This window comes from Strix uralensis, chromosome 3, assembly GCF_047716275.1.
Source record: "Strix uralensis isolate ZFMK-TIS-50842 chromosome 3, bStrUra1, whole genome shotgun sequence".
Taxonomy (NCBI): domain Eukaryota; kingdom Metazoa; phylum Chordata; class Aves; order Strigiformes; family Strigidae; genus Strix; species Strix uralensis.
Window position 1 is genome coordinate 88997606 of NC_133974.1, and position 144179 is coordinate 89141784.

At 40.6% G+C, this 144179-nt stretch overlaps 4 protein-coding genes across 11 annotated transcripts; 3 read left to right on the forward strand and 1 right to left on the reverse strand.

Annotated features, from left to right (window-relative positions):
* Positions 1 to 19178: 19178 nt before the first annotated feature.
* Positions 19179 to 58344, reverse strand: ADSS2 (adenylosuccinate synthase 2). Of its 3 annotated transcripts, XM_074863256.1 has the most exons (13): positions 57969 to 58268; positions 41381 to 41483; positions 38840 to 38908; positions 38048 to 38098; positions 35746 to 35812; positions 32519 to 32626; positions 32165 to 32246; positions 30225 to 30351; positions 27273 to 27427; positions 26776 to 26900; positions 25620 to 25717; positions 21237 to 21386; positions 19179 to 20071 (listed from the first exon to the last, which is right to left on the reverse strand). In XM_074863256.1, exons 1-13 carry the CDS (start codon positions 58134 to 58136, stop codon positions 20019 to 20021), a joined length of 1356 nt encoding a protein of 451 aa, XP_074719357.1. In that variant the 5' UTR covers positions 58137 to 58268; the 3' UTR covers positions 19179 to 20018. The 3 variants fall into 3 exon arrangements, with proteins under 3 accessions (XP_074719357.1, XP_074719358.1, XP_074719359.1); XM_074863257.1 differs by lacking the exon at positions 41381 to 41483 and having other exon boundaries at positions 57969 to 58344; XM_074863258.1 differs by lacking the exons at positions 38048 to 38098; positions 38840 to 38908; positions 41381 to 41483; positions 57969 to 58268 and adding an exon at positions 37840 to 37869.
* Positions 58345 to 74964: 16620 nt separating this feature from the next.
* On the forward strand, positions 74965 to 76568 carry CATSPERE (catsper channel auxiliary subunit epsilon). Its single transcript, XM_074864618.1, is given in 4 exon segments — positions 74965 to 74976; positions 76087 to 76110; positions 76112 to 76444; positions 76446 to 76568. Coding segments are annotated over 4 exon segments (492 nt in total).
* Positions 76569 to 101623: 25055 nt separating this feature from the next.
* DESI2 (desumoylating isopeptidase 2) lies at positions 101624 to 117057 on the forward strand. Of its 6 annotated transcripts, XM_074863260.1 has the most exons (7): positions 101627 to 101944; positions 102570 to 102756; positions 108038 to 108204; positions 108704 to 108776; positions 110641 to 110734; positions 111446 to 111587; positions 113464 to 117057. In XM_074863260.1, exons 4-7 carry the CDS (start codon positions 108710 to 108712, stop codon positions 113695 to 113697), a joined length of 537 nt encoding a protein of 178 aa, XP_074719361.1. In that variant the 5' UTR covers positions 101627 to 101944; positions 102570 to 102756; positions 108038 to 108204; positions 108704 to 108709; the 3' UTR covers positions 113698 to 117057. The 6 variants fall into 6 exon arrangements, 5 of the variants coding, with proteins under 5 accessions (XP_074719360.1, XP_074719361.1, XP_074719363.1 ...); XR_012628221.1 differs by lacking the exons at positions 102570 to 102756; positions 108038 to 108204 and having other exon boundaries at positions 101624 to 101944; positions 113464 to 114852; positions 115758 to 117057; XM_074863262.1 differs by lacking the exon at positions 102570 to 102756.
* A 20511-nt stretch (positions 117058 to 137568) lies between these two features.
* COX20 (cytochrome c oxidase assembly factor COX20) lies at positions 137569 to 141709 on the forward strand. The gene is made up of 4 exons (XM_074863267.1): positions 137569 to 137814; positions 139987 to 140101; positions 140245 to 140308; positions 140895 to 141709. The coding sequence occupies exons 1-4, from the start codon at positions 137782 to 137784 to the stop codon at positions 141034 to 141036; spliced, it is 354 nt and encodes a 117-aa protein (XP_074719368.1). The 5' UTR covers positions 137569 to 137781; the 3' UTR covers positions 141037 to 141709.
* The last annotated feature ends 2470 nt before the right edge of the window (positions 141710 to 144179 follow it).

Genomic DNA, 144179 nt, shown 5'->3' on the forward strand with positions numbered 1-144179 from the left:
CAAGGTAGGTGCTTGTCGCCTGGCTTCCAGTGTCGGAGGGGCAGGCTGGAGAGCCAGATGGACCGCTCTGCTCCAGCACAGCCTTGTCCTGGCTGGCTATCACACCACCTTACAAACCTCAGGACTGTGGTCAGAAGGAGCAGGGAAACACTGTCACTTGAGACGAACAGAGCCAGACTGCAGGGGAGATGGCAGCGGGTGAGGCTCAGTCTGTGTCGTGAGGGGATGCTGGGCTCCTCGTTAGCTCCACATTTTCCTTTCCTCTCCCTGCTGGTGTGAGAAAACGCACGCTGCATTTGTTCAGCTGCCAGGAGTATGGCAGCTCAAGCACCATCTTGTTAGCTTTGCTGTGTGTCTTTTCCCACAGCATTGCTTTAAATAATGAAGGGAGTCATGATCCACCAGCTGGATTAGACGTTATGAACTTATCTGGCTCAAATCCAATGGTGATATATTTGGTCTCATTATTTTATGCACAAATGCCACAAAACAGCACAAGATTTTTTATTTTTTTCCTAAATACTCTTTTTCTTTTAGCACTGACATTTATCTTATTTGCATTAAGATTTGCACTGAACAGTCTGTGCCAGACCAAATTTGTCAGATACTTCTGCTTTTATGGCTGGTTTGTTCCAGGAAATCAGGCTTGGAAATTGTAACCCCTGACCTCCGGGATGGGCCAGCAAGTGCTCCCAGGGTGTGGAACATCTCCGCGCATTCAGGGACCTGCTGCGTGAAGAAATGGGGGAATGAGTGGATGCATCATGATGCCATGTCCAGGACATCGGTTCAGGAAAATGGAAACCAAGGTCGTCATTGTGATATGACTTTTAGCAAGCAACTGAGCTGTAGTTTCCCCAGCTGTATGGGGAAGATAATAATACTCAGCCTGCTTTATAAAGTACTCAAAGGCTTACAAGACTTTTATTAATTGGAGATCTAGATGGAAGTGGTGGGAAGTGCTGTTAGGTGAACTGCACCCATGCTCTTGCTGTTCGCTGCGGAGGTACCCAGCAAGGTGCGTGCAGGGCGATGGATGCAATGGGGCAGGGAAGCAGCCGCACTTGCTGTGGATTGCAAGACTTTCTATCCCCTAAAGTGGGAATCAGCCTCCCTGCCATCTGGGAGACAGAGACCAGGAGGGTTTTGCAAGGGAGGGCAGCTAACTGCCTGCAAAAGCCAGAGATACCAAGGGGATCAGAGGTCAGGGATGGGTAAGAAATGCCTTGAGCACAGAAAGATTAGAGGGCAGAAGCCTTCACTGAGGATACTTTGAGCCTGCAGCACTACGGATCCAACAGAGAAGCATGAAATTGCCTCAGACCAGGCTCTCATGTCCTGCTATTCCAGCAAAGTAAAATAAAAAATTCACAAAGAGATGCAAGCCACCTGGGATGGTAATGCCCATCAGCTTCAAAATTATGATTTCTTAGTGATAAAAGTGCAAGAAATGAGGGTGTGGTATGGGATGCTTTACCTAGCCATCCTGGCAAGATCACGCTGTGTTACAATTCAATTCAGCCTCCAGGCAACGTACTCCCGCTCTGCTTCCGGAACCAGTCAATGTCTGCTCTGGGTATTTCATCTAACAACCCAGAGAGAAAGGGAGATCAGAGAAGAAGAAACGTACAACATTTGGGAAAAAAAGTCTTTTTTTTATTTTCCCCCTTCTCTTTTGTTTGTCATGTAGTCTTAGGCCAGTACGTGTCATTGTGCTGCGTCTGCTATTTGAAGTAGTTGCTGAAAAGTCAAGACCAAGTTTGGGAGCATCTGGAAAAAACGTGAACACAATGAATCTGAAAAGCAAAATCAGGCTCTCCCATTTTGTTTTTCATTAAGCAGAGAAAGGGAAGAGAGTGCTCCATGTATTCAGCCATTCAAGTGCGATGTACTCAGATACCGTCTGGGTGAGCCCAAGCATCACTCTGCAAATATTGACAGTCTCTTCATTTAAGCAAGAGCTCTCACAGTCTAATTTTAAGTGCTCATGTTGTGTATTCCTCAATAAAAGTCATGCAATTAGGGAAGAACGAGCCCGAGTGTGGTTGGTGTCTCTTCCAGACATTTCCACCCTATGCCACGAAGCACCTACTCATGACATGGCTGCACTGTTGCTGTTGTCAGAGCCGAGCTTCCTCCCCAACAGTTCAGTTCCTGCATGGATGTTTTAATCTTTCATACAAATCCAATGATTTAAGGCAAAGCTTAAAAGTGTGGCCATTTTTTTTTTTCTAATATTTCAGTCTTTAGCAGACTTGGGGACATTTTACAGCCTCATAAAAATGCCTGCAGGACTGAAGAGCTCTTCTCAAGGCAGCAAGCGCCATTCCCAGGCACTTCACAAACTGAAACAAGACGTTTGGAACTCCTGAATTCACAGTGAAAATGTTCCCAGCTCTGGGGCAATATGCAGTAATTATTTGATTGCCTACAGTTTAATAACATTATGGCAAAACTCAGAGCAGGAAGGAGATAATGCCTCTTTCTTGCAATTTAGTCAGGAAGTAGACTTTAGGAAGCTGGAGTGTATTTCCACCAGTGCATACAGACACACACTAACACACACACACACACACACACACACCCCCCTCGAATGTGTTCAGGAAGTGGGTGCTAGTCTTGCAAAAAGGACCACTGGATCTTTAATGGCCACAGGTGGCCAGGATTTTGACTACACATCATTTGCAGACAGTTCAATACAAGAAAAGCTAGTGAGCTTCCTGTGCTGGGACAGTCCCTAACCCCATGGCTCCTGATGTAAATCGCAGGCCATCTGTGCATTAAGATGGCCCTCTCTCTTTTCCTGGCTACAGAAATGAGAAACAATAATTGGATCCTCCGAGCTGGAAGGACATAGGTCCAGTGGTTACTCCTTAATGCAATTATATGAGGTGACAGGCAAAGGTTTCAGGAGCATTTTAAAACCATCAGATAATCAATACGGAGGCTGAGTAGCAATGGTGGGGTTCACAGCTAAACAGATAAGGTGTCACATCACGTTTGACCTATTTCACAGAATAAGCATCACTTCTGCCCCAGTTGTTTTTTAAAAGATGTCACTGGATACTGCTACTGCTGGAGAACAAGAGGTAAGCATCACAGTCTTCCACTGAGGTGCTAAATGGTTTCCATCAAAGGTTAAATTAGCAATCCCCAGTGTAATTCTTTTGTAATATATCTTTAACATTGAAAACAAAAAAGAATGGCCCAATGGTTGTGCAGGGCAGACTGTCAGCAGGTTCCTGGCTTTCACACACCCACAGGTACACCCAGCCAGCATCAAGCGTGTTTAGGTCCCTCTCAGGCAGCCCCACCCCTACAAGAGAACGTGGCAGTGTCTCCCATTCCCACCCTCCTGCAGTCGCTACAGGCTGACTATTGCCAAATTCGTGACCTTGTCAACCTGCCAGGCTGGAGCAGGCAGGCGCAACACCGTAGGAGTGCAGTCATCCAAGTTCAGCTTGTAAAATGAGTCCATGCTACCAGAAAAACAAAGCCATGCTGAAGTGGGTATTTGCACATTAGGGGTCCTGCCCCACAGAGATGCGTTGGCTCACAAGCCTCCTGTCCCACCACTTGTGGGAGGTCAGCCCCGAATGCCATCACATACCATGCGGAAGGAGTTGCTACACTCAGAGACTCCTGCCAGTATCCTGAAAAAGTGTGGTACTGAAGGTATAAGGCTGTTAGGTCAGTGAAAGGGTAGGCAACAAGGAGCTGGTCCAGGTGAATTGGGGGAGAAGGCAAAAGCAGCCACAAAGGACACTTTTCCAGGCTCCCCCAGTACCTGAACGTCTGTCACTCCAATACATGACTGCCCCCTATTTTGCGCATTTCAGTGTATAGAAGCACACGGCTGCTAGATGGTTCTTGATGCTGATGAAGGCATGGATCTGCCTTGGGTGAAATCCAGGTGCATGCAAGAGCAGGACCATCCCTGGCATGGCGCAAAGTGTTTTTCACCAGTGGGACTCCATGCATCAAATAATTTCCTCCTCAGGAAGTTGATCTGATGCTGTGCTTCCAAGATCCCTTGCTGCAGGGTGAAGATAAGGTCTGAACCAGGACATTTAGAGGCAGCACTTTGTATCTCTCTTTTAACGTGCAAAGCCAGCCCCCTGCATGCTAGGTTGAAACATAAATGCCGTGGCTTGGATCCTTGTCTAGTGCTTAGTGGTCTCTGCTCCCTGCATTATTGGCCAGGAACAAAGACATTTTGGGTATACACTGTTTAAGCTCTATATGGGATTCATAGCCAGTGGGTCTGGAAGTGCCTCGAGGGGAATTCCAGTCTATCTCAGCCCCTCACACATGGTGAAGATGGCGGGAGGGAGCTCCTCCTGCTTTTGGGTTTGTGCACCCCTCGGTCCTGTTCTCCCATGCTGACAGGGCACTGTGCTCAGTACATCTCAGTACACCTCAGTGCAGCTCAGTACATCTCTGATGTCTTCTAAACTCCTTGAATATTGGGGCTTGTGTTGAGTCCTGTGCTCAGGACACACATATCCCCTTGTGGATTTCCAACTACATGAACATGTTTCAGTCCCTGGATGGAGAAGCCCATGGAAATTTAGGATTCAGTTTGAGTTGAATTACAAATAAGTACTGCTGGGCAGATGAGTGTACGAAGCTTGGATCCCTACAACTGCGTGTCCTGCTCCTGAATTACCCCTTGTCTAATGTGCTTCCTTTAGCAATTTCTCTATTTTGCAAGGCAGAAGGCACAGATCTGCAGCTGCGATGCTCATAAACCCTCTTTCCTTCATGGCACCTAACGATGCACCTGAGATCCTGCAGGTCCAGGTTTGTGTTTTCTTCTCACGTGCCTGTTTGCACAAAGGAATTGACCTGCAGGGACTGAACGTCTTTGAGAACATCACCTTCATCAAGCTGGTCAGAAAGTTTGGGAGTCATCTGAAGGGAGCTAACAGAGTGATCATCTGATCTTCATTTACACATGAAACAAGGCTAAAAAAACCCCTCAGATTTAAATCGAGGGAGGCTTTCAGCCTTGGGGCGGTCCTTTTGCCCGTTAGCCCCAACACGGCCAGTTGGTGCTCTGCCGTTCCTTTCTCTTCCTCACACAAGCATGCCAGACACCAAGACTCCCTCGAGCACTGTCTCTCAGAACTAAAATAGTCTTAGTATTTAGACTTCCTCCACAGCCATCGTGTCCCCAGAGGGGACCATCATCTTCTTTCACAGTTACAGACCGATTAGATCTGGTTTTCAAGTTGCTTCCAGTTCCCGGGTCCTTTCCCCTTGCTACCACAACCAGAAAGCCAGGCAGGTGTCTCCAGGATTGGAGCTGACTTCTTGCACTCCTCATTTGCTCCTGCTTCTGCCTCGCTGATCCCCCTCCAGCATGGAGCTATTATCCCAGCATTTTTCTTTTCTGTGATAAGGGAAGCATATGTCTGGATCTGCAATTACAAGTTGTATCTTTGTGAATCGCCAAGAAATGAATACTCCTTGATCCAGCCCATGTGTTGCTTCTCCCCCCTGGTGCCAGAGCGTATGATTTGAAGAAGGCACCCAGCTTACCTCTGCAGAGGAGAGCTCTGCTCAAAGTTACACTCGTGCAGGAGAGCTCAGAGTCATGCAGTGCTGCTCCTCTTTCTCTCGTAAGTGTTAAATAGATCCAGGCTGTCATCCTCCTTCGAGTTTTTGCTATTGCAGGGTAGCCCCTCTTGCAGCAGCAGGGGCTTGTCCCTGGCGTTAGGAGAGGGAGAGGGTAGCAGTATCTCCAGGTGCGACTGGGCGGCTGTTGGTGCCAGCCGAGGCAGAGCTGCGGGACCCGTTCTGCCTGGGTGAGCCTGTAAGAGCAGTTTTCCCAGAGCTGCTGTTTACGTTAAACCACTTACTCTGTTATCTTCCAGGGGCAAATTATTTTCTTTTTTCCCCAGCTGAAGAACATTAATGCCATTAAAATAATAAGAGATTTAGAGCATCTCTTTGTTTATACAGTAGCATGCCACAGTGACAGGCACAATATAAATAGCTAAACACTGAGATAACCAAACACTTAGGCTGATGAAAAACCCCCAGCATTTTTCCCATTCCAAATTCTTTAGAGTAATCTGATTTGACCTCCAGCACAATGCATACTTTAATGATGCCTGAATAATGACTAGGCAAGGAATTAACTCCCACAGTGGGCTAACGTACTCACTTTCACCCAGAAGACCTAGGCTCAAATCCTGAATAAATCAAATGGATTTGGTGATCTCATTCCAGTTCCTCATGGTCCTTTGTTCACACCCTGCAATTTGGTAGAGCCTGCAGCCCCTGCCTGCTTCCTGCAGAGAGGGGCCAGCATCTGGGTAACAGAGATGGCATGGGTCAGAGGGGAGGTGCATTAGCAAAAACCAGCAAGTCCCTCTAATCTAGGGATCTCAGCTGCTGAAACAACAGGGGTAGGGTAGGGTAGGTAGGGTACAGGAGGGAAGGGGAGGGAGGGCTTTCATAGACCGACAGCACTGCCACCCCACCTCCTGGACATTCTCTGCTGTCAAACACCTTGATGTAAAAAAGCCCCATTTTTAACTGTGTAACAGATGCTTGAATATAAACTGCCTAAGTGTGACTAACCGCAGATTCATCTGTCCAGATTTATGAGTGGGAGAGCAAACATAATTCACTTAGCCTATGGCACGGTCAAGGGAGGTCTTCAGTAGGTGACTGTGCTGACAGAATTTTATGTGTCCTATGAAGATGGTAGTGTCAGTAGGGTGGGACAAAACCCTGCAGCTATCAAATGGGGAACTGGGAGAAAAAACATTCTTCTGGTGTTTGATATTTTCTGCATTTCTTTTCTGCTCATTGCTAAGAACACTTGGACGGCAATGAGAAGCTTTGAGTGGCATTTCCAAATCCTGTTACCGAAAGCTACATGCCTGGCACCCATACTGGAGCCTGCAAATTACATCAGTGAAAGCTGAAGTGCTCGTCAGCTATGAAAATTACATCACTCCTGCCTAGACACTCCACTTTGGTTAAACAAATTGAAAGGATGCTTTGTTTTCTTCTATTTTTTTATTTAATTTCTCCTGCTACAACCATACCCAGAGCATAGCCAGTAACACAACAGACAAGTGCCATGGAAATAACTGAGACAGAATTTTCTATTATTTTACTTTTCAAAATGTGGGCAGCAAAATACGAAGGTCAATGAAACAAAGCACATGTATCCATGAAAATATAACTGACATTAAAAACACCATGCGGGTAGCAGTACATCCCAAAAAGACAGAAGAAAGTACTTCAGAAGTTTTCCATGAAGCCTCATGCAGCATGTAAATCTAAAAAGACTAAGTGCTTTTTAAGAGATTCATATGGACAAGTTTTAACAAGTTTTAACTGTGCTTTTGTTTCCCTCAATGTGCCGTTGCCTGCAATCCGGAGGCCCGCAGCATGATGTGAAGATAGCTTGTGACAGCTGAGTGGTAGTGGTTGGTGAAATTCTGGTCGCACCAGCGTCCATGGGAGCTCATGTCGCCATTTAAACAGTGACAGGATGTTATCTCATCTTTTCAAATTCTTGATGTGCATATTAATAAGCCAGTCTTTTTTGATGCCGCACGGTACTGAAAATATTCGGAAAATTGTTTAGGTTTCAGTTAGGGAACCAGAGGAGCATTGCTGGTACCGAGCAGGATATCCTTCCTGTGCTGGCTTGATAGAGAGAAGCTTTATGTCACGTGTGAAACATATGGGACAAATCAATGCAGCTGAATTATGGAGCCCAACTGATGTCTACCGACTTCAGCAGACGCAGTCCTTAGCCTTTGTAGCATCAATGCTATTTGTTAGCACTGGTGGAGGGGGATTCACGGCTCCTTCCAAGCTGCAGCTCAGCAATAAGTGCCTTCTGGGCTTAGCTCAGTATTTGTGAGCTGTACCCAACGCACAGATGCTGCATGCTGAGGTCAAGCGAGTTCTCTGAGCCTGTAACTGGTGGGTAAGTTGAGGCACAGAGGGATGATGCGGCTCCTCAGCATGATCTCCAGGAGGAGTGGCTGTTGGGCAGCACATCTGGCAGGAGGTCTCGGTGAACCAGCACCCTCTTCCTACCTTCTAAGCACCCATGGCTCTTGCCTTAGAAGAACAGGGAACCTCAAGCTGTCTCTCCAGGTATGGAAAACCATGTCCATCCCATCACAAATCTCTACCCTAAACCAGCACAGCCAGTCACCAAATTACAGGCAGGAAGCGAGAGGAGGGAACCACTGAGGCAGGCTGGAAAGGTGGTGAAACCCGGGTGTTTTGCACCCAAGTGTATCCACAAACACCGTGACCTTCTGGGTACCTCAGGAGGGAAAACTTGTCCACCCTGGAAGTCTGCAGCAGCTCTCAGGAAATGACTCACGTAAGCTGGGGAAGGCTGCAGCAGCAAAGGGTGCAAACCCTTTGAAAACGTCATGGAGACCTGCAGCGGCTGGACAGGGTCTGCCTGGTCCCCAGCAGCACAGCCGGTGGGGGGACAAAAAGTAAACAGGCTGGCAGAGCGTGTACTACCACCACCCCTTTGCACAGTTTGCTCCTGCCCGCCCAGAGTGATGAAGCCATGAAAGCACACGGCAAGAGACCAAGGGAAATGAATCTCGCCCAGTACACCTTGGCACACGCAACGGGGGCTTGCACTCCTACAGAGGCTGGGAGTCAAGGGTAAGAAGCTCTTTAAAAACATTTCTCTGTCAGAAGGTCTTTGTGGCATTGGGCAACATTCAGCCCTGCAGCTTGGCAAGCCGAGGTGGAGCAAAGCACCTGAAAACCCCTGGGCAGTAGGTTCACAGTGGGGTTTTCAAAAGCTCTCTGCCTCCTGCAGGCATTTCCAGAGGCCATCCTGGCCAGGCAGGCCGGCAGCCAGTGAGCCTTCACTTTCACCCTGTGCCCCCCAGGGACAGGCCATCGCACCCCCAGGAGTCACACAGGCTGCGCTGTTTGTGCTTGCGCTGTTTACACACACGAATTTAAAGCATCTCCCCCAGTTTCTCTGTAAATTGCTGCATTCAGATGAAGTGGCAGCTGCTGTAATTAAGACACAGTTAATTACATATCCCCTTAATTGCAATGATAGGATTTTGTCAATTTGGTAAATAAGAATCGTTAGGTTTCTTCCTGCAAGTGCAGCCTCAGCACAGCTCAGATGTGGCTCCCTTTGTCTCTCGGCAAACAGCAGGCTGCCCAGTGCTGGACCGGGACGGCAGCTCTCAGGTGGCAAAGGTGCTCGCTTTTGGCTTGCCAGCAAAGTTCAGGTCTTCAGCTGTCTCCCTTTGAAAAGCCTTTGCAAGAGGACAGCATCTGAAGGGAAATGTTTAGTGTGAGCTAGTGCAGCGTTGGGAAACTATTCAGGGTAAGTTGACAGGAAAGAGGCTAATCTTCTCAATCCTTTCTTTTTCTTTATTTAAAAAAGAAAAAGATAATAGGAATGAGTTGATTTTCTTACAATAAGGAATGAAATCTCCCACTCACCTGCTACTGGGCACAGACCACAGCTGTAAGCAGGACCACTGTCGCAGCCAAGAGGCTTTTAAATTCCAGCTCTGCCCTCAAGAATGACTATAAAAATAACTTTGCAGGTTTCTTTATTTACTGTGTCTAATTTTCTCTCTTACTGACTGTGCTGAATTTGTAAATTGCTCTTTCTCTTCTAAACCACCAACACAGCAAAGCCCAGGGCCAGCTCAGGGACATGCCCTCTGCCGCTATCACCTTCTGCCTCTCGTCTCCTGTGCAGTCCCAGTGCTTGCAGGCTGCTCTTCCCAGGACAAGTCTCCACCTGTACCAAGATCACCTGGTTGACAAAATTTCGTCAGGGGGGAGAAAACAGGAAGACAGAAGGGTTGCAAAACGTCAGGACTGAATCCAATGAGAGGAACTGGGCTCCTGCAGGGTTGGCCAGGGCCTGGAGCGAGCAGGGTGGTCAATGTGGAGAAAACCCATCTTTCCATCCTGCCGTGGAGCAGCTGTATACCGAGGTAAGTGAGAGGGAACACATGTGAGACATGTATGTCCTTTTTGGAATTACTTTTTGGTGATTCAGTACACAGAGCTGTCACCCATATTAATTAATGAATTGTGGTTGATTAAACAAGTATGTTCAGGGTGTTCTCACACAAAAAAGTGGCCCAAAAAAAATCACCTGATTAAAGATTACCTAAGATCACCTTAGACTTAATCATTAGTTGTGGTTAAGTTACGAATAGCTAGAAATTAATGAAAACATCGTTTGTATTTGCCTCCCAATTCTTTATCCAACAGGCAAACTCAACCTTTCTCCTCATGGGAAGCAGCAAACACCACCTCCAGGCTTTGGCAAGGCCCTGACGCTGGCTCAGTGTGAAGTTATGCGTTGTGGTTGAGTCTCATCCCCTCCCTGGTGGCACCTCCACTGCTCCCGGGTCTCTGCTGGGCCAAGTCAACCCGCTGAACCCGCAGGCACCTCTTTGCTTATTTTTCACTGGTTTTCTGCCTGTTTAGCAAAGCAAACTGGTTTGGCACAAGGCTCAGCAACCATAAGGTGAAGATTAGGATGTTTTCTTGACAGCATTAGCAAGCTACTGGTATCAGCTCAAATGGTGACATGTTCAGACTTGCAGGATGTTTTCATAAGCAAATGAAGGAATGTGGTCTAGATAAAACTGCTTTGAGGTAGGTGCAGAATTGGTCAGGGGAAAAAAAAAATCACACCATGGGAAGTGGTTCACCATCAAAACAGCAAAATGTATTCACTGAACGGTCCTGCTTCCATACAATTCAAATTTTTCATTGGTGAAGTCAGCGATGGGACAGAGTGTACTTAACAAATGTGCAGGTGATGCAAAGCTGAGAGGAACTGAAAGTACATTAGAAAACAGTTCAAAATTATTTTAACAAATCGGAGAAATGGTCTGAGAAAAATAGGCTGCAATGCAGTAAGGCTGTGGGCAAGTTTCTACGTGTAAGCAAAAAAAAATATCAATAGAGCAAAGGCAAAATGGAGCGAAATATGAATCAGCAAAGCTATGCCATGGGAAAGATGGGAAATATCATACTAGAACAAAACTAGATTTCCTGATGCAAGACACATGATGTCATCCATCATTTCCACTCAGCACTGCAGACATCAGTGAACAAACTGTGACCATTTTCAGGTCCCAACTCCCCAGTGACAGAGAAAAAAACCCAAACAGCCTTGGAGATATCTAAAAATTACCTCCAAGCAGAGCTTCAGAGAATTGATCAGCCTGAGGAAAAAACAACTGGGATGTAGCAAATACCCGAAATATTGCTTCAGAGAAAAAGGGAATAATCCGTCCTCCCTATCCATAGCAAACAGACCACCGAACAGAAAGCTTAAATTGCAGAGGGAGGGATCTGAGTGGATGGTAGGAGAAACTTTCTAAGGGTGAAACACTGGAGCAGATCATCAGGGAGGCTGTGAAGTCTCAGGATAGGAGGTTAGGCAAGTGTCTGAATCATCGAAGGCAGAAACCTTCCTCCCATCCCAGGCCCCGCTGACTCAAGGCCCCTCACGATCCCTCCTGGCTCCAGGGGTCTGTGTCTCAGAAGAAAACAAAGTTCTTCCTTCTTCCCTGCCCCACCTCATCCTTCCTGAAGTCTCCCTGTTTTGGTGCTAAGATGTAGTTCATAGCTCATATGACAGAAGGGTGCATAAAAAAAAATCCTGACTCAAATTACGCCTACATTTCTAATTCCAGAAAGGTTAAAGAAAGCTTTACCTTCTGTCTACAGCAACTAAGATGTATGGGAGAGCATGTCCAATAGAACATCAGAAAATGTTTACCCTTAAAGACCCAACCCTGGACTCCCTCCTGTGTCAGATCTTTTTTGCTTTCTCACCCATTGACTTTCTTCTTTAAACTTCACCACTGTCCAGAGATACTCCTACATCTAGGAGTAACCCGAGAAGGATGCAACCTGAGGACTAGCAGACCCTAATCTTCCGAAGTGCAGCAGCACTCAGGATGGTAGCTCAGATGTGCAGGGGCACAAGTTTCCAAGTGATTTGCTGATAGATTAGCTTCTCCCCTCCCCTGTCTAGCTCTTAGTCTCCTTACACCTTCAGTATGACACCATTTTAGATGTGTATATAATCAACTGCAACACTGCTAGTAAATTGGCTCAAACAGCCCTCAAAAATGCACTCGCAAGGCTGACACTGGTGGGACTGCTTCCCTTGACCCGAGGCTGAGGGGCACGCCCCTTCCAACGCCAGTAGGGAAAGGAGGCACCACCACAAAGCCGGGCTTAGTGAGGTAGAGGGACTTTGCTTGCAGCAGCTTAGCAAGTGAAAGGGAGCTCAGGCAGACCGCTGCCACGGCTGTGCCTGCAAGCTTTCCCTTTCCTGATCTTTGTTCCATGATTTATCTAAGTCTGTAACCCCACTGCGTGAATCAGGAACCACACAGTTGAATAAACTTTATTGCTATGGGCTTCCTTGGTTTTCAAAAGCAGAACGGATTTCATCCTGGAAAAAGAATCCTTCTTCAGTGAGTTAAGTTTGATAAGCTTCAAAAACAAGATTAGGATATTTTTTAATGGATATTTATTATTTAGCATGAGCAGGTACATTACAGATGGCCCTGCAATTTTAATTGTATGGCTGTAGCATTTGGATGCACTTTCTCTTGTCTGTCAGACTCCCTGCAGGCCCCTACATGAACCATTTAACCTCCGTCTTAAGCTCTCTCCTTCCTACTCGGCTTTACATTCCTTGTCTGTTAAGACCAAAGTCACTTTAGCTCACGGCACAATAAGTTTTTTTAATACATCAGGTCTCAAAAGCTTCTGAGACTTGTAACTGAAGTTCTATGTGCAAAGTTTCAAGAGAAAGCTGTAACTTAGGCATTCAAATGGCAAATTTTGAAAATACTGCTGGATGTATCCAGGATGGAGGATAAATTCTGACATGAGGGCCTTTGAACTGTACACCAGGAGGCAGGTGAGCAACCCCAGGTTTGGAAGAAAGCTTGTCAATTCTGTTGTAGACACAGTCACTACTGGCACTATCTCAGGTAGCTGGGTTGGCAACCTGAATACATGATTGCTGCTGAAAGAAGGAAGATCCAACATCCCCCCATTTCCCAAAGATGAGGGATGAGGAACGCTTCCTGCTGAAGCCACACTAAGGGTAAAACTGGAGAAGAATCACCCCCGGGGAGGAGTTGGGGAGAGGAGAGGAATCTCTGTTGGTGCTGCTGACTATGATGAGGACAACAGTTGTGCAGAACTGGCTGACAGGGATATGGAAATGTTGGTAAATATAACAGTGATTCTCAACAGCTCATATTGTGTGTGAGTGTTGGAGTTGTCACTTTTGTATGTTGTATAGCTACATTTTCCAAGATTGACTGAAATTATCTAAAGCATGAAAATACATTCTTTTGTAGACTGAATTGGATAAGGAGTTTTTACATCGTGCTCTACAACTAAGTGGAAGAAGCAACGGTCTTAGTTTTAGAAAAAAAATCAAACTGTGGATGTATTCAAGGAGTTTCTAAGACGGCTGTGTCATGATACTATTCAAAACAATAGTCTGACTAAGATCTCTGGTGAGAACCGATTTTAACATCAAACTCCTGGAGCTGCAATATTAATTCACACTCCAGTGAAGTAGTTGCCATGGATTGGCCAAAACATAATTCACCGACTCTGATGGGCAACAAAATACAGAAAACATCTACTTTGTTTTCCAAATACTGGTGAGTCACTGTTTTATACACAGCAGCCAAATTTCATTCCTTGGGAGGTAGAATAAATTATTACTTAATTGTGACAAACGAGCAGACCATCAGACCCACTGATATAATGAATCAGTCTGCAAAGAAATTCTGCTTTGAGTCACAGAACAGCTCTCTGTTGTCCTGAATTATAAAATGCTGTTTAAATAAGTTAACTGGTTCCTGCATTTGTTTCTACTCTAAGACCTGCCACTAATATTGTGCACAACTCCTTCTAGAAACTCCCACAGCTCTGCAAAATTTAACGTTTTGTAAAACCTTTACTTTACATGCGTACACTGGTTCTTTTCTTCCTGGGGGATTCCTAATAGGTAGGTATGGTATTCCATAGCAGATATTGCTACCAAAATGGAGATTAATACATTCAAGCCATGTAAGCAAGTAATTTTAGGTCCATCAGCAGCTCCTTAACAAAAAAATTAACATTTTACATCATTGTTTGTAGGAATTTGGCATGTCGTACTCTGCAAAGGGGTTTATAAGGGAGTTTATAGATCCTGCACCCATCTTGCAACCAGGGTAAGCCTCTTGAACCACACAACACACGTTACATGCACAGACCAGGCTATCAGTTAGTTGTATAAAAAATCTGCTCAAGACTCTTAGCATTTCAGGAGGGTACGGGGGGGGGGGGGGGGGGGGGGCACGGAAGAGTCTGCCCAGATTTTACATCTTGAATTTTTTTTTTTTAAAAAGTGCCTTCATCTGCACAAACTCACATTTTTCCAAAAGATGCAAGATTTTGTCTTGTTATCAATGTCATTCCCTTATTCATTTGTAAGCTCTGTATTGGGACAAAAAGATTTCTTTTTCACAACTGCCATATAAAAAAATTGCTTTTCCAGAGCTTGGGCAGGATTCCTGCTCTCTGGTCTCCTACTTGTACCTTCACTATCTTCTATTTGCTTGCTTCATCAGCTCAGGTGTTCATCCTGGAAAGGATGTCTGTGGTTTCTATCCTGGGCAACTAGGACAGGTCCGCGAGGCACCTGCATCCAGAGGAGCTCCAGGGTAAGCTTGTGTGTCCAAGTAAACCCGTAAGACCTGTGGAACAAGCCTATTGTGGGCAACGTTGCAACAACTTCCAATGATTTTTTATGACTTTGGCCTAAAAGAGGAACAACAAGAGAATCCAGACAGAGTAAACCAAAACTGCATCCAAAAGATTTTGGCCATACCAGGAGTGCCGCATGACCTGAATTTATTATATGAGAATCTAGAATGGAAATTGTTGTAAAAAAATGCTGTTTCCCCCCCATGAAAATTTGTTGTATTGCACATCAACTCCAAAATATGTTTAATTTTAAAAGTTTTTTTTTAAATGTTGTAGGCTATTTCTGTTGGGTAGTCAAGGCTTTAAAAATTCTAGTAATATTAAACTAATGCAGCTAGTTGCTCGACTGCAAGAGGCACAACCCTTATCGTGCTAATTACAAGTCAGATGGAGCCAATCGAACAATACTGAATTATTAAGGTCTTACTGCACATTCTCAGGCTGTTAATATCTATTAGATTACAGCTGCATTATACTGAGTGCTCATTTCAGCAGGAGATTAGAAAGTACATTTATAATGCTGGCTACCCTTTGGGTGGATCATGGTATTTACATACCATATGTCAGCATGAGATTACAGAATGATTTATGCTTTTTGCCTAGACCTTTCAGTAAACTACAAACAGCTTCAGTAAACTATGAAGCTGAAACTCCATTCCAACCTGACTTTGACAATTCAGCTCTCAGGAAGTACATGCATTTTCAAAAAAAATAATGAAAAAGACCACCAGTGACTGGTATAATCAAACTTTGTACAAAGCAGCATTTGACTTGTCATATCTCAACACAAATAAGAAATCCACACTGGTTTCCCTGTTGAGAGGGGCATAGAAGATGAACTAGGGAGGTTCGCTCTGCTATAAACAAACTAGTCCTAAACTGCATGAAGAAAAAAGTGAAAAGTCATCTCACTTTTTCCAAAAAAGAGCTCCCACCTGTCCCCCACAGCCATACCCTCTCTCCACTACCAACACTCAGATATTCCAGTTCCCTCTGTAATACGCAGAAGACAACCAAGGAATGAGAACAAGGCAAAGTGCTTGTACTTGTGCAGATTGTTATCTAAAAATACTCAAACATACTGTAGATAATGCCAGTAGTGTGTATCACAAGAGCTAAAGAGTAAGTACCTAGATGTATGCACAAATTGATTCATCACTGAAAAAAAATAGCATACTGTAAGAAAATACATTGCTTTGATACACTTGATTTATTAGTTCTAAAGTGGCAGTGAAGAACATTAGGATTTACCTCAATGTTATCTGTTTAAAGCTGAATAGAAGATATTTGAATGTGTATTTATTGCAAGGTATTTTAAATATGACACGTCAGATAAGTTGTAACGCTCAAAGAACAGTATAAAATTTTAAGTCTCTGCAAATAATGCATCATCTGTGTGTATGTATGTATGCACAGCACTCTGCCTTAAGTAGGTAAAGCTGTCATGCACCAAAAGAAGTGTGCTTGATTACTATACCACTAGGTTTATTAAGTTTCACTGTTTCAGAGACTAGGAGCAGTATGGGCAGGAGAAAACTCACCAGATTGAGTTGTCCCTTATCTTCATTCCCAGCTACTTTGCTCTTTACTTTTTTGAAACCAGCCAAACCTTTGATTATGTTTCATTAAGGGAGCTGGCTGTGACAGCAAAAGGAAACTATGATCTTCTATTAGAAAGTAGATTTCCAGGATGATGATAGACGAAAGCAGCTGCCATGCATTACATCAGCATTATCTGTCTGCCACTTTATCTGAAGGTTTTGTCCATTAGCTGCATGTCAAAACCCAATTACATGTGCAAAACAAATGGAAAGGCTAAGCAGCAGAAGTATCCCTCACTTCCCCTCCTATTTAGTTAGTAAAGGAGGCTCACTAAACCGTAGGGACATAAGGGCTATTAAATGCTGCAGTACAGCACAAGCCTAGGAGAATCAACCTTGTAAATATTTCAGTGGCAGCAAGAATGGCACGAGATCAAAATACCTTGTCTGTCATCAGCCTTGTCAGGTCTAACAGGTATCCATGCCTCCTGAAAACATCCCATTAGTGGGAGGGGATACTTGGAGGAGAATCAATTTCAACTACTCTCCTATGCTGCCATCCTCTCCCCTTACATGCTCGCAACAGAAGAGACTTCGGAGAGGAAGGGAGTATACAGGAAGGGCCTGAGAAATACATGCTTGTCATTGAAGTACAAAGGTTTTTCCTTTTACTACAGCTTACTACTAGCCTGTGACAGACAGCCAAAAGCATTTTGCCAATGAATGTGGCAATTCCTTTGAGGCCAAAGGGCTCTTAGCTAATGAAGGGGGGAAAAAAAGCAGAACAGTGAGTTTTGGCTACAGAAAAAATTACAAGTGCCTTAAAAGACATTTAACGATGCCCCTACTAAACACACTGCTGGATGTAGAGTATTAGACTGCTGTTCTCCTCTTCCTCAACAACCTCCGTAACTTTTAATATTTGTTTCCCCAACATTCAGGCTGGTGATAACACATCCCAGCCTACTTCCCCATACGTACAAATGAAATAAGGGGTAGAAAAAGTAGCATTGGGGGAAGGGGGAATTTGGTGGGATATAACCATTCTATAACACCAGCAAAGCGTTTGTGCATCAGTCCAAGAATTCACTCCAGAAATGCTTAGGCAAAACTGGCATTCAGGGACAACGTAATAAGCTTCACAGATGCCAAGTTTAACCACCTGATATTTAAAGAGAAAAATTCTTCGTTCTAGGTCATGAGAGTAAATATACACCAACAGATCCTGGACCACGTATTATCTGGACAAGTACTGGTAGGAGGATGTTCTCAACTTTTCAGGCCTGCACTCGAGCGGAAGAGTCAAAGAAAAATCCCAGCAGAACTTAAAAGAAAGCAAAAAGAACATAAATCACTCTTGCAGTTCAAGACAATTCTGCTTTGTTTCTTTAACTACATAAATACTTTGTATCATTTTAGGCTATAGCTATACCTGGGAATATGAATTCCTCAACTGAAAAACAACGGTAGTTTGTACAGTGGAGTTACAACAGTGGAAGAATTGAAACAGGCCTTGAACTTGAAGGTCTCTGCTTGGCAGAAGTGAAACACAATACCTTGTAAGCCCTCATTTATACATTCCCTGTAGAAGGAAAGCATGCCCTCATTTATTTATTTACTCAATCCTTGAACCAGCTAGGCCCCCAGTCCTTGGCTGGCAGTTTCACTGACAGCACAGATCCCCTTGGTGCCTCCTACAGCTACAGGAAGACAAGAATACTTAGTAATTATTACCTATTGTTCACATTGCAAGGGTAATTCCCTCCATCACCTAGAGAATAGCAGTATCTTTTTTTCCTTCTAAATGAACATCAGAATTTATGTTTTACACAGTTATATCCCTCCTTCTCTTCATCAGGGAATTAGGAAGAGATTTTTAATTCAAGATGTCCCTTAGCTAGGGAGGGATGGTATGGTTCTCTCCTGGACTGCGAGGCTGACAGCAAAACTAGACCCCCATCCCCTCCAGAAAAACTGAGTATGAAGTTGTTTGGTTTTTAATGCTGAGGAGAATGATCTTTACATGCAATGGTGATACAAAAGCATCTCAATGTATCTGCCAATTTTCTGGCATTCTGTGGTATCCTTTTCTTTCCCTGTTACACAACTAAAATACACACCCTGCTAACTGCTGTCAAATGCAAACAATTCAATAGAAAATGCTCCTTAAATATCAGTAGTTTTATCCTTCAACCCTCCTGTTCCTCCCCTTATGATAAGCAATTTTATGCCAACTGAAAACATAAACGCTGTGCTGAACACCTCAACAGCAGCATCAATCCAACAAATCTATTCCATTGCAGGAAGCATCTGGTCACCTAAAACATAACCTGGAAAGGCCTCGGATCTTATATTCACCTGCACAGCCAAAATCTACTAAACTAAATCTAAAACTACTGCCCCACCTTGATACAAACTTATTTTTAGGAAACTAAGTTTTATTTTAAGTGAAAAGGAAGCACATGAATACCATAGTACAGTGTGTAAAAACAAACTCATTCTCAAAAAATCTGGAAAGGGAATATGTAATCATTGGGTTGTTGTCAAAAAGAAATCAGATTCTTTGGAACATATAATAATGGTTATAAATTTTAAAAATTCTAGAACATTCCCCAACACTAATAAGCCAAAATGTTAGATGTCTTGAGGTGAATACTTGTTATTTTCCCTACATCTAAAGCAAATACATTGAATACTTTAAATGTTATTCCTAAAGCATCTTCAATCTATAATTACAAAAGTGTCTGTGCTTTGCCAGTTCTCCAGAGAAAGATCTTCTATAGGCTATGTAGAAAGGAATTTAAAAGGGCGTCAAAATGTTAGACTTCTCACCAAATATAAATATAACCTCATTTAATTGGGGAAACGGTTTGAGATACGTGCATGGGAAGTAGAGAAGTACAGGGTTTTTAAAATACAGGAAAAAAAAAGAGTTACATTATAAAACATTTAACTCAAAATCAGAAGGTTCTTTAATAATCGCAAATGAACTTTTTACAATATCAATTTTCTAACTGTCTGGGCACACTTCCTGGTAAACACTTCGGTGTCCTCTGTGAGTTACAAAGAGTAAGTTTTCTGTGTTATACAGCTAAAAAAACCTGGACATTCTTAACAACTTGGCATCACATCTTTTTTTAAAAAACGGATCACACAATAATTTAGACAGCATTTATAGCATTATAAAATCAGAATCCCCCTCTTTAATTACTCACAAGAGCAGCCATTAAGAATACAACAGCTTTAGGAATACAAATAATGAGGATGTAAAACTATCTGTGCAAAACTGCATTATTTTTACTGTCTAAAATTTCAGGGAAGTAACACCGCCAAAAGCAGAGAGAAGATAACAAAGACAAACAGTCATGAAAGTAATGCTACCTTAGATTTTCAAACAGGAATTACATTATGAAGTAAATATTAGGTAAAGAAAAAAAATCTGATGGCACCTTGAACAACAATGACAAGTGTCCTGGAAATTGCAGTTGAACAAGAACTGATAGAGGTTCATGTTAAAGTCTCTTTCAGGAGTAGCGACTGATTTGGGGGTATCAACTCTAGCATTTCTTTCCATGCAAAAAATCTATCTTTCCAACATCTTTGCTTTGCGGGCTACTAATGCATTTAAGAATGAGCAGTCTTTTGAGGAGTGTGCTTTCTTCCATGCATCTGAAATCTTTAAAACAGCTGGATCATTGATTCCCTGGATTTCCCTACTCCAATCCATTTAACTGCAGGAGAGAAAAGCAAACTTTTATTATAAGTAATACAAAGCAAGATCAGATTGTATCTTAAGATACAAACTTATCTTCTTAAGTGCTTAAGATCTTAAGTACCATAGTCATAAGAAAAACACAGCATATACTATTAGTACATTAAGAAATGATAACTATGTCTACTGTTCTCAAAGTAAGAATGCATTGATAACTCAGAAAAGCAGGAACAGTCTTGAAGCTGCCATAATAAATAAATCAGTTTTCCAGATCATAGGAAAAAGGATACATAGAAACTGTCAGAAAAGTAAAGATTTGCATCATCGTCTCATTCCCAGCTTTGGATGGAACCACAGGATCATCTGACAGGCTGAGAGAGCTGGGGTTGTTCAGCCTGGAGAGGAGAAGGCTCCAGGGAGACCTTATAGCAGCCTCCCAGTAGTTAAAGGGGGCTACAGGAAAGGTGGGGAGGGACTCTTTACCAGGGAGTGTAGGGATAGGGTGAAGAATAACGGTTTTAAACTGAAAGAGGGTAGATTTAGATTAGATATAAGGAAGAAATTCTTTACTGTGAGGGTGATGAGGCACTGGAACAGGTTGCCCAGAGAGGCTGTAGCTGCCCCCTCCCTGGAAGTGTTCAAGGCCAGGTTGGACAGGGCTTTGAGCAACCTGGTCTAGTGGAAGGTGTCCCTGCCCCTGGCAGGGGGGTTGGAACTAGGTGATCTTTAAGGTCCCTTCCAACCCAAACCATTCTGTGGTTCTATGATCTTTATTAGGGAGCATAAGAGAAATTTGTTAGTTTAGGACCCCTTACTGTCACATATATTTAATTGTATTAATATACCAGTAGCCCCACTGACTTTATAATAGCAGCAGAACTAAACCCCGATTATAACCAATCTGAAAAATACTTAAGCAAGTTATAAAAACCTCAGTTCAACAAGAACTGTAATATAAACCAAAGAAAGAATGCATATTAAAACTTTTGAAAATTTTCAATTCAACAGCTAAATAGATAGATGAAAAAAAGTAAAACAATAGTGACAAGTATCACCAGGTACATTAAAATAAGCACAGCTACAAACTAGTTTTTGATATTTTGAATGTTCATTAAGGCAAAGTACAAGACAGGTTTCACTGAGCAGGAAAAAACCAAAACAGTAACAAAATCTGTTTTACTTACCAGGAACACCCAACTCCATTTCTATAAAGCGTACATAATTTTGTGCATTTACAGGCAGCTCATCAAACGTCCTTGCATTTGATATGTCCGTATCCCATCCTGGGAGTGTCTCATACTGAACCTCTACTTTATTTAAGACTTCCTGGTTGGCTGAGAAGCAAACAGGAACAAAAATATTATGTCTACAAAGATTATATATTCTCTACCACTAAACACATAACTGTGCAAAGCTTTTTATTCTTTTGTTATACAAAGACATTTACTCATAAGGTAACACCAGCACTAAAGGTGCTGAAGTGTCCTTTTTTGTTAAAATAAGCAGAGGAAAAAAAATATGAGGACTTAGACTAGGAATTCCAGTACTCAGTCACATACATATGTTTTTCTTAAACCACTATCTCTTCAGTTCAGAAAACACCTTTTCAGGAAAAGTAATTCCCCTGTAATTCATGTTATGTAAGCTCCATGTCTCAGATCAAGTCATTCCTGCAAAGACACCTAGTCAACCTGGGAAAAGGTTTTAGGTGCAAGAGGCACAGTAGAGGTGCAAATACAAAACCACAGCTACTCCCCTCCAGCGTGTGTGTAGCCAACAAACTCAAGCTCAGCATACTGAATAATTTGTCCTGGCACAAGTAGGAGTTCAATAGTAGCAATGTTGCAAGGACAGCCTTTATGAACTAGGCATTTTGAGTAAGGGTGAAAAAGGACTATGCTCTACTGACTTCAAAGCTTACAACAGTGAAGAAATGCACAATTTTTGGACTAAGGTGTTCACAGGTTAAGGCAAATGATCCTGAATCAATACTTGTTGTAATCAGGACAAACAGGCAAGCACATTAAGGATGTTGGGTTGCAGAAGCCACAGATAAGCACTTCCTTTAATGTCATCAGCAGTAACAACTGAGGTGTTGGCTGCTGACCAGGTGATCTGTAAAACAGAATAGCTATATTCAAAGTGCAAAACCACATACTAATCTCCAGGCATTGCAGATGGTCTAGAATAAAATGCTAGCCTTCCTCTTTCTGAAGAGGGAAAGAAAGTGACTGAACACCTAATCTTGGAGGTCCACAGGCATTTTTACTTTGAAGCCTCTCTGACAAGGCTAGCTGGGAGAAATCTGAAAACACTTAGAATTGAATTGTCTAATCTTGTCTACGATCTTCCATTAGTCTGTATTAGTTCGATTCCTTACTTCCCCAAAAGAGAGGAAGAAAAAGAAGGGATAAATTTCTTCATGTTTCAAATGATTCATTTTGCTCCAGCAGGTGTGATAAAAGATGATGTGTGGTAAAGATAAGCCATAAACTCAGTGTAGTAACAGATGTAGTCATCATCTAGATTTCTCTCAGCTCTTCCCTTAGGGGATTTATCTTTTAGACTTTCTGGAATATTCCTTATTAACAGCTGAATTAGATAACAGAAAGAGCAGATATAATAGTATCTGGTAGTCTGGTAGCATAATTTGGAGAGGGAATGATGTGATGTTACTTCCAACTCAAAAAAGAATAGCTGAAATTTGGGATCTTGGCACCATTGTAAAAGAAAGATCCTCCAGCAATTTCCAGAAACGGAACATAAAAACAGTCATATAGGTCAGACCAAAAGTGCATCTAGCACCATGTCCTAGCTCTTTCTTTAATCTACAGAAGATGCCCAGGGAAAGAGCACAAGAAAAAAAAGCAAGCATGAAGTAAAGCTTCTCCAAAATAATCTCCCAATTTCCTAAGGATCTGTTTTCAAAGTCTCCTGAGCTAGAGGTTGTGTCTGTGCTGAGATCAACTGATGCCTGAAATTGGACTGGAGGCACTAGCAGGACTAGACCATGGCTTTCACATTCCTTTTAAACTGATCAGCTCAGAGCTAGCAGGGAGTTCTACCTTTCTTTCATAAACTCCTGTGACTGAACAGAAATGAAGATACTGGCCAGCTCCATAGCAAAAGACTACAGCCTCAATGATACCAACTGAAGTCAGCTGTAAATTTACAAGACATTTTCAGTTCTTTCTTAACAGGAGATTATGAAATGCCCACAGAAATCTAAGCTAAAAAAACCAAGTGAGACTCGTATGACTCTCTGATCCAGCTGGAAAAAGGAACAATATAGGAAATATGGCATGTTTTTCCTGAGATGATGGGCACTGTGTGTGCTTCTAATTTAGAGACAGTCATTTCACAAGAAGGGTAAATCACTAACATCTCCAAGAGAGTGGGAGGGTAGGGAGGGGAGAGAGAAAGAAATACCCTGCCAGCAAGAGATTCCCAGACTAGATCTCTTCTAAATTAAATAAAAAATGCCAAAATGGCAAGTTTTAAAAAAATAAGTTATACAAGTGCACAGCATGCAGAGATGTAGACATCAGAAATAATCTAATGGTCTGCAAAACAAAACACAAAGTGGGAAGAAGTTACCTTTTTGGTTTTTATGCCAGAGGCAGGGGTAATAAGTAACCTGCAGCATATGTGCTGAAAATGCTGCCAAATGTTGAAGAGTATAGCAAAGAGAGAGGTATGGAACACAGAGGCACTGTGAGAGACAGCATCTTCCAGCTTACCAGAAGTTCAGCTCAAACTTCTTCCTGACACTTAAGGAAGACAGCACGTCAACAGCAAAGACAACAGCTTCTACTAAATTTCTACCAGAATTCTTAATTGTTCATACAGTAAAGAAAAATAGAGTTAGGCAGGTGAGCCACGTTGTGCTGCTATGACCAAAGGTCAGCTACCTGTTACCTGGCCACATACAAGGAGCAAAGTCTGCCCTCAGGAGTTGTAAGAAGACTCTGGTCCCATTTGAGGCACACGATGAATGGGGGGGGGAGAAAAAAAAAAAGTAATCACTGAAGTCTTAGTACTGGAAAACATGGCCACCTGTTTATGTCATCTTTAATGATGGACTGCCAGAGAAGGTCCGCCTGGCTTGAGCACAAGACAGTCCAAATAGTCCCCAGGTTAGATGACAGGGCCACAGATGAAGCATTTACTCTCAATTCAAACGACTGATCTCCATTATGTTCAAAGGCCATCTAAAGTACACATAAATTTCCTTAATATTTTGATAAGGGTATCTATCAGGCGATATCTGAGTCTTAAAAAGGGAAAAGCATTCCCTGGTTTAGCGCAAGACGAGTACTAAATTTCCTGAATAAAAGTGCACACCATGTCATTCAGTATGCATTCAGATTGTAACTGCCACTTTTGTCTGATGATTCTGGAGGGCAAATCAATTAGAGAACTCCCCCAAGCACATGGTGAAACAGAAGATTTTTTGATAATCCCTTATGAATTTCCCTAACAGATATGTGCTATTTTCAAGGACTGCTGGCAGATCATCACTTATTCCTTTATACATAATTACATCTACATAAATCCTACAGTGAGTTGTATCTGATTACTACAGTTGATCTCCTCACCCACAAAAAGTTCTCTGCTGATATCATATGAAAAATGTAACCCGCGACCAGCCTCAAACCCTGAGGTAGCAATTAGAATGCAAAACGGGCAGTTATGTGCACATTAGAAAATCAAAAACCCCAATCTTTAGTACTGGTTAGCATTCTCCCCTTTTCTGGAGTATCTCCACTATAGCAAACTGAAAAAGATGCATTATCCGTGAAAACAATGTTTTGTGATATTTGAATATTTTAACATGCAGATACATTTTCCAGGTAAAAATTATCACTAAAATGACCACTGTCCTCTGCAGGAGCTATAGTTTCTATCACGCTAAACTGATGTCTCTTGGTCCTGCATTAGAAAATAGTCTTGCTTTCACCTAAGCTAATCGCTCATTTCCTCCCCCACCCCTTTTCCCTCTTTTCCATTGCGTAGGTGTGACAGGTTTTTGGCTGCTCTGTGAACCATTAAAAGGAAGTGAACTGTTAGAAAAATAACACAGGGAGAGAAAAACCTGTCTTTTCAACCGGATCAGTTCTCTCATGTAATCCACCACATGCTTAAATGAAGACCTGCCCTTCTAGAAGAGGGGATGAATACTGTAGTGGGAGTAAAATACTGGGTTTAGAGTATGTATTAGTTTATTAGTATACTATATATAATATAGTATACTATATTAGTAGCTTCTAATTTAGCTTGAAGGTAATGCAGGCTGTATTAAAGGGAAGGGATAAAGCAGTAACAATGTTTAAGAAGCTTTATATAGCACTTTGTATCTTTCTAGTAGACAAATGACAGTATTTGGTACAGGTGTCTTTAGGGTGCAAGTACAGGTGTGATACAGCGTCTCTCTGGTGCATCTGGGAAGACATTAGTGGCTTGATGCTGATGTAACACATTCCTGTCATAAATTTTACAAGTGAAATGCATTTAAGTATCAGATTACATTTCACCAAAATCTAAAATTGTTAAACAAGCAGTCTTACCAGGAAAATGAGGTATGATTTCACCATCTAGTTTGTATGCAACACCAACTTTGATTTCTGGAAATACATCCAGGATATCCAATTTGGTAAGCGCCAAACTATAAAGAAACATTACTCTGGTTAAACAAGTTCAACAACTCTCATCACATTGTAATAATACCAAAAGAAAAATTGATTCCTGCACATTGCAATTAATTGTCTTTCCTTAGAAAAATAGCTCATATGGCACTAATCTATTTATCTGGTGTGACTTAAAACAAAACAAAACCAAAACCAAACCACACAAACAGCCTTTTTGTTGTGTCCTTAGATCTAGTGCTATGAGAAAACAGTAAAATTCAAAGACCAAGTATTCTCCAATTAAAGGGACTGGTCTATAGCTTTAAGTGTTAGAATGTTAATTGGTCCAAGTGCTGCCAAGACACTTTATGACCATTCATTTGAGATGGCTTCATAGCATGATGCTTGTCGCTGTCTGTTCCTGTCGTCTGCCAAATGTTCCTGTTCTACAGTAAAGGCAGCAAAATAAACACTGGCTCTCTAAATACCTGGCTGCATTCTATTTTAAGTAAAAAACACAAAGGACAAAACCAGGAAAATTCAAGTAAAGCATGTATTTACCCAAGTTCATCTACTAGAAATTTTATACCAGTTTTGTTTCAGATACCTATTTTTCATTTTAATTAAAATCCCAAAGCCATATCCAAATTTTCTACATTTACACATACTGCTGATGATACTGATGGGTTCCCATCTGTCTTATTTTGAAAACAAACTAACAAAACAAAACCCACAAACTGTACCAGGTTTTAAGACCCTTGTAATGCATTTGATTTGGTTTGGTGGGATGGCAGAGGTTGAGGTAGCTTGAAGCATCAAGTACTAAGATACATAAGTGCTTCTTGGATCATTTTAAGTGAGAAATAATGATGTGCTGTAAGTAAAGAAAAATTTACAAGTACGAAAATGTGAGATTATAAAAACATTTAATGCTAGGAAAAATGAGGGAGAGTTAATTTATCAAAATATCAAAACAATCAACAAATCAATACTAACAGTCTGAACATTACTAAATAGTGTATGTACAATTTACAGTAATCTGCAGCATTTCAGCATTTTATGTCAAGTTGCCAGCAAAGCTGTCAAAATAACTCACGCAGTAAATCCATTAATCATGTAGGCATATCGGAGTAACACAAGGTCCAGCCAACCACATCTTCTCTTTCTACCAGTGGTAACACCAAACTCTTTACCTCTTGCTTGCAGCAATTCTCCAATTTCCTAACAAAGAGTAGTACTATTACATGAGCCTTTTTTTTTGCAATACATGATGCATTTTGCATATTGTAAGTTAACTTAAAAGTTCTTCCCCTAATTTAATCACAAAGTTGTCATTGGAATGAAAACAGAAATACAAAATGCTATTTCTAATTCAAGAGAATGCTACTTGAGCAAATCTCTTAAAATCTGTTCCTGCTCTAGCCTTCTATTCCATAGCAAGGTCTGAGAACTGACACTCAGATCAGAAGAATGAGGCATCCAAACACACCGTCATCTACTTGTATTTAACCAGTAACGCTGATGCAACATAAGACAGACACACCAAGTTATTTCATTCAGTTACAGGTCACACCTAGGGCTGATAATACTCACATTGTTTTGTTCTGTAGGAAAGGCACCAATTCCAACTCTCGTTGTATATGCTTTCACAACTCCGTACACTTCCCCGACATTCTGCGGTGGCATGCCCAGACCTGTACACACACCTCCAACTGTGCAGTTTGATGAAGTCACAAAAGGGTATGTGCCTATTTAAGAAAAATGGTTTTAATAATTAAAACAGTGATTTTAAACATTTAAAAAACCAAAACAAAACAAAACCCCATAAATCTAACCTGGTGAGGAATAGTATTTGCATTGCACTTACCTAGGTTTTACAACACTAAAAACCAAAACCAACAGGCACAAGAACAGTATTTTGTGCCCAAGAACATATTTAATGAGGTCTTATTAATGAGCTCTTAGTTTTGTATGTACATTGTCTGATCCTTCTTTACTGAAAAAGGTAGAAATCTTACCACTTGCTTCAACTGGTACAGAGGCAAAAGTTGACTACATAACCATTCTGAATGATCAGACAAGTCAAAAATTGGCATAAGACACCAGAAAAATATGCCTTGCTATCTTCTATAAAATATACTCACTAATAGAACAATGTGAACATTTGAAGGAAGACTTTTAAGAAAATGGTATTAAACAGAAAATACAGGTTTACCATTTTTCATTTGGGAAGAAAAAAATAAATACAAGCTTTACAAACTGGTCAGCACATTACAAGGATAACAAAGTGCAAAGAAATGTAGAATTTTGTAAAGCACAATTTTGCTTACACAATCAAATGGAAAAAAAAGTATTTCCACAATTAAAGAAAGAAAAAGACAACTCCTAGAATACAGTCTAGTTCGTTAGTGGTGAGAATCTGTCTTTACCTAAATATTCAGCCCTCATAAAAAACAGCCCGGACAACAAAGATAAAAGAGTTAAATGTCTCCAAATCCTTAGGTTTACACTTCAAAAAAAAAAAAAGTAATGGAAGATGAAACAGAGCATGCCAGTCCTTAGTTGATTTGAATTGTGCCCAAATGCTTCAGTCACACAGTCACTATGTACAAGCAAGAGACTTCTACCTCATGCTTCAGACTTTTTTTTCTTTTACTGCAAGAATCAGAGATGGGTAAGAGAGGAACAGCCAAGACAAAAGGAACTGAAAGCAACACAGATAACTTTAAAAAGTCAAAAATCCTTCAGAGACTGTTCAGTGAGATTTTGCAGACTAGCTTCAGGCATCTCTAGCTTCTTTAACTTAAATCTATCAAGAGAAAGACACGGGCTTACAGGTGATACGTAAAAGTCATTTGCACACACTAATTAGTCTCTCTTAGGACACAGTAGTTGAACTTTTCTTTACTGACAGGTAAATATTGCTAGTGGATGTCACAAACAGATGCAATGAGACAATTCTTACTCATTTTCAGCTCCCAGTCTGGTATACTGACATTGGTTTATCCTCACTCTGTTTAAAAACACAGATCATCACACATCCCCACACCTACAGACACACACGCATGTGAGCTTCACTACACACTCCAGAAAAGTAGGATGGACTGCAAGGCTGAGGATTTACCATATTCACTGCCAACAGACACACATTCATAAAACTCACTTCAGTATTAAGACTTCTGTGCACCAAGGCACAGAAAACAGCCTCATTCAAAATGCTCAAATCAAATCTTTTGATTAGGACTTGTCTATTGTTAACCCAAGTGTCCAATCCACTGATGGTATCTACCTAAGGAAAGCCAATATTCTCTCTGTGCGCGTGTCTCGCAGCACAGGCAGGAGAAAAACCTAAGTAACCCGAACAACTCTGTACATATTATAGACATACCTGATGAGTTTCAGACTATTTGCGTTTCCTATACTTACATGAAATCTAAAATCCTTACTACTTACAAAAAACAACCCCACCTAGAGTTTTCTGCAAATATCTCAGTTTTGCATCAAACATTTCCCTGTGACAAGCATATTCGAAGACTTCTTTTTTTTGACTTGTTAAAAAAGGAAGTTTCTTCCAATATTCAGATTATCATGGGAAAACTTGGGGCTCACACTTATAGTGACTAATCTTTGACACAGCTTCCTCTTAAAAGAGGAGGCTTTCAAACTCAACACGTTTGAAAATGCCCAGTACCAGAACTCCTATCAGTTGAAAGCAGAGTGCGTGCCAATTTTGTATTTGTTTTGACAGTAGTCCTTATAGGCTTCAACTTCAGTCTTAAGCATCTTTCCAACATAAAAACGATGCAGTTACAAGACTAGTGAGACTGAAGAAAAAATGTGACAAAATGCAGGAGCCAATCACACAGGCTGCTCATGCCTATACAGAGGTATAATAATTTATCCGTCCTTACAATATAATGGTAACAAATGTTTAATAATCTCATTTTTAAAAAAGCTGCTTCTATATAGAAGCTTCTAATTTTATTAGCAAAATTACAGTGTTTTTCTTAAAACTGCACCATTTATAATTGCAAATTGACTGGGATAATCTTTTCACTTTTGCTTCATTAGCAATCCAGATTCCCAACATCTTTCCTTACATCATGAAACAGTGGAAAAGTGTTATATAAAGGGTTTAAAAAAAATACAAGCTGATTCTTCAAAAGTCAACAAGTATTTTGCATATATGCCTCTCAAAGCTCACCATTTTTCTTCTCAAGTGTTTTCCATAATGTATACAACTGTGAGTTATTTCATATGAAATTTATAGACACTGAAGTAAGAGCTATACTCTATTTAAGAAAAGTCACCTGATCTTTACTGTCATTCAAATAATTAATCTTGGGAGAGTCTAAAGCTTTTTGAAAGAATTTAATTAAAAACTTTTCCACCCCACCTAATTATTTGCTAGTCATAGAGTACTCTTCTTCCAAAATACAAAACACTTCTGCCATAAGAATAGCTAAGCATGGAAGAGTTTATATTTAGCATTCCTCTTTCACAACATAAGTATATAGCAGCATGTCTCAAAAAGGTTATACCTACCAAAATCTATGTCCAACAGTGCTGCATTTGCACCTTCTACTAAAATCTTCTTTGGTGGTCCATGTAAAGCCTCATACATGAAATAAACACCATCCCTTACCATTGGTTTGATTTTTTCCATGCAGCCCTGAATAATACAAAAGAATATTGTATAGTATAATTTCATTGCGATAAAGCCAGCCAGAGTACAACTGCTATTGCCCTATTGCTCCCTCATAACAATGCTCTTACTCCTTTTAAAAACAAAAAGCGAACATAAAGAAATGCTAAATATGCCATAATATGTGACCAAGGGAAGGAAAAACATTAGACTCAGACAATACACAGGTATGCTCGTCCTATGAGGAAAGAAAGAACAAAAGGGGGGGGGGGGGGGGGGGAATGGGGGGGAAGAGGGCAAAAAAACCCAACCTAAATCAATAAAATCCAAACTTTTGAAATGCTTCAGAAATATTCAAGCTTGATCACAAGACTTTACTGTATTCGGTATTTTGTTTCCAAATGTTCAAAATCTCTCTTGCAAAACTAGCACGTGGTAAGTTCCATTTCTGGCCATCTGAAGCCAACAAGTGCACACAACTGTAAAGCAGCATTAATTTGCAATATACATACAGGTATGTTTGCAAGTAAGAGTAAAAAGCTATTCAGTGGAATTAAGGGTCGAGTGCCTGAATGCCACTGAGTAGCAGTGTGTAAGAAGCCAGTAATGTTCAGAATAATACTTGGTACACAGCCTTTTTCCCCATGAGAACACATGGAAGTTCTCATTCTCATGATTCACTTCACCTGAAATATAACACTTTGTCTTTCAGAATTTAATCAAGTGCATTAGCATAAAACAAACATTAAGTGCAAGCATTTCTTTCTCAAGCTACAAATACACATTATGTTTCCAGCCTAACAATGAGTTTCTGATATTCTGTAATCCTAATGCGTATTAAGTAAACTATAAAGCGTAAAAAACTCAGCTGTAACTGATTTTTAGGTCTACATATTGATAAAAATACTAGAACTCAACATAACAGATATTATTTAAAGAAAGGCAGAACTGCTAAGAACTCTCACATTCTAGAGCTGGTAAACTGAGTTTAGTGGCAACTAAAGATACTCGAAGGATGGTTTCTTTGGCCCAGTTTTCTGAAAGAATTGAACATGCATGCCTTTCCCTGTTCCACACATGCCTCAATAGTTTTAAACAATTTGTCAAATTTGGTTGAAGTTTTCTAAGGGGTAAAAAAAAATCTCATACAGTTAAGTTTCCCTAAAATGCAGAAACAAAAAGGCTGGGTAAGGGTAAGACACCCGACAATTTTTTCAAATAAGAACTTGGGTGCACTGCAAAAATTACACTATTAGGCATAAGAGAATTAATACTAGTGAGAAATCTCATAACTGTCCCAGTTGCAGGGAAAACATCAAATCAGCATTCATAATTAACCACAAGACTAGTTTGCTGGCAATCAGGCTTCATTAGTTCTGTTGCTATCAACTTACATTTTTCTGTGTTGTTAGACAGTATTTTTTTTTCCTTAAGGTTTATTACTTAGAATAATAAGTAATAATAATACCTCAATGCTTAAGTTTCTGACACAAGGAGTTAGTATGTTGCTTTAAAATAAAACATACCTTCCCCAACTACAATCCTGAGTCTTTTTTCTCCTAGCCAGTATGTTTGAGCATGTGGAAGTCAAAAATAGTTCTCCCTATACAAGCCTTTTTCTTAAAGTTTACAGTATTTCTCTTGAAACCAGGTCTTGAAATGCGCGTAAATCAGGGTCTAAAGTGTCTATTTAAAGATGCTAGCAGACTCTAAAATTGACACATACCAATTTCCCATGATATATATTATAAGTCCTCACACAAGCACAATCATCAGTCACCAGATTTACATATAACTGCACGCAGAGATTATATCATTTAACAGACAGAAGCAGGCTTACCTTGAGCTTTTTCAATTCCCCTTCAATATCTATCTCTAAGGTAGGGTATATCGCTTTGTACTGATTGGCTAACACTTTGAACCTGGAAAGCAAAAATGCTTCACTAAGGTCTTTGTTTTCCTTCTCATGCCCCCACCAACCCTAGGTTTTACTGGTTACACATCTGAAATTATTTAGTGATTAAACAATAAAATATTTTCATTCTAAATATAATATTTAATAAAATTATAATTATAATTTAAAAATAATTTTTAATTTAAAAAGTAACAGCAATCAGATGTAATTGCTTCCACAAGGTACTACCCAGAAAGTGAAAACTATGCTTACAACTGTACACTAAAACACAGAAATTACCTCTCAGAAAATTCATCAAAATCAGAAACAAGATCACACATTCTGAGTCCACTTCGAGCTGCTTTTGAAGAATACACTGGACCAATTCCTTTTTTGGTAGTTCCCAAACTTTCAAAAGATAATAACAGGAGTTATTCTTGATATAAAACTAAGGTGTTTTTTCTTTAAAGCTAATACATCCTTAGCATAAAATGAAATGTTGTTAATTGTGAGCATAAGCACTTAAAACATGAGATACTTTTAGTATGCAACTTAGATTCAGAATCATTGTTTATAGACATAAATATATAAATCTTCTATATACTTCTGTTTTTAAACCAGTAACTTTTCAAATTTTAGTGAACTCTTACATATTTATTTGTACACAATTCCCAACTTCCATACTTAAGGAGTTGGATGCCAAGACAACATCCTTCATTACTATGAACTAAACTAACTAAAAAACTGTCCCGAAGACCTAAAGAAAGTCCTCCATAAAGCAAAAGCACAAACAGTATGGATTTCAATTTTCTATGTAAGAAATATTTCATTTCATTCTAAATGCCTCAGTTGGAGCCAGGAAAACAGAAAACGCTGCCGAGCATCTAAGAGAAACAATGATACTCAAAATGCTGTACATTAGAAAGGGTTCAGGAATACATTTTCCACTGTAGCTGATTCTGAAAACCTGAATTCTTTTTCTTACCCTTACCTACCCACTCTGCCTGAAAAGCCTATTCCAGTTTATGTCAGTGATACGATAAGATACAACTTGCTTGCACTGACTTCAGGTCAGAGAAGTACAGCTAGTTCAGAAAGTGTCTTCTGACAGTCTTCCTAAATAGCTATCAAAATTGAGCCAAACTGTACTCATCATAGGTAGATTATCAGACAGCTTCCCCATCTCTCAAAAGATTAACTTTTTAAGAAGCGATCAGGTGTGCAGCATTTTCAAAGGTCTGCCATACATTGCTAAGGTTAGTTCTACACTTAAAGTATTTTGGTTTGTTGGGGTTTTTTTTCCCCTGAACAGACACACAAAGCCTTATCTTCTTCAATTATAAATTCTGTATATGGAAAGTGGCCCAGATTTCTTCAAACTACCTTGAAGGTACCATACCATAACTCAGTTCAAGAGGGACTCCATTTCAAGTAGAAGGTACAGGTCATACCTAAACTTTATATTAAAGGGTATCAATTGACATATAAGTGAACTGAAATACAGTTCATAATCAGTACATAATTCATTTTAGTTAGGTCATTAGTAGTTTGGAGTAGATATCGGAACAATAATCCCAGAAAAAACAAAATTCTTCCAATTAGACACAATACTGAGTAGTCTCATGGAGTGGTATATTTGCCTCTAGTCCAGAAAGAAAGACATTCTAATCAACTTTGTATCACACAGTATCACTTAACCAGACCAGGATACTGTGTCTTAAATAACTGAGTCTAGCCTCCACCACAATTCATACCCTACACAGAGAATTTTTAAGGATGAGCTGGTTTCTATTTATTTTGTTTCATTAAGACATGCCAATTCATAAAAGAGTTAAGCTGTCAGAAGACTGTATTTATAGAAGTTAAAACAATTGTACAACCATAATATACTACATTAGATTACCTCTTCTATAACCTTTCTGCAAGGAAAGCTACATGAGCCTTACTTGTGACTTTCTTTGAGCTACATTTGAACAGATAAAAGCGTTGTTAAAATAAAAAATAAACTCACTATTTATAATGATCAACTTTGAAGTGTTAGACACAAAAGAATTTTAATACCAAATATGCTATGCAGTCAAATCTACAGTTAGACATGCTAGCAGATTATTTCAATTCCCCATTGCACCCCCAAACAGAAGACAGTCTTTTGATAATCAGTTTATGATAGCCTGTTCTTAGTCAGCCTCTAGTAGCACTTCCCCCACTGCAGTCACTTAGATTTAAAATTTAAACTAAAATTTAAAAGGAAATAGATAGCTTAGTACTTTCAATCCATAAGCAGTTTTAAAAAGCTCGAAAACGGTATGATTGTTGCAGAATTTCAAGAACCCCACAGAATGAAGAAATACAGCACTTTTAAGAGAGACTCAAGATTTTTAGCTTTGAATGTAACTTTTTTCCTGGGTTTCTTTAGAAAAATTAATTGGAGAAAAGTTGTTATTTCTTCACTGGGCTTTCCCTTACAATCTTTAATACTAACTAATAAAGTGGTTCCTTCTCCAAGTAGCTGAGTGACTGACAGTGTTTTTAATTGCAAATATTGTCATACAGCAATTTTAGCTTGAGCTCCATAAACATTCAAGAATAGCCAATATATACATACTGGCTCATTAAAAAAACATATACTCTTCCATATATATGTATGTTCTTCCTGTTTACTTTTTAATTCCTAAAATAAGAGGTAACTAGACAGCTGGTACAGCACAGTCAAGCGTGAAAAAGAATAACTGCTAAGTTATCACTCAATAGCAACCTGTGTGAAGCAAGATATGCTCAAATCAGACATTCTCTTAAAGGTTATTGTCATGGATGATACCTTTTACAGGTCTCAGTAAGGAAGACTGAATTACTTTTCATCCACATAGACAAACTTCCAAGAAGAGAGATTAAATTTACTGGTATCTCAGAAGTCTATACTGTTGCATTACTTTCCAGCTGTAGACATGTCACAGTTAATTCTGTCAGCTTTTTCCCCATCCCCAAGAACTAGTGAGCTACTTGGAAATCACACGTTAGAAACATAGCAGCTGGTTTCTAAAAGCTGCAAAAGCTTCAGAACATCAGTAGCAGCATGTAGTGGACAATGTAAACATTTACCTGCACTTCTGACAATGAAGCATTGTGAGATACCAAATTAGTCAGATCAGACATTTCAGTTATTTGGAGATGACAAAAGCATCCTTCAATCTTCATAAACAGAAATATATTTGTACAGAAACAAATACCTCCAGTAAACAATTAAAACATTTGGAAGCAGGAACTCTTTTTATAAAGCAAATTAGGAACTAGGAACCTTTTCATAAGGCAAAATATCAAGATACACACCTTTCATTAAGAATATAATCTTTTGCTAACCACTGGAGAACTGAAGCATAAGAAATGATCCCTGCATACTCCACATTGAAGAGTTACAAGGATAGGTAATATTTTTTTTAAGTTGATGACAAACAATAACAGAAAACCAATGTATGAAGTCATATATTTGTACTAAGTTATCCTATGTTTGACAAAATAAAACTACCTACTTCTTTCCCGCTTGTTCTTGCCTCTGTTGTTCTTGGATGCCATCAGCAGCTTGGTGGAAATCAAATACTAAGAAAATAAAAATAACTTAAGTAGAAAATTTGTGTTAAATTAATTACCATATCAATAACAACTTCTTCAAACCAACTCTACCTCTGTTTATCAATGTGGAAAAAAAAATATATACACTGAAGAGAAACAAAATGACAAAAGTTTTTTCTCCTCTTTTACAAGTTACATTTTTTCACAGGGAAGAGTTCTGAGGTTTTTCAGAGACTTTTTTTTTTAAAAAAAGGTGTTTATTTTGTAGAATACTCGCAGACTGTGGATACACCTCCCACAGAATAACTAAGCCATTTCAGCTTTGTAGTGGCCCAAAAGAATGTATGGACAACAAACAAAACACGCAGTTGAAAAAAATCCTGGAAAACAGCTTATAGTAAAAAACATCATACTGATGAATTTTAAGGTGGGAACTTCAAGTAAACATTCTCATTCATTCTAAAGCCTTCTTAAACTATTTTATTTTTATGTTTTAGATGACATTGATTAAAATACATTTGGAAATAAAGGTCCCACCAACATCTGTTATGTAAACTGAATTCATCTTCACAAGCCCTGATTATTTTTTTATAGCATTACATATTATTAATGACACATTATGCAAAGTATTCCTTGCACCAATTCTTTGTCTATCAAAGCAAAAAAAAAATCTGACAAGACTCATGTAAAATACAAACAGTGGTGCAACAGTTTGCATGTTAACAGAAGTCAGCTTATTTTTCTTAAGTACTATCTCCAGAAAGTTAAACAACTAATGTACACATTACACAGGAAAGACTGAAAACTTGCAAGAAACAGACTCATTTAAGAAGTACTCTAGTCTCTCTGGAACAAGAGTGGTTTTCCTTGTTTGCCTTACCAATTTATTTCCACACATCTCCATAATTTAAAGGATTAGATTATCCCCAGCGGCTTGAACCTATTTTTAGTTGATCTTTTGTTACAAACTAATCATTCACAGATCACCAATACCCATTTTAGAGAAAGTGTATTCATCATGGCAACAGATCTCCAGACTGTCATCAAAACTTTCTAAACAGAAGCATTCTGAAAGTTCATTTACGTTAAGAGTGACAGTCAATAACTGGTCCTTTTTACTCAGGACTTGTTTAGCTATGAAAGCTTCACAGTATTGACACTGCAATATAATCACTGCAGAACAGTTTTTCTAATAATCTAATTGCTTCCAAGTAATTCACCTACAGTGATTTTACTCTCAGAAAGGATTTTATTAACTTAGGAACAGTTGCTCAACTATTTTAAACTCAGTAGTTACTCCAAAGTAAAATCATATTTATTCTGAAATAACATGCTCACTCACCAAGCTATTCTAGATCGGTTAAAAAAAACCAAAAAACAACCCCACAAAAAAATCCAAACAAAAAAAAGCAAAACCAAATCCAAAACCTTTTTTCTGGTGTTATAAGCTTTTATATGATAAAGACCTAAAAAGTTTGCATCTTCAGAAGATGACTACCAGAGCAGCGATAACCTCATTTCCTAATATATGCAGTTATATAACTATTACGTCACAATATCTAAAGATCTAATTTGAAGGATAAATTTATGCAATAAAGATGTCCTAGGAGTGATACAGGAAGAGCCTCTGAAGCTCTGTGTTGGTGGTTTGGACTCTAAATACTATTTTAGCCCAGGCTCTGAACTGCAGAGTTGTCTGGAACATAGGCTGGAGTCAACACTTGACTGATGAGCTCCCTCTGAGGAGGGCAGCCATTCTCTCCACCTCTATAGAGTCCTTCCCATAAAGTCTCCCTTCTGAAGTACGTGGCAATTTACTTGGTAGAGAGCCCGTTAATTTGGAAGTCACACCCAGTCACGTGGTTTCCCAGCAAAAAAGCTGCTATGAACAACACTGCTTTTACACCAAAGAGGGAAATGAATCCTTCAGCCAATTAACTTCTGAACTGCTTTTCAACTGCTCTGCACTTCGAACCTTGGTTTGGAAAGTGAACCTGCTTTCCTGACCAGATTATGTTTATGGAATAGGATTAAAGAGCTACTAGAATATAAACCTGGGAAGGTCCTGAGTGATGAACAATTTTTTTCAAGGATCTTCAATAAACCAAAGCAGCATATGGAGGCTTAATCCAAAGAAAAGTACATACCTATATAAAGAGATGGTTAAAAATTGTCACACTTTTAGTGCCAAAGAATGTTCAGAAAAAACAAAGATTAACAAAAAAAAATCAATGAGAAAACAAACCACAAACAGGAACTTACCAATATGAGCCCTGTCAGAAATTATTAGTCTTTTTTCCCAGCCTTCTAGCCCTTAAAAGACAAAATTAAATAGTTCAAATTATGTTTTGTATAGCATTTTTGTCTTCTGAGGTACAAAGGATAAATACTTTTTATGTTTAGTTTTCAGTCAATCTATTTAAAGATTGAGCAATCACGTTCCAGAGGAAAAAAAAAATTTCAATAATTAAAACTTGGCATCAGCCTATAAAGCTGAAAGGCCTATTCTGAGGAAGAATTCTAACTATTCTACTAGTTCCTCAACTTCAGCAATCAATTAGTAGCTTTTTGGTTTTGAATAATCTAGACCATTGATTTACCTCACTTAGACTGCTGCCAAGCATGGTCACAGACATAACAGAAAGTATCCAAAACCTGATTTCTGAATCAAGAAGTGATCACCACAGCATATGTTTACATTAACACATATCATCAAAATGTACATTAATATTGTAAGAGGTAAAACAACTATAAACAGGTAACACACTTTAACAAGTTGTTTCACTTCTTAAATTCACTGCTTTAAGCAAAGAAAACTCTCTGCAAATAATTCATATTTAGAACATGTTCTCTTCCGAAACTGTAGAGACTCCTTTTGTCTGTCCTCCTGCAAGGGCCCTGGGACTTATAGCAAGAATCCTTAAGTCAGAAACTAGCAGCCAGAGTTCTGGAAAAACACATTGTATATAACCTCTATAGAGGCATTGTCCACATAAATCTTTTGAGGAGGGCCCCATAAACTATTTTAAGAGTAGCATCTTGAAATTTTCTCACCTTTTCCTTTCTTTAAGTTTTTTTCAGCTTCTTCAAAGAGTCCTGGCAAATGAATTACAACGCCATTTCCTGAAGAAAACCATTACGCAAAATTTTATTAATTATTTTGAACATGGAAAAAAATATTCCAAACAATGCATACAAAACATGAAGTGTCTTTGAAGAACATTTTATTTAAGTTTTTAAACTTTTAAGACATTGCCATTTTTATTCTTAGGAATTCATCTGTAAAAGACTGATTTACACCTGAAATATGTGTTTCTAACTACATGCATTGAATCTTTTTAATAAACTCAACAAATTTTCAAATTAGATCAGGACAAACAGTAACAGCATCATGGGACAGTCCAGAATGCAACTTCCTCTTCCTCATATCTAAAAATTAACTTCCCTCTTTGTACTTCATTTAATAACCCTATTGTTTTTAAAAAGCTTAGCACATTTCTATCATTATTATAAACACTAGCATCCCCTCAGGCACTCTTCTGCTGTAAATAGACACAGAATATTCCATATATAGAGTTTGCTTTGTTAACAGACTAGCAAAAATAACAGAGGAAAAAGCTCTATCAAAAGCAAGCTCGCTTTCCTACAGCTGTCACATTGCTCAGAAAAAGACTACTGGCTCACACAATTAACCAGCACCACGGAGTGCCTAAGAAGCAGCATTTTCATATAGCAAAACTGAACCATCTTGAGGCCATACCAAACTCAGTAGATCAAAAGCTTTACGTATGATAACATATAGCTAAAGAATGAAGAGACCTGCCATTTGAAACTATTTGCATATCACCTAATTTCACATAGATAAAAGCATTCTGAACAGGAAAATACGAAGTATTTAAGACTTCTTCACTATAACCTTCATGGTACAGTCCTAATCAATAGTAATAATCTATTATAATACTCCAATCATTTTGCTCTTGCCCTTTTTTTTTTTTTTTAACCTATAAGCCCTTTCAGTGGAATCCTAAGCCAGATATTTTTTTCCCCAAAAGATATTTTAAACACGAGGCAGGCCTAAAAGAAAATAGAACAGACTTCAGAACAGACAAGACCAAAAGATAGCAAATAAAGACAATAGGATTTGTAAAAAGCTCTCTCCTGCCTACTCTATTTTTAAAGGATGGGGTCTTTCCTACTCAACCCCGAGTTGTTGAACCAAACAAAACATGGCAAATGGGCATCTTTTACTGTTTTCAAGCAATAACCTTTTAAAGAAACATAATACAGTAACACATCAAAAGAGAATACCAGTAGTATCATCTACCACAGGCCTCAAAACTATAAGCAATTAACATCCCAACCCCCCCTTCATCAGAATAAATCTATTTCTATGCCCATTGGCTCAATTCCTGTAGAAGTATTAGGGAGGGCAAGTTGATCCCACTACCAAGTCACAATATAACAGCCGAGAAGAGGCAATTAACAACCAATTCCCATCAAATAAAGAGCTAATGCTGACTGCAAGGATACAGTTACCAGAAGCTGGACCCAAGAATTCAGCAAGCACTGTTTATGAATCAAGTAACTAGCAACAGAGGCTCTTTAGTTGCTATGTTGTTTAGCAAACTGTCAATGACCACTTACTCACTGAAAGGCAAGACTGCAGGCTCAAAACAACGAGATACGCAGGAAGAAATGATAGGAAGAGCATGGCAATAGAGTCCTGGTTTGGAGAAGTACACCATGTAAGGGACAGGAATTCTGGGTAAGCAGGATGAAAGTGTCGATAGGGCATAGCCTTTAGTGACTCAGAGACTCACCTGATTTGTGAAACAGCACACAAGCACATGCATAGTTATAACGCTGTGTAGACGTGTTTTATACTTCATTTTTAGAAGGAAATTTCAAGGCTACACAGCATTATTAAGTAGGTTGATCATACAAGCAATCCAAAGAAAAAACCCACATAGGATTGGAAACAAGATTCCAAGAGAGGGAGGGGGGTAAGCAGACTTGTAGGGACAACAGATGGGACAATCTAAATGTCCTTTCAGTAAGCAAACAGATCACAGATCCTGACATCACATAGTACTGCCACTGCCCTAAACCTTCTAATGTACTCTCCTGAAAGGACTTCTTGGCAGGAACTATATAGTACAGAATTCTTTTGGAGTCAGCATTCATTTCACAATCCAATAGGGAAGTGAGAAAAGAGCTATGTTTCAAAAGGTATTGGTAGGTACTTAACAGGGTTAAAGATTAAAACAGAGAGGAGGAAATCTGAGAATAAGAGAAATAATTGGTAGAGAAAATAAGAGGAATGGGAGAATGAAGATATGCTGGGCAGCTAGCTGTTTGCATTGATAGGACAGATAAGAGCAGAGATGAACTATCCAAGACAATAAAAGAAACTTCCATAATCCAAACTTCATAACTGAGTTAAAACAATATTAAGATACTAGAGCAGTTCATGCCTATGAGAATTTGAGGAAGAAAAATCCTGATCCTGTATGTCCCCGGATGTATTTTGCTATTTTAATATGTCTGAAGTCTGTAACTACAATATTGTCTATTTTTTAGAGATGCCCCACTTACCAATGAATGCAGTGACTTTTGGATTGATGATCCCACTTGGCAGAAGATGAAAGTCATACTCCACAGAATCCACAACAACTGTATGCCCTGCATTATTGCCTCCCTGGGCAGGGGGGGAAAAGGAAAAAAAAAAAAAGGTAATAGTTTTTAATACTAAAGACAAATGAACACACAGTATAGAGATGGAATAAACTGGTTCCAGCTCCAATTCTTCAGCTTTCTTTTCTGTTACTGACAAAAGATCTTCCAGAGATTTCCTTCTCCCAGGAAATGAGGCGAACGCAATTTGTCAAACTCAGCAATTTCAACATCTGTCATATAGACTTTGGACAGTATTTTGGTTCATCAGAAGTACAAAAGCTTGGGATAAGATTAAAATGTTTCTAAAATTCATTGGACAGAAGCACAAATATTCTAGAACATGCAAACATTTCTAAAAGCCTTCATGAGTTTTACTAGGTTCCTATTACAGCTATGGAGAGCAAGTATTAAAAGTGAAACTGCAACCTTAGCAAAGGACAAAAAACCCACCAGTTGAACTGAGTATATAAAACCATACAGCTATTGGGAAAGATAAGTCTAGCTGTTTGGCAATGTGCAGGCTTTTTGTTCTGAATTTTGGCTTCAGTCTTTTGAGTGCTTTTCTATGAATAGTAACCAACAAAGTTAACTTGTTCATTCTATACCTCCTCCGTGATGAGAGGTCTGTAATAGTACAAGTCATTTATATCTGAAACATGCTGTTAAGGAGTGAATCTAGAGGCAACGGAGATGACTGTGGTTTTGTAAGTTACCGGAAACCATTTACACCCCAGCTAACACTTAACATTTCCAGCTTTTTTACTATCACAAAGAGACTACCAAGAGATTTGCTAAACTGTGAAATATGTCTAAAAACCAAGAAGAAGCCTGTGACCAAGTCTTAAAGGGGTCAAGATAGGCTCATGAAACTAAAAATTACAAAATAGTTACCAAATATCCCCAGTTCTCATTTGTTGTATTTTTGAAAATAAGCTCTTACACTCTCTCATGACTGAGTCATTTGTGCAAGACAAGGTTACACACAAAATGGTTCTGTCTGTCATAACTACAGAAACATCCTTTACAGGCACCTTGCAACAGAAATAAGCAAACTGCTTCACAGAAGGAAAGCCTTAAAGGAAAGGCTTATTTATGCCTTTTTCAGCATGAGATAAACTGAAGAACAGCATTATATGAAAAGAAGACGACAAAAGAAGCTGTATCTATTAATCTAGGGAATTATAATCTGAAATATTTCAGAATAATGTATCACAGAAGATCTTTTCTAGCAATGGAATCAACAGCTACTCACTACTTCTAACGACATTTACAAAGCAGGAATGCAATACATAACACCATATACGTGTCATTACAAAGAATATTCTTAGATATCAAACATTTGTGCCAGTATATAAACAAACACACATGCCACATGTAAAAGCCCAATCTTAGTGAAGTTAGCAATGAAAATTCTTGTAACTTCAGCATTATTTCTTTGAGGTCTTACAGCCATTCAACCCCCTTTGGAAACAGAGGGAAGACTTACAAACCTTCACCCAACAAAGGAAATGTCTGAATTTAAGAAAAGTTTAAATGATTTAGTAATATAACGTAGAGTTTTTCCATGTAGAGAACAACACCTTGAAGAAATAAAGATTTCTGGATGCAGATGGTTTTCACTGCAAATGATCTGACTTAATCTGAGAATGACAAATTTTCGATTCACAACACATGAAAAATATTGAATACACGAATAAAGCAAACCTTTCAAGTTTATTCTTTTAAGAAAATAGTAAATGTTCAGGAATAGCCTTCCTTCCCTGCCTCCCATCCTTTCTACTCTGTAGCTGATACAAGATTATTTAGCGGTCTACCAACTCTACAGTTGTATCTTTAGTTTAAAAGGAGGTGAACTAGCTACATTAGCTGGTAGATCATTTACAACTATTTTTGAAATGCAGTGCTTACACTCCTGAGCTACTGCAAGTTGCTCCAAAACTAGATAATATTCTAAGAACAATTAAGATATATACATACATAAAATATACAAGTTTTTTTTAGTAAGAAAATGCATTGGTTTTCTACTCAAGAGTTTGAGAACCTAAGCAAAATTTTCTTGGGGAAAACTGAACAGTTATGTACTAAAGTAGCATTACAGCATTTACAGTCAAGTACATCTGCTGGAAGTGGTAGTTATCTTCTTCCTCATCAGATTCCTTCAAATTATTCCTTTTTATGAGATCCACTGGTAATATCAGTCTAGACAAATCTAACATGAGCCCTGAAATCCTGTAAATGAAAATGCAATACATAGGTCCAAGTACAACACTGAAGTACTGAGTTAGCAGTAATTTACAAATGGGAAGACGAGTCCAAACTCTCCCACTGCAGTATAAAATAACTGGACCAACCCATAAGCAACACTAGAATTAGTGAATAACTATTCATTTGAAATCCCCTAACTCAATGATTTATGTTTTGCTTCCCAATTTGTTTTTTTAAAAAAAAAAAGGTTTTTTAGCATCATGAATGTCTAATAAAGAGAAAAATTTGCCATTGTAGAGATTAGATCATGATTAACAATAAATTCTTAGTCTCTTAAAGTTTGCCAAGCTACTGGTGTCATTCAGATATGGTGACTTAAAGGTCAGCGGTCACGTCTGTGTGAGTAAAGTGTACAGCACACAGTCTCGGACTCCGTTAGTCATGAGAACACAGCAGCTGGGTTTTGGGGGTGTCAAGATTTCTCCCTTGTACTGCTGAGTGATGCCAAGGTGTGTTGGTTCCATGCTCACTGAAAAATACTGCATGGCTGCAGAATAAAAAAGGTACTTTACCTTTTAAGCCTTGAACTACACACACAGCACAGCTCATACTTCATCTAAAAGCAAGCTAGTTATAGTTATATATACTTCTGCATGTTTACTGTGAGCAGTTATAAAGGGATTTTGCTAGAGACTAACATAGAAAACTTGACATTACACGTGATGAATCACCCATCTGAACACACTCTCAGGCCATACTAATACCTCAAGGTTTCCAAATACTTGCTTTCAGGTTAGACTCAAATTTGAATCTCAGAATTTAGTTGTTTATAATATTATGATGCCTATGACATTAAAAGATTCAATCCCAAAAGTGCTATTGATAGCAGCTGTCTGGTAGAACATTCAATCAAGCTTCATCCTGCTTTGGATGTCATCCTGTCAAAATGTGTCATTTTGAAAAACATTTTTAATTTCAAACTGTATTTTAGGAGAGCATTAAAACAACTGCATTTCATTAATTCAGTTTTCAAAATTCTGCTGTTGATTTACAGGTAAGCTCTACCCTAACTGCAAAAGTGCAAGTGTACAGTTACACAGTTAGGAATTGTAATATATCAAAAGAATGGTTCCCCCTGTACACTCACAGTGAACTAGAAGTAAAGTGTACACATGTTGTGTGCTCAGACATTGCACAACACAGGTTCGGCAAACAATTCTAATTACAGAAACCTGAACTCAGAGTTCTAGTGGTGGTGGGGTGGAGGGGTGGGTTGTTGTTAGGTTATGGGGTTTGGTTTGGTTTTTTTCCTCCTCCAGAAATTGATGGTAATTCCAACATCTTCATAATGTAAGCAACTACTGCCTCTAGGCATAATTCAAGGTATAAACTGATGAAGTCACTCCTGGCTTCAGTGCTTTCCATTCGGATTTCTTGCTCCTCCCTCATCGCACTAAACCAAATGGGACCAGCTAGGTCACTCAAGCTAACACTCCTTGGATTCAAATGTTTAAACATTATTAATGGGGAACTAACTGTGGAATTTATTTTCACTATTAGTTAAACAAAGTTCATGCTCCAATGACCTTCAATATATTGTATAAAGCTTTTGCCAGAGGGAAATTAAGATACACAACTAATTTCTTGAGGCTGGCAACACTGCCTAGTTAACTAAATACAGTAATCAGTCTACCATATCTCGGTAACCTTCTAGGTACCCAAACTACAGGAGTTCTCTCCCAGCCATGTGAAAACTTTGTCTTTAGGCCAACACAGACAAAGAGGCCAAGTGCACAGCAAGACCAAAAGATTCTCATGCTCAGTCTGGGATACACCACATGCATGTAGCAGTGGCTCCTTTTCCCTTTCTCCCTGCACAATGGCAAGACTTTCTTCAGATGAGCCAAGAAGTATACCATAGCCAACATACTCGTTAGGGCAACGCAACTCTGGATTCAGCTACAAATAGATGGATTGCACAAAAGGATTGAGGTGTGGAAAAGATGACTTCTTATACACGAAAGGTACAAGAAGGCACCAGCAGCACTCTGAACAAAGAACTTCTTCACTGGGATGCTTTCTTCCCATTCTGCAGAATGGTAGCAGAGGAAGTCCCTCCAGAAGTCAGAATGCAGGCTGTGGAGGAGATGAGGCAGCCAAGGCAGAGCTGGCTTTGCCAGAGTAAGAGAAATAATATTACGCAGATTTGAGGAAGAAAAAAAAATAAGAAGAAAGGTAATCAATAAGACGAAATAGCATGACATAGTCAGGAACGTCTAACAGACTCAAGACTTTACTTGTTTGGTATTGCAATGCAATATTTTATTCAGAAATTATGCAAAAGAGGCTTTCTGAAAGACAACACAAACACAAATACCTAATGCAAAAGACAAGCAAGAAAACCCTTTTGAGAAAAAAAGAAAGATTCTTTTAGCAATTCTGGAGTAAGTTAAACTTGCAGAAGACCAAAAAGATCAGTTCAGGACAGGCAGTGTAGGTGAGACCAGAAGAGAGCTTTCAAGGTCCAAGTACCTACTAAACACAGTAAAGTCTGTGTTCTCTGCTTCCATGATACAGCTGTTACAGTCGTATAACCCCACTTATCGAACATATTATTAAGAAGGAAAAAAACCCCAAAAACTAACCAACCACACAAAAAACCCCACTTGTTTAAGTGCTTCCTAAAAACATTTTTGTGAATATTTTTCTTTTTTTCACTGCTGCATCTCACAGGATGTTACAGTATCAGATACAGTATTGTAAACCCTCAGATCATCTGTCAAAAGAGCAAATAAAAATTCTGAAGCTAAATAAGACTGTCTCTCTTAAAAAGTTATTTAAGAACCTCTTCCCTCTCTCCTCCCCAAACCTCACATCCCCTGTCAGTTTAAACAGCTATAAAGACAAAAATTATAATTTCAATAATAAAAAATTCATAATACTCCAAACATTAATCACTGAAAATTAATTCTGATTTTTATCCTACCAACAACTGTGTACATTTATTTTCTTAAACATACAATTACCACAGAGGAGATAAATCATTTTTTGCATACTTAAGTATACCCCTGCCTACATCCTTCAGTTTGGATACATACAGCAGAATCCTTACACACCATGAGCTTCTTATTTCAATAGACACAATCTAGTATATCCCAACATTTTTTATTTTAAGTCTTTTCATTCTGGAACTCATGCCAAAAGGTATCTGCTAGTTACCTGAAAATTTTCTTAGCTCAGCATCATTCCTGAAACATACCAAGGACACAAAGTCAGACAACAAGCACAAGAGAAAAAACAGGTGTTTATTGACCAAAAGGCTGCATCACCTAGAATTCAAATACTGTGAACTGGAAGTATATTGGAAATTATCAGAATTAAAGAAAAAAAAAAAACACCAAAAAACCCCCAGTTCTAGTTAATATTACACCAGAGACTAAGCAGTCCATAAATTTAATATGCATAATGCTTAACTTTTGCTTATTTAATACTGAAATATCTCTCTAGATTATTACTAGGCTACTTAGGTAAGAACATAAACAAGCTTCCCCCTCAAGTTCTAATAAAGCTCACTTAGAAGAGAGAGTGCTATTTAAGAAAAAAGCCAAACCATTTCTCTTTAGGTTTTCTTTACATTAGGAAACAGTCTCTGGATTTGGGCTCACTTCATCACAGAAAACTGAGTATATAGTAAAAATAGGCACATGCCTTGCTAAAGAACAGAACATTAAACAGATTCTCCATCTAGCAACAAAGCAGCTATCCAAACCAAAGAGCAGTAAGAACCAGTAACAACACACTATACTCCTATCAAGAGGCTAACACAGGCTTAGTGCTCCTGAAGTCCCAAGCACACTTTGCTTAGATAAAGCACCATTTACTTGTGCATCTCTATCAAGACACAGCATTGCAGTTTTAGCATACTCTGAAGTTTCCAAAACTGGATTTTCAGAAGTCCGCGATCTTCTTAGCACTGTATTTTGAGGTAGATTTTAAAAAGTTAAAAGAATTCAGTTTGTTAGTCCTTTCTCCTTTCCTTGTATCTTTCAACACGGTGTCTGGAACAGTTCTCTCCTCTCCCTAAGGATTCTTTGGTGACCACAGCCCACAGCTTTACCAAATCACAATGTTAAAGTTTGTTTCTGAGTTTCCCCAACTTTTCAAGTGCCAAGAGCATTAACTTTGTAATACAAAGTAATACAAACACAGTGTTGTCCCTCCTGAACTTTTAATTTTGCCTTGTAGTCAATACCTAGGCCCACTGCTGCTGCTCAAGACTTCCAAACAACACACCACAGTTTGGGTGGTTGGTTTCATGGTTGGGTCCAGTCTCCAGTTTTCAGATTACTAGTTGCTGCCTACACTGCTGCCAGCTGTGCTAAAGGAGTAACTGCCACCAGGTGACACTGAACCTTTGTGTCAATAACAGAGCAAAACACAAGCTTGCTCAAAGTGAAGGAAGAACCAAACACCTATTTTTTTCCCCACAATATCAGTTCAAACAATTCATGGAGAATTATGAAGTTGGGCATCTTAGAAATAGCTGCTTTAATCATAGCCTTCATGCTAAAAGAAACAAACAAAACAAAAACACACCTCAGCCATGAAAGTTTCCTAGTACTCTTTTTATTACTTCTGCCCAGTTGGATTGGAATGAAAAAAATTCTTTCCATTTACTTGGAGACGCAGTGTGAAAGCCATCATGAACAACAAGCATGAACTTATGCATTTCAGTATATGGATTTAGTTTAGGGACTTTTTAGTTTGATGCTCTGATGGATGCACAATTTTAAATCCTATCAAGATACAGCAGACTTTTTTTCCTTTCATGATCCTGACACTTATATTATACTATTATTTTAGAGCATTTTAAGTCATTAAGAGGAATAGTAAAAGTAAGATCAGGCATGAAATCATTACCCAATCTATAATATTTTAAGCGAAACCTGTTGTTGTAAGATAACTAAATGCATAAACTTTTTAAAAAGGCATTATTCCAATTTTCCTGGTGTGGTATGCTTAAATCGCTTCCTTGAAAAAGTATATGATCCCTGACCACTAGCTGGTAATCCTGAAATATCCAAGCTATTCAACATGCAGAGCAGCTAAGTATTCAGGACTCCACAGAAAGGTGCATACTAATAGCCAAATTATCACACAAGTACTGTTAGAATGACAGCAATCCTGTTAACAAAACCCCATATTTACCCACTTTCTAAAAGACTCATTCCAAAAAACATTCCCTATGAAATATCACCTTTGAAATATTCCTTTTACAGTGGTCAAGTGCTCAGAGACATTATTATTATTTTTTAAAGCAAACAAACAAAAACAGGGTTTTTTCTTCAGCTTGGTAAAGAAGATTAAGTAGCCTAAAAATCCTTCCCAGTGTAAGCACCACGCCCAAGAATCTGCATCCATTTACTCAATTTAGATAGTTGGTCAGTACCACACACAAAACAAGATACTATTCTAAAACCTACCTATCCTGGCAAATGTGAACAGAATCAGTTACACATGCACAGAGGGGGCATAAGATAGCAAAGGCAGCTGCAAGTATTGCACATCTGGGGGCCATTTGATAAACATTGTTAGGAAACACCCTTTTTGCAATAGTTTTGAGTACCTGAAAATACTTATTTGGAAGGAAATAAGTCATTATCTGCTAGTCAACAATTTACTGGCAACAAGCTTGAAATTTCAATAAATCAAACAAGTGACTCCTGCTATCCAAAAACCACTATCAAAGCACTGGAAGACAATACTTACCACAAACAATACACTCATGCACAGGACACAAACACACCAGCTACCACAATATTGTACCATGGTCCAGTCAGTATCACTGGAAAACATACTGAAAACTAATCAATAGTATCAAAGAGGACTACATTTTAAACATATTGACTGAACAGTATTTCTAATAGGACATCTACAGTAATTTTAAGGCAAATAATTTCAGCACTTCCCCTATCTATGCAAAATGACTTATTTTTCTCTTGCATCTGTAGCTTTTAAATATCTTAACTGCCAGCTAAAGTATTTTGGATGAAGAACTGAACAGAACTAGCAGCAATATTAATGCAAGTACCTGACTACAGCTTTGTTTTTTCTCCTTATAGCTCTGATGATTGAAACAATTTTTAGAAGATAAACTCTTAGAAAGGGGAATTCTAGAGCCAAACTGGTAAATGCAAAATAATGCACAAGCAACCTACAAGCAAGACAAGTCTTCTCACTTTGAACCTTCCCATGGAACAAGAGCTCTTTTAGTTTGTTACATTCTGTCCATGCAGAACAGCTTCCAAATCATGTATAAAGCATGGAGAAGGAGCATTCATAATAATATTTAACAGCAGTTTTTCTTCTGGAATTGCATTGCTGTACTAGTCAAAAGCCCCCAAGGAACATTCATGTATCGAGCTGATTTACTGGACAAATAAGAACCAATATTTTTGGGGAGTTATGGCAGAGTCTTGATAATTTAAGTTAAATTAAAACAAAATAGTAATGACATGTCTGTCTTCAGAAAGCCTAATTGATGACTACTTCACCAACCTTTTCGCATCATGGCCTTTATTGTCAGGATTAAAGAGGGATGCTCTTTTTAAACAAAAAGATTGTTTTCTTGCCGAATTAAAATAGTGCAAGAAAGTTTATCAGATAAGACTTCAGATTCACAGTGCTTAGCCAGCCACTACCAAAACTTAACTACCAGAACACTAAAGTTGAAATAACCACCATCTGGGGTTTTGTTTTGGGTTTTGCTAAATATGAAGGTACAACCAGAATATTTCCTAAGAAGTCATTTATTCAAGAATAACTTATTTGGCTTTCCAAATACTTCAATAATATTAACAATATTACTTATTATATATATAGTATTGAAGTATATATAATTTTATATATACACTATATATAATATATATAGTATTGAAGTGTATATATATATATACACACAAACACTTCAATAATATTAATGCTTACCAAGGACATAAATTCTTTTTTAAATAAAATAAAATAAATCAAAAATATCAAACTGGAAGTTACAAGCTCCAGTATGTTTTATATGCCTGCTAACTTAAGAGCTCATGTAAAGCTAAGTGAAGCCAATGATTGAGAAAGCATGGAATCTTATTTTCCAAAAAGACTCTGAAGCCATACTCAGAGAAATCCTGAACCACAACTTTTTCCTCTGGTGAGTCTGCTCAGAAGAGTTCCATGCTCATGGGTTTGCAGCCAATCTCATTGATTTACCTGAAAAGTACGCTAAGACTTGACTGTTTGTCCTTACAGTTTAAGGATGAAGGATATGCAGTTCTTCCACATTCCTGGCACAGGGGTCTGTTCCAGAAAAAAATGTACACGCTTAATATATCCATCATTCACTGAAAGACCACCACTCTTAATCTTAAATTCATTCTACCTTCAAACTTTAGGGTTTTTCCTTCCTTTTTTAGGAAAAAAGTACAGTCTAATAGGAAACATTAATGTACCAACTTGGATAATCAGCAAAACCAAAAAGGAAAGCAGAGTTTCTTGTTCATAAAGTGAAAGCAAAAATACTACTCCTTGTTAAAAAAAAGACATTCTCTGCTTTTTAAAACCTTTGTGTAGAGCACAAAGAACAAGAGTAAATGTGTGCCATGTGTGCTAGCCAAGGAAGTGTACACTTAAGTAGAACATGCAAGTGAGACATCACTGCAGGAACACACTAAAAATACAGCGCATTTGAAACGAAGATGGAGGAACAGCAGCATATCTTTCTCCATTTTAGATCTACATAAGTTGAAAATATGCATTTTCTTTTCAGACTATTAGTCAAGGGCAGACTACACATTAGTATAATAAAACCAGAACAGTTAAATCCGTTTTGAACACATCAAGACAGGAGAGCAGTTCAAATCCTGGTGCCTCACCTACAGCAGTACTCTCATAACTGCTAAGACTGGTCTGCGTTACTGCAGCTTTACCCAACAGTGGAGGTGCATAGGGGAAAAAAAATATTTATTAGAAAAGCAGACTGAAATTACTATTAAAAGCATATTGTGAATAGCTCTCTGTACTGATACTAAATACAAAAGTATTTAAAGCAGCTCTGAAATACTGACATATGCATTTAAGAGAACTATCTACCCAAAACGTCTACGATGACAATCACTGCCTTTTCTTATGACGTGATCATGCCAAGTTGTCTATCTCAAAAATATGATGCCTCAGGGTAGAGCAAAGAAGTCTTTCAAGTTATCTCCTCTAGAATAGAAATTAGTTGTCTAGTTTAAAGAGATGTTATCTCCTGCTACATTAAGGAAGAAGCCATACACTCCTTGCAACTCTCCCCATCAGATGTGTGTGTGCATAATTTTTTCTACAGTTTACTTTTATTGCTACCACATTCCAGCATTCATTTTTAGCTCAGGGCAACCACTGTTGTTTCTGAGCTAGCTGTACAAGTGACTGCCAAGTTGGGCAAGAAGCAAGTCAATGTTGCTTTGGCATCATATGGTTGTAAACATTTTCATTTAACTCTTAGATGAAAAGTCAAAAATACATCAAGAAAGCTGGATACTACCATTACTTACAAGAAACATAAGAAAGGCTCCTTCTTGCCACAATCTGATACTGGGAATGCTGAACACACCTTTTAAAAGTTGACCAGCCTAGCAAAGAGACGCATCTGAACCCCAGTGATGCACCCTAATTAGACACAGCTTTGCAATTACTAGGCTATTTGCTTCTCATGTCAATACATATTGCCAAAAATCTATTTTGAACTTCAGATTGCAAACCATCCCCCTTAAAAAAAAAAGTTTCGATAACTAATTCATTCTCTCACATCCCAGATTTTGTGCTTAATTTCTTGCTTCCCCCTTCCCCCTCCAAAGAACTAGCAGCTAACAAACTCTACTCTATAACCTACTCCTGGATTTCAGTATAAACAACATCCAGCAGCTAGAAATTTTCTTCCTTGACAATCCATTCATGCTTGCAAGATCTAAACCTAGTTCAAGAAGCCATCATGTTACACATTTAAAAGTTTCTAAAACTTTGGCTAGACTTCAGAAATTTTTGAATGTGTAGTACAAGAATTGTTGCATCAGAACAAGATCAAGAGTGTGGTTTGAGGCAGAATATGACAGAATAAGCACATTATGTTTAACACATTCACCTGTTTTCTCCTAACAAATAAAAAAAAAAAACATTAACTTTACTTAAGTCTATTAATCTCAAAGAACTCCATAGATTTCTCTGTACTGAGAGAACTGCTATTGAAAGACAATATTCAGAAAGACTCTTTGGAGCTGGGTTTGGCTTAGTCTCACCTGATCTGCAAAACCTTATACTGTTGCAATGCCTACATATGTTAGTTAAGGAACAGGATTCATTGGCCAAGTCCAGAATAAAGACCAACCCCTAAGAGATAAAAGAGATCAAGTGAGGCAAGCAGATAAGGAACAAGAAAAATGTTGAAAGCACAGATTGGTCCAACACTATGTTGCTTCACTGCACAAAACCCCACTGACGTTTGCTACATTTCACAAGAATATTTAAGGAAGGATATGAAAAACAAAGTGACTTTGGGAATATCTGCAGAGAACATCTTCCAAATGGGTGAGGTAGTACAGTAGAAATAAAAAATGTATTTGAAATCTTAATAAACTGCTATAGAGCACTGCATCTTAACCAACCAACCACATACAGTAAGTTTTGTAGTAAGATTTGAAGAACAGTAAGAAACCAGCAGATCAAGATGTAATTTGCTCTTTAGTGCTATTATGATCTTCTTTGTTAATGGTACAAATGACCTGGAAAATCAAATTTCAACTGTTCTTCTGTTTGAAATAATTTAGACATTGTGTGATTACAATAACGAGATCACCTGCCAGTGATGCTCTAAAGCAGGTCTGTAAAGCATATGACTCACTGATGGGGCAGGCCAAAGAACTCATTTTACTGACCTCTCTTTCCTCACCAGGGCACATCATTGGCATGCTGCCAAGCACTACAAGGTCCAAAAGTGCACCAAGCACTTAAAAAAATGAGAGCTCTAGCTAGACATCGCATATCGAATGCCTGCACAGCTAAAAAAAGCACCAATAGCTATAGCTACTGATTCTGCTGTTCCTAATTCTGCATGGCCTGCGAAGGCTCTAGACTAAAACACCTTTTCAAACAAGAATACTTAGAAAAAGAAAATAAGTGGGCTTGGTGAATGGAAGATAAGAAAATTCCAGTTTAAAAAAATAGTGGCTATATACAGACTAGTAATATGGAGGTATTAGGCGGCGTTGGTCTGAGGACTTGAGACAGCAGTTATCAGCTGATCAATGGTAACTGCTTAACCCCAAGAATCTGCTCACTGAAAACTTCTCTACTAATTGTTGCACTGTAATCAGCACGTATCAAGCGATCAGTGGTGGCATCACTATACATGCTGTTGTTTGTGAGGAGAAGAGGAAAAGGGAGTACGAAGAACCCACACATTGCAATTACTGTGCATCAGCAGTTGAAGAGTAGGAATCGTGAGATCCCACTGCAGGCAGAACAGTAATGGTATGTCACAGGCAGACCATACTGAAATCAGTTGATAAGATTTGGTAAGAAGCTGAAGTTCTGTTTGGAAGTAGTAACAAGATGTACAACAGAATCGAAGAAGCAGGAAAATAGGATTCTTCAGCATAGAGAGTATTGCTTAAAAATAACTTGAAGACTTAGAAATCTTACTCACCTGTGTGAATTATACACTCTGAATAAGTCAGCTACCTCCAACAGTAGGAACAGGAAGTGACCAAAAATTTGCTGATGAAATGAGTAAATGAGAACAGAATCATGCAGTGCAGACATTACTTTTTTTTTTTGCTGTACTACATACCCTGGTAGATTTGGTGAAGGAGGTGGTGATAATAAGAGATACATAGCGTATTTTGGTACTGTATTTGTTTTGACAAAATGATTATCTAAAATAATTTGCTTGCATTAATTTGCCATTCCCATATCCACTAACAAATGAAACTCCGGTAATTAAATTAGCTAATTTGTTTGCATTCTGCAATGGTAGGAAGTCCCTTAATCAGAACAAGAAATGTTTTCCTTTAACTTTCCATTACCTGTGTGGAATTGACAAAAACACAATGTACACTCTTCAAAATTGCCAGGTTTGACAGCAGCAAGTCTAGCTGCTTAGTAAGAGGAAACTATGTCAATCAAAAAACACAAAAGCACAGTTTTTCTGGCAACTACTCCTGAATCTCAAACCAATTCTTGCTCTGTTTTACTGTCTGGAATAGGATTTATGTGTTAGCAGGTAAACAGACTTTGCTCTGTAAGCCACTGAAGACCAGATGTAGGTTTAAGCGCAAAAGTCTCAACAATGCATTTGTTTTATCAGTAGTATCATTCTACCAGATACTTCCCAGAGGTAAATGAAGACCAGTTCAAATTTAACAGTGGAAGAACAAGTACGTATTTTGCCTGTCACACAGATATGTTTGTAGTAACTGTATCTGGACCCTCTGTATCTTAGCTGCCAGTGCAGTTGCATTAGCAACTACATACATGCAGCCCCTGCATGTATTTTAATTTTAGGTTAGTCTCTTCAAACAATTTTTTCTGAAACCATAATACCAGTTCTGATAAATGTGAATCTGTCTCCTGCAAGAGATGATACCATTCTCTTGCTCTGAGCACAAGACTCCTTTCAACAACCTCTAAAACTAAGATAAAACACTGTGGAGGGCAGTATTTAGAAGGAGTAGAGCCATAATACAACTTATTTCCTGACATTGGTTCAGCTAAGTGTACCTAAGTAAGGACCTCATTCCAGATGCTATAGTCAGCTAGTTATACAAGTGACTGAAGTCATTAGCACACCTGCTTACCTAGGAGACAAGAAGGTATGGCCATAGATTTCAGAGTACAACTTCTTGCAATGCCTTTTACAGGCATTGTAAAAGTAGATGAAGGTCATTTCTCGCTTCTGGGACAGGACCATTTTTATGCTCTGCGTCTGCACCGAACCAGGGACAGTGATATGAAAGACACTAGAGTGTTTCACTGCAAATATAAGGCAAGTTTCCAAGACACCTTAGACCTGCTACAACTTCCCAAGTCCTCCAAGAAAACAGTTGTGCTAATAAATTTTTCACAAGAACACGCTAGAAATATTTCATCTCATCCACAGGCATTCTAGCAACTCTGCGACATGATGAACAGAAAGAACCATCCTAGAATGAGTAAGAGTACAACGGTGAAATAAGAATCAGAAGCTCCAATTACAGAAAGCTGCTATTAGCAAGTGGCAGACTAAGCGTATTACAATCTTTCTTTCTGGACTTGTACCACTACAAAAAAGCACAAGGGTCACAGTCTTAATTTACCAGCAGTACCAAAAACAACAAGAATATGCTTGCATACCCAGTAAGAGGATTTAATAGCTCAGTACCACTGAAAGAGAATATTTCTACTTTTCCCTCTCGTTCTGAGAAACTGTTATTTGTGCTTACCCTGTCCTGGGCTCCTCTTTTCATCAAGGTCCTCTGAGCCAATTAAACTCAGTTTTATTTACTAAAACAGTAGAAAGTAAATCCAACGAAAAATAGTTTCCTGCCATTTTGGTGAGCTAAATCAACTTACAGAAATGTTCAAGGGCCAGAGTCAGTGCATGGGAGGAGACCCAGACAGTACAGCCATCAACAGGAAAGGGAAGAAAGAAGAAAAACTCCTTCCTTCAGGAGGAGCAACAAGCTGCTAGAAATGGCAGAACAGGCCATGAAACTCAAGCCTGAGACAGCATCATAATTCTTCCCTTTTCTTGATCCTTTACCCAGCCAATTTGAAAGACAAGTAACAAATACATTAAAACACATGCCCACAAAAATTCAGTCTGCCTCTCTCTCACCATCAAAACTTCTTAGCATTAAACATACATGTTCACCTAGATGTCCTTCAAGTTTCAAGAACAAAGTTGTAAAGGACAAACTGAGTCACTGTGCTCTATAATCCACAAAGCCAGGCAACCATGCCACAGCACACCATCAGATTTTATTTAAAAAAAAATACATGGGGAAAAAATAACTCAATTGTGAAAGCAGCTATTTAAGAATATGTTTCTTTACTTCAAAATTAATCTCTGAAGTTCAAGTTTTTGATTTGTCAGCTTTGCAACTGACTTGACTTTGAAAATACCAGGTTTACGTGCAGTTACCTTTGGATAATACAACGCTTCAGTGTTTGTACTCTTTGGGAAGTGGTACACTCTTCCAAAATATATTTATTTCAGAGCAAATTTAATTTGTGCATTCAACAAAAGCATAGAGATAACGACACTTATATGACGTCTGCACGTTGTGGGCATTTGTTCTATCTCTTAACTTGAAGGAAAAAAAACATTCATAGCTTCAGTTCATCATCTTGTGCCCTATAGAATTACTGCACTAGAAACGTTAAGAGAAACATCTCCTCAGATCTGTGTTGTTTCAAGGTAGGCATTTATACTACGCCTGCAGGCTAGACTCACTTTTTTTGCTCTTGTGCTGGAATACAGCTTCCACACAGCAAGCGAGAAGAAAAAGACAATGATTAAACCGAAAAAGCCGGGATTTTATTGGCGCACCAGTGATCTTGAAGCAAGGGCAGGCGAGTCCTTCCAAAGCTAGTTTTATCTGAAGACGATCGCGGACGACATGCGCACCCTCACGTGCATCCTGTGAGGAACCGCCGGTTTCGCGCCGGGGGCCAGCACTACCCCTCCGAGCGGGGCAGGCGGGCGCGCTCGCAGCCGGTGCGGCTTAGGCCACGCCGCCGCCGGGGAGGGCTCCTCGCCCCGCTGCCGGCAGCGATGCTGCGGGAACCGCCGAGCGCGGCCCCTTCCCAGCGCCCCCCAGACAAAGAGTGCGGCGGCGGGCCTGAAGGGGGGAAGCGACCCCGGGCGCATTCCTCCTGCTGGAGGCCAGCTCTTGGCGGCGAGGAGGGCGCCTTCTTCCTCCTCCTCCTCCTCCTCCCTCCGGCGCCGGGACGGGGACAAAGGAGGAGCGGGAGGGCTGCAGAGCCCGGCCGCGGGGCTCTCGCCAGGAGCTCCTACCCCGCCGGGGAAGGCTTCGCCGCCCCGCAGCCCGCCCTGCACTGAGGCGGGAGCCCCGCCGCCTCGCCGGGCACCACCGCCCGGCCCTGCGCTGAGGCGGGCGCTCGGGGGCGAGCAGAGCAGGCGCCCGCGCGGAGCCGGGCGGCCGGCGGGGCCGGTGGCGGGGCCGCCCGCCTCAAGGTGACACCCGCGGCCTCCCCCGCGCTCCGGCCGCCTCCTCACCTGGCACCTGCAGACGATGTCGGCGTCCTGCGCCAGCAGGTCCACCACCTTGCCTTTGCCCTCGTCGCCCCACTGGGCCCCCAGCACGACGGTCACCTTGTTGCCGGGGAGGCGGGCGACGCACTCGCCGTTGGGGATGGCGGGCGCCGGGGCGCCATGCTCCGCCATGGCTCGCGCTGCCCGCTCCGGCTCCGCTCCAAGCACATGCGGCAGCGCGCGGCGGCTTCGCTCCCCCCGCCTCCTCCGCCGCCGCCGCCGCCTCCTCCTCCTCCTCCTCCTCCCGGCCGGGCGGGCGGTGGTGCCGCTGCCGCGTCCAGGTGCCGCCGCCTACCGGCCCCGCCAGCGCGGCCTCCCCCGCCGCTCCCCGCCAGGCAGACCCCCTGCTCTCCGCCGCAGCCCCACCCCGCTCCGCTCCCCCGCCGAAAACCGGAGCCGACGCCGTCGCTCCCGGCGGCTTTTTTTTTTTTTTTTTTTTCCTCTCCTTCCTCGCCCTCGCGCCGCTCCCCCGCGCGTGGCAGCCCGGACTACATTACCCAGCGCGCTGCGCGGCCTCCCCCGCGCGGGGCGCCGCGCGGAGGCGGGCGCGGTGCATGCTGGGGCGCGTAGTCCTCGGGGGCCGCACCTGTGGCAGGACGGGTCTCTGCCGGGTGCCCCATGCGCCCCCGCGGCGGCGCGGGGCCGCGGCGGGTGAGGAGCGGGGCGGGGGCGGCCCCGATCGCTGCCGGCCCCGCTGTGGCTGGGCGGCGGCGGCTGCGTCCTGTGGAGGTGGAAGGAGGGAGCCGTGAGGAGTTGCCTTTCTGCGGCGGGTCTGGCCTCGGCTCAGTGTACGCTCTAGCCGCGGCCTGGGCTTTGGTGGGCACAGGCCCTGTGTCCCTTCCCCACAGCGGGCTCTCCGGGGTGCAGCAGCCCGCGCCCTGAGGTGCTGCAGGTGTCCCCACACCGCTCCTGAACCAGAGCGGGTGCCTCTGGTCCCTGCCAGCCTGGGGGTCCCGGTGCTGGTGTGGCTCCCCGTTTCTCCTCACGTTTCATCTGCAGTGGGCAAGGCATCCCTGTGGCCTCTGTCACAGACGTCAAACCTGCAAACGTGTGTTTACAGTGTATCAGAGCTTTCCCTATGGGGTTAGTTTTGCTGACTGAATGATAAGAAAGTAAATCAGCGTTTCTAGAACCAGGGGCTAAATCTAAGAGGCCATTTTCTCCAGAGACACCGGAACATGTCCCCAAGCTTATTCATGAGGAAAAAAAAATAATGGAAAAACCCATAGCAGAGAAAGGCCATCATGCATACTTGAGGGTTTAGAAGTGGAACTGATGTCTCAGTGGCTGTTTTCATTCCTTCCTGCTTCACAGAATCAACACCCCTGGGGGAAGATTTTTTTTTTTTTGGTAAAGTAGCTATTAAAAAGATGAAAATCTGAATGATGTAATTATTGCTAAGACGGCTATTCAAAAACCTGAGTCACTAAGCACTCACAATCTGCAGCTGTCTGGCGGGTTGCAGAGTTTGATTTTAGTTGGTTCTTCGCTCCTTCAGGTTTACTCTAACCAAGAATTTGAGGATCTATAAAAGCCACTGGAGAAAAGTTTAAGCGTGTCTTGTAAAGCTAGGAAGACATATAACAGAAAATTAAATACAAAGTTGACAAAGAACTTTTTTTGAAAAACAACTGAAAATATCCGAATCCTGAATGTCAGTCCAAAGAGATGCTATGACAAAGTCTGTTCAGTACAAAGAAGTTAACAATTGCAAATGATAGGAGGCGATTGTGTGTAAATACTTCAAAGAGCAAATAGTTCCTTAAACATTCACTATACTTCATAGTATGAGTACTTTTGTCTGCTTGTGCTAAAAACAAACAAAGCCATGATTTCTGTATCACTGCACAGAGCTTGTGGGAAGTCACTGAAAGCCACAAGGAGCTGCTGAAGTCAGTTTCTCCAGTCTTGCTGACACAATGGGAAACTTTTTTTTAGTCCACTCGCTTAAGAGGCCGTAGATCATCTCATGACTCCCCAAACCATGGTCTAGATTGATGTTTCAGGACATGATTTTCCAGTATAGCTGAATCATATTAACACCTCACCATTGCCAACACAAATATTCCCTCAAATCTTAAAATAAATGTAAGCCTGTTGTGGTAGTGTCCTAGCAATGTGGTATTAGTGTAATGCCACTTTCCAAAGAGGTCTCAGGCACACGAATCCATTGTTCTGCTATTTTTATTTGGTGTAGAAGAGTTTTGAGATTTATGTTTTGGTATGTTTTCTTGGTGGGTATAGAACCAGTGAAGAAAACTATAAACACTTCACTTCCAGAAAACCTGTAAGTAGTTAATGAAGATCAAGCTAATCAATACTGTTTGGTACTGCAAAGTTTAGAATTTATATTTAATATATGGTATTCTGGGTCCATCATTTCTCCACCCCCGTTTCTTTGCAAACTACATGGAGGCTTTCATTCTAATATGTAAAAGACATTAAATACTCTTTATTGACATGATTCATTAACTGTATATATAGTACTAAAACATAGTGACTCAACAAAAGTACAAACACAACTGGTGTCTAATGCCCCTTGTCAAAAACAGGCATTGCTGTAGTACAAGTAAGAGTTTAGAATAAAACTGTGCAGAAACTCCCAATTGCACTTATTTTGGTTCATTTACTATAAACAAGAAAACCAGCAAGAGCATGCAGTGTTTACTGTTTTTTTTCCTCTAACATGTATGTCAATTAACTTTTATAGTAACTTTTTTTGCTATTCAAGCAAGCTGAATCTGCTCTGAGAGGTCAGGTCGGCATTTAGAGGTGGCGCAAAGCGGCAAGAGTTTCTGTTCAAGGAATGAAGGAATGTGACTGCCTTTTCTGGCATTAGAAATCTGGTATATGGGATTGTCTTTGTAAAACAACCCATGGCAGAAGTGTACACTGATAAAGTTTAGGTTGTATTGTCTTCTGAACTGTTCAGTGTTACTGCCTGAATATGAGGAACTGAGGCAGTTACATGTATTACAAATTTCACTCTAATTTGGGTACATTCAGGCTTTTCATATGACTGTATTTCCTGCCTCTCAGTAAATTGCAAGAGACTCAGATGGGAATTTTTAATAGATAAACACTGAACGGAAGCAGTGTGAGATCTGCATTTCATTCAGATGTGTTGAAGAGATACATGGAATTGTTACATCTATATGTTTTCAATTATTCTGATGAATTATCCCACATATTCTGATTAGTTATTTAAAAAAATAAATTACACACAAAGTAGTTTAGAGGAGAATTTAGGTAGGAACTTTAGTAGTTCAGAAAATCAAGGGTAAACATGAATGAAAGGAAAATGCTGTAACAAGCAACGCGGCCAACTGGACTAATGCTCAGCATGGCCAATGAGTCATAGAGTGATATTTCTTTCTCCTTATTAATACTTCTTAATTGTGTTGAAAGACTTCTGAATGGTGTTGATACTTTTTTGATACTGTTTTTCCTACTGTGACCAATTTCTAAGTTTCAGGAAAAGTATAGATTGAAGAAATATAGCCCTTGGCAATGAAAATATCAGAGCACATGGTCCATGATGTGAATTTTCTGTTAAAATTGGTTCTGCCTGTGACAATGATGTAATACTCAAGGTATTTTACACTGAGGTCTTATCTACACTAGAACAGTAGTTGCAGAAAAGTGGTCTGTGGGCCATGGTTAGCTAATCTGCAGGTGTCCTACAGATCTGTGTTAAACAATAAAATGTTTAAAATTTTACATTAATCTCATTAAAACATTCAATAAGAGATAAGTTAATTTTACTTCCTGGATATTTATAGCATCTTTAGAGCATTTTCCTGTTTTAATTTGATGTTAAGATCTACAGTGTCTCACAAAAAATATTGGGTGTTGATAGTGCCATAGTCAAAAAAAGTCTAAGAATCACTGTGCCAGACACAGTTGGCATCTGTAGCACTTTAGACTCTCCAGAATGCTGTCAGTTTAGCTTAGGAGGAAGAGAAATCATTATACAGTTAGGACATACATAATGTTATTTCAACAGTGTGCTAATGTAATTGATCCCTGCTTGTTGCTGGTTATTACTGTTTTTAAATTAGTTTTTCCAGTTAAAATTTCCCTTAATTATTTTTGTTACATTCATTAATCTTTTTATTATGATAAAAATTAGATTAAGAACATTATAAAGTAGTATTTGTATATGTTGTCACAAATGATGTATTTGCACACGCTAGCAAGTGTTTTCAACTCTTTGGTTAGATATATCTAGAATATGAAGGAACTTCATTTATTGAGTGGAAACTTCCTGATGTATGTACTGCAGAAAATAAAAGATAAGAACTTAAAAAATCATTAAAAAATCATAAACATCAGCACAATAGCAAGATTTTGAATTCGGTGGAAGAACAGTTAATAAGGAATACTTTTGAAATTTCATTGGCAGTTTACAGAAGTACATTTTTTACATGCAAGTATAAATAAGGTAGCAGCTGACAAGACTGGAGATATACAAGAAAATAAAATACTGTAGTTGAAAAGTTGTAAAGCTAAATCCTTTGCTTGGAAATGAGATTTGTAAATTATGATTTGCAAAGACAACTATTTTATATAATAATACTAAATAAAAAAAGTAAAAAAATTTTAAGTGAGTTCTTCAGATCTGCATATTCCATTCTTCTCTAAAAGAAAGGCAAATTGCTGTCTTGACAGAGCAGAAATGAAATGGAGATTTCTGTATGGATGATACTATCTAAATATTTACCTATGTTAAATATGAAAATGGACATATATGATACAAGTTAGCTTTTATTACCGTGTTCCCCCCAGAATTTCATTATTTCTTGTGATCCAAGCATCAGCTTACCCTCCAAGGCAAGTGTAAATAAGTTCCCTGTTCTTTAGTGTTACACCGTGTTAAGTGTGTACAAAGATACTGTGTTCTCTCTGTGTCTTAGCCTTTAACAGCATCAGCCATAAGAAGTTTAATAGAATGCATGTGTGATAGATATTGGGTGATTCATTTTTTGCAGCACTGTATAGATTTATAAATTTCTCAGAATATGTCTCTGAGTCAGGGAAAATGAAGCACTATGTAAGGGAAACAAAAAAAAAAACCCTAATGAATGTATGAATCCTTTTTGTTGTTTTTATTCAAATGCCAAATATGGCACAATATTTAACTAAGAAAGAACTTGAATTTGCTGAAAGCTTTTCCTTTTTCCTAGGTTTGGTTCTTGGTTAGAACAGTTCCCTTATCTGGGTCATTGCAAAAGTGTCAGCTCAAGGGAGGGGAGCACAGTAGCCGCAGTTTACATCAGCTTTATCTATTTGAAAACAGCACCCTGAGTTCACCATCTCTTGAAAGCATTACAGGGGCCATGGGTGAGAGCTACTGCATCAACCAAGATTGTATTTGGTTGTTAAATACAGGTTAGAATAAAGATTTTTGTCTGTGTTAACCTGTAACCTGTAATACCTGAGTCCTGATAAATCCTTAATTTCTTTTGCTACTAATCCTGACTTTTTGGGACAGGATAGGATGAGACTAAACTGGTGAATGGGGTGAAGTGTGACCTTAAAGGCAGGTGATCAGGATGTGCAGGCCTCTGGAATGACCCATACCACATTCTTAGAGAGCTCAGGGGCTGGGAAATGTGCCCTGCCAGTTGTCTGTCATTAAGGGGCTTGTTTATATAGCTGTTGAGAGACAGTCATCTTGTAGTTCCCAAAGTGTCACTGATACTGTACGGTAGCTAGGTTGTCTCACATACATGTAAGAAGAACTTGAGCCAAAAGCTTAATGAATATTTTACATGCTTTTAGGCTCAAGTTTCTCTCACATTCTTCTTTTTTTTTTTTTAAAAAAAAAAATGTGCTTGTAAATAATGCCCTAAAACTATAATCGTTCAGTCTTAGAGGTGCAGATTGTCTGTCACTGGATTGCTGAACTGCTGGATTGTACTCTCTGTTTTATAAAGATGTCGGGTTTTTCTCTTGCTCAAACTTATGAAGAGGACCCTGACATCCTAAATTTTCAAGATTTAATCTAAATAGATTCTCAGATGCACACATCTCATGTTAACTAGGTTTAAACCTCTGTTATGTGTGGTGTTTATTTTTAAAATAATTTTAGTTCACCAAAAACAACACTGAACTGTCCATTTGCTGGGACTTACAGAGTAAAACCAAAAGTAAAGACTGAGGTAAGCTGTGAAAATAAATTGTGAGAAAATTAACTGTGGTCTGATCATTGTGTACTCAGTGGTGGTTTGGATGCAGACGTCTCTCATAGCATCCATAGTCTGTTGTGAAATGGAGCTCCAGAAGTGAATATACTATTTACAAAATGACCTATCTTTATCTCTAAAGGTTGTGAAGAAAAACTTCCAAGTTAGAACAGAGTTCAACTAGTGTAGAGATGCCTTGTTTGCTTGCAAGATGAATCAATAAATTCTGAGATTTCTGATAGCCCCTTCTATTTTATTGAAATAGTAAATATTTTACACTTACCCCTTTAACATCCAGTTAGTCTGCTTGCTCTACAGACCTGTCTGCATCCCGTATCTTCTCTGGGGACAAAAGGCAGCTGCTTTTCATATATATAGATGCAAAAAACCTCAGCTTCCTCACAGTAGTTTTTGTAATGAACATTGAGAGGTTTTATACCAAATTCTGTAGTATGATTAAAGCTTAAAAAAAGTATGGGACAATGTTAATGGATTTTAATCTTACATTAAACGAGAGATAAGAAACCATTGTGCAGACATTATTCATTTTCTTGTAAGTTCATCAGAACTCTTCATTCTTAAATGGGTTTGTAATAACAATATTTCCTGCCCGTTACACTGGAACAGCACAGATTAAGTGGGTATTGTCGCTGATTTCCACCATGTTTACCACAAAAAATTGGGATTTGACTAATTAGGATTTTTTCAGTATTTTGTAGAGAATGTAGTCGGTGGTTTGGTATCTGAATTGTAATTAGTTTTGGATCTGAAGAAGCTCATGCTGAATCCTTATTGGGATCATGGATCAGAAGGAACTATAGTATCTTTTAAAGGGATTAAGGAAGTTTGCAATATTATGTTGAATCCCTGCTCATTAGATAAGACTGTTATAAAGAAGTGAATGGTATTGGACCTATGTCCCCATTTACACCTCCATTTAAGGTGGAACAGAAACATATGTAAACTGCATAAATGCAGTGCATTCTATTCAGAAACCATCTAATATACCGGCATTTAAAAAAAAAAAAAAAACCCAAACACATTTCATGCAAGAAACCGCTCTTAATTTCATATTTTCTCTTACCAGATGGGATTGCAACAGTTTATTTCATTAACATCAAAACTAATTGTTGCCTGTTTGTTCATGTTTTCTTTCTCCTTCTCCTATGACACTTTCCCAGTGCAAAACCTTAGTTCTCTCCCCTTTATGTTTCACCTCACCCTTCCTATCTAAATAATCCTAAATCCTACCCAAGTTTTCAAGCTCTCTTGCTGCCTTTAATATTTTTATTTCCTATCAGTATCTCTTGAGCCATTCCAGAATGTGTTCAGCTGTTCAAGTTTTCAACTACTGGTTGAACAAGAGGTAGCAAGTGCTGTGATCAGTCCTAACCTACATGTGTGATTACTGACCTTCAGTTTCCAAGCATGCTTGTGTGTTCATAAGTAGTTTCACTGAATTCAATTGGACTATTCATAAATCAAAGCTTTTTCTGTAAGTAATAAAGAATTAAGAAATAATTAAAGAATTATAAAGAAAAAATTATACAGATGTGTATATTGATACAAGTAAAACATAAACCAAACTAGGAAGAACAGTGTATCAAAGCAAAACATATTTCTATCATCCAGACATTTGGGGATGAAGAGAGGTATTTGCTTGCTTCTGATCATTCTAGTTGTTTCATGTGGTATGTGACAGCAGCTTCACAAACAGATGGGGTTTTTCTATGTAAATATTTTTTGAGATATATAATAGTAACATTTTCTAACAGGGATAATAGTTTTAATGATATGTGTGAATAAATGAAAAACCTGGCAGTTTGGAATTTTTGATTTTTGGATAATGTCAGTTTGTGTGTATATGTATGGCTCAAATTGAGAACTCCTTTATTTGCATGTTGAATTAAAATCCATAGAAGGTGGAAAGATGAGCTTTTGTACTTAGTATAGGTCTAAAAATGAAGGATATTGACATGTGGATTGAGATGTAACTGAAAAAAATGCAGCCAGCCACTGCCCAAGGTAAATCAGTGTTTCAAGACAGAATTGCAGAAGGCAGCTCAGGAGCAATAGATTGCAAAGAAAAGAGCCAAACTTGGGAGGGTGTATGTCTAACAGGTCTGAAGGTTGTTGGAGAACCTCCTATCTACTGTAGAACGCAGGGGGATTGTGAATGCAGGGGCCAGAAGTACATGTTTCTTGAAAGGAATCAACTGTAGAAATAAAAATATCTTGGATGCTGTTGCAGTATTCCAAGGAATGCTCATGAGAAGGGAGAAAAACGAGACAGAGACTTTATTCTTTTGTCTATGTATGTGTATTTATCCTGCTTCACTAATGATTTTTAAACCTTAGAACATAAGTATGTCTCCCTGCACACTCCTACATCTCTGAAGAAGGCTATGTCAGAGTGAAGTTGCAGCTAAAAAACATCTGGTCAAACAAATAGGAATTAAAAATAATTGAACAGAAGGTGTCACCTGTGTGGAGGGAGAGAGCATGCTTTCGAAGTGTGCTAGACAGGCCAAGAAAAAATGAGTAGTGAAGCGTAAGAGCACATATTTTAATGTAGTAAGACGAGACAACAACCCTGGGTGTTGTCAGTCTAGGAAGCCTTGGCAGAGTGATGATCACCTTATACTTGGAAGCACTAGGAAAAAGGAAAGAAAAAGTCAGATGGTCGTGAGAGTACCGAAAATGTTCTGTAGATTTCCTGAATAAAACCAGTAGTTTTTAGGTGAAAACAGTAACTTGTATTCTGCTCCTATCATCCATGAGTTTGCCAGTATTTGGCTTGATTTATTTATTTAGGAGGAAAACATCTACAATGCTATTCAGGAATATTTTTAATGGCATACTTTTGCTTACAAAATATGTATACAAAATCCTGTTTCTCTAAACATAATAGAAATAAATAGCAGTAGCTTTCTTTTTCACAGTTTCTGAACCCCTCTGATAACTCCTGTGTAATGCAAAGCATCATGTGCTTGCCCTCGAAGTCATGCAACTGTTCTATCTCTTTATTTGTATGGTAGGCTAGTAAACTCCTTACTCAGATTTTTTTTCTGTCAACCCCAGGGTAAACTTTCTTGCATGTTTTCTGTTTTGATTAGTGTTGATATTGCCTGAGAATACGTTCCTACATTGCCCGGATACTATTGCAGAAAGGAGCATTTAATTGCTTTTTTTGTTTTGTTTTGCTGGAAGGAATGCACTGAGAAACTTAGAAGCCAAAGACAGCCTTAATAGCAGCAATCTCTGTCATCCTAGAAGAACCATAGATCACACTTTTTTCTTCTACTTCAGTCACACCAGTTAGAATTACTTGTGTCTTTGCTTGAAAACTGCAAATTTAGTTTCATAGTCATATGGATTTTTTTCAGCAAATTTGAAGATATTTGGTAGATTTTTAAGATTTTACTAGAGTGGTGATTAAAACATGTTTCTGTATTACAGACTCTGATCCTTGTTTACAGCTTCATTTTTCTGCTTAAACTGATGGATGAATTCTTGACCTCTTTTGAAAGCAGTGGATATTTTAGCATTGACTTCATCAGAATTAACATTTCATCCAGGATGTTTAATGGGGTTTGATTTCATGCAATCCTAATTCTATTGTATTTCTGAGATGCAAGATGCAGCAGTTTCCTTGCCTTTCCCTCGCCCTTGGACCTTACCCACTCCATCTGCAGCAAGTGTGCAGAGGACTCGGAGGCCCCAATTCTAACACAAGCAGCATTTTGCTCCCTGTCATGTCATTACAGAGAGGGGCACGTCTCCCTTTCTGGAGAGGGGAGTCTTCTCCTCATATAGGGCACAACACAGGGCTTCCATTGTGTGTTCTGGTACAGCAGGTATTCTTCCTTGCAAACTGATCTTCTTAATCTGATAACTTTAAATAAGGTGAACTTTTCAGAAGACATGCTTTATTTAAATAGTACATATTTTTGGTAAGAGAGAAGCTACGTTATAAAAAGTTTATGAAAGATGCTTAGAGTAGTTTTTTAAATGAGAAACATTAGCAAATATGGATCTCTCTTTAAATATTAAAATATTTATGCAGTGGAACAACCAAAGCCACTATGTTAAAAACATTATTTTAGACACTGTATACACATCTCATATAAGCAGATTGATTTAAATTGTGTAAAATAGTTTTATTCAATAGCAACCTTTTTAATGATAATTTAAAGTAATATGTAATTTATTATTTTTGTAGAACAGAACCACTCTCCATAAGTGAAAGCCAGGTAAATTTAAGTTTGAATGTGTTCATTGGCCTTATGTCTTATTTTAGCTCTTCTCCATTTTTTTTTCTCATTTTTAGGGAAAGCAATTTTGACACAAATTCAGGCTGATTGATGGCAGATGTTGGCAGACCAACCTATTATTCATTTCTTTGAATTTGTGTACTTGTTTGAGATTTTTAAAATGTGTGTGGCATACAATGAATCTGATTAAACATTCCATTGGTAAACTAATATCATCTTGTTTAGAAAATTCCTTATTTCATAGCATCTGTGAAATTTAATATAAAGAGATGATAACATAAATTATTTCCTACCTCACCCCCTCTTTGACTGTGACAGATTGTGATCATTTGGGGAAATATGAAAACTTTAAATAATAAAAAAGTGTCCTTGCTAACAAACTGAATTCATAAGTAGTTTGCAGTCTGCTAAAAATGACTGAACTTCACAGCTGTGGAAGCAAGCCTCTATTCTCCCTGTGCAAGTTCTCCTACTCAGCCACCTCTGAGCAAGCAGCTGTATGATTACTCAGCTTGCCCTATTCTAAGGACGGATTGCAAGACTTGTCATTTTGATGTGAGTAGATGAATAGGAAACTGCAGGATGCGAACTGTAGGATGTAAACTTGCAGCATGTCAGCTGTTTTATGATAACTGCCTCTCTGAACATCCTTACACCGCTATACTTTGTGGTAAAGGTGGTGAGTCTGCCTCACTGAATGATTATTCCCCTTGCCTGTACCATGAGAGGGAAATACCAGGTGTTTGCCTTCTTCCTGACTGAAAGAGCAGCGTGTCAGCGATGTGCCAGTCATGGAAGCATACATGATGCACATTTAAATAACACCTTTGTAACATTTCCTTGACAAGAAACAAGTTCTGTTTTGTTTCTGCGGTGAGTAACTACTCTTCCTTTGCTGCAGCAGAACAGGCTGTATATAGCTGCGTAGCCCACAGGAACGGAGGAGGCTCCATTCAGAAGGCTGAGGAAGGGCTTCTGAGGGAAGTATGATGGCATCAGAGGACACAAAATTCTTCTGCATAAATTCTTACTCTTTCCCCCTTTATTTCTGAGAAAGGAGGTGCTGCTTCCCTCAATTGTCCGTTCACATCAAAAAGAGAGTACAAGACTAGCTTGTAGCATATGTGTTTCCTAAGTTAATATTGTTACGTTATCTTATGTGTTGTCACAAGAAGAAATACTATCACAGTGATAGAATATCAGTTTGTTAAAAAACTATCAACTTGTGTCTCTTTTTAACTTGCTAGAAGTTAATTTTGTAGATCTATGATGCTGAAAGTGCAGATGCTTTCGAACTGAACCACACTGCAATTATTCCACCACAAGTACATTTAAATTGTGTCACTTAAGAAAAAAGTTAAAATGCATGTCTTGCGAAAATTTACCATTTGAAAGTGAAAATTGAAATATACTGCCTGCCTACATCTTTATTTCCTTTTACTGTGTTAGGAAAAATAATATTGCAAGGTCTTCTCTCCTGTTAATGCTGCAGCAGTAACATGGGTATAGTGAGTAAGGTGAAAGCTACTGTCTATTTCATAGAGATAGAATAATTAGCAAGTTTTAGTGATTCAGTCAAATTTTAGTCTTTGTGAAAATTATATTCAGAAATTGTAACTGGCAGTAACGTGTGACAGTTAAACAGAAGTCTCTTTTCAGATATCCTCATGCACCTTCATAGCAAACTGCTGGAAGAAGATTAAAGCAAAAGCATTGTGGAAGTCATAATCTGTGATAAACAGGGATGTCAATTTATTGGTTTAATTTAGACCTAAAATGTGACAACCTATTGAACAAGCTGATCTACACAGATAGATCTCTGGACTGAATGGAGGTTCATTTAAGAAATTATCCCACATAGATTGGTGGTAGGGATTAATATGTACAATAAATTTTGTTAGGAATGGGTTTCTGACCTAAACAAATGGCAGAAATTAATAAGTCTTTGGTATAGTGTCCAACACAGGGTATGCATACATGCATGGCACCCCAATTTAATTTAGGGTTTTTTTATTATTATTTTAAGTTGCCATCATTATATCTTTTTTTTAACATTTGTTACTATCTTCAAAATTAAAATGAAACAGAAGAAAAAGTTAGCAATCTTAATTGTATTGTGAAGGCATTTTTGTTGTTAGATAACTAGATGTTAGGAAAGTGGTTTTGGTTTGTGTCTGCTGCTATGGAAAGAATGCAGAGAAAACTGAACTTGGCTCTGAGTGTTGTGTATTCTGAAATGAATAGATTGAATAAATACGATTTTGATGGTATGTCATTGTTTGAAAATTTATTTTATAATATCAAAGCTTATTCCAACTTCAAAATTTCAAAAGGGAAGTGTTGTAATAACAGCCTTATACTAGCTGGACAAAAATATAATTAATAACAACTTTTATTTTACCTAAACAGAGTTCTCAGATGCTCTGCAGGCTGTTTTGGAATTTGGCACAGGAACCTGTTGTTCATACCTGTTTGAAAAAAGAAAAGTACTATTCTCAGGAGCATCCAAAATTAGGGTATAAGGTTGTTTGGTTTGGTTTGATACGGTTTTTTTGTGGAATGCTATTTAAAATTTTTACACTTGCAGCTCTGCAAACAGCTGTTGATGAGTAGGCCCATGGTGAGAGTTGATGTCTGGGCCTGGTTTTTCTACTTTGAGGTAACTGTGCTTCAGTAATAATTTTGCCATTTTTCCTTTTCTTTGAAGACAGCTTGTCATCTACAAGTTTAGCTGCCCTTTGTTTCATTCACTATAGTACTTAAACTTACATAGGCCTTTTTCTCAGTCCTAAAAAACTCACTGCATGTAATTGTTCTACTTCATATGTATAGAAGCTCATGGAGTAGAAAGCGAGATAAAAAAATCACCTAAAATTTTTACTGTAATGAATGGTCTTTGAGTCTTGCTTGTCAAGTTGTAGGTATCAGCTCAAAGTTCAACATATCCCCCCATTCAGGTATGCCATTCATGGAAGTTCAGGACATGTGTGAGGTGTTGTGTCAAACACCTCAACATTTAGAAAAAAATCTTGAACAGATACTCTTTGTCACCCTTCTCTAGACTTCTAAGTGGGGGATTGATTGCACATTTATTTTTTATGTGCTGATAATTCAGGCACAATTTCAAAAAGGAAGTAAGGTAGCTCAGGCAGAATATCATTCGGGTGCAATTAAACTGCTTCCAGTGTCTCAGTTAGCTTTTTTAGGATAAAGTTCAGGTATTTGTGCAAAGTACCACATCTTAGACATTTTCTTTTACCAGTTGCTGAAGAATTCAGCATTTTCTGTGAATCAACAGTTAAGTATACCCTTGATGAGCAGTAGTAGAGCAATGGCAGTAGTAATACGGTTCTAAACATATGTGGTAAAATAATACCGAAAGCATTAATCCTTCTTATAATGCTTGCTTATATTACAGTCATGCTTTGACTGGGGGTTTGCATGTTCTGTATAGGAAATAGGATAGCAAGGAAATGGTTGGAAGGTGAGGGAAAAGTGAAAGATCCCAGAGCCTCCTCGTACTATAGCATCCACCATCAGGTGACGTTTGTAGGAGGTTTTTTTCTTAGAAACATCATAGGATTCCAAAGGATAAATGAGTTTCTTTTTTTTCACAAGCAAAGATTGTAAATTTTCTAAGAAATAAAGGGATTGTGATAAGATTTTGGTGAGTCTGGACAGTCACAAAAAGCCAATTCATGTATCCAGACAAACCTGGAGCTCTTCCCTAGGCAGTGCCATCTCCTTCAATTCCTATTTCTTCTGTGCTTGGAGGCCCTGGCTCTTCTGCACTGTAATTTCTAGTATTTTGGACCAAAAATACTAGAAATAATATAAGGACTCTCATACTGTCAGTTGCTCTACTTTTATCACTGCTTACTGCATTTTAGGGCAATTACTTCCTTTCCTCTCTCAGTATGTAGTATTCACCATATTTTGCAGTGTGCCGTGAAAACACAACAGGTCATCAGCAACAAAAATTCACAGTTTTATTTGATTGTGAGTTCATGAGAAAACAGAACAAACCAGTAAATAATAGTGATGTGAACATACCAGGAGTTATGTGTGGAAAAGGTATTTGTCACAAGTTTTGTGATCTGTAAAATTTTATCCTATGTAGGCCTTCAGTGAAGCTAATCCAAATACTTCAGAGCTAAATTTTGTCATGGGGTAGTGAGAATGACACTGGGTTTACCTTTTACAAGGGCTTCTCAACTGCAGATGTTTCCTGCAGCATATTTGCCGTCTGACCCCTACCCATTTTACACGCTCTCCTAATACAAATTATAAGAAGTTCACTACTATTTTGTGACTTTACCTTTTTCTTTAAAGAGTTTACTCTCAGCATGTAATTAATGATATGTATTATACTACAAGAAACGAGTATGAGTGTTAATGGGATAGGTAGTACTGTTTATGTAGGTTTGGTTTGCCCTCCCTTGGTCGTTATCTATTGTACCTTTCTATTTTATCACTAGATGGCAACATAGCAACACTCCATATCAAAAGTTGCTATAACCAGGGATGGGCTTTTTCTATCGCATTTTTCACAGCAGAGTTTAAATAATTTGCTCCACCCCCCGAAATGGGAACATAGGCGTTCTGGCAGTTTCAGTAAATTGTTTCTTAATGGTGTGAGTTCTGGTATTACTTTTTTCTATCTTATTAATTGCTGCTTTTTTAGACAACTGAAGTGCAGAATAAAGTAACAGAAAATAAAATTGCTTTATAAATAAACAGTCTTTTTTTTTTCCAAATAAGGAAGAGGGTCTATTGATTCATCTGAATCATCTCACGTATGCTTTGTTATTTTGTGGAAACACCTTTTATTGAAGCCAGTGGCACTTATGTTCACATCTACGAGAACAGAATTTGCATAATTTTTGCCTTTCCAAATATTTCATTTACTGAGGTAAGTCTGGAAGTTAATACATCTGTTGATAGAAAAACACTGAAGTAAGTTTGGGGTGAAGCAACTTGTGTCCAATAATTCTAGTCAGACTAGGAGAGAATGATTATCTCTAGACAAGGTATAAAAACTGAAATTTCAAACTCAGTTTCTCAGGAGACATATTTTCCAGTGAAATGAGATAAAGAGAACCAAGACCAATCTTAACTTATCTACCAGCTTCTTTTGCTTTCGGAACCTTGGACAGACTCAACAGTTTTGTACAGTATTTGTTAAACAGTCAGTGAGAGGCTCTTAGGCTTCCTAAGTCTCCTCTGAAACTCAGCAGCAGCTTCACAGGAAACTCAAAACAGTCTTGTAAGAATAGGAACAGGTTTTGTCCTGCATCACATTTTCTCCAGGAGCCAAAGCTCAAAAGCGTATACTCGTCACAGGTCTGCTTTATACTGAGCTGAATTTTTCAATTTTTAAGTTTTTGTCAGCCCTGCTGTATCCCAATGTAGTGAAACAGAACTGTTTGGTCCTTGATATTTGAACAAGTCATTTTCTTCAGAGGTGCTGGCCTTTTGCACCCTGTCAGATCCATTATTATCCTGTGTGTTTAACGAACAAGTTGTATTATGCCAATGGAAGTTAAGGAAGGAATACTGGAAAACTGTGCAGCTACTATTAATTGAAAAGTAACAAAAATAATTTGTCTGTCTTGATTAATTTGCATTATCCACACACTCTGTTTCCTGGGAATGTTCATCAAGGAAACCTCTTAAGTTTCAAATTCACTCCAGACTTGATGTATTGGAGCTACTAGAGCTGTGTTCATATCAATGTATATCTTAACGAAGTGACAGTATGCTATGTACCTCTAACTGAAAGGACCACACAGAGTGTTGATCTCTATAAGGAACCCATCAATGAATGGATTAGTAGAATTCATTAATAATTCTATGGAATACACTGAGGATGGGCAAGTGAAGCATATAAGCATAAGGATATCGAATTACATCATCTGATTTGTTATTTTTTATAGGATTCTCTAAGTTACTTGGTTACCAGGCATACTAACATTTTCTGCTTTCAGTGCTTAGAATATCTGCATTAGGGATGCATGTGTAACGTCAGTGTGATGCACACACACACACACACACACGCACACTGAGTGTGTAAGAAACTAAGAATTCTTCTCCTGGAAGACTTAGAAATTCCCAAGATTCATGACTATTTCTGTTGTCAGGTTTGCTAGTTTGCATGATTTACAATAAGCCTATTCCTACATGTAGGTTATCTCTTTTAAGCCCCATTTTCTCTTATGGTTTATCAGCACAACTCTTGCTGAATTATCAGTGGCCCTGACCATCAATCTGCAACATGGCTTGGTATTGGTTCTTGTTAATCTGTTTTCTTCTACACACTCCAAGTAGCTCAAAGGAGGTTGTGGGAAAGGTAGGGAGAAGGTGTCCTCAGTAATAGTAAAAGCTGAATTATTCCAAGGAGTTGTAATGTGAAACCCACTAATTTTTAACTCCAGATATTATCTTCTCAGCCAGATCTTTCAGTCATGTACAGTTCTTGGAGAGCACTGAGATAGGAATATGCCTGGTTTGGTAAGTTTAGAAGTTAAAGTCCAACAGCAGGCAAATTTTGATCTTTTTCTCCCTGATTTTACTTCATCATCTATCTTCTGGAATTAGAACACAATTTGGAAATAATTTTGTAGCACTGAAAGTGCAGTTTTTCTAAGAATGTGACATTAATCATGTAGCTGAATTTCTTTCAGTCAGTTCAGCTGACTGAAGTTTTCATCTTTCAAGCTTCTCTGTTGTTTCTTCCATTTCCAAATTATGGACAGTCAATGTACCTGCAATATCAGATCACATTCTAGCAAAAATGCATAGAAAACCAACAGTATTTCAGGAATGTTTTGTTCTAGATACTCCTTTTATAATTCCAAGGCCCAAACAATCATTTCCTGGCAAGAAAGATTGCATCTCACTCTGTTCCCCACAAAATAGTGACCTCTCCATTAAATCGCCTACATGTTTTACATCAACAGCAGTTTTATTATCAAATTTTGGAACTTTCTATACAAATGATGGATTCCAAACTTAGATAGAAAAAGAAGTTTCCTCAGATGCTTTGACCCAAGGCCTAAATAACAATATAACTGATGTGGCTCTAATAGATTATGGAATAATATATTTAATAAATTGTACTTTTTATAAATGAAAAACTAATATTTTTTTAAATCTTGGAGTGGAACATAAGCTTCCTGAAAGTGAAATAACTGGAACACATTCAAGATGTGTTCATGTGTCCATCCAGTGCAGGTAGGTTATCTGTAATGCTCATTTGACATTTAAGATATGGATGGTCTTCATTAAATGTCTGGATGAATCTATTTTAGATCTACTTTTCATTGATGTAATGCTAGGTTTGGAATTAGAATTGACCAGACAGCAACAAGTTTATTTAAAGAACATTTTGAAATAAAGTCTGCACACTGTCTCTGGCTCTCACTGCATGAGCTCATGCAGCCATATGAAATCATTTTTAGGATAGCAACTTAAATTTGTAAATGCATTTCCATGAAGCTCTCCTAATTACATTAGCTGAAAATTTATCCCAAAACATCTTGATTTCTTAATGTACATCCCTGATATAAAGTTTAAGAGAAGTTACTATTTACCTAATCACCGTGTCATTTTTTTTAACAGAGTGGAAAACAGTTAAGTACTTTCAGCAGTATGGACATCTTCTGAGGTTTATCTTGGATATAATGAAACATTTAATAAAATAGGAAATACAGAAAACTTAGTGAAGTTCTTAAATTTTTCAAATGTTGATTTTTTATCTGTAGAGGCTGTTAGCTATGACTCTGTCCCATCTGAAATTATGTTGTTGCTGATCTGCAGTGGCTGCAGCTCCTCCAGGCTTTTTTTTCTGGCAGGTTATAATGAAGACAGACACTTTTGAGGCTTAAGAGATTTTTATTGTCCTGTTCCTCGTAGCTCTGTTATGAGGATGATATACATAAATGCAGCGTTATCATCTGGGCTGCTGCAGGATGATGTGAGCATTTACTACACTTACAAAAACAACACAGCTAATGGATGTTTTCAAGTATCTGGATCAAAACTTTCTCTATTAGAAATGTCTTATGGGACCACTATTCACCAGATTATTCTTGGTTAAGTAGATTAAAGTACTTATTCAGTTTTTTTAATTAAGTGGTAAAGTAAAAAAAATTTCAAGAGATTATTGAAGCTACCTTTTTGTAAATAACACTAGTAGAATAGTACTATTCATTTCATTGGTCTGTTAAGACTGAAAAATATTATTTTTAGATGGACAGACATACCAAGAAGAGACTTAGCAAACTAGAGTTATTTATTCTTCAGGTATTGTTAACTTGCATCCGTATGTGTATGATTCTAACCTACACCCCCTATTCAGTATGATTCTAATAAGAAAACTCTGGCTTTCAGCCTTAGCATGTTACAGGAAGATAACTTGATTATTTTTGTCCAGTTCTGTTTGACTAGAAGTTTAATGGCATGATAGCTCTGATTTTTCTCAAGAGAAGGTGACTGAAATGGCATGACAACTTTTTCAGTATGTCAAAAAGAGATTTGTTGCAATTTTCTGACTTTTTAAGGCATTCACTTTCAGATTATAATCACAGCATCATATTGAAAATACCTGGAATTCCCAAGTAGAGCACAACTGTTATTAAGAAAAATTCTTTTATTCATTATTCCAGCCTCAGGAAGCCCCATCAAGTCATTTCCCAAAGTAGTTGCTCATCTTCAGTTGGCTGTTAAAGGAAAATTGAACTAAGCAGCTGCCATTCACTCTACAGACAATGATATGTCATCTTGACTACTTGAGTCACCTGGTAACTGTACAAAAGTCCAATCTGAGTCCCTCTCTATGAAGTTCAGAGTTCGGTGAAGCAGTGCTGGACACTACCGCAGCCATGTCCTACAAAATTGTTCATGAAACTTGAGAGATCTTATTCTACGTTTTTGAGCTGTTGTTCCAATCAAAAACCTTTCTGAGAGTGCAGGATCATAAGGAAAAGCTCTCTCAGGCAAAATTAGCCAGCTCCAAAGGCCACAATGAACATTAATTGGGATGAGGCTTGCATGATGAAGCTATCAGGCTTACTGGACCCTCAGTCTTACCTACTGATGCATATGTGACATAGAGGATGGATCCTAACAAGATAGCTTGAGAGCCAAGCTTATCATTGCAAATACAGCAGCAGCTAAGAGTCTACTTACAAAGAACAAGAAGCAGCTAGGCAGAGTATGGCAGAACTGCCAGCCCAAATACTGCACAGTGCAGGCAGCCAGGCCAAGGGTACTCGCAAGAACATTTCTAAATAGGACTTGATAAATATTTCTGCTAAAAATAATAACCTCAAGATACCATAGAAAAGCATACTGACAGTGCCATGAGAGGAGATCAAGTGATAGTACTGAAGCCGTTTTCTTGGTGGTCCTTTTGAAAGAGAAGTCAGGCTCATGAAGGCTCACAGAAGACTATACCCGAGTACCATTTCCATACTCACTCAGCAAGGAGAAGCACTAGAAGAAAACCCATTAATTTATCTTCTAGTGCTCTTTGTTGAGAGAGAGTTTCTGCTTCATAGTCACTGCAACTTCCCTAGCCTGGCTAGAGCTGATCCACAGAAGTCTTGCGTTACTACTCCGACATAGACAAGAGACAACTCTGTCCAAATAGGAAGACAGGGTGATCCTCTGGCCTTTTTCTCTTGGGGGACTGTGGGATGTTGTGAGAGACTGAAATCTGTCTCATATGACTGTCTCAAAGCTTGCTTGTGTCTGTGCAAACCTCCAAGAGAAGCTGCTGCGGCCTGTGAATTGGTCTGGGGGATGTCGCCCAGAGAAGCGGGAGTGTATTGAAGGATGCACCCCCCCACTTCCTTGCGGTTGCATTCTCTGGACTCTTAGACAAGCCTCAGAGGGGCAGAGGTGTGCTGAGCTGGCCCCATCCTGTAGCCATTTGTGGCTCTATTGTGTAGGCCAGACCCCATGCATGCATTGCTAATGAACTGACAGAGGCAAGCGTTCCTGCCCTGAAGCCAGATGCAACAAAACCTGTGGGACCAGAGAAAAAAAACCTAAAGGTGGACAGATATGCTAATCAGCAGATACGATGAACTTAAAAAGGCAGCAGAAAATTTTGCTCAGTGTGCATCCACCCTCGAAGCCAGATCCGTGTGCACCCACCACCAAAGAACTGAGGACCAAGGGGACGCCCTTGGATCCATGGTGGTGACTATTCTTGCAGCCCTATCCTGCATCCTTGCTTTATTTCTGTCTTTTCCTTCCATTCTGTCCTATCACTACTCCTCTTCACTTTTTTAATAATAAAACCCTGTTTGGGGTATATGGCATTTGACCTCGTTTGTGTCTTAATCTTGCTTTTGGGATCATATTGAAACCTCCCCCGACGCTGGATCGGGACAGATGTTTACTATAGTAGCTTACTTTAATGTACTGTAGTTATAAACAGATCTGCATGACTCAAAGTCAGGCCCAGCAACATATCCTATGTGAGATAATGATTGAGCTCAAATGGTAAACCAAAGTGTATAGGAGATGGAAGCAGGGACAAGCTACCAAGGACATGCAGGGAACTGGGAAAACACCAGTTTGGCTGGAATTGAAACTAGCAAGGGATATGAAGGGTGGCAAGAAAGGCTTCTGTAGGTGCATCAACAACATAAGGAAGAAAAAGGTGGGCCCACTGCTGCATCAGGCTGGAGATCTACTAAAGGTAAAGAGAAGGCTGAAGTATTCAGTGTCTACCTCTTTCTGACTTTATTGACAAATTCTGTTTTCAGTCTTACCAGGTCGCCATTCACATTAGTAAATTTTGTGGGAGTGAGTTACTACATCGATACTCAGTATCAGTGGATCTAATTAGGGACTACTTAGATAAGCTGAACATGCACAGTCCACAGGATCAGACAGGATACCTTTAAGACTGCTGAGAAAGGTGGCAGATGTCATTGCAAGGCCACTCTTCATCATCTTTGAATAGTTGTGGTGATCAGGGGGAAAAGGCAAATATCTCAGCTATCTGAAGAAGGAGAGAAGGACGACAAGGGAGAACTATGGGCCAATTAGCCTAAACTCAGTCCTTAGGAGTATTATTGATCAAATCATCCTGGAAGGCATTTCCAGTACAGAAAGAATGAGGAAGTGATTGGAAACAGTCAGCATGGTTTTACCAAGAAAAAATCATGCTTGACCAACCTGATAATTTTCAGTGAGAAGATGACTGACTCGGTGGACAAGGGCATTAACAGTAGATGTCATTTACCTTGACCTTAGCAAAGCATTTGATATAAAATGAATGACTGGTGTGCAAGGTGGGTGGCAGACCCTGAGGGTCAACAGTTCAAAGTTTAACTGGCAGAGGAGCGCTGATGTTTAACATCTCCATCAGTGAGAAGAAATGCACCCTCAGCAAATTCATGAATTATACAAAACTGGGGGCAGCAGCTGATAACCTGGAGAAGTGGAGATACTTCCCCATGAATTTGAAACAAGTTAGTCTATTTTCACCATCCCTTTCAGATTATACTAGATTAAGAGACCACAGCTAATTTTCAGAAAGGAATAGACCATAACATAAAAAACAGTACCCAATATAGGGCCTGGAAAATGCATATATATCTGTGCTAGAAACATAATCAATGAAAATAAATACACCATTAGTGGATTTGAATAGTGTTTGAGCCATGTGGTTAGGGACAAGAAGATAAAAGGTGATTGAGGCTGTATTCAACCATGAATCAAAATAATAGTAACAACAGATCGTCACTATTTATTATTTTCTGCTACAATTCCTATTTTGTTTGCTCAGTCATTGGCCTTCACCAGAGGTGTCCTGCCAAGAAAAGATGAGCTGAGAAACCCTCAACAGATTTTTGGAGTATTCAAGGAAGTACATAGCAAACATCTGATTCTTGTGAGGAATTGATACTAGAAACTGTTGCCTCCACGATAAAAATTGGAGCAGTATTGTCTCAAGAGGCTGACTGACAGAAGTGCAGTCTTCAATACCTGAGTCAGAGAAGGCTTACTCAACTTCATGGCTCTGATGTTCATTCAGAGTTGGGGTAAGAGCTTCCCTCTGTCAGAACAGACCGTTCTCCAATAGGAGTTACACTTGCTGCTCACAACTTTGGTAAACCGGACATTTGAGCTTCTGGTGATTTGGTTTGCTCATTTACCTCTGTATAAAGGTGGTCATCTGCACCAGGGTGAAAAAATAAAGATCAAGGCATTAATGGTTGCTTTTGTTCCATGTGGACTGGTCTGAAACTCACTCAAACTTTCAATCATATCTGAATTTCATTAGAATAAGGAAATTGATTAATCTATGCTCTTTCCTAAACTCTCTGTAGTTTCAGGGCTGAGTTGGACAGCAGACAGATCTTTATCTGAATAGAACCAAATTATTTAGACAAACTCCTCTTTCATTCTTTCTGTAGCCAGAGGAATGAAAAGCACAACAAACTCCTTACAAAGCCTGTTCATCTGAATAGCCCCTCTAAGTGAAAGTGCTTTCAGAGATCAAGGTATAACAAATCAGAACTGAAAAATGTCAGACATCCACAAGCAGCCACTTGGAGTTCCACCTACAGTGCCATTGTAAAAGCATCTATGAATGATAGTGTTTCTTAGAGAATCTTTTTCTTAACATATGCTAACTCCATATTAGCTCTGGATGTGAAGGGGATGCTTCTGGTTATCACCATTACTATGGTGGTTTATGTATACAGTCAAAGAAAAATTAAAGGATTACTTACCATTAATGAAAGTTCTTTGACATGTGTACACCACATGACTATTCATTTTCTATCTCTGGAAGAGGTCATCATAGAGCTGTTTAGATCTAGAATTATGCAGTTGAGAGAACTACAGAATATATGGTGAGGTGTCCTTTATGTCCCTATGTGCAAAAAGGTGAAGCATGTGCATGCTTCATGAATACTGCTCAAGCCGTATGGCTTCAAGTACTAACAGCACATGCATCCAGAGTGGCAGTGTGCCTATGGGGAGTATATCTTCAAAAACTCCAGCTTGTGCTGAGTAGTTTCCTATTTTCTCAGAAACAGTCCCGTACCTAAAATGTATATAATTACCACTAGGCATTTCATTATTACATAAAACAGTGTGAAGTATGTAAGTATTTTAGAGTAGTTGATCACTCGGCAAACTAGTTTGTTCAGTCACTGTTTTATTAAAGACACTGGTATCCCCCTTCCTCATATGAGATTGCACACTAGAGTCAATGGATTGAAATTTATACAGTCATTAAAAGCCAATTAAGGAGTTTGCCTTCCTTCTTCAAAATATGCTCCGTATATCTATACAAAGGCCCATCTTCTATCCCCATGACATCCAGATTCTTAAGCAAAAGAATTCTGATTGACAAGGAAATGACCCTGAAAGACCCTGCGTTTTTTTCTTTTCTTTTTTTTTTTTTTAAAGTGGGAGTGAGATTGAGAGGGCAAAAGATATGTCTGTCAGTGTTTGAGTGGTTTGAGCCCAGAGGGCAACAGAGCACCACGCAGCAGTTCACTCACCCCGTCCCCCCCAGCGCTGGGAAGGAGAGAAATGAATCAAAAGGCTCAGGAATCAAGATAAGGACAGAGAGGGGTCACTCAGCCATTTAATAGTCACAGGCAAAAGACAGGCTCATTAGGAGAAGAAAACTTTAATTCAAACACTAACAAAACCAACACTTAAACAGAATAGGACTGTGAGAAGCATTGCCACATCTTAAAAACACCTCCCCCCACCCCTTCCTTCTGCCCAGGCTCAGTTTTGTTCCCAATATCTCTACCTCCTTCCCCAGCAGCACAGGGGCAGGGGATGGGGGGTGCAGTCAGTCCGCTGCTTCCTCCTCCAAGTTGGAGGGGAAACACTCTTTTGCATTCCTCTCCTGCTCCACATGGCGTCCCTCTCACAGGACACAGTCCTCCACAAACTTTCTCTGCCATGAGTCCTTCTCACAGGATATATTCTTCTTGAGATGCTCTGGCGTGGGTCACCCCCACGTGTTGCAGTCCTCCCAGCACCGAACTACAACAGCGGGGGCCTCTTCTTCCCACAGAGTCCTGGGGGTCCTCCATGGGCTGCAGGTGAATCTCTGCTCCTCCGGTGACCTCCATGGGGGGCAGGGGGGCTGCCTTGCTGTCTCACCATGGGATAGAGGGGGGCTCTCTGCTCCGGTGCACCTCACCCCTTCCTCCACCTTCCTTCCACTGACCTCAGTGTTCGCATAGGTGTCCTTCTGGTAACTCCTCCTCAAAGTTCCCACCGCCTCTCAGGTTCCCCTTCTTAAATATGTTATCGCAGAGGTACAGCCACCATCACTAATTGGCTCGGCCTTGGCCAGAGGGGGGTCTGAGTTGGAGCCGGGGGAGCTTTTGAGAAACTTCTCATAGGGGGCCACCACTGTAGCCCCCTCCCCTGCTACCAAAAACCCCGCCACTTAAACCCAGTCACTAGACATAGCTTGTCAAAAGATTTTTCTTTAACTTGGGGATGTATATGAATGAAGTACTTGTAGATATCATATGAGAAAGATAACAACTATAAGAAAAATTAATTTGAAATAAATACAGCCATCATCTTTTGTAAATTTAAATTACACAAATGTATATTCTTTCTGCTTTTCTTCTTACAGACTACTTTGGGAATTGATAAAAATGAAAAATAACATCTTATTTGCTGGGAGAACTGCCTTAAGAGAATTCATATAGCTTCTTGTGTGAATAAGTGAAAAGACAAACGTTGTCCTTTATTGAATCCAGCTGCTAATGTATACATGTTATTAATTGATGGTTCTAGAATATACTGCCAGACCTATCCTTTGGAAATTGAAATATTTAGTTCTACATTTAGCTCTGAGGATTCTTGCTCAATTGTAGCTTTTCAACACAGCATGGACTTGAATGTCTACTATGTGGACATGGGAGATGAAGTGACATTTTGGTCTCTGATAGCTTTTGAGGAGAAGGTGGCTGTAAGTACATCTCTGGAAGTCTACAGACCAGACCTACTACAACTAGAAAAAAGCAGCAGTTATGAAGTTGCTCATAGAATCTGTGTTAAAAATGAGATAAGGCTGTGGGGTTTGTTTTAAGTTTCTTTCAAATATATAGTTTTTTCTCCTATATTTTGCTATAGAGTTTTATTTTCTGCTGTATTTGGCCAATATTTGGGATAGTCCTTATGTGTATGTAGAAGGAGCAGAGAAAGGCTTCTTTCCACATGCATTCACTGTCATTGAGACTGCGGTGGAGTTTACGTTCACACAGGTCCATGCAGATTAACTTTCTACCGATATAGTTATTATTTCGGTGTATTTCTTCAAAACTCTAAATTAAAATAGCATATTAACTAAGGTCAGCACTGTAAATTTGTAAATTAACTACAAAATTCTGCGATATTAAGAAGGCAGATTTCTTAAGAAACATGAACCGTAAGTCACATAAGCTGGAGATCGTCTACAAAAATTTAGGCATATGGAACACACTTAAATATCTCTTAAGTGTTTGTCTGCATTTCATCTTGTTTATTTGCCCCCTTCCATTCTGCTGCTATGTTTCATTTGGATGTCTAATGATCCATACATATAAAAAGTGTCTCTCTTGTGCTTGAAAAACCAGCTAATTTAGATGCCTACAACATAATCATAGAATGTTGTGAAGCAACTGATGTTTTATAGAAGTTTTAAGTCCTGTTGCTCTCTACAAGCTCACCCCTTCCTAAATATCTCAGAAGCAAGGCTCCTTTATCAAGCCCGTAAATGAGGCACAACCACTAGTATAAAAACACTGACCTAAGCACAATTGTTTTGGCAAGGCTTAGGACAAGTCCTGGACTAAAGAGCTAGGAAATACCAAAAGTAGATGGTGTAGAGGACAGGTTATATGGCACACACCTCATCCTCCTCCTGGATGAGACAGAGTGGGTAGAGTGTTTCCAGGTCTATCTCAATGCCACGATGTATCTTTGCAACCTTCTTTGAGACAGATTAATTTCCAGTCATGTCACAGACATCAATGTTTTCCTCTAATATATGTGAGCATGCCCGGTCATGGAGTGCAGAATGTGTTCTTATTGTGTGTGGGAATGTTGATGAAGGAAAATTCTTGTGGTGGTTTTAGGTGCTATTTCGTTCCTTGTGCCTATGAAGAAGAGAGAGTTGAGGATTTAGATAGCTATATAATTCTGCTGTCCAGTGACCCTGGCTCTTTGATCTTCTTTTTCTCTCCTTTGTCTTCCTCCTTCTCCAGCTCCCACCCTCTCTCAGGGAATTCTAATCCTCCTCTCTGTGCTTCTTCCCCATGGAAGGCTTCGAATGGGGAACTGACCATGGTGACTGAGTGTGGGAGTGTTTGAAAGAGTGACTGATCAGAAAAAAAGGATTTCTTTTTTCTTCTGAAGCTGTCTGGGATGGGATTGGCATTCTGGCAGAGGTGACCAAGCAGCTACCATGCATATGGTCACATCCCCTTAAAGACACCAAGTTGTTTCACTACAGCAGTGTCTGCAGTAGAAGCTAGTCACTTCTCTTCTGTGACATGGAGATCTTCGAAGGAAAGTGGAATGTGTGATTCCAAAATGAAATTATGCCAAATCACTGAGTGTGTCTGTGTGAAGCAAAGAAAAGACAGGGGCTAGGAACAAGGCTGCTGAATTGTGCAGTCATTGCAAGCACACTGCAAGCATGACAGTGCTTTTATTTTCGGATGTTTCAAGAAGGAGCTGCGTTGATTAGGATGAGAGTAGATCTCTCGGGTGCCTTTTCCACAGGAATCTGAAGAGTGTAAAACTGCTGAGAGGTACAAAGAGCACAGGCTTGGTCTTTTGTGCCAGGGCATTTGTCTCAATTAAATGAAGGTTCTTGGTTTATGGGATATATCGATGTATAGTTCAGATATCTAATGTAGGGCAGATGAATCCCAGAACCACTGTTTGGGCAACCTAGAACCAGATGAGTAGAGAAAATATTCAGCCTCTCACTTAACATAGGCACTGTGGAAGACCCATACAAAGTAAGTTCCAGAAGTAGAATTGGACTTTTTTTTCCAGTTCCCCAGATATGATGAAGATATCCTTTATCTCACTAAAAGCATCACTGTGGTTTAAAGATTTTTATTCATTATTGTTATTTTTTATTCTCTTTTAGACATTTACATTTCACCACCAAACTGACTATAATTTAGAAGTCAATTATACAAAGGCATTGTGATTAACAGAAAAATTATACAGTAGATGTTGAGCTGATAATGTAGTTTTGATAAATAGGAATTAAAAGTTTCATCAGTACTACACTAACTACCTTGACAGTTATTACATAGATTAAATAATATTGTTAGTATTTTTAAAGGGAAAATACTGCTTGTTGCTGTAATACCTCAAGAAGGGCTATATGCAGCCCACAGTGGACATGAGTCACATCAGGAAAAGCAAATAAAAAATTTATAAAATATAAAATAGATAATCCTGTTACAAGGGATTTATAAGGGTCCTATTGACAGAAAAACCATGCACATTTTACCTAATACATAGATTAATTCCAAAGTTTGTTTTCACTCTACATTCCAGCTGACAGGCTTTTCAGCATTTATACTTTCCTGAGTGAAGATACAGCTGCTGAACAAACCTACATCCCAAGGTTATATGCACTGATGACAATCTGGGGTTGGAGATAAATCCTAACTCTCTTATCCTCACTTTTGTTTCAGATTTGCATACAGGTTTATTTAAATCTTCTCTCTACCTCTGAAGGTGTTATTGATACTTAGGTTACTCAGGAGACAGTTCTGACCTTTGTCCATACTATTAACCACCTTTTCTCAGAAATGCAGACGTCCCTTTGACAAGCAAGATGCTGGTGTCTTTTGTGGAAGAGTGAATTAATAATGAATTGATAGCCTGATGCAGGCTAGAAAATTGTCTTCTCTCATTTGGGGAGCCTTTTTGCAAATATCATCGTAGAGCCTTTGGAGAATCTGAACCTTATATTCTGTATATAAACTAAGAACTAGTCTTCCTAGAAAGATATACAGGAGATTACTATGTGTGGCACATGACTGCGCCACCTCATTCTTTGAAGGAGATGTCTTCAGCTACTGTTAAAATAAGCACCTCAACATGTAGCCTTAGTACAGTGCTCTGGCAAAGGACCAAATGGGGTTTTTGTACATATAAGAGCTAAGAAGATCAGTTTGCTTTGCTGTGTAGTGTTGATAGAGCTGAGACTTATATATTTGTTTCCAGTTCTAATATCCCTTGTTCAAAAGGAATGTAAAAATAACCGAGAAGGCTTTAAGATCACAAAAATGATCTGGTTAAGTGAAGGAAGTTCTGAAGTGTGATGCCTAAGAAATCAATTTGTTTCATGTTTCATAAAAGAAAGCAGCCATCGTCTTGAACATTTTCATGATGCTTTTAACTCTGCACAACAGAATGAATGTAATTTAATGTCAGGCTTAAGTGTTCCATCAGGTATGCTGTAGGAATTAGAAAGGTATGGTTTTCCCAGTACACAATGGCCAAATTACTCTCAGTGAGGTGAAGGTGTGTTTGTTTTCACATCAGTTTGAGCACAGATGAATATGATATCAGATAGACTAGTTGGGAGAGTGTTATGCCACAGATGCATGGGTTGTTGGCCTCATTCTTATGTTTAAAATTAACTACAATTCCCTATTATTTCAGAGGCTTCAAACCTTGTGACCAAAGTAGTCACCTAAGAACTGAAATGCTTTAGTTAACTAAATTTACTGTGCTTTATTCAAAAGAGTCTGGATGTTATTAAAATGTCCTGAGATACTCAGAAAGCAAAAGTAGATGCCTAACAGTCCTAACTGCTGTGATTTGTAAGCTTTACTATCAGCTTTCCTTTATTTGTTCCCATAATTACACTTATTATATTTTATAAGTTATTTTACCAGTCTCATGTGTCCCCTTAAATTGGTCTGACAACTGGTAATGAGCTCAGGCTCTGTGTTGTGTTTTGGTTTGAATAGCTTCTTTTGCTTTCCATCCAGGACAAGATTTTTACATTTTCAGTTAGGTGAAGTAGCTGGCCAAAGATCTTGGCAAATAATCCATGAAGAAGGAAACACCCCAAATGGCCGTTCTTCTTTGACTTCATCTTTGAATCAGCAGCACTGCAACCCACGTTAAAATCACTGGCACTGGAGCCAGGATTCATTCCTTTCTTTTCATCCAGTTATTCACAGAATCACAGAATCATCTAGCTTGGAAAAGACCTTGAAGATCATCTAGTCCAACCATTAACCTAACATTGACAGTTCTCAACTACACCATATCCCTAAGCACTAAGTCAACTTTACTCTTAAACACCTCCAGGGATGGGGACTCCACCACCTCCCTGGGCAGCCCATTCCAATGCCTAACGACCTGTTCTGAAACGAAATGCTTCCTAATATCCAGTCTAAACCTTCCCTGATGCAACTTGAGGCCATTACCTCTTGTCCTATCGCTTGTTACTTGGTTAAAGAAACTCATCCCCAGCTCTCTGCAACCTCCTTTCAGGTAGTTGTAGAGGGCGATGAGGTCTCCCCTCAGCCTCCTCTTCTCCAGACTAAACAACCCCAGTTCCCTCAGCCGCTCCTCGTACGACCTGTGCTCCAGACCCTTCACCAGCTTCGTTGCCCTTCTTTGGACACACTCGAGTAATTCAGTGTCCTTTTTGTAGTGAGGGGCCCAAAACTGAACACAGTCATCGAGGTGCGGCCTCACCAGTGCCGAGTATAGGGGTAAGATCACTTCCCTGTCCCTGCTGGCCATGCTGTTTCTGATACAAGCCAGGATGCCGTTGGCCTTCTTGGCCACCTGGGCACACTGCTGGCTCATGTTCAGCTGGCTGTCAATCAACACCACCAGGTCCCTCTCTGACTGGCAGCTCTCCAGCCACTCCTCCCCAAGCCTGTAGCGCTGCTGGGGGTTGTTGTGGCCCAAGTGCAGCACCCGGCATTTGGCCTTATTGAAACTCCTACAGTTGGCCTTAGCCCATCACTCCAGCCTGTCCAGATCTCTCTGCAGAGCCTCCCTACCCTCGAGCAGATCAACACTCCCACCCAACTTGGGTGTCGTCTGCAAACTTACTGAGGGTGCACTCGGTCCCCTCGTCTAGATCATCAATAAAGATGTTAAACAGGAGTGGCCCCAAAACCGAGCCCTGGGGGACACCACTTGTGACCAGCCACCAACTGGATTTAACTCCGTTCACCACAACTCTTTGGGCCCGGCCATCCAGCCAGTTTTTTACCCAGCAAAGCGTGTGCCCATCCAAGCGTCGAGCAGCCAGTTTTGCCAGGAGAATGCTGTGGGAAACGGTGTCAAAGGCCTTACTGAAGTCAAGGTAGACAACATCCACAGTCTCTCCCTCATCCAATAAGCAGGTCGCCCTGTCATAGAAGGAGATCAGGTTTGTCAAGCAGGACCTGCCTTTCATAAACCCATGCTGACTGGGCCTGATCATCTGGTTGTCCCGCATGTGTTGTGTGATGGTACTCAGGATGAGCTGCTCCATCAGCTTCCCAGGCACCGAAGTCAAGCTGACAGGCCTGTGATTTCCCAGATCATCCTTCCGACTCTTCTTATATATGGGCATCACACTGGCCAATTTCCAATCTGTCGGGACCTCCCCGGTCAGCCAGGACTGCTGGTAGATGATGGAAAGCGGCTTGGCAAGCACCCCAGCCAGCTCCTTCAGCACCCTCGGGTGTATCCCATCTGGTCCCATAGACTTGTGTGTGTCTATGTGATGCAGTAGGTCACTGACTATCTCCTCCTGGAATACAGGGGGGTTGTTCTCCCAGTCTCTGTCCTGTGGCTGAGGAGGCTGGATTCCCTCAATACAACTGGTCTTGTTATTAAAGACTGAGGCAAAGAAGGCGTTAAGCACCTCAGCCTTTTTCTCATCACTCGTTACCATGTTTCCTCCTGCATCTAGCAGGGGATGGAGGCTCTCTCTGGTCTTTCTTTTGCTGTTGATGTACCTATAGACACATTTCTTGTTGTCCTTGATTGCTGAAGCCAGATTAATTTCCAGCTGGGCTTTAGACCTCCTGATTTCTGCCCTGCATAGCCTCACAGCTGCTTTGTAATCACTGTGAGTGGCAAGCCCCTTCTTCCAAAGGCCGTAAACTCTCCTTTTCTCCCTGAGTTGCAGCCAAAGCTCCCTGTTTAGCCTGGGTGGTCTTCTCTGTCACCGGCTTCTCTTACAGCACCTGGGGACAGCCTGCCTCTGTGCCATTAAGTCTTCCTTCTTAAAGAGTGCCCAGCCTTCCTGGACCCCTATACCCTTCAGGATCGTCTCCCAAGGGATTCTGTCAAGCAGGTGCCTAAACAAGTCAGTCAGCCCTTTGGAAGTCCACGATGTCAGTTCTGCTGCACCCTCTGTTGGCCTCTCTAAGAATAGAGAACTCTATTATTTCATGATCGCTGTGCCCTAGTCGGCCTCCAACCGCCACATCATCCACCAGTCCTTCTCTGTTCACAAAGAGGAGGTCCAGCAGGGCACCTTCTCTGGTCGGTTCACTCACCAGCTGTGTCAGGAAGTTATCTCCCACACATTCCAGGAATCTCCGGGACTGGTCCCACTCTGCTGTGTTGTATTTCCAGCAGATTTCCTTTACCAGGAACCATCAGACATTGGTAATGCCTCCTTCATTTTATTGAGGAACCCACCATTGTTTTAGGATATGAGATGATTTTAAAACCTTCTTCAACAATTAGCACAGACTTTATACTTTGGTAATCTGTCCTGTAGTCTTCTGGATTCTTCTACTAACTATCACCCAGGAGGATCTCTGCCAATGAATGAAACAATCTTAAATCTATCAGTAAATCTATCACTGGCAGGGCCCTACATCTTGCACTCCCATCTCCAAACAAACCAAGTCTTATCAGAGAATACCATATTCCTCTTTAGCTACAATGGTAACCACCTATGCCATAGTAGTAGCAGTGATGCATAAAAAAGCAAACACATATTTTCAGTTTGCTCTGTGCACTTGGGGAGAAGGACTGTAAGGGACTGGATGCCCAGAATTAGTACAAGTATTCCTCTGCCTCCTTTTAACTCAGATTAGCAAATTTATCACGCCTACTTTATGAGCAGAAATTACTTGCGGTTTTTGAGAATTCTGCTTGTGTTTTGCTCAAGCACCCCCATGCAGTCAAATCTGGTTGTTTTCAGGCAGGTAACTTCCCTAGTCACTTCTGTGATATGAATCCATCTTTGACCCCTTCATTTAAGCATGTGTGATTATTTCAGACTTCCTCATCCCTGCTCCCTTCCCTCTGCATGCTGTTCAGTTTTTCTTTCCATATCAGCTCATACCTGTAATGGTGGCAGGATCCTCAAAATGTCTGTGTGGATATGCCATTTCACCCTTTTTTCCCTCCATCCAAATCAGTCAAAATGGATTGCTTCTTGGCAAGTTACAGAATTCATGCAGCTGATTTTAGCCCAGGATTCCAGGACAAAGGTCTTTATGTTAATATACTGAAGTACAGAGCCATAAAAACCCCTATGCACTTCTGATGATATCATCACTATGCTCTGCATCAAAGGACAAAGTTGCCTGATTATTCTTTTGTCAGAAATGGTTGATTTTTAAAAGTTTTGAATCAAGCTTCCAATTCAACTCTAATATTCTCCCTCAGGGAGTGCTAAAAATGCTAGTGAACAAACCTTGCCATTTAAGAATCTTAGATCACAGATGGGAAATACAATCAGCTGTCTTCAGTACTGTTTCCAAGGACCAATGATTTTGTGACATTGATTTCTTTATGGAAAACTACAATAGGAGCAACTAGCTAAGTATTCTGTTTTAGGGCTGCCTGAATCAACAGTCTCTGACTGATAGATTTCACCTTCAGTGCAACAGTAGGTTGTCTTATGCCTTTCATCTTATCTCAACACAAGCCAGAGTTCTGCAAAAAGTTAATTCAGAGAGGATGTCAGTAATTTCGCTTATTTCTATCTTCCTAAATCCAGATTCTAGTGCACCTGTTAATGGGCTCCATAATAAGCCCAAATCTCCCACAACAGTGATCAGCCTCCCACCCAAATTTGACTTTTCTGCATTCCACAATGTGGTTTGTCTGCAAACTAAAAAAAAATCTTTAATCTATTCACATTTTCTAAGCTGTCTTCACTATCTCGCTTTAATTGGACTCATGTTTATCTATAAAGACCCATTTCACAGCAATCATTAATCCATCCTCCGAAAGCAAAATTTATTCTAACATTCCAAGAGAACTAGTCCTGAAACTAACATTGAAAAATATAGTCTGTCCTTGGATAGCTGCTGCATTATTAAAACAGGAACCAGGAAATCTAATAAAGTCGAACTTGTTTCTCTGGAATCAGTAATCATTTAAAAATCAGACTGACAGGACTGACTCTCATAGTCCCTCAAACATCCACCTGTAGTACCACAATTCCTGTATTAGTACAGTAGAAGTAAAATGGGACACTGACATTGTAGGTGATGTAATAATAAAATAAGAAATAATAAGTAATAATATAGGTGCCTCTTGCCTCCAAATGAAATGACCTTGATATTGCTGCATTTCATTTATTTGGTGTTACTGATTTATTTCAAAATAAATTCTAACACAAATTCTTGTTTTGGGTTGGGGATTCTTTTGTAGAGAATTAACCAGCAGTGTTATGTCAGCTGAACTGCAACCTAGCATCTTTGAAAATGCATGTAAATTACAGCATCAGGTAGGCACTGTAGCTTGATAAGGTAATTTGAAAAAAAAAAATACAGTAACAATGCTTCTCAGACTCTTCTGAGCAAATCCTGACCCACTGCCAGGAGGATTTCACTCCAATTCATATCCTTGCAATTAACTAACATCATCTAAAATAACATAAAACACTGTGTAAGTATAAATGCAGAAGAGAGGAAGTTCACAGTAGAGGCTTGATGAAAAAGTGTCCAAGATGAGTAGGACATGAAACAGTTTGTGGACAAGAAGGGAGCCATAGTACTGAAACAGCATGCAGAATTGGTGCAATAGCCATTATTCCCATTAGTAGTGACCAGAGTCCTCAAAGCACATGTACGAGATTAATTTCTGGAAGATTTCCTGGGTAAACTAAAGTCTGTGTTTTTTTCAAGTATCTTACTTTTATGTTGACTGCTCTCCAGGAAGGCATTTTGTTGTTGACAGGGTGGAATAAAGTTCATATGACAATACTGCATTGGTCTAACCATAAAATGATCTAAAAGGATCACTTTCTGCTGAAAATACATTATCAGCATTGTTAGTTATTATATTGCAAGAAAGACAAAGGCATCACTTAGTACTCAGTAATGCATTCTTTGTGGTCAACAACAGGAATAATTGAAACTTTTATAATACAGAAGAGTGGAACACAAAGAAGAGTGCTAGACAGGAAGCCAGAGTGGGATTATAAAAATTCCTCAAATGCAAACACACACCAGGAAGCTGTCAGAAGAAGAGTGGGTTCAAGCCAGTGTAAACAGAATAAGCAACAAAAGTTGTGTTCATCCTTCCTAAAAAATAAAGGCAAAGAATGAGTTATTTCTTGCACAGAAGGCTGGAGTATCTGGCTTGAAATTCCTGCAAAATCACTGTGTTGTTCAGAGAGACAGAAATTTGTCTGAAATCCTCTCCACATCAAATCCAGAGAGAGTTTTGTTACCAATGACTGTTTGGAAAGGATTCCATTTGGATATCCTGTTTATCAGTAGTTTCCTTGGCATTTAGGTCAACTTCATAGCATTTACTTCACATCTAAACAAAATTGTTTCACTGAACCCCAAATTTGGGCTTTTGCTCAAAGGGGCAATAATATCATTACAATTCAGTAAGCATTTTTGGTAGTCTATCTGTGGTCTTGATACTAGAAACATAGCTATAGTTAAATTTAGGGTGAAATCTATTTCATCATTACAGTTACATCTGTCTGTTTAAAATACTTCTACCATTAGAATATACTCCTAATAAAAACAATGCTGCTTTGATGTATCAATTCATATTTAAGAAGCCTGACCTATTTGTACCCTTCTTGTTGCTAGAATCTAATCTTATTCACAAATACAACTTTGGATAAATTTAAATATCTCTGTAAAATAGTTTTAAATTGTAAAATCATAGATCAGTCTAGGTTGGAAGGAACCTTGAAACATCATCTCATCCAACCTGGGAAAGGCAGCCTAGATGAGATTATCTAGTACCGTGTCCAGTCACACCTTGAAAACCTCCAGTAATGGGGACTCAACCACGTCCCTGGGGAGGTTGTTCCAGTGGATGATTGTTCTCACTGTAAAACAGTTCTTTCTTAGATCGAGATGAAACCTCTCCCGGTGCAACTTGTAGCCATTGCCCATTGTCTTCTCCACGTGGCTCCTCGTGAAGAGAGCTCTTTTTGCTCAGTATTGCTCTTTTTGCTTTATGTATCAATAATATTATTGATATTATGCTCTAAGGGAGGGTTGGCTTTCAGGTCAGCATCAGACTCACTCCCGATCATATGGTTAGAAGAGCTGATGTACACATTTCCCACAGTTTCCTGCCTTTCATAGGAGATTGTCTAGGTAAGGTAGGATGAAGACCAAGTGGTTTTGCTGGCTTTCAGCAGTCTAACTTTCCCTCAGCAACTTTGGCTTCAGGATCTTCTGAGACTTTCAGTCCAGAACACCAGGACATTATTATTATACCAACTTGTAATATATTTTTCCACTTAAATCCTTTTCATCTAACTGTTTGGATGTGGATGCTAGTGGGGTTAATATAACCTTGCTCTTACCAGTGAGGAACATTCTTGTAAACAGGAGAAAGGAATCCAGAAGATCTATTGAGAGAGGCAAGTTGAAAAGGCTTTCATCTCACTATTCATGAAGATCATATTCTCTATTATAAGCTCTTCTCCAAGCAGCAATTCTTTACTATCTATTCAAATTGAAGAATTTTGGTCTCTCTGTTAGCTCTGCTAGAGCTCTGATAGCTCTGACAGCTCATTTCATGCCATGTTTTAGCCTTGCACAATTAGATTAAAGATTATTCTATGTGAAGATTAATCTGCTTTTCCCACCCTCTTGATGGTAGACTTCTGAAGAAGCAAAGCAGACTCAAGACTCCCGCTAGCACACTGTTCTCTTAATGGAACCTTAATTAAATTTCTGCAGCTTTTAATGAGAAAATCCTTTGAGTAAGGGACTACAAACCTCTTTTAAACTTGTCCACTAAGATAACCTCTTCAATCACCATTACCTTGGCCTATTAGAGTAGGTGAGAGTCTCATGGCTGACCTTTTTTCTAGTTTTCTATGAAGATAACATGACTTTTAGAACACACATCAAACTCTTACCCAAGACTTTTTTAACTTTTATTTAGTCAAGGAAATGCTTGCATGCATCTTTTTTTCCTAAAATGTATTCTTTGGCAGAAGCAACCCTTCACTTCTTATGTTAGTGTTCCTTCTCTTTATATTAACAGGCCAATTTTCTGACTAACAGAGCTTACACACACATACTGATGGTACAAATGTAGACATGTATATACAGACAATACATCTTGAGAAACACACAGGAAGTAACCTCTTTTTATTTTTGCTGTTTGATTTATCAGATTCCCATTGGAAGCCATACCAGGAACCCACAAGTGTTATGAGGTTCAAAGAATGGGAAGAGAACGTATGAACCATGACATCTAATGTTTTTACCTTCAAGCAGACAAGCTGGCTGGGAAAAAACAGAATATGTTCTGTAATATCCACAGAACTAATGCTTTGTCTTGTCCAGGACTTCCTTGTCCAGGACTTCTTTGTCCAGGACTTTAGCCGTAATTATGAAGCATCTTCATGCCCCTTTCGGATTGAGGAAAATATTTCCTGAAGATTTTCAGAAATAAATTCTGAAGAATCTTCCAAGTTATCCATCTATTTTATATCCTGTCTCTTCTGTTTAGTAGTAGCCTTGAGATCTGTACAATAGAGACTGAATATGATAAGCTGAATATGGACTGACTTACAGCTGTAAGATCAGAGAGTTCTCTAAGATGATGTCTTTAGAAGAAATACAGTTACTGTAAGGACTGATAAATGTGTTTGGTAAATTATAGGCAGTTTCTTAATAGCTCTGTTAAGGGACTGAATTATATAATTTATGTTCTGTGGACATTTAATTTATGCTCAATTGAACATTACGTAGCAGAATCTATTAATAATTTTCAGACACTATTTGCACATAAAAAACCCACCACACCAAATCTGTGTTTGTGTTTAGTTGCTTTTCAAAGCTAGTTCAAAAATAAGTAACTCTCTTGTTGTTTCTGTTCAGAATCACACATCCTGTTTGTGTTTCATCAGAACAGTGCAAATGAAGGACTGCATGAGCAATATCAGATTTTAAACAGCACTTCAAACAATTAGATTGTTTGGGCTACTAGTCATAGTGCCATTTATGTGTTCAGAGTGAGGATAATAGATCAAAACTAGAGGTTATTGTCCTTTTTTAATGTGATAAATGTAATGATGTGGGGTGAGAATGGGTATGATGCCTGCCACTGATATTTTTTAAGTATTTTTGCTCAGGATTTCCTTTGGCTTTGGTGCTACCAATATTTTCATTTCTGCCTAGCTCTAGAGGGTGTAATTTCTCAGAGTCCTTGACTTTTCAATTTTTCTGACTAATCCACAGCATATATACTGAGTACATAATCTGAAAGCAATGAGGCATTTACAAACAAAGAACCATACTATTTGTGAATAAACTTAGGTTATCTGATCTTTGAAAATGTCCTATCTTATGTTTTACAGGAATTTAGGAGAGTATCGCTTCTATTCAAGAACACTTGTCTTCCCTTTACTTCAGATTAACAATTTCATATTGCAACTTTTTCATCCACTCCAATTTTTTGAAAATAAACTGATCTGTATAATATTCAGCATACTACCCCACATCCCATATATTTTGGGAACATAGATAAATTCCAATAAGAAGTCAACAAAATAAACTGGTATGTTAACATTTCCTGGTGGCTTACTTCTAGCCAACCTTACACTTGAAGCCAACAACTGTAAGGATTCACAACCTGAAGAAAGGTCCTGGCACAGAAGGGAGTTCTGACTTCTCTCCTCCCCTTCTTTCAAGTATGCTTGCTTGAACCACCAGCACAGATATCAGATGGAAAACAGTGAGAACTGGTTCATGCACTGCAGTTTCTGCAATGTTCCCTGCTTATACTAAGCCTACATTAAAGAGAACAGTTTTCAAACTTTTTCTAACCCATCTCAAAGCCATAAATGTTCCCTCATATCCTGATCTTTGCAGAGACACGTTACCTCCTGTTTAAACCTCCACAAGCCCTGCTGATACTGCTGGGATGGCTCTTGCAGAAAGTGATTTTTCCAAGGCAAAGGACACGTAGAAACGTGTATCTGCATGCCTGAATGCTCACAAAAGTTGACTTTACTGCAGAAAAAATAATCGTAACTGCAAATAAATTAAAAATTGACTACATAATTCATTTTGAGTGTTACTTATAACTTTAGCAGGTTTTGAATAATGTTAATAATTTAATAATTCTAATCTGCTTATCAAGAACTTAAATTTTTCATGAAATGTATAAGGCTGGATGATCCTAGGCACTGGGCAACTTATTTGACGAGGTGAAAAGTGTTTAGAGATATTACTCAGATCCCAACCTGCAGGCCTCAGCCTCGTAAACCAGTGGTTACTACCTGCTTCTCACTCCAACTTCTGTGGTATTTTATTTTCTGTGTTCTGTACAAAAGATACCTAGAGTAGCAAAGCTTTTTAAATCAAATGAACTTCTAAAGACCCCAGTACAGTCACCTCTTACTGGGAAAAGGCTTTATTCTTGCTCCCTAATGAAAGGAATTGCCATTGACTGAAAAAGCAAATTTTTTAGGTATTCCTATTGGATTCTGAATTGTTACGACCATATAGATTAAAAAAAATCCCTAATAATTAACCAAATAAATAGTCATGAGTTACTGTACCAAGTGAATATACTGCTAGTATGAAATCCAATATATTCCTGACTAATTAAGGCAGGAATCTAAAAAGTAATGGTATTTTAATCCTATTTTGTTTGCATTTCAGGTCAGATGCACCTGGAATTATGCTATATTCAGTCATCACGCTCTTCATCTTTTTGGTCGTCCTCATCATCAGCTACAAATACACTACTACAAACATTACACAGTTTTCAAGAGAACTAGAGCAAGACTTAAAGACCAGTATCTTACTATCTGTCATACTAACAACAACCCATAAAATAAGTTGTCAAAATATGGTGTTATTTTTGACAGCTAAAATACTGTTTATTAATGCTTTTACAAGCACTTTTTGTATCTCTATAATATCATTTAATGTATTTAGTTTCAAATATAAAGGACATGCTATTGAATACACCTTTAATTGATTCGTGAGTACAGGTCAGTGGTGGTTAATAGCTTTTAACAGATGCCTTTCAAGCCGAACTAAGTTAAGCTACAGTTGTGAGCCTCAGGCTTGGGTTAGCCTCACCTTCTTACTGCTTTCGCTGACTTACCTAAGCTATTAGCATATCTTTTCAGTGTGAAATCTGACAGAAAAATGCATACAAAGTTTCCACTCTATCCAAGGGGCAGCAGCCAGTTCAGTTCCCATAAGAAGCAGCACAGTCCATGCAGGGAATATTGTATGTTGTTCAAGGTATTTTTTGATACTATATATTTTACTTCTTGTTTACCAGATGCTAATTCTATCTTTAAAGTACATATTTGGATTATATATCCTCTCAAGCTTATTCTCTTACATAAATAAATGTAAGGGTTACAATACTTGTTGTAATAGTTAATTTGAATCTATTTTTGCACTTCTAGCTAGAATTTTCTTATTGGCAAGTTAAGATACCCTGTAAAGCTTGTACTGTTAATGGCAATTGTTCAGTTTGTCCTAAAATAAATTTAATAAAACTTCATAGGTAAAGAAATGGTTGAACTTCTCATAATCACTTTATTTGATATTCACAAATTTATGAACATTCTCACACAGATTATAAAGGCTGTAGAAATCTAGCAAAGAATCCATGACCATTTTTAATAATTTGTTACTGATTCATTTTGCATGATTCATAGCCCATCTATTTCAGTACAGTTTGTACCAAGACAGAATCAGAAAAAAATCAGAGATCAACTTTGAAATTTCACCTCCAGTGAAAACAGTCTGTTCCTACTGAACATTAAGTCAGTCCTCCCTTAAGAGAGGATGGTCCCATGGGCTGAAGCATAGGTGAAAGCCCTCCGGCTCCTTCTGGAGCATCTGCACATCTGTGTTCCACCTTAGCTGCACATATGCCAAATGCAGGAGACACACAGGAGGTGTGCAGCAACATCTGCACGGGGTGCTCTGCATCTCTCTGTGAATCTAAGGTGCCTTAGTCTTCTCTCAGTTCTCTTTTATGGCTGAAAATGGATGCTCCTCTAATCTTGACTATTCCTACACCTTTGAAAACTAAACAGACAATGGCATGTTCCACAGAGGCAAGAAACAAGACTGCTCTTCAAGTGTATCTCTCCCACACAAGGATAGGAACATGTGGTTGGGGGTAACGAATGCCTCTGTAGAGATAAGAGTTTTTAGCACTGTGTCAGTAACGTTTTTTTTCTAGACCAGAATTTGTGAGCAGTTTTGGTATGACTGCAACTTGACAGAAATAAAGGAATTGCTCCAGCTTGATTTGCAGCCCTATGAGCTCACCTTCCCTCCCTTCTGGGTAATCTTTCTGTGACACCTACAGCGTAAAGTAAATGTAGTACAGATTGGTAGGCAATGATTTTGGTTTGTGTTCTTCTCTGAGGAGATTTTCTGTGTTCCTGTGAAGCGCTCAAGCAGCTTGGCTTTCAGTTTTACAAGGCAGAAGTCCCTGGGTTCACACATTATACTTCTTTTGTGGTAACAGTGCCCACTACTGATCTATGCCCCGTTACCAAATTGCCAAACTGATCTTAGTGAGTATCTTGGAGTATCACCGTGCCATACCTTTTCACTCTTCAAACTACTCAGATAAACGTAAACTGGTATAAAACATACCATGTAAGGCACAAATTTCTGCTGTATTCATGCATGCTTAACATTGCTTCTGACACCTAGCTAATCAGTGTCTTCTTGCTCAAAAGGATTTTCCTGTCTTTTGCAGATAACTGCATGAAAGGATAAACTGCATCACTGAGGAAGTCAGAGCTGTAGTACTGTGTTACTACTCTATGTAGTAAGTCTAATATTTAAATGCCAAAATTCAATTTTTAAGTGAAATAAATGACACTTGTAGGCTTTATTCTTCAGCTTTATTCATATAATATGAATTTTATATCTCTCTCCTGTCACTACAGGCTAGGAATTACATTTTCCTCTCCTTTCTGTTCACAGTGCATGTTGTAGACAGGCAATGAACAGGAGAGAAAGAAAACTAAGTGATTCACTAGAAGTCATTTCAGCACTCTGTATTTCTCTCTTCTAGTTAATGCATACATAGTTGGAAATGGAGTCCCTGCCTTTTCAGATAAGGTTTTTTACCACTGCAATTTCTAAGATACAATCACATTTTCCTCAGAATACCCTGATATAGAAGCAGCTTTTCTCCCACAAAACTTTTTGGTTTAATAACTACCAGCTTGTTTCCCAGCTGCCAGACAAAGAAGCAGATGAAGAATGCAACCCAAGGCAGTTACAGACATCCTGTCCACAGGTTTACTCTTCCACTGGCCAAGTTAAGGCATTACTGCCAACAGTCCTCACATGGCTAAGGTGAACCACAGGTTCGTACACCAGTCTGTCAGGCGTTTGAATTTCATATTCTGACAACCCGTAGCTAAACCTCTGGTAGTTTTTGCAATTGGCCTAGTTTCCTCTAACCAAAGATCACTCCCCAAAGTAGGAAATAAATTGATGCTTTTTCAACTGTCTGCATCAGTTGTACAGTAGTACTGGAGGGACAGAGCTGTTCTGCACGCAAAGTGGAGCCCAGGGTGCAGAGCTCAGCAGCCAAGAGGAGTTTTAGCTGAGAAAGAGGGGCTGAACATCTAACAGCTAAACATCTGCTGCCAGGAGTGACAGTGGAAGCCAGAATAGCCCTGGGGTTATACATCCTCTTTCTTGCAGCACCTTCATCTCAAGGGCGCATCCAGAGTCAGTTGTGAACTGCCTTTCTTAAAGTACTATAAAGGGGCAATAGCTGTCTTTATAAAATTGAATCTGCTGGAAGAGAAAAAGCATCTTTTCTCCTGCTGATGCTTTTACTATCTGGGATTTTGTTTTGCTGTTCCTTGATAGGGTTATATGTAAGGTTAGCTTACCATGTTACACGATAAGGTTACTATCGAAGGCATTTGCAGCCTTAGAAGTGGCCACACATTAACCAGTATCCACATGTGGGTTGTCTGCGGATCCAAAGGGCTCAAACGCTGCCCTGTAAAGGTAGCTCGAATTCCCATTCTTCACTGAACAGAACCTTAAAATGGCGGTGCTGGAGGATGCTCCCCACACGGCCCGAACACTGATCTTCCCGCCACCGGAAACTAAGCGCCTTAACCTACGTGTGTGTTACGTTCGACATGAAACAGGGCAGCCTGCCAGAGCCCAGCAGGAGGGAAAGCGCGGCGGTGTCCGCTCCGCCGCGGGTCTGCCGGGCCTGCGTTGAGGGTCCGGGCCCAGCCCCGCGAGGGGTGCACAGCGCCCGCCCGAGGGGCCCGGCCGCCGTATTGGCAGCTCCCACCGGGCCCCTCCGGCCCCCTCTCCCGCCCCTGACACCTCCGCGGGCCGGAGTCGGTGAAAGGCCCTGCCAGGCAGCGCGGGGGGCACGCCCGCCCCGCCCCCTTCCGCGCCGTGGCCCCGCCCTCCTCTGGGCATGCCGGGAGCTGTAGTCTGCCGCGCCGCGGCGCGCGCCGGGAGCTGTAGTTCCCGCCGGCCCGCGCCTCGCGGGCGGTGGGGGCGGGCTCGAGCGGCTCCATTTTGCGCCCATTGGCGGGGCTGCCCGGCCGGCCCGCGGCCCCGCCGCCTGCGCCAGGCTCTGCGCGAGCCGCTGCCCGCGCCTCGCCCCCGCCCGCGCCCCCACCGCCGCGCCTTCCTCCCTCCTCCCCCTCTCCTCTCCCCTCCCGCCGCCACCGGCACCGCCATTGCCACCGGGGTGGGGCCCGCGCCCGCTCCCCCCCGCGCCGCCCGGCGCCCGCCGCCGGCCGCGGGCTGAGCGCGTCTGCCGGGGGCGAGGCCCCGTCCCTCCGCGGCGGCGGCTCCATGGTGCCCGCCGCCCCCCCCCGCCCCGCAGCAACAGGCAGGACGAGAAGGAAGCGGCCCCCGGGGGTCCCCACCGCCCCGCCGCCGGCCTGAGCAGCGCCGCCGCAGCGGGAGCGACCGAGCGGGCGGGGGGCGCCCGCGGGCCGCCGGCGATGGCGAACCAGCTGGTGATCCTCAACGTCTACGACATGGTGAGCGCCCGGCCCGGCGCCGGGGGCCCGTCGCGGCGGCCAGGCCCGGCCCGCGGCCGGTGGAGGCAGCGCGGCCCCGCGGCGGTGGGCGCGGGCGGGGGTCCCGGACCCCTCCCGCGAGGGCCGCGGGGCCTGCGGAGCGGAGCATGCGGGGGGCGAGGGCAGCGGGGAAACTTTTCCTGCCCTTCCCCTGCCGGTCCCCGCGGGAGTTGGCTCCGTGGGCTCCCGCCCGTGGGGGCGGTGGAGCAGGGGCAATAACGAACCGGGGCGGGGGGGGGGGCGATAATTTAGGAGCTTCGTAAGTTTCCGCAGATATTCTGTGACCTGCGACAGAAGTTTGCTGTGGCGCCGGGCCGGATCTGCCCGTGGCAGGTAGATCCGCTCCCTGTGGCCGGGGAAACTCTCCCCCTGTCCCGGCTGTGAGTGAGTAGAGAAAAGTGAACGTCCCCAAGATGTTCTTCCTCCTCTGTTATTGCCCCTGGGATCAGCAGGGGGGAGGCCCTGCCTTTCCTGCTCCTGGAAACCATAAAAGCGGCAGATTTTCCAGCAGGATAGTGGTTGGGGGTAACGACTGCCTCTGTAGAGATGAGTTTTTAGCGCTGTGTCTGTAACGTTTTTTTTCTAGACCAGAATTTGTGAGCAGTTTTGGTATGACTGCAACTTGACAGAAATAAAGGAATTGCTCCAGCTTGATTTGCAGTCCTATGAGCTCACCTTCACTCCCTTCTGGGTAATCTTTCTGTGACACCTACAGCAACTGTTTTCTTATGTTCAGCTGGAAGCTGCTCAAATGCCATGGTAACAAATGAGGTGTAAGTACCTGCATAGAACAGGAGGTGCGGATAAGTAACATTAAGAAAATATTATCCGTTAATGCGTTTCAATCGCTGGAAATTAGAACAGGTAGCACTGGTTCTCTGACCATGTTTTGAGTCTACTGATAGAGGGACAGTAAGATTCGCAGCCAATCCTTGTCATTATTTTCTTTCACCCCAATACTTGTCATCGAAATCAATATCCCTGTCAAAGGATTTCTTTTTTTTTTTTTTTCCCCCCCTTCCCCCCTCCTGTGTCAGAGTTCTGTCTCCAGCAAATATAACCTGTTACTTCTACTTTGTTTTTCCTTCGTTGTAGAGAATGAGGGGAGACTGGAGATGGGAGTAGTCTATTCACTGATTTTTCTGAGAGAGGGTAAAAAAAAAATGGGGTCTTTGCTCACTTGGTTGAGCTCATATGTGATGCTGATATGACAAAAAGTCTGTGCTGTATTTCTGCTAGACTTGAGGGAAGGATGCTCTGTCGCGTGCATGCGTGTGACTTCTCTGGACTACAGTTCAAAAATATACAGTGGAGAAGCTCTTTTAACATGAAAAGAGATGGGTTTACATATATTAAGTACAAATATTCGTACAGAGAAAGAAGTAGGACTTCAGTTTCAGGACTCTTACACAGATAGTATCTTTGAAGTCAAGGCTCGATGCACTTCTGACTCACTAAGATGAAAGACCCAGTGTTCTCACGAAGACTTGCTTAGCTGTGCAAAGTGTCGCCGGGGCCGAGTTCACAGGCAGGCTGTGAAAACTTAACAGAATGGACTGTCTCCTGTGTAAGTGCCTGCCTGGAAAGTAATGCCATGGCCTCTGTGAGAAACTCCGTTCTTGCTGTGATGATAGCATTGGTGGGGTGTGCCTTCAGCATGCCTTTTCTCTTTCTTTTGTGATAGTCTACTCTTTCATTCACATAGTTCTCCTTCATCTCTTACTCCTTAGATTTCTTTGCTGCAACCCATATCCTCCTTTCTCTTTCCTCCAGAGTTGAATTGCTGTGTCCAGTTTTACTCCAGCCTTCCTAGGAAGGCTGACAGTTGACAGGAGGGAGGGTGAAAGAGAGGCAACAGGAAGGTTGTGCTCATAAAAGCCAGTGTCATGCTCTTCCTTAGGACATGTTGGCGACTGATGGTTGTCCTGTTGTGATTAGTGGGACCCTGCCTACATTGGGAAGTAGCATAGACTAAAGCCACTATCTGTGGAAGGAACTTATTCTCCAGAAGAAGAAAGCGAGCACATTTATTTGCAGATGTTTGATCATGTGTAGGGGTGGCTTTTTGTGCATTGGTCTGCAGTTGTATTTGTTGAAGCTGTACATCACCACAAATTACATAGAGAGTAGGCTGAGACTACTAAGCAGCATATTTCTATATACTACTTCAACCGTGTTTGTTGTTTTATAACGATGTCTGTTATTTGACCATCAGAGACACAGATTTCCTTTAAACTGGAAAGAAAAACTGAGGTTCCCACGGTGTCTGAAAGACTGTACATCCTGCCTTGAACTCTTTTGCTAAACGATGTCTCAGTCTACTTTAAAAGTGTTCGAAGCAGGAGCTTAAACTAAAGCCTTGCTTTCATGTTGTATAGCAGGTACGATGCTGCACGTAGACAGCCTGCTGAAATCAATGATACTGGGGGGGGGGGGTGTGAAGAGTCTTTCCTAATAGCTATTGGGAAGTTCTGTTTATTCATCAAATCCTGCCAAGTGTGTATTGAAGCACTAGCAGGTTTACTGTTTGCTTCTCACATTTTGTGTCCCTTGAAGGTGAGTTTGGGATTTTTTTTTAGTTTAGATTTGGGATTTGGGTTTTTCTTGTTTCTCTTTTGGAACAAGAGACCACTGTCAGTCACCTGGTTGACAGAATTGACACTGCTATAATTGCAACAGTCCTATGAACAGCTTTATTTTAACCTGAGTGCTAGCTGTAGCTTCATTTCCCAGACAGCTGCTGAGGTATGCAGGGGAATACTAGGTGACCTTGCTACTGTTGAAACTCCTTCCAGGACTGCGTCGGCTGGTTTTGGAGCATATACCCTTCCATTGTCCTTAGTGCTTGAAAAAGCAAGAATCTTTGATGAAACCAAAGGGCGAGGAGGGGTGCATGTGTTGTACAAGAAAGTGGACTTTCAAGTACTGGTAACTTTACGGAGGGAAAGAAGCTTAAGGGCATATTTACGTGCTGCAGTTCATGCCTTTGAAAATCTTTTATGATCATTAAAGAGTAGGGTGAAGACTTTGATACATTGTGTTTTGAGAACCGGAGTACTTTATAGTTTCATTTTAACTGCTATTTTTAGGAGTCTAGCTTTTTTGCGCCCAAAGTAGCATCGTATTTTTCCCTTGTCAAATAAGGCTATAACAATCTAAAGTATTAACATAAATGAAAGCTCTGAAGAAGGTAATTAAGATATATTTTTTAAGCATGGGGATTAGTGTTTTTCTTTCATATCAGTGACACAGTGACTTTATTGTGCTCATAGAAAAATAATTCTCTAATATTTTCATTCTGATAGTTGCATTAAGCATGAATTCCTGTTTTACAAGACTAACTTATTGCAAAATACTGAGGATATGGGATTCTGCTGCTTCTATACATTCTACTATGGCAAAATTCATATCAAGACTAAATTAAGGGAATCCAGTTTGTGTAATGGAAGCAAGGATGGAGCTTTTGGGATCAGTTTGGGATTCCAGAATTTACAGCACATTACTGAACCAGCAAGCTATATAAATGTAATTGAATTTACAATCTTTATTTTGTAAGTCGTATATAATCTTTTCAGCAGCAGCCAAATTCAGCATACTTTAAGTTGCATTTGTCCTGCATTTCTTTCTTCAGGGAGGTAACGCATTTTGTTCAATGAGAAAATGTGACCAACCTTCCAATAGCTGATCCAGATTAAGTAATAATTAGATATAATTACTGTTCCTAGGGGGAAAGTAATTCTGCCTTATTGAAATTCTTTTATCTTCAATTAACCTACTCTGTTCTTACTGAAAGTATTAAGTGAAGTGCCACCTTGCTCTAGGCACTTCTTCCAAATCTGCTAACATTTATTTAATTTGCCACCACTGCTCAGTTTTTGCAGTCTAGTGAGCCCCGTGTGTGTAGGTGGCACCAGTAAGGAGGAGTGCGTACTTGAATAGCACTGGACTTGCTGAACACCTTGTTAGAGCAACCTTCCATCCCGTTCATCTGCTTCTGTACAGATCGATGAGGGGGGTTGGTGACACACTTTTCTGTCCTCTCCCTATATCTTGCATTAGATTTCACAGGGTTGTGGGAGAGGAGGAGTGTTAATAATTTCTTTCTCTTTTTCTGCCTAGTAACGAACTAGGTTTTATTACTTCTGCTGCTTATGGGATCTCTTGTGTAACTTTTGTTCCATTTTCAGAGAGCAATGATAACCTTGCTTGGCATTAACAGATCCGATGCATATGTGATGTGCAGATTATTTGGAATTCAGAGGTCAGACCCAGAGTTTACTGGCAGAATAGGTGTCCAGCAGAGGAAAGACTAGAGCACGAGGGACCCTGTCTAGCCCAGTTCTAGATTAGGTTTGTTTGGATACACCTTCTCATTAGGCAAACATACTTCTTCCTGTGCTGGCAAACTGTATGTTGAATGTGCCTACAGTTTTGACTACAAGTATAAACCTAAAACTATTTTGAAATGGTCAGCTGGTAAAGTGTGGGATAGAACTGGCTTCAGAACTGAAACAGGTTTATGTTGAAGTAGTTCTTCCATTTTCCTGGGGACTCTGATTTCATTTCAGTGAACAGAATCTGATTTTTTATGCTTACAAACCCATTAAGTTAGTTGGGTAGTCAACATCATTCTCCTTCCTTCCCCTCTTCCTGTTTTCTCCTTGTTCTGTATTATTCTGTACAGAGTAAATCTAACCCAGTATATTTCTGGATGTAGCTTGATCATACAGGCTAGCACTCTGCTGTCTTCTGGGGGGAGGAAGCGAAGAACTGTTAAGCCCTTTAAATAGACTAAGGTGATAATTTAGTATAGTCATCCATACCCTGCTAGCTAACATAGCAATGCATTGACAAAGCCCAAAATTAAAGCAAAGGGTAAAGTTTAGTCTTAAGCAAAATTTATCCACAGATCTCAATGAGCCTTAACATTAAGTAAATATAAGGAGCAAAATCTGTCTTCTGTTAATTCATGTTGACAAAATTTCCCACAACTGGCTTGTCTGTAGAAGAGAACATCAAATCCTCAGCATCTTATTATCCAGATAGTCATTTGTGTCCTGTGCCTGCTAGCACAATTGTGAATTTTAGGCTGGAAAAATCATGTGCAGATGTTTGGCAACTGCTGGTAACTGAATTTGGGGGACCATTTATTTTAGGTTTGATGATACTTAGAATAAGGATGACTGTAAAAGCCAAATGCATCCATATCTTAGGCCTGAAAATTTGTAACTTTTGGCCTGACTTGTTCTTTTTGCCATTTAGCTTGTCTTGATTTTCATTAGTAGCTTCTCAGTCCAAAGTTTAGTGTGTCATTTTTATTGAGAGAAAACTAGCTTTCAGAAATGCATGTTATACGCCCCGTAAATTAAGCACTAACTCCAGCTAGCACATCTTAACAAAGTGTGACACTGGCAACCTTTTACATTTTTATCATCAGTTGTGCTGTTTTAATAGTGACTTCACATCAGAAAGTGCTTATTATGTCAACAGGTTGTTTAAGGAAGATAGCTTCTTTTTCCTCCTGTTTGCTAAACAAATATTAATTTGCTGTAATACCTCAGTCTGTATCTTGCCTGCCAGCTGACTTTTTGAAGTCTGCATTGTAGAAGTTCACAGTGGTGCCCTTTGGGACCAGATGACCTGGGAGGAAATAGCCCACTACTGGAGTAATTGACAAAGTAATATTTTCCTTGTATTTTTGAGAGGTTTTTTTGCTAGCCAATTTCAGTTTTAAGGACACAACTGAGGCTTTTTTTTTTTTTAGACCTTTTTTGAGGTTCCTTTTTAAATTACGTGTCACTTGAAAATTTTTATTGCTTGGACACTGATATTTTGAGTGTGGTGATGTAGCCAAGGAAAGAAATAATTTTGAGGTTTTCCCTTTCCAGAACTCTGTCCATCTTTAAGGTCTTGAGGGTAATAGTTAGCTCCTGATAGGCGCTCGCTGCTGCTGCTTTTGAAAACAAAAAGAGAAAGCACTAAGGGAAGGTTTTTTTCTTCTTTCCCCCTTTTTTTTTTTTAATTATCACTTCCTGGTTTTCTTTTGAAATGCAGCTATTATCTGTTGGCTACAATAGAAGTGATATATTGGAAACAGATGTTAGACCTATGCAAAAGACTTAAACCTGATGCATGGACACACATCCATCAGGAGCCTGGAGAGAGCTTAGTCTCTTGTATGGTGACCACCAATTGAGTATTCAAAGACAAAATATACTAAGGTAATTTCAGTCCATCTTACATCTCTTGAGTGTGTCTGATACTCATCTGCTCATAATAAGCAAAAGCGTGGTCATTCCTATAAATGACAGTTGGCATGTTTATATTACAGTCCTATGTTCTGATATTATTTTTTTAAAAAGTGCTCCTGCAAAATTACTGCAGTTGATTCTAGAATGTATTCCACCTAATGGAAGACTTTACAACCTGTAACTTGTTGACAAATCGAAAGTTGACCTGAATTTCTCCCAGGTGCGGTCTCCTTGGTTGACAGACATTGACAGCACTAAAACATTGGAGTAGAACCTAATGGAATTAATTCACTGTGTACAGTTGGGGAATTTTAACAGCATGTTCTGTTCCCATAAAATGGGTTGTGCAGTTTCGCTCTGTGATAGTGTTTTATGCTTTTAATGTGGGAGACAAATACATGTCAGTCTGCTATCAGAAGACAAATCTGTATTGGAAACTAACTAGAGTCTTTTTGTTCTTTCCTTTTAGTACTGGATGAATGAATATACTTCTTCCCTTGGAATTGGAGTGTTCCATTCAGGTATAGAGGTGTATGGCCGAGGTATGTACAAGAAAAACATAACTTGCTCTCTGTTCCATTAATGCTGTTATTTAAAAATCGTTTTTTAGGTAGTGGAGGAAGTCTGGCTCTTGAAACCTGTTCATCAGTTTTCTCTTAAAGTTCTCATCTCTTCTGCCTGTGGAAATTATTATTCTTGGATACAGATAATCTGGTAGTCATCTTGCATTCTTGTATAAAGCTATGCAACTATGAAAAAGGGTGCAATTTATTCAGCTAGGCATAGAAATCTTTATTTTAGGTTTTGAAATACCTATTGTTAAAACAAATGTATCCTTCATGTAAGCATGGTTGAGTCATGTTGTATTCTACCAGCACTTAGTGCAGGGAGTTAATTTTTAACTGCAGAAACAATAGTCTGTTGCAGGTGGGCACTTAAAAGTGCAGGATGCTCAGGAAAAACTGTCTATTCGGTATTGGCAGGTTGGTTTCTTTTAGAGAGACAGTTTCTTTAAAAGACATCTCCTACATACTATTTACAAAACATGCACTTGTGAGAAATACAGCAATACAGTACAATTTTGCTGAATAGGTTGTACTTTGGGGATGCAGCTTCCTGATCTGCTCAGGCCACTCTGAATCCCCACTGCAGCCAGAAGGTGTTCCTGAGCAGGCTGCAGCGCAGGCTCACATCTGAGGTGTTCCTGCCCACCAGTATAACGATGCTCTGAGATGACGGTGTTCCTAAAAGTAGTCCGTTTAAATAAGAAAATTTTCTTTTTTTGGAACGTGTTTGGAGGTGAGGCGAAGCAGCAAAAGGTGTGGCATGCGATCCAAAGACCGCATTGCACAAAGTTATCTTAAACTATAAATGTTTTAGCTGCTATAACAGTCACATTGTAACTGAGTTTGCAAGTGTTATCAAAGCAACAAATTGACAAAATACAATGCTTATTGTTAAAACTTTTTTGGATTTCTTTTAGTTCAAACCAGAAAGACCTGACTCTTGATAGTGCTGTGCCTGAAACCTAGTTCTTGAGCTGTGCCAAATACATGTGCCTCCCTTCCTGTTCAGATTATAACAGCTTTCTCGTATAGCAGGTCATACCCCTGCTAGAACAATGATTTGCATTTTTCAAAGTACATCAAACTTTATTTATTAACCTGTTGTAAAAAAGATTATCCACAAAACTGAATGCTAGACTTGGATAATATGTTATGAGTTTTGAGGAAAGGAAGCGTGAAGTCATGCCTAAAGCTTTTTATTGCACTCTGGGTGTGGCATGCTGTGTTATCTTACAGACACAGAAGGAAGCTGAAGCACACCATGATATTTTCATGTACTGTAAATGCTTATGCCAGCAGATGCTACGTGCAGACTTCAGATACATGCACTGGTTTACTTTCTTGTTATAGTAAAGAACTCAGAACAGTTGAACTCTTGCAAATCAAGAAATTAAAAAAGCCTACTAGGCCAGTACTCGCTGCCACACTTTTAGCTGTAGTGCACACTGAATAGAAGCGACATCAGACCTTTGAGGATGCAGTACTTTGAATTCCTAATCTGTAAACATGTAAGTGGACCTTTAAAGACAAGTGTGTATAAAGAACATTGGTAGTGAAATTGCAAATCCTCACTTACACACCAAAAACAATATATGCTTACTGTAAAGTTATTCAAGTTAAACCTGTACACTGCTGTAGGAAATTTCCTGTTAGTTTTTACTTAGGTTGACTAGTAACTAACAAAGCCATTCATTCCCAGCTCCTTGCATTTGTTACCCATGTAAAAAAGATGTCTGGTTTCTAGCTTTAGATCCTTGTGAAGTGATCTTCCAGTCAGAAGTCTGCTGGTTTTTACTGTCATTGCATGCCGTTTTTGTTAAATCTGAGCTTTCTCTTTCAGAATTTGCCTATGGTGGTCATCCGTACCCTTTTTCTGGAATATTTGAAATTTCACCAGGAAATGCTTCTGAGCTAGGAGAAACATTTAAATTTAAGTAAGAAAGATACCTATTTTCTTGCTTTTGAGAAGGCATATTAAAAAGATAACTTGTTGCATTTATTTTTGAGGATAGATGTGTTGAATGATACTACAGGATTTCTGACTTTCTGAGAAATTAGTGTGTTTACTGAGAAATGAAAGATGAACAGAGGTGATGAGACAGTGAAGTGTCTACAGCAAAGAACATTATTTTTAGCATACATTAAATTCCTCAAGCATGTACAAATTATGTGGACTTGTGGCTAGCTTTTGTTATTCATTCGGTATATCCAATGGGGTAACTTTTTCAAGGTAGTGAAATTTTTATTCAAGAGAAAAAGCTGAAAACTGTTCTTCTTTAATGTTTCCCCATGTGTGTCTCCCACTTTCTCAGTGTGATTGCCTTGACCCTTCCCTGCATTACAAGCTCTTGCCTGTTCTCAGCTGTCTCTTAGAAACAATATCCTTTGGTGAGGGGGGAAAACTGCATCCAGTGTTTGTCAGAGTTAAGTTGCAAAGAACTTAAGTGAAGTACACGTGAAAAATTGGCAAGGAATAATCTCTCATGATAAAGATGAAAGTGGTGCTGTAGAAAGAATCCATGTTATTCTAGGAGGGCAGAAGGATCTTGCCACCCACAGTGGAGTGATTTTTGAGCAATGTATGAACAATAACCCACCTATATCATGGAAGCCTGATCACCTTCTACTCTCTGTTTCTCTTCTAGAGAGGCTGTGGTTCTAGGCAGTACTGACTTTATGGAAGATGACGTAGAAAAAATAGTAGAAGAGCTTGGAAAAGAATTCAAAGGAAATGCTTATCACCTAATGCACAAAAACTGCAATCACTTTTCTTCAGCTTTATCTGAGGTAAACAAACATGAAGGTCTATAGAAAGGGTCTTCCCAGGTGGCTACAGAGCATCATCTCCTTCCCGTCCTTTGGAATGTTTGGCCTAGTTTCCAGCTTCCTATCTGTGTTACCTTGGGCAAATGTCACCATTTTTCAGGTTTTATTTGTGCTTATGTCCAAAGCACAAGATTTTGCTCCAAAAATGCTAAATATTGTTGTCATACATAGTTTGTGTTTGAGCAGGGGTGCGTTCCTAACTGAGACCTAGTAAATAAAGCATTAACAGGATTCAAAATCATTTCAGGTGCTTCAGAGATCACTGCTGAAGATAGAAGCATGTGTTATTTTTATCAGTATTTCCCCACAGAGCCATCACACTGAAAATAATTTCTAAAGTTATGACCTACTGTTAAAGAATAACAAAGGCATTAAAGTTTCACAGACAGCGTTAATCTTCTGCTTGAGAGGCTTTTGTCAAGTTACTGCTCTGCCTGCACCTGCATCCTAGTCGTCTAGATACCTGAGTGGTCGTGCAAAGTAGCTGACTGGAGTTGAATGGGCTTTGCTTTTTCCCCTCAGCTTTATTTTAACATGGTTGGTTTGCCAATATGATTGAATGCCTTACCACTCGCATGTGTATCAACACAAGGGAAAGGGTCAGGAACAGGGTCAGGAACCCAGGACAAAGAGGGGAATGGCAGTTGTGATTTTTATCGGTAGTTGGGAATCTGTGCTTCTCAGAATTTTTTCTAACGTTTCATTGAAGCACTCCAAAAAAAGGGATGGCTATTTTTTCCATGGTGAACTTCCATAAAATTTAATTGTTCTTTTTTTTAAAAAAAGTAGTTAATGGCACACTTACTGTATAGCTTGTGTTTTCTGTAAACTGTTTGATCTTCCAGTGGTATTGGAAAATTTTATTGAGGTGATTCATGTGCAGTGGTGGTACAAGTAGGGTAAGACACTGACAATGTTGCAGTTGGCATGAAATCTGGCCTGTATGGCCAGGTATTTGCCATACTCTTCAACCGCATGGTCGTGTTGTTTCTATTTTATGTCTTGTCCTATTTAGTGTTCAAATCGACTATAGAAACAGAGATATAATTACAAGTTAAATGCTGCTCAGTTACAGCAGAGTAATGCTCCCACTAGCTATGATTTTCTCCAGATTTGCACCGGAGTAAGGAAGTGAACATGGAGGTAGTTAAGTAAAATAGCTTACCCCTTGAATAGTGACAGCAAAACCATTTAATGACTGATGTACAGTAAAAACAAGTATTTAATGCAGCTTTATATATTTTTGAGGAGTTGAACCCAGCTTTGCATTGAATAGCTTCTCTTGTTCCAGTGACTCTGTGTGTGTGCTTGGCCTGTGTGCTGTAAGATCGTGACGTCCTGTGCAAAGTCATCAGAGACCATCACAGTGAATAGCCTCAGCTGTATGCATAACTCCACACAACTGCAGTATTGACACTGTCTTTTCAACCACTTGATTTCAGGATGCTTTTTTGTAATAGTAAGATTTCTCCTGCAATTTCTGTTTCTGAGTAATCAGGGGTAAATAGAAATCATACCTTAACTCATTTCTGTGCCTTTTATAGAAGTTGTTAAAAAAGAGTGAGGTGGTTATGCTTTTCAGGACTTCTAAAAAAAGTGTAGAACCATGTGTCAAACTCTCACAGTGGAAACAAGTCTCCTTGTGTGACTTAGGATGCTGCTTTTACTGATGGAGAATGTTGTCTTAGTGCAGCTAACTTGAGTGCTTCTTGACTGCCACCTGTGATACGTAAATCATAAGGCTGCTGCAGCCTTTGCTTTTTATTTACAGTACTGTAGTTTTGTTACTGCTGAATCCAGAAGACAAATTAATCCTTTCTTTTTGCTTCCCCCTTAGATTCTGTGTGGAAAAGAGATTCCACGATGGGTGAATCGCCTTGCCTACTTCAGCTCTTGTATACCATTTCTCCAGAGCTGTCTGCCAAAGGAGTGGCTAACTCCTGCAGCCCTCCAGTCTAGTGTTAGCCAGGAGCTACACGATGAGCTGGAGGAAGCTGAGGATGCAGCAGCATCAGCTTCCTTGGCAAGCTCAGCATCTGGGTCTAGAACTGGACGCCACACCAAATTATAAGTCCTCCTCCAAAGTAACAAATGGTTTGAAATACTTCAGTTTAATCTCTCCAGCAGTTGACTTCCTGACAGAACACGAGAGCTGACTCTAGAACATTGTTTTTATATGCAAAAAAGGCTCTCATCAACCCCTGTTTCAGCTCAGGATTATTTATGTAGTGAAAAGAATTGCTGGGAGAAAAGGGAAGGAATTTGTGTGAAGCCACCCTTTTCATTTTCACCTGTTTGGTAGACCTGGGTTAACTTAACATCCTGTATAAAGCAGAATTTAAATTATTTGTTTACAGTATTGTGTACTGCTGTTTACAAGTCCTGTAAGGACTCCTGCCACCATGGAAGAAGAGAGAATTTTGAGTTTGATTTAACTGTTGGTATAACTCAAAAGCAATGGTATCATGCCCTGGATGAACTCTCCCCTTTTTGTTTTCAAGATTTAAGGCAGGTGAACATTAAATTTCTGAGAAATGCCAGAAACTGCTGAATACTATAGATGTGAACAGGGTACTGTGCGCTTGAAGTGGCTGATGTAAGCAGGTAGTTTCCAGGATGTAGGGAGACTGGTTTTGTCTAAGATCTGTTACTAGAAGTATGACCTCTACATTAATGAAACTGTGGATTTTTGCACATATGAAGGGAAATTTCTATCTCATTACAATGCACATTGACCCCTTTTTTTTAACTCAGCCATGTAGTTTGCATCCTATCTTCTGTCTGTATTTACAGTCTACTTCAACCAGGATTTAGACATGTGAATATCATCTGTTAGAAGCATCAACGAATTTTTCACTGTTTGCTTTACTTGATTTCAAACTTGTGTATACAAGTTAGTACTTGTATTCTATTTTTTTGTTTCATATAGTTTGGAATAATGTAATACGAGCCATTTATGATTGAGGAATGGCCTTGCTTTCTGCTGCCGATTTTGCTTCATTTGAATTTGTAAACATTTGTGTCCTCTTTTTTTAGCTATAAATTACTGCCCAGTTGTGCATATCCGCACAAATTATAGAGAAATCCTAATTTATTTTCCCACAGTCTCTGTCTGTGGCACTAACTTTCTTGTCAGATGTAATGAAGAAAAACCTGAAAATTGCTTATGCACCTGCGTGTTTACACAGCAGAACCCACTAATCTGCACACATAATTATATCTGAAGGTAAGAGATATTATTTTCGAAAACACAGAAGTATGTTTGCTGGTAGATTATAATTAGAGCTAAATTATAATTAGTGATCAGAATATATAATGGAATGCCTTATTCTTGTTCACTTACCAAGAGAATTAATGGTTCTTCCAGTCATTAGTGTAAATTAGTGAGGTTCTATTGTGCACATAAGGATACAGTAGCACAAACATGAGGGAGGTGAGCTTGTGTATTTTGTAAGACTTGCTGCCTTAAACTAACAAAACCCATACCATCCGTGAACTGATCAGCTCACAAAGTGTGCATTACTAGAAGTATAAATGATTCTTACAAGCTTTATTTTCAGTCTGTTGCTGGGTTTGGTTTTTCCATTAAGTGAAATACTGACTCTACAGTTTCTGCTGTTTAAAAGGAAAAAGTCCTCTTGGGAGGCAGGAATGCTTCATGTTATGAATGCTCCTAGCCATGGGTAGTCGGTGCCATTGAACCCTACAGGAAGGTGCAGTAGGTTGTATCGTAGTAAGAATTCTTATGATCACTAACTCCGACTCATGTTGGAAACGAGCGGAAGTTTTTGTGCTAGCAGTTGGGTTGAATCCTTTGTCAGACAGTCTTTAATTTTTTTACTCATCTTCTGGGATGCAGTGTAGGTACAGAGAGACACTCAGTTCTGGGGAAAAAAATCAAGTGAGACTCTTTCTAGAAAGAGTGAGTTAATAGTAGAAGTCTCTTTGACTGTAGTTTGGTATGTGTTTTAATCATTTCTTCTACCAAGTGGGAAATTCTTAAGACTGACAAGTCTACCACTAACTACGTTCTCTGTTTAGTCTCCAGAAGCTGGACATACTGACTCCCTGTTGAGTGCTTTTTCTCTTGAATCACTGAATTTGAGTTCTTCTTTCTTTTTTTTCCTGTAGTGAAAATGAATATGGTGGTCTTCAGTCAACTCTCAAGCATTACAGAACTGAATCTCACACTACTTACAGCTAAGACAAGGCTGCAGACAGGTTATTTTGTCTCTGCTGTGCAGCTGTGTGGTAGTCATGTGACTTAAGTCTCTTGGCCGAGGCAGGTCCTTTATTTCAGCTCAGGGTTGAGGCCACTGATCTAGCAATGTACTGTAGCTTTTCCTAGGTTTTAGGAAAAATAAATAGAATGAATTTTCATTGCTACCTAACTTTTATGTACCAAAATCAGCTTTTTAGGCTTCTGATACATCCAGAGCGCTAGGTCACAAATCTCTACACCTTCATTAATACACACAATTACAGCATGTACAATGCAAGAACGTGACAGATCACAGCACAGTTTTTATTTAGAAGTAAAACTAAGACTATTTTTTATAAAGCAGACTGAAAAGTTTGTAACAAAAACATTCATTTTATTGGTAGCTGTACAGGTGAAAATACTGTCTTACGCTCCTTTTTTGTTTTGTTTCAAAATCATCAATTTGTAAATCCTGTGAGGAAACTGACACCCGAACCCTGAAAGCTGTTGAGTATTGTATGAAAGCAAGTGGTACTGTAACTTCAGTTGCATGCTGTCAACTCAGCCTCCACTGGATGCCTCCAAGAAGTTGCCCTGCCAGTGGTTACTCCGATTTGTTAGCAATAGAGCAAGTTACCTTTCACCAGCATCACTGCCAAGCAGGGATTACTTTAGCCTACTAATGACCACACTGTGCTAGGACTAGAACACTCCCAAAATGCTGTGAGGAAGCTGGACACCTGTGGAGTCTTTTCCATCAAAACGGGTAGAAAAATATCACTACTTCAGGGTTCTGCTCTGTTTACTTTCTCATTCTTGTTTAATTTTCTGTAAGATAGTACTTTTGATACATATTATATTCTTTAACTCGAAGTCATTTTATTTAAATGCCATTTTCTGTTCAGCAAGCCAAAAAAATCCAATGTACTGTCAGTGTGCACCAGTAACTTCAGAGTGGCTTGGTAAAAACATAGTTGCATTACTTCTAAAATTTGCAATGCAATTCTGATCACTATTGATACATGGTAATTTTCACTGTTGGAAGTTGGTTACAAGCTGAATATTCACTGATGCATTTTTTGTAAACTTGTATTCAAGTTTACTGTACTACATAGTATTTGTATAAAATTCAAAGAATTTTGACTTTTGTTACCTGTACATGGCAACAAGTTGTCTAGCATCTGAAACTTAAATCCATCAGTTTATTAAAAATACTTTTATAAAAAAAGACAGTTGGCTGTGTATGTTATTACCCTGGTACCTATAGCTTGTTTTGTCAGCATCACCCAAGATGATCTTTGGTTTTGAAAGATACTTTCAAAGGATAGTAAAACTATCCAAGGGTTTCCTGCAGTTAAACTATAGGCTATATTCTGACATGGGCATCAGGAGCTGCAGTTTGGTTTGTCTGAGGCCTTATTAAGAGCCATTAGTTTTTAATAGACTAAATTCAAAGTGTGTTCAGATTTGGTGAGCTGACTACAGCTATTGGGGCATAAAACACTTAGGATATGCCTGGGATACGTTCAGACATGTGCCATATTCTACAAATTAGCTCGAAAGCCCAGATCTGTAGTCTGGATGTGCTCTAGACTAAGCAGCCACAAGGCACACGGGGTCCGCAGTGCCTGTGCCTTGCCAATTCCTTTGAGCAGAGCGGAAGGACCCAGATTACGGTAATGTGCCCGCTCCTGCAGCAGCAGTGCTGCTGACTCAGACTGAAGAAACTCCCCTGGCTCTCCAATTAAAAAGCTGCCAACCTATTTCCTGGAGAGGGCAGCTCAGCACCCCTGCACAGTTCTGTGGGGCAGTAGCACCTCTGCTTGAAGCTGTGGTTGCTGTGGGCAGGAGAGCTGGCTGCTCCTCGCAGCCCCCCTGGCTGTGGGGTGCTGTGGGGCAGCTGCACGGTGAGCCAGCTGGCAAAGCGAGTTCCCCAGACATCCCCGAGCTCGGGCACAGAGCTGGCAGCAGTCCCTGAGGATGGGCTCTGCCAGCACCCAGTGGTTGGTTGCTCTGGACTTTGCAAAACACAGATGAGTGCATGTGTTTTAACAGGACAGATACTTCTCTGCACATTCAGGGCAGGGATAAATTGGAGCACTCTACTGCGGCTGTCAGAGTTGTTGCTGCCCTGCCCTTCTTGCCCCACGGCCAGGAAGGGGATGTGTTTTGCCCTGCTTTGCGTGCCGACCGGGGCATCTCTGTGTGCACTGCTAATGAAGACTGGCTAGCATGTGACTTGCCGGAGAAGCTGCCAAGGCAGAGGTGTGTTCCCTTTTCTACGGGACCCTCATCACTAGCAAAGCTGCAAGAGAGTTTGAGGAACTCATCCTATTGGAAGGAAACTTGACAACTTTGACAGAGGTCATCAGTTAAAACTCTGAATTTCAGATAAATTCACTTGTGGCATCCGATGGCCAAGAGTGCCTATCTGCTTCTAGGAAGGCAATCAATACACAAAATATATATATTGCATTCTTTGTTAATGGGTGAGTAGCTGAGTTTAACTGAACTGTTCTTGAAGAAAATAAAAATGTTTCAAATGAAATTTCTAAAACAGTTTCTTCAGGCATTCAGGGTTTACGTTGCGAATTTGTCATCAGAACAGCTTCTCAATAGGCAAAGCTTTTTTATGGCTAAAGGCACCTTAGTCATATCACTCCCCCTAAATAAGTATTTTCTTTCACAGTGCTTCATATAATGCAATGAAAATGGCTATTGGACAGTTCCTGACTTTCTCTGATACCCTTGGTTTGATCGAAATCAGATCATAAAAAACAACAAACTTTTCAATGTAACAACTTGTCAGGGAAGCCATGGCACTGCTTTGGGAAAGTAGCTGTGCTCCACCAGTAACTGATTCCTAGAATAGGAATCCTGTGTTTCTCACATGATCTGGTCCACTAAAATTAGCATATCTCAAACTAAACCAGGTTCTAGCCATGAAGAAATGCAAAATTCCTGCACTTGGTGCAGTTCTAGCTTGTTTTGGGGATGGTCGAGGGCTATGTGTATTTCCAGGCCTCCTTAGAGAGGGATGTTACACAAGACCAGCTCTCCATCTCTGAGCAGCAGCCCAGGACAAGCAGAGCTAAGGTAACACTGCTCCTCCCTCGGGTGGAAGATGGGTGGCCAGCGGTTCTTGTATTCTTTCCGAAGTGGAGTGTCACTCCTGCAATCTTCAAAGCAGAAAACCTGCTGCACTTGGTGGTTACCTGCCGTGCTGCTTCTAGCCCTGTGGTTGTGTGAAAGGAGAGAAATCACTGTTGGGGTCTTCTGAATGAAGCCAACGAAGCTGAGAGGGGCTTCACATGTGCCCCATGGGGGCTGCTCAAACTAAGATGGTTTTCAACTCAAGATCTCCTTTTAGGAAGCCTTTTTTTCTCTATCCCCTTTCACCTTTATAGAGCCTTAAAACAAGGCACCCAAATACTGGACTTCAAGAAGCCATGACTGTGTTGCTGAACCGTTCCTGCTGGGGCTCACCATAGCTTGGTGGGAGGGTTAGGAAGGGGTTCAAGCCATCTCAGACAAGAAAAGCCTTTCCCACAGCCATCATGCAGGCCTTGTCTTCTGCCCCAGGCAACTGTGGGGCAGCAGTGTGGGGTTTTCAAACGCACCTTTTGTGAGGTTCAGGTCTCGTCCCAGCATAGCTGATGGTCGATACGAGTCTTCCTTTACAGCGAGATAAATGACATGAATCGGACACCCCCTGCCAAACAGGGCACAGGCAGGTTTTTATCAGGCTCCAGCAAAATGTGGCCAACCTCCAGTACCAGGAAGGAACGGGGAGAGGAGGAGACCCTCTGTTCCCAGTGAGCACTTGAGTGACACAGCGAATGCAGTTTCGGCTGGCTCCCTCACGTTTCCCAGGTCTGAACGGTCATTACTGTTAGCTCAAGCAAAGCCAGGGCTTCCCTCCCAGAATAAGAATAAAGCCCCATTAAACCCACCTAATGACAACACAAATCATGTTGAACAGAAAATGGCTTGTGTTCCCTACTCGGGCTTCTGAGGCTTGTGGGTTTTGTTCTGGTTTTCCCATTCCTAATTTGCCTGTGGGAAACGCTGCCTCCCCCCAGCCCTCTTAACACAGGCACACAATAGCTGCTTGTTTTTCGCCTGGAAGGAATTGCTGAGCCTTTAAATAGCTGGAATTGAATTTATTTTTCTTCTGTATTTCAGCTCATTCATTACTCCAGTCATAGCATCCTAAAAGTGAAGATTTCCAAGAGCATTGAAATTTCCCTTCTTTTTTTCCAAAAGAATGCTCTGCACCTTAAATTTCATGCACCAGCCCCATGTTAGAGTCACTAACTGATCCTGCAGCAAAGTGTCATCTTCCAACAAATTAATTCACAGGCCATTAAGCAAATACCATCAGAGTAGTGAGGACTAGCAAGAGCTGATGGCAATGTAGCCAGCTCAAATGCAACTGTAAAGTTCAATTCTTTTTTATGTCGGAGAGACTCGTAAAGTTTAGTAAAAGCACTGAACGAGTCAGGGTGACCAGCTGGGCAGAGACTGCTCAGGCTGGCTCTTACCCCCAGCACTCTGGAGTCGAGGGCAGAGAAACGCCTCAGGGAGTTCCCCAGCTTTTGAGGATGGTCTCACCTCTTCAATTGTTTTCTTTAAGCTGCTTTGCCCTTCCAGGAGCCTTACATTGTCTGTGTGAGTTAAGAGGTTTAAAGGAAGGACAGTCTTTGTGGCCCAGACTGCTCCCTGCACAAACGCTCCTCCAGTGAACGCACACAGGGATGCCACGCTCTTCTCATGCTTTTGGAGTCAATACCTGGTTGTCTTGGACAAGCTTTTATACTTTGTGAGGAAAGTAAGGGATTTACTAATGCAGTATTTTCTTCAACGCAATATTCCCATTTAAACAAGAAGCCAGGGTTCTGCTTGTCTCACCACAATTACATGAGGTTTGGAACAAGAGTAAAGGTGGAAGCTGCTTCTTCTGTGGTAAACTGGCTGTGGGGATGGGACAGCTCAACAGTCATCATGGGGCTGAAGAACAGACTGGAGTCACTCCTCCCTCCTGTGGGCACAGGGATTGGGCTCAGGAGAATGCAGGCATGCTGAGGCACATTTAGTTCTGGTAGCCAGGCAAAGGGCAGACAGGCTGAGACAGTGGGGGTGGCTGCTCTGCCCTGAGGCACAGGGAGAGCCCAGCCACCAAGGCCAGCCAAAATGGTCGCTGCTCTTTGCTGACTGGCAGAGCTTACCTTCAAGGATAGTTAAGTCCAAAAAAATATCCAGATAAAGAGCATCTCATCAACACCCGGTTGCTGAGTTCAAGGAAGTCCACAAGCCAATTAAAAAAATATTGCCTGGTGCTAGGTGCTAATTCTCCTGATACAAGTCATAGTCTTGATTATGGAAATGCTTCAAGTCATCCCATGGCTGGACCCAAGCAAGCATCCACCCAGCACCACCACGTTTCATGCCAGAGTAACAGTGCCAGGACACCTCAGGCATCACCCCCACGAGACAACAGCTCTCTGCTCCCTCTTCTTGCCGATCCCTTCACAGTCTGTGGCTGGAAAGAGCACCTTCCAGACAGGACAATTCAGTGAGGACATAGCACAGGCATAGACTGATGCTAACACTGCTTGTACAGCTTTGCTCATCAAAGTTGGCCTCAAAAGGCACAACAGTGTGTTTGCACCTAATGCCCTTCAGCCATTTAAAGGAAAGTAGGTAACATAACCTTAACCACAAATCCTCCTGTCTCTGCTGGGGCCTGGGAACGCTACAGTGGTGGGAGGGGGACAAAGACGTCTTGAGACCCTTCCTCCCTCTGGCCTTCTCTCCTGGCTGCAGACAAGCTGCCCAGAGGCAGGATGAGGGGAGATGAGGAGGACGGATGGGAGCTGGGAGAGGCAATGGACTCAGGCTGCTGCTGGTGGAACAAGCTGAAGCCTTTGAGCCTGGGCTTGTCCACCTCACAGCAATGAGCAATGCCTGTGCTTGTGCAAGTGGAGGGATGCCCAGCGGCACAGGCAGGGGAAGGACAAGCAGGTCAGCGGTCTTCTTTTCTGTACTTGCTGTGAGTCATTTCTTGGTTTCCATGGAAACCAGCTGCTGCAGAAATGATGCTATGAAAAAGACTTCCAAGATTAAAGCTAACAGATTTGCTTTGCTCTAACAAGAGTAGCAGGACTTGTCACTTTATTGCCCTGCATGTGGCATAAAAAATATTTCCGAGAAGTTGTGGGTACTGCCAAGGCAACCTGCTGACAGCAAGAGCTGCATCACCAGCCCCATGTCACTGAGAGCCAGCACAGCCACAAACCCCAAGCAGGGGACAGGAGGAGGAGGAGGAGGAAGGAGCAGGGACTTCCAGGTCCCATTAGTTCCTTGCAGACGTAGGTGAGCACAGCTCACATCATGTTGCCATCTCCGAGAGCTGAAATCTATTGTCTGCTCTGGAAAAGCCTGGCCAGCAGAAGCAATAGCAATATATGATCATGTGGCAAGATCTCCAAGTGGCTGCAAGGAGACTATCCTGCAGCACCTGGAGTGGAACAGGAAAAGGCAGCAATGGCAGGTTAGAGACAAGTGTAGATATTGCAAGGCTGTCTGTTCCTCCTACACAAATATTGAACTGGGGACAGCTTTATTCAGTGTCTGCTTTGATATCTAACAAGGCCATCAAGCGGTCAAAAATCAGTCTTGTATGAAGACAAAGTTTGGGCAGGCCAACTCACATGCAAGTTGTTCTCAGAAAGGTATTCTTGAATTCTCATGCCTCTCAGAGAAGCTCCGTAGCAACAAAGTGAGCTGGTCTGTGATAGAATAATTGACAGGAAAACATGCAAAACTTAAAAAGCTTAACTCCCCCTACGTCTTATTAATTAATTACTGGATCAAGTTTCATTTGGAAAGAGTCCATGAAAATACAAAGAGGCTTTTAGCCTAACAAGAGAAGTGCCACAGCCCAGGTTAGGTAGCATGGCACAGGCCTGTGGTGAGTGCTCAGAACCAGTGGTGTGAAGCCAAGCTGTGCTCACCATGACAGCAGCGACATGCATCTCCTCTGAAAGGCAGCAGAACGGCCAGGTGGACTGCACCCTGCGTGTGTTCAACTTAACGCAGTGCTAGCACCTGCAGGTAATCACTTCAGTGGAAAAACAGCCTTCCCAGTGGATAATAATCAGGCAAATCAGAAAAAACATCCGGAAACAGATGTTAGCAGGGTGGAATTCATTTTTAGCGTGAGTTCTGGTATGTTTCTAGAAGTTGCTCCCACATTTAGTCAAGAATACAGAAATGCTGAAGACAGCCGAATCAGACATCAAATATTTTTGTTCAAGTCCTGCAAATGACAGCTGATCATGGCACTAACAAACAAGTGTTCATTACTGAAAAGTCCCTGTGTTCCTCGGTGCAGTGAAAGCTACATGATCTTGGAAGCTTCCCGTGAATATTTTTCTGCATCTCTGCTGTGAAATCCACTCAGAATGACTATACCGGATTATCCATGACCCCATTTCTGGAGAGACTCCCACAGCAAGGCTCTACAAAACTTGAGGATGTAAAATTAGAAATCCTGGGAGCTCAATTCGTGCTCTGTTGTGGAGTGTTTCATCTCCTTATGCAGTGTTAAAGTGCTGCTATGCAGGCCTTGGGAATATAAACACTAATTACTGTAGCCATGTAACTGAAGTGATAAAGAACTTTTACAGTACGACTAATAAGCAATTAGATGCTAAATTAAGAAGCAGAACGTGATGGTCTATAGTCCATCAAAGGAGGAACAAAGCCCCTCAGAAGACAGATACGGTATTTTATGGAAGAAACGTGCAGCTCAGAAGTCTGTGGTATTTGAAGATACACAGTTTTGAACAGACACATGGTGCTGCCAATGACTTGACTTTACATGTATGCTTAGCCTATCAGTGAAGTGATTAATTAGCTGAAAAGAACATGATGGTCACTCCATAGATGAGGACAGCAAAAGAAGAATGCATTCTACAACATACAAAGCAGTGATTAAATATACAGAGAGGGGAGCTGTGGCTCATCAGCCTCAAGCTGCCAGACAGTCAGGGCATGACTCAGTTGCCTACACACTGCCACTGGGTCCCTCTTGGTTTAGCCACCCAAACACAAGCTACTTTTCCAGCTGATTTAGTATCGTCATGGGAGTAATGAAACTCACACATACTTGAAAGGAACTTTTTTGGCATGGACAGGATTTGCAGGATTGCCTAAGCTCTCCATTGTGTAGCCTTTCCCAGATTTCTTTCTGAATCTTCCTCCCAGCTCACATCAGAAGAGGCTAAGAAGCTCTTTGGAGCCTTGCCAGGGAAAGTAGAGGCTGATGTAAGGGAATCAGCTTTCCAGCCCACTACCTTTCTTCCTGGATAAGCAATTTGTCTCAAAGTACTCCACCTCCTCTGAAACCCTCTCACCCACATGGGTGGCTTTCCCTGAGGGGACAGCTCAGTCACTCTGCTGATGAGCTTGAAAAGTGCACGGCTTTGTGCTCCAGCAGGTCCAGCCATGGCCTAGCACTTAGGAGCTTCGAGGAGGTACACAGTGCCAGGGTGTTGTCTAAATGGTTAGGCCCAGAACAGAGCCAGGAGATGGGTCCCATAGTAAGTAAAGGTCTTGGACAGCAATCAGAGAAGCCAGGTTTTGCATCAAACCAAGGATTTAGGGAGGAAGCTTGGTTGGAAGTTAAGCTGATGTTGAGAAGACAAAGCAGGAGCCTGGACAGATGAGAGGGACTCAAGGAAACGGCAGAGGAAAGGTTATCTGCCTTGTAAGGACCCACTAAGTAAAGGATAGATTTGTTTTCAAAATCTTTATTCTGTCTTACAATGTAGTTTAGAGACTTGTGTTGTCACACTTAATCTCTTTTCTATTCTAATAAAACAGCCTTGGACAGCTATGTGAGGAAAAGTGGAGAATAGCAGCATACGGTCAGCTCAGCACAGTGGGTGACCCGTCCCAGCAGAGGCAGCAATACTGGCTGCTCAGGGATGCGAGTCCTTACATTCCCCTTTGTTGTCAGAGCTTCTATTTGCTCCTGAGACAGTCAAACCCTCAGATCAGGATATGAACGCTCATGTCTGACTCCCAGTTTGTTCAGCTGGTCTTTCTAACCTCTGTTCAGCCAAACACATCAACTTCCAAAACAATTTTCAGTCTAGAATTTGCTTGACCCACAGTTTCTATGGGAGTGGAGACAGTGAGTTTCAGAATTGGTTCCCAGTGTTTCTTTCCAATAGTAGCACACAAAGTACAGGAAAATCACCCATCAGCCTTGTAAAGAGCATCTTGTGCAACTTGTTAACTGATAATTGCCTGAGACATTGACAAATCCAATTTGATCATGATAACTGAACTCTATCCTGAATCACAATAAGAGGACCTTCTGATAGTGTCACCAAACATCTTCTCTGTAGCTTTCTCTTGCAACACCAAGGTGTTCTTTCAGTTCACTGATGCTGCTGTGTAGCTGCTGTCCTGTAGCAGTAAGACTAGGGTATCCTCAGCAATGTGAGAAGAAACTGGGGCTGGCAGATATACACCCAGAATTGCTGCAGGCGAGTTGAGCAAATGACACATATAAAAACCATGGATCCTGATGAGTGATACAACAATAGAGGCTTTTGTTTAAAAAAAAATCTGACTCACGCATTCACTTCCTCCATCTGAGGGCAACATGTAGGTGAGAACAACTTCACTTCCAGTAACTGGAATAATTTTCCCCCCAGATGGAACTTCCTTGGTCAGTAACTGCTGGCAAGCAGTCCGAGGAATTTCTAATACAGTTTTAAAATAAGTTCTGAAGCAGGAAGGGACCTTCAAAAAGGCAGTGAAATTGAATATTTCTGAACTGATCAACTAAGCCTGGACTAAGTGTGTTACCTTCTAACCACGGAAGAGCAATTATGAGATTTGTAGGAGGGGCTCAGCACTGCTGGGATGCAGTGAGAACGGTATGGTGTTACCAAGAAGTCTTCATGGTGTTTGGACACTTTTGCTGACTCACTTCTGTAACTACATGTCTGATCTTTGCCTAGAGCTGCACACTTTCCTAGTATTTCTATTCTCTGGGAGACCTAGAAGGGGGCAGAGAACATGGTCCAAGGGTTGCTGATGGCCTCCCCTGACCCTGGATGAATAGCTGTCCAAAACCTTTCTGTGGAAGACAGAGGTGAAGATATCTGCACACCTCAATGCTTCTTCCTGCAGGAGGCAAAGTTTCTGAGCCAAAAGAGGTCTGCCCCTCAGGACCCTACTGGGGAGGGAGCATGGGCAGGTATGGTCATGAAGCTGACAGTGGAAGGGTAGGTGATCTCTTCTGAGAGGTGAAATGGGGCAAAGAGAAAAAGTTTTTGATCATTGAGTGGGAGGAGGAAGTTTCCTTGCTGAGAAGGTTCTTTCAAACCACCCAGGGCAGGAGCCACCAGCTCCACCTCTGACCTCTCCAACCTTTATCAAGTTTCCCATCTGTGGCTGTTGCTTGCAGAGGCTTTATCCAGTTTCCCTCCAACCACCCCGTTTTCCACCAACTCCTTTTAAAGGAGTAAGCAAACCATGGACCAGCTCCTTCCCCTTTCCTGTCAGCTCTTCACAAAGCAGCATAAAAGCAGTCTTCCACCACTGCTTTCTACAGTGTGGAATACACAAGTCATCATGGCTATGAAACGAAGAAATTCACTCAACAGTCAGAATCCAATATAACTGTTAGGCAGGTATTCTTTATTAGCAGTGCTGGGGTTGCCCTGGGGATTCTCCAACATAAGGGCTCCCACCAACTAGCAAGGGACATCAGTTTACATACACACAAACCATACATATTCATTAGATTTCCTGGAAAGGGGTGTCTTATGATAATGAGTTCCCGGAATTCATTTACATAGTCCCAGCATGCGTAGTAAAAATAGAGTGAGGGTCTTCGGTGGTTGAGGGAAGAAGTACATGGTGGTCTTCTTCACGGTGTCCGCTGTCTGCTCTTTCCAGAGCATGCCTGTGAGGTAAAGTCCAGGTGTCTTCTTCCTAAGTCGGGGAGATCACCCTCCCTAGATGGTATCTCTGTGTCCTTTTGTTCGAGTTCCCCTTATCTTAGTTTGCCCAAGTGCCCATTGAAGGCTTTGAGTCTGCTATCAGTGAGTTATATAGGGAGCATTTTACTTTTGTCTAGACAGACAAAGAGGCCTAGGGAAAACGGTTGAGGAGTCATTGGGAAACAAACACAAGCAAAACTTTCATGCATCACAGTTTAGTCTTAATCAGAAATTCATTGGTTTGAGTCCTTTCAGCTACCTCCAACAGGCAGTTGCCTCTAACAGGCTAGCAGCTCAAGACTAGTGAGGGCAGGTGAGAGCTCTGGAGAAACATGGGATGCTTCCTCAGGGTTCTCAAGATGGTTGTCAAAGCCCCCAGCCAGGTGGTGATGCAAAAAGTCAAAAAGCACGGAGACAGCCAGTGAGAATGGGACAGTGGGTCGCAAGGCCAACTGGACAAGAGTCTTGCTTCCTTACCAAGGTCGTGCAGGGCACAGCAATCACTGGCAATTCAGAGGCTGTCAGGAAGACTGGCACCCTGCTTGTTGTCCAGGGTCCACCCTTTTGCAGGGACACAGCTAAATACATGTTCAGCTTCCACACTGCATGTGGTAAGGCCAGAGGTAAATGCAGTGTAGGCAGCCACAGCTCCTCTAGCACAGCACAATGATCCCCCAGGAATAAGCAAAACTGTAACAAACACTGGGCTTGGAAGGTGGAGGGGAGACCAACAAAGCAGCCAGAAGCAGCTCCCCTGAGAGAAGGGAACACAGTTACAGCTGCTCTTCTGTGTATCTAAAAACCAAAAGAGACCTCACTTCCTGGGGCTCCTCCAGCTACCCTGCTTGGGCTGCTCAGGTTCCTGCTCCATGTGGGCAGCCCTGACCAGCCTGACTCTCAACAGAAGACGTACAAGGTATGGTACCTGTCTCTCCAAATCACAGCTTTCCCAGATGTCTGATTTACTCCGATCAGACGTATTAGCTGGACATAAAAGCAGACTGCACCAACAGGATAATATATTGGTACTAAAAATTAAATAAATGAAAATTAATGTTTCCTTCACACCAGTATTTTGTGGAAGCATTCATCTGTAATGATGGCCTGAAGGTGTACAAACGCAAGGAGGGTGCTAGAGGCAGAAAGGATTTGTATGGGGTTTTTGTCTAGTCCATACTTCCTACACCATTTTGGAAAAAATGACTTCTTGGGATCCCTTCCAGTCCTATTCTGAGTTTACAGTGCCATTAAATATGGTAACTTAGTTGTTATTGGGATAGAGGCCCAATAACAATTTTGTATCTTTCTGGACAAGAAAACAGGTTTTATTGTTTTATTTAATGATGTTATTCTTCACTGATTACATGATGTTTGAGCACTTGTCAAAATTCAGCATCTGTACTCTGACCTATTTTTTTTCCCAAAAAATCATACTAATAACCTCGATAAATTTGAAGTTATCAGTAAGCTTTAAGGATTTGGGGAGCTTAGTCTTTTGGTAAAATATCAGTGTATGTGTGTTAAAATGGATTCTAGAAACTGTCCAGAAACTGAGATGTATTAATTATGAAAAAATTAGGTTTAACCAGCATTTATATAAATTTGCAGATTCTGGACAGTTTGTAGCTGATACACCTTTAAAAATGAGCTAAAATCAGCCCGTATGTCATTCTTCATAACTGTAGATTGAAATTGTATAAGAACGTGAAATTAACTGAAAAAGCAGCACTCTTGTGGATAATGATAATATCAAAAATTAGCACTTTTCTCACTGAAGTCTGCATGATTTCATTAATTACCTATCTTAGCTTTGGATCTGAAATCACAGTCGCTTAAAAGCCGGGTGACAGGTGACAGACTGTTGTTAGCAGACTCACCCCTAGTAACTAAGGAGCTGATGGTTACTGAGATTTAAATAAAATCAAAATGCTTAAATTCTACTCCTCCCTTTTTACAAGGAGTCACATGGAAAAGACAAGGGGTACTGGGTATAAGTTACTCCTGAGGAGATTCCGACTAGACACAGGAGGCAAATTTTTCACAATGAGATCCATCAGCCATTGGAATGATCTCCCCAGAGAAGTGGTGGATTCCCCAATACTGGATGCTTTTAAGATTCAGTTGGACAGGGTGCTGGGCCATCTTGTCTGGACCGTGCTTCTGCCAAGGAAGGTTGGACCCTGAGGTCCCTTCCAACCTGGTGTTCTATGATTCTGTGATTCCTCTGAGTGCACAGCAGCTCTGCATTTTTTTGGAGAAAGACCTAATAAATGAAATGGTGAGGGTTTGGGGACTGTTCCATGATTGGACTGAAAAATAACAGTGTAATGCCTAAAGTTCTTCTCAGGGTCTTTCACCACAACTCGTCTGAGCAGATAACTATGCCAGTTATACATAAGATTTTAAAGAGACTTCTAATATTTTCCAAATAAATCTGAGGCTTGCTTGTAGTTAGGTTGGGGAAAAAAAAAAAAAAAAACCAAAAAACAAACAGAACTTTGAACAGCATTAGTTTTTTAATACTCATTACAAGTATTTGAAAAAGATGGGGGATTTAAGACAAACTGCTGTATTGCAATGATCATCTTGATCAACGAGTTTAAAGTACCCTCACAGGAAGTAAACAAATATAAAAAGGAAACCATAAAATACAGGAACATATGTATCACTCCCAAGCGTGAGGACAAGGTGGGAATCAGAGGGAACCAACACCATTCTTGAGAATTATACTATTGCAAGCCCAAGTTAGAACTCTGAAGGACCATTCATCAAAATAAACACTGCTTTCCCTCCCTCAACCTAGAAATGGTCCCTCTGTGAAGCACCGGGTTTGGTGAAGCTTGTTGTTGAAGATTTCTGCCAACACAGACTTCCTCAGGGCTGGGAGAATAACTCACCAGCTACCTCTGGCTGGTGTTAGGCTATTTTAGCTTTAGCAGACCAGAAAAACTAATCTATTAGACATCGATTATACCCAGCTCTCTAAGAATTTTAAACAGTTTGTAAGTGAGGTAATTAAGCACATGTTAAGTTTTTGCTCTTGTTCCTACAGAGGTACTGAGAAGGTACAAGTCTGACATGCTGGGAAAATAAAACTACCAGCGTAAATAAAGAAATGTTTCTGCATAGATCAGTGGCCACTGAATAGATGCCAATGCTTAGGAGGTCTGAATATGAATTTAGGAAGCAGCTAGCCATCTCACTGGTGAGGGTAACAGCACTGGGCCCTACACTAAGGGAGACTCCTGAAGACTTCCCCAGCAGTACCACTGTGCCATGGAGGGGGACCACAACGAACAGTTCAGTGCAGAGGGTGCACAGAAATCCCCCTGATCCACCTGGCAACAATTCTGCCAGCAACCCAGAGAGCTCCAGGTGCCCTACTGTTCTCCAGAACCTCAGAACACAGCTTCTGCCCCCAACCAAATTCTGCCGGCTGTCTTGCATCAGGTGCTCTGTAGAGTTAATGAGTAGATCTAAGTGACTTTAGCCCAACACCAGATGCTTTAGGCAGGAAACTAGGATCCTCCAAAATCAAAATCCGACAGAAGGTTGTAGCCCTCGGTAGCCAGTCACCAACAGACTGACCTGGCCTTCAGGCCAGATCACAGTGTGGCATCAGGAAAAGAGCAAAAAATACTGGATCCAAACCCACTAGCAACAAGATACGAAGTATTTTTAATCTCTGATCCTTCTCAGAAAGCAGCAGAAACCACACCAGGTACAGAAATATTTATATGCTAAATTAACACTCTCAGTGTGCAAGACATGAAGTCATTCCTGTTACAAATGAGAAAAACCTTGAATTCTTGCCAGGGAATCTGGACACCATAGTGGGACACCTGAGGTGCCTGCAAATCTGGAACAACTGTTTGAAAATAATATGCTGTGTTTGACTTTGATCTGTCAAATCTCGGCCTTGCAGACTGGCTGTTTCTCATAAGATCCTTCTGAAGTCATGAGCTTTCTTTCCTTTGCCCCTTGCCAAAGGTGTGTTATTTTGTACAGGAGACCCTGCCCTAGCATACTGAAACCAGCCTTTGCGACATGATGAAAAAACATACTCTGACTTCTCTGAATCTTTCCATGTATTTTGGATGGCAGCTGCCTTAGGAGTATACTGTTGCTTCCAGTGGAATGAAACACCTTGCATCTGGCAGGGTACTAGCGGACAGTCATGTCTCCAGACAAGGTGAGGTGGGCTTAAGTCAGTGCAACCTACTCTAAAATGCTTGGTACTTGATTGCAAAATTAAAATAAAAAACCCAAACCCCTTACATTGCCCCCCCCCCCCCCCCCCCGAAAAAAAAGAAAAAAAAAGATAAGAAAAAAAACCCAAACAAACAAAAAAACCAAGATATGATGAGATCTACCTGATACACTGTTTTTTTTTTTTTTTTTCTAGTTGATACATGGCATCATTTCTAAACATCCTCTCCAGTTGTCTGATTTGAGTGTCTACTTTGGCATGCTCTGCTCCTTGAATGTGACTCCTCTTTCCCCGTATGCTGCTAATTATACATCTACTTTAATGGCACATTGCATGCAAAACACATCATCAAAGTGGCTCCCGCCACACCACTTCTCTCCTCTCCTACCCTTCAGTTCAGTGATACCATTATATTATATCACTGTCTGTGTTAAAAATGAACCAGTTGTCCAGACTATAGTACATTAAAGCAATAAGAAGGTTCTTTCCCTTCCCTGGGCTTTAGCCTAATCTTGGCAAAAATGCAAGAGCCACAGTGAGTAATGCAAAAAGTTAATTTAGCTAGTGTTGGATATATAGGGAAAAGTGTAAGGACAGGAGAAGCACACCATGACACTTCCTCAGAATACCCCTGCAGCTTCCAGTGACTTGTGATGAGGGAATTCTTACGCCTGAGAGGGTGCCTGAGCATTTAATAGCTTTCAACAGATGATTCCCCGCCATGAATTTTCTAGTTCTGTTGTGCTGTTTAAACAGCTTATTTCTAAACAAATTTCTTACTGGCACAACCCTCTTCAGTTTGTTATGAATTCTCAGAAACCACATCCCAAAAGAAACAATTACCATACAAATATCTTATTAGTTCTAGTCTCCAGTTTTCCCTCAGGAATTAATGAAGATTAAGCCTGACACATTCATATGACAGTCGCGGAACATGAGGCTCAGTTCATAATAACCCCCCTCCACTGTTCCTGATAGAAACCTCAGGACAGCTACTGCGTTTTGAAAAATTACGATGTGAAATGGAAGTCGAAGTTTTAAAAGAAAGTTCGATAAACTTGTTAAGAATTAAAGAGGCCTACGTAAAGTAGCTCCGAGGCAAGAGTTCCCTTCCACACTCCTGTTTCTACAACCCTATGATTACTAAGTCATTATTATTCAGATTTGTTCCGGAAATAGCCTGTATCTCCTAACATCTTCAGTTTCAGAAAACAAGTTCTACACCTTACAAAGTCGCAACTTAAAAAAATGGACCAAAAAATGGCAGAAATAAATACCACCATCATCTGCTTGAAATGGATTACAATGATGTACAAGAAAGCTTAGCGTCTGTCAGTATTTGCCACTAACATGTTTAAGACCTGCTTTATGAAAAACTTTGGTTAACTAAGAAAAACTCTGTTCTGTTTTTAGTCAGAAGCATCCTTAAGTTCAATTGCTACTAGTAAGTCAGGGAATTCTAAATGTAGCTCTAAATCTAACACTACAGCTGCAATTATAACCGTTATGTTTTATGTAAGCCTTGTTTTTTAATATTAACTCCTGTTTCTTTTTGAAACAAGAGCCTCAATAAGATAAACAGATTAAAAGATCCGGCAGAAGAAATAAAGCCATTAGAAGCTTGCCTTTGTTTCCTTGGCTTTTAGAGGAATACGTTGAATTAACATCTCTTACGTGTTGCAGCTGAAAAAAATCATGTGTACAGGCAGTTGGGAATAAGTTAGGCAAAGTCAACCTACAGAAACCATCCGTGAAGCCAATCCAGAATAAAACTGTCTTGCAGTTGAAATTTAATTTGCATTAGCATTAATGCGTGGGGGAAAAAAGTATTTTTTTAATTCAGTTGCGCAAGCGTGGTTGCTGGCTGCCTTGACAACAGCAGCCTGCACACACTCTTTGTGCCTGCCCTGTCCCCACAAGGGTGGTTACTCTGACATAACCTACTGCACAGGATCTCTACAGCCATCATAACCATTTACCACCAAAACTATCAAAATACATAACTCCTACACACTTGTATCCAGTAACGTAGTGTCCTCCTCCTGAAGGACCAACACCCTCATGACAACTGAGGACATGGGTAGAATGACCATCCTCTTCCTGACTTCTGGCAATTCTGAGTACCCCTTGCTTTCATGGCTTAAGAAAAGGTGCGCGGTCACCACAAGCAATTGCTTGACTGCTATTTAAGCAGCTTCAGGCTGACCATAAAACAGATTAAAAAGTCCCGCTGGACATCTCCAAAATTTGTCTTGAGGCATGCCTCAACTACTAGCCCAGGAACCTGACGACCTGCTACCTACCAAACAACATCTGCAACAGAGCAACTTCTTGAGGCACTTGATCTGAATCTGCACTGCTCTCAAAAGATCAGCATGTTTCTCCCCTTACAATGGCCTGGCCAGGAAACAGCTTTTTGTGTAGTGTTAATTTTCAGCTGCATCAGGTGGCAGAGCTGCTGGTACAAAGAAGGCAGGATTGCACAGAAAGGAGGAATGCCTGGACCACCTCTGGTGTCAGCAGCCCACCCTGGAACAGTTTAATCTACATGTGGAGCTGAAAGGCAAAGCTGAGAGTGGTTTGATACCAACAGACAGAGCAGCCCCCACTCGCCAGTAACAACTGCTACAGACAGACCAGGGGGAGAGCCTTCACAGACTACCTGGACCTGTGCAAACTACCTGGGCAGAGCATGCAGCCCTTCTGGAGATGCTGAATTCATCTCACTGAAGGTTAGTTATCTGAAAGGTCTATAGTAGCCATCAACCTAAAATTACCATCCATACCGCCTAATAAAGGTATTTCTTAGGACAGGCTGTCACATCTTTTGCAGGTGCTTGCTCCCCAAAAGGCTACATAAACAGCTTATAGTACAGGAATAACTTAAACGACCAAGAGGTGCTAAAGTTGGAAGTTCCACATTTGTGTGATGGCTTCCTCCTTCTACGGAGCACAGCCTAAACTGTTTCAGAAGTGACAAGATCCTCCTATGTAGGGTCAGACCCCTCAAGAAAGTGCTCTGTGTGATGAAGGAAATAAGCACTGGAGAAGTCAGTGAGCCAGGTTCCTGCGTGCACTGTTGTGATATGAGTACCTTTTGTTCACTGCCCCACATTCTGTACATGGTGGTCTCTTTCCCGCTGCTGGACTGACAAGAGTTTTGCCTGGCCTGACCTTTAAACACAGAGGTGAAGGGTGACAGGACAGAACAAGGATTGCTGCCAAAACCCAATCCAAACCATTCCCAAACTGGCAATTTCAGGATGGAGTGAACAGGCATGCAGCTTCACAGCAAAGGATGCTACACAAATAAAAATAAGGACTGCATCAATATAGGAAAAGTTCAAACTGCTGAGAGTGAGTGTCAGTCAGCATGCTATGAGGGATAAAATTGAGCGTGCACATGTAGCTTCTGCCAAGGGTCTCCAGCTCCAGATAATGTCATTAAGGAAAGAAGTATCTTTCTGTATCAGTCATGATACAGAAAACCACGATACAGAAAACTTTCTGACTTTAGGGTCAGAAAACCAAGGCAGCAACTCCAAACGTATATACAAGGTGTCTGGCTTCATAAATGGCGCAGTGTCTCTGTCAATGGAGGAAGGCATGTAGGCCAGGCCTCTTGCTCAAGCACCCTCCCTGTAGGACACTCTGGCAGGATACGATGAGAGATACTCTGGGATGTGCCTCTGCTGGGCCAGCTGTACCACAGGTTTAATCAAAGGTTGGTCCAGCCCTTGCAGAAAATCACATGGCAAGGCAGCGGGCACATTTCAGCAGCTCTCACATTCCCTGTACTATCACCTTCATAAACGTAACAGCACTGCATGCCTGCACAGCCTCATCCTGCTTTATCAACTAACAGGCTAAAACCTGTGTTTTAGCTAGCTAGAGCTAAATTTCCGCATTTCTATTTGAATCCAGGATGTGAAAAAGAACATCCTACTTTCAGAGCCTTCAAAACACATCAGGACAAAAGCAGCAGAAGTACGAGGCGTGTGCCTCAAGAGCTAGAGGACATCACCCTGTGCCCCGTACACCCCATCTCGGGTCCCTCCGGGACACGAGGGAAAGCCAGCTGCACGCTTCGGGCTGTCCCACAGTGCTGTGCCAGCGGCCTCTCTGCTTTTAAGCTGAGGAGGCTCCAGCCCCAGTGTCTTCACTGATCCCGAGCACTGCCAAGCAGCCCTCTGTGTACTTCTAATTCCACAAAGGGCAATAGTCATTAATTTTTAAGCAACTTCTAAAACAGATGAAGCAGTAAAGCAGATGAATGACTGAGTACCAAAGAGAGGGGAAAAAAATTAGAATGTTATGTTCACTGCCAATGCATATTTCAGTGTAATTTGTGTGACTTGGGTACTTGGAAAAGGGATAAATGCCATGTAGGGAAATGCATGTGCTTCTCCTTAGCCTGTTCTTGACTATCAGACAGAAGATGCTCCACTGGTGTACACTGCTCTCCAGCGCCTTCATTCTAAAACCAATTTCCTGTTTCAAAGCAGAAAAGGTCCTTCCATTCTTCCCCTCCAAAATAGGAACTTCTGCAAGCCAGGCCACCTCATAAGCAGTAAAAGCAGTGTCTCTTTTTCACCACTGTGGCCTTGTTAATCTCCAACATATTAGGATGCTTTTGGGATTTCTTACTATATTCCTCAACGTTTGTCATTGCTCAATAAAATGCAATTACATTTTTTAAACCAACTAAGATAAAAACAGACATTACAAACTTTTCCAAGGAGAGATTATGCCAATAATTTTGTTTTTCACATATTATAGCTTATGTTTGCAGCAGTACATACATAACATACATTAGCTTTAAACAGGCTAAACTACTCACAATTCAAGAAATGTTTACTGATCTTTTTAAAACGGGTAATAAATGTATTGAATTGGTGTGTTGCATGAATTCGGAGCATTGCCTGCAAAGTCTACAAAGATGAAAAAATAGTGATAGATTTGGACTGTTGGGAAGGATTGAGACTTGTTTCTAATCCATCAGTTTTAAAATAGCTTATGCCAACGTACAGTAGCACTTTTCAACTAGTGATACGTGAAAATTGATTATGTGTAAAAGTACAGTTTCCAAAATCCTCAAAACACATAACAGAAAACTCAAATTGGCTTAAATTTCAGTGTGTGAAAAACTGTATTTAGCATAAGATTAAAAAAACACATACAAAAATATTTAACAAGGTCTGAAGATATCTCATTCCTCCTAGGAAAGTAATGTGTTTCAAGACACGCTATTTTTTAAATCAAAGAGCAATACTACACATCTCTCATCCTTATTATACTTCATTGCTAACATGGAAAATTGAACCTACCCTGTAATTCACTACTTAGCAAGTAGAAACTTGTTTTCTTGCAGCAAAGTATGTTTTTACAGTATCTTGCAGAACTATAACTCTGTCCTCCGTCACTTTGCACGATTTACCTGTTCAGATATTACTACAGGTACAATTTTATATCCAAGGGACCATTTCCAGTACGTCTACTTGATTTAGCACAGGACTTAAACCTACTGAACCCACTAGTGTTTTGTCTAATTTAGTTGTAAATGTCCCACACTAGATCATTTTCAAGAGCACTTCCTTTGAAACAATTCTTCCTGAAAGAAACTGTTCTTCCTCCACCTCCTTCCCCCTGTCACCAGGGTACCCTTCTCCCAGTTGCACGTCATCTTTTCCTCAGCCCATTCCAGCACTCTGGGCTGTATCCTGTGGACACCGAAAATAACCTCTCCTCCTGTCCATGGGGTCTGTATTGTTCGGGCCATCTACACCCCGTGAAAGCTCCCATAACCTCCTTCTCCCACTAGGTGCTACTCAGCCTCTTTATGTTTCCTACTGTTATTACTCTTTCTAGCTTTTCGTAACTCAGCTCAGACCAGCTGGGGCCTAGGCCGTCAGGCCGCCAGACTGAGGCAGGGCCTCTCTTCGAGGATTTATGGTAGGGCAGCGAGCAGGGAGCCGGCTTCAAACCGTGCTCAACACCTCCTTCTGCGGCAAGGGGCAAAAAGCCACAGGGAGGCCTGCGGAGGGCTCCTGTCGCTCTCCCCACACACGAAGGGCCGAGGACACGAGCGACACAGCACCGGCCTGTGCAGGTGCCCGAGCCGCCTCTCTCAAACCGGCAAACCCAACGCCCCGGCGGCGGGCGGCACAGCCGGGGAGGGGCCGGCCCGCCCTGGCCCACCGCCCGCGTTCCGCCGGGCCCTCGGGGCGCCGCCGACAGCCGCTGCGGCGTACGGCGGCGGGCCCCGGGCGGCCGCCGCGGCCGGGCCACGCGCGGAGCGCGGGGGGGGTGCGGGCCAGACACCGGCGAGGGGCCGCCGCGCGCCACAACTGCCGCCGCCCGCGCCCGGCGGAGGCGCGCGCCCGGAGCGGGAGAGGGGGTGGGGCGGACTGAGCGCCAGCGCCGCGCGCGCGCGCCCGCTCCCTCCCCTCCCCCCCCCGCTCCGCGTGCGTGCGTGCGCGCGCCCTGCGCCGTGACCCATTTCACTGAACAAAGGATTTTGCTGGAATCTCAGCGCTAGACCTAAAATGGCGCCGGCGCGCTCGCCCGCCCCCGCCCCCCCGCGGGCACCATAGAGATGGGGCGGGCCAGGGAGGATAGAGCGGCCCCTCTTCGTGCCTTCTCTACGCGGCCGTAGTCCGGCCTCGCTGGTGCGCGGCGGGGGAGGGGGCGCGGGCCGGGGATAGGCGCTGTCACGTCATGGCGGACGAGGGCGACTCTGAGCCGAGGAAGGTAATGGAGGATGGGCATGGGCATGGGGAGGGGGAGGGCGGACGGCGGCCAGGGCCCTTCCCGCCCTGCACGCGGCCGCAGCCCTCCCCCCTCACCGGAGCGCGCGGGGTGCTGCCTCCCCTCTCCGCCCCGCGGCCTGACTTGAGGCGGGCGGCGGAGGGAGCCGAACCCGCACGGTTCCGCCTCGCCTGGGCGGCGGAGGGGCGTCCCCGGTGCGTGGCAGGGCCGGGCCGGGCCCGTGATCCGCACAGACAGAGGAGACCGGCGGTGCGCAGAGCCTTTCACGCGTTTTAAGGTTTCCCCGCCCGCCTCCCTGAAGCGCAGCCGGGCGCTGAGAGGAGGAGGAGGAGGAGGAGGAGCCGGAGCCGTGCGGCCACCCGGTTCCCCGCGCCCACGCGCGTCAGTGCCCGCGAAAGCGGAGGGGGAGCCCTGCGCTGGGAACAGGAGAGGTTGCGCAGACCAGTTGTGAACCCCCGCTGGTTTTGCTGCAGGGGAAGTAATTAGGGAACAATACACGGAAACCCCTGGAAGAACTGAGGCTCTGTAGGGCCGAGTGGCGTGGGGGTTTTGTGTTTGTTTTTCCACGGGTCCCTCTACGGGGCTTTCTCTCTTGGGTGAAACACTGTGATGACACTTGAGCCTTTGTAATGCCAGCAGTTAGCCGTGGTTAGAGTCATAACAAGTGATTTTAAGTAGAGCAACAGGTGAAATACTATTTTTAAAGGATGCATCATGCTGCATGGATGTAGCAGGAATACCTTCTTAGCCAACAACGGCAACGTATCAAGTGACTTCTTCCATATGAGAGTACTTGAAATTACTCATTAGGAGATTAGACCAAGATAGACCAAATCTTTTTTGTCTCACTTGTACACAGGGATTATGTGGAAACAGCTGATGGTTGTCTGTAGGGAGCAGAGAGAAAATTATTGATGGGGATTTCCATACTTGCATACAAATCCAGCTGTTGTCAGATGTTTGCCATCCCTGTTACCACAGTCAGACGTGTTTCACAATGACTTCACTGAGTTGTCAGCCCTCCACAAATAGTTGACTGTAGTACTCCATCTTCAAAAACTACTTCGTCCAAGTAGAATAGCTTTACAAAAAAATAAAATCATTTAAAAATCGTCTTTTGAGATTTTAGTTGATACAACTGCGCGTGTGGTCTAAGGATTTGAACACAATAGAATTCTCACACCATCCCTAACAAAAGAATTAATTGCAGAAAGATGTGCAGATGTTACAACAGCCAGCAACCTTAACCCTGACCTATGTCATCTTGAGGCCTTTTTGTAGGTAGTTTCTCACTCCTTGTGCTGACGTGCGTTTGCAAGGATGTTTGTCAGGTGGGAAATAAGGGTTGTATTCAAGTTAGACTTGGATTATGCAGAAGCCAGTGTACGTAGGCAACTCTGAAATGAAAAACATATTTGTCAGTTCACAGTTGGTTTTATGAATGCCACGAGTAATTACCATTTGAAAATGAAATAGAAAACTGATAGATATAAGCTAGGGTAGGTTATAGGTGTGAGACGGGGTATGAAATAGTTTGAATATTTTTTACTAGTAGGTTAATTTAAAAATTTATGTGTTGTATATAGGAGAATTTCTGTGAGCAGCCCCTGGCTATATATAGGGTTAATTTAAACAAAGGATTAGGTGTATATAAGTTTTATTCAGTGTTCAGTATAAGGTTCTTTACTACATGTGCATTCTTCGGTAATTTCACTTTTTAAGAACATTTGCCTTTTCGGATATTAAAATTACGTGGCATAACTAACTGCGTAATTCATTGTGACCTTACCTGTTGGTTGTGATGTATGGTTTTTTTGAACAAAGATGCTGGATTCTTAAGGGTTTTCTCCCCTCCTTTTCTGGGGAATGTAAAGGAAAAAATGAAGCAGTTCTTTTATAATATTCAGTAGAAAGGATGGATCAACAGGTTTGTGCAAAATGATGTTGCCTAAATCAATAGTTAACTCTTCTGAAACCATTCCTGGTACAGCTGTGCATGTTCACTTTTGCTCAGATATAACCCTGGAAGTAGGAAATCCTCAAGTGGTTATTTTTGACTGCTGAGATAACAAGTCAGTTTTACAATGGAGTTGGCATCATAGACTTCTACAAAGATAATTTTTTAAATTAATGGTGTGGGTTTTTTTCTTACAGTCCTTTAAACTCCTAGGATTTCTTGATGTTAAAAGTGTCCCATGTGCACGAGAATCAGTGCTGTATGGCTCCGTGGGATCTTTAGTTGTGGGTCTTGGACATTTTCTAGCAACTAGTAAGTACTTATTCCTTCTGTTTTTTATATACTTATTTGCAAGGAAAAAAAAATTCCTATTTGTCATTAGGTTTTATTAATAACAGGAAGTCATCCAGGGTTTTTTCTCTTAACTTTTTGGAGGATTTTTGGTTTTCTTTCAGGTAGAGTTAGAAGATCTTGTGACTTTGCAGTTGGTGGCTTTATTTGCACAATGTTAGGATACTGGTATGTAAAACGCTTCTTGAATTTTGACAAACCTAAGTTGGCTGCTTTATACAACATGATCCCCATGTGACCTTTCACACTGTTTGTGAAACTCCATAAAAAACTTGCCTAGCAAAGCGTCCTCTTCCTTCTCCCCAAAATATTTATTTTTTAAAGGAAAAGAGTTCAGTGCCTTTGAATTTTTATGTTAATATTTTTTTTGAAACTTGCAATTGTTCCTTGAATCCTAAGAGGTCAAACCACCCAGTTATTTCCATCTTTAATTCTTTCTTTTTCCCATTACATATACCATCGTTCTGTCCTAATTATAAAGGCAGCATACTAAATGGTCATTAAATTAAAATCCAAATTACAGAAATTAGCATTTTTCATTGGACTTGTATATCAGACTCCTCGGTGGCTGCATAATGTTTGCCTCAAAGAAATAGCAGTTGCCCTAGTATTTTCATTATGCATCATTTCATAATGACTTTTACTGGCATTATTATACGTGGTTTCAACTTTTCAACTGGATGAATAACTCTGATTTGATACTGTCGCTCATGTAAAGCAGGGAATCGTGTTTTCTTTTCATCCCCTCCTCTAGGTTTTACTGCAGGTACAATTTGGCCCAACAGAGGATCCGACAAAGAATGCTTAAAGAAGGAATGAGAAACAGAATTTTATTTGAAGGCAGTTCTCTTGATCCAGAAAGAAAACTGACTGGCAATGAAAGAAGCGATTCATAGTCTGCTGTAGAGGAATCTGTGGTCTAATACAGCTTTGGGAGAAGGTGGTCCAAGAGTGGCAGTCTTCCCTGCCAATGTGTGAGGTGTCTGAAACTGATAAATCACGCTGTTTTTCCTAGCAAATCCAAGCAAGAAATTCATAGCGAATCCGTTAAGTCAGTATACAAGCCTTTCTTTGTTTCATGTATGTATGTACATGACTATGTACACAGATAGGAATGACCTCTTGTTAAACATCTAGGAACTGATGTGTCCTGTTACAGGGTCTCAGAGGATTAATGACGGGTTTTGGGAATGCTTTAACTTCCATTATAAACAGAATGGTTCATTTTAGCAAAGTTGTAATTACCTCTCATTTAAATGCAGGAAAATATTTTCACCAGCTGTTCTCTTGAGTAAATGTATCCTTCAGTGCTACTGTTAATTGTGCTGTTTGTAAAACGGGAATATTTAAACAGCAGGTGAACGCTTTGCTTGTGCAAGATGGGAGATACCAGTAGCCTTTGTAAGATTTCAGCTGCAGAATAACTTCAGATAATTTATATACACTGTGAAGTTGAAGGATTTCCATTTTTGTTCTGTCTGTGCGAAACTAGGAATAAAATCACACTTCAAAAGCAGTCTAAGCTATGTAAGTAATCTTTTTACTTGATTAAAAATGTTGCTCTTCTGATTAAGGCATTTCCTTACAACTGATGGAATAATAATTTACATTATTTGAAAGTAGCAGTGGTCAGTAGGTTTGTTTTTTTTTTAAAAAGGCATGTTTTACTTGTGTATTTCACTATACATTTTCAGTTACAAGAAATATTTCTATGTAATTTCAAGGAAACCATCTTACTTGGAAATACAGTGTTAGGTCTAATTGCATATTGGTAAAAAGATGAGTGATGGTATAATATTCCTTGCTTGCTTCCGTCTGCACCAATGACACAATGTATTTATTTTTTTCACAAAATGATTTATAGTGTATTATGCTATAAGCACTTTTTGGTCTAAAGGCATTAGCTGAGCAAAAATAGTCCTTTCCCCCCGCCCTATAGTTAGTCTGAGAGAGTTTGCCATCTGTTGTTAACTCAGGTTGGTGTGGGGAGGTTTGGGAATCCAGATGTAAACAGCAGCATTGCTCTACTTATTTAGTTTGAAAATATACTTGAGAGCACTAAGCAAACATGCTATTTACACTAAGATAATTAAACTTTTACCCTCTGTGGATTAGCTTCTTAGAAGAAGAAAACAAACCTGTGTACTCTTGTTTCCTTTTTTTCCTCTATTACTCCTGTTTCTTCTGGAGGAAACACTAAAGATACATTTTTTTAATAAATTATTTTATAAATTTTATAAAGTTTTATATCAAAAGTCTCCAGAAAACTTGAGTTAATGCAATGAAACATTTTCTGTCCTCACTGCAAAATCTAAACTCAGAAGTTAACTGGTAGCTAACTAATTCAGAAAAGAAAAAAACGTTTCCCCTGGTTCTGTGCTCCTTTCCTTTAGATGGGGTAGGAGGTGTTGCCTCGGAAAGCCCTTGGAGCAGCAGTGGGAAACTGAGCGAGCCATAAACCAGGAATTAGCCAACTCCTATTTTAACACATGGTTGAGTTCTTTCCTATCTGACCTAAGAAAAGGAACTGCAACCTAAGCAGGGGGCCTTTTGACTGCGAGGTCATAGTTCAGCTGGGGAGTTTAGGAAACAAAAGCACACAGATGAAAATTTACTCTTTGGCAAAGAGCAGTTGTAGACAAATGTGGTGGGTTGACCCTGGCTGGGCTCCAGGTGCCCACCAGAGCTTATCTATCACTCCCCTCCTCAGCTGGACAGGGGAGAGGGAATATAGCAAAAGGCTCGTGGGTGGAGATAAGGAAAGGGGAGAGGTCACTCACCAATTACCTTCAGGGGCAAAACAGACTCAATGTGGGAAAAGTAACAATTTATTGCAAACCAAGTCGGAGTAGGGTAATGAGAAATAAAAACCACCTTCCCCCTCACCCCTCCCTTCTGGGAAAAACTGCAGCATTAGATCTTCTCCAGTGTTAATTAGTGTTGATTTAAGCTACTGCATTTAAGGATATTAGCTCAATAGCAACTACAGTATTAACAGTTCTGGCCAAATTCTGACTATAAAATTCTAGATGTCTCTGCATGGTGTAAATAACTGATGTAATACTTCTGCCTCACTGTGCAAAATGTAAAATGAGTATGCCAGATGTTAACAGAGAAACGGGGAAAGAGGCAACACACAGGCAGTCTGGCTGACACGTTTGAGCTTTGTTATCTAGTAAAACTTGAGGTGGAGTTGATCTAACCAAAAGGCAGAGTCTTTGCTGAATGGGGCCGGGGTGGGTAAGACAAGGAAGCTGGGAGCAGGACTGGGCTGGTGTGAAAGGGGACGGCCTGCAATAGCAGAGGGAAGAATGCTCATGGTTAAACATACAGGGGAGAAAGTCTGGCATAATTCCTCAAAGCGCCAGCTACAGCTGCTTCTGCGCCAGCTAGGGAGAGTGGATTGAAAGTGACTAATGGGTTACAAACCCCTGTTGAAAGGGTGAGGGACAGGACAGAACCCAAAAATCCCAAAGCTATTAGTTGTCATAAATTGGGGTACGTTACAAGAGAATAAAAATTGTAGTAACTCAACAGAAGTAATTTTAACATTTGAAAACAATTTCCTAACTATTTTTTAAATTAGTGAGCTGTATCTCTGTTAGCGCTTATTTTTTTAATCTAAGTCACTGGTGGAAACACAGACCGTGCATCTGTGTTTTGTTAGCGAACTTGATATCTTTAAGTATTGCTGCTAGTGACAGATGTGATAGTTCTTGCTTCACTGAGGTTCAAAATATTCCTCAAAACTTACGGGCAGTTACTGGAAAGGAAGAGAAATAGTAATTGTGAAGATTGTTGGTTTTCAACCCTCTGAATGAGCCTTACAAAGGAGAGAACGAAGTATAGCAACTTTAAGCTATAAAGTTGCTAAAATGCTGTTTAGTGTACTGACAGGTGCATTACTTGGTCACTGAACAGTGACTGACAAGCACTTAGTTTTTATCCCTGAAGTTAATAAAATCCTCCCTTAAAACAATCTAAAACACCACCAAAATAAATAGACGGGTTTATGGCCCCCTCTGCTCCTCCAGACCTT

Coding starts and splice junctions, on each gene's coding strand:
- COX20 (XM_074863267.1), top strand. CDS start 137,782: ATGGCGGACGAGGGCGACTCTGAGCCGAGGAAG. Junction 140,102..140,244: donor TGGACATTTTCTAGCAACTA/GTAAGTACTTAT, acceptor GTTTTCTTTCAG/GTAGAGTTAGAAGATCTTGT. Junction 140,309..140,894: donor TGCACAATGTTAGGATACTG/GTATGTAAAACG, acceptor CCCCTCCTCTAG/GTTTTACTGCAGGTACAATT.
- ADSS2 (XM_074863256.1), bottom strand. CDS start 58,136: ATGGCGGAGCATGGCGCCCCGGCGCCCGCCATCCCCAACGGCGAGTGC. Junction 32,247..32,518: donor TTTGATGAATTTTCTGAGAG/GTAATTTCTGTG, acceptor TTTGCTTTCCAG/GTTCAAAGTGTTAGCCAATC. Junction 30,352..32,164: donor GGGAATTGAAAAAGCTCAAG/GTAAGCCTGCTT, acceptor TGTATTATTCAG/GGCTGCATGGAAAAAATCAA.
- DESI2 (XM_074863259.1), top strand. CDS start 101,906: ATGGCGAACCAGCTGGTGATCCTCAACGTCTACGACATG. Junction 108,777..110,640: donor TATAGAGGTGTATGGCCGAG/GTATGTACAAGA, acceptor TTTCTCTTTCAG/AATTTGCCTATGGTGGTCAT. Junction 110,735..111,445: donor GGAGAAACATTTAAATTTAA/GTAAGAAAGATA, acceptor TTTCTCTTCTAG/AGAGGCTGTGGTTCTAGGCA.